We start from the raw sequence: 144,179 nt of genomic DNA, 5'->3' as shown, positions 1-144,179 counted from the left end.
ATATAGGTGTTGTTAGTGAGCTACAAGACCATAGATTCAACAATTCAAACTAGAATCAGAGCTTGAACCTGGTGTGCTACTCTAAATGTGTGCTTCTCCCAAGCATTGAAGGTGTGCCGCATGATTAAGAGAAAATTTGATGGAGATTGACCAGAATTAGTTTTTGATTAAGAGAAATTTTGATGGAGATTGACCAAAATTAGTTTTTAGTTGGAAGACTAGCATGCTCAATGCATACATAGTACCTCCAGGCTCCATATCATGCTTGAATAATTCAAACCACACATATGTGTTGTTACTGAGCTAGAAGACCACAGATTCAACAATTTAAATCAGAGCTCCTGTCCAATGAGAGGACAAACTTGACACACCTAGGATTAAGAGCAAGTTACCTGGACAATGCTTGCAATGACTGATAGCAGTGCAGCCTTGGCCATAGCTCTTTGGGATGAGCAACGTACCATGGTTACAATCTCAAAATTTGAAGGCTCCAAATATCACATACCTAGAGATTCAGCAATTCAGACCGAAATTAGAGCTTGACCAAAATTAGTTTTTAATTGGAAGACTAGCATGCTCAATGCATACATAGTACCTCTAGGCTATATCATGCTTGAACAATTCAGACCATAAATTCAACAGAATTAGAGCTTGAACTTGGTGTGCTGCTCTGAAGGTGTGCTTCTCCCAAGCATTAAAGATGTGCCGCATGGCCAAGAGAAATTTTGATGGAGATTAACCACATGAGCTACAAGACCACAGATTCAACAATTCACACCAGAATCAGAGCTTGAACCTAGTGTGTTGCTCTGAAGGTGTGCTTCTCCCAAGCATTGAAGGTGTGCCGCATGATCAAGAGAAATTCTGATGGAGATTAACCACGTGAGCTACAAGACCACATATTCAACAATTTAGTTAGAGCTTGAAAGATATGCAGGCAAGCAGACAAGCAAATTTGCCCCATGGTCTTTGCCTCTGCACCCCTCTGTGGTGCTCGGTGGCCTTGGGTGGACTTCTAGAACCACCTACTCCTCCTAATCGTGATCCCAACTGATTTGATGACCTTGGGGTACAGCGGGGGATGATGCAATCCATGTGAGTTGCATCATCAAACTTCATTGACATCATGCTAGTCATGAAAAGAAATTTGGAACTACATGTTTAATGTATCCACACATCATGCTAGCTATGAAAACAAATTTGGAAGAGAATATTTCATGTATGCACACCCCTAGACATCATGCTTTCTTATCTTGAGGAAGGCATGGCCACTTGTGTAGTGGACTTCAAGCTTGTAATTATCCATGATGTCATGTTGGAGATGGCCCTTCTGCATCTTGATCTCCACCAAAGACTAAGACCACCCAATCGAGATTTTGTGGTTACATATTTTCTACAATCTAGTAAGTACTATCGTAGCCTATTCCTAGATATGTGTTGTTACTAACCTACAAGACCATAGATTCAACAATTTAGACCAAAATAAGAGCTTGAACCTGGTGTGCTGCTATGAAGGTGTGCTTCTCCCAAGCATTGAAGGTGTGCCGCATGATTAAGAGAAAATTTGATGGAGATTAACCACATGAGCTATAAGACCAAAGATTCAACAATTCAGTTAGAGCTTGAAAGAGATTCGAGCAAGCAGACGAGCAAATTTGCCCCATGGTCTTTGCCTCTGCACCCCTTTGTGGTGCTAGGTGGCCTTGGGTGGACTTCTAAAACCACCTGCTCCTTTTGATCGTGATCCCAACTGATTTGATGACCTTGGGGTACAATGGAGTGATGCAGATTAATACAACTTGTGGTAGAGGTAGTACAATTTGTGGCAGAGGTAGTCCTTGCTCCATCTGCATGTGCAGGCAACATAGTACATGAAGAATGGAGCCAATATAGAGTGCACCCCTCAGGGATTAATGGAGTCCAAAGACAATAAATGTAGAGCAGGGAGATGAGCAAGTTGGAGAGGAGCCCCTTGCTGCATCCTGGCGCTCCTTCATGGTACAAAATTTGTGCAAAAGTTCTCTGGATTGATCATCATGATCTGCATCATGCAGAGGTTGATCTATTCGTATCATAAGATATTGCAATATTGCAGCTGGGTAGAGCTGTCAAGCTCTTTTTGCAACCTGCCTTCCAATCAAAGATGGTGGATCTGAAGATGCCCCTTACCAAATATGTGCAGATCAATAGCATATTCTCAAAGGACTTGCAAATCCTCACCCCTCGAGGATTAGGGGCTAGGACTTGAGCTTGGATCCATGCTCTGCAGGTAATTTCAATAACTGTGTATTGAGAGGCTAGTGGGCACACATCTTGACCAGATCAGGTATTATTCAGAGATCGTGTATGCTCAGCATGATCGATTGACATAGGTATTTGGATCAATAGTTCCTGAATCTCCCGTAGGCAACTCCAATGCCCTCTCCCTAGTAGACCTGAATCATGAGAGAAGTGAGAGCTACAATGACTACCCTTGTGGAGAGGGATGGCATCACGCCCTGGAAGAAGCGCATTAATGTCTTTGTATCCCCCTTTTCAAGTTCTATGTCATTGACACAACGCATGAGGAACATGCAGTGAAGGGAGATGACCGAGTTGGGGAGCACCCCCTTTCTTACAGCATCTATAGAAGAGAGCGTCAGAGGTGATTTTCTCTCATTTGGGTGTGATCAGCCACCCACTGGCCGTTTAATGATCCTTTCATGGTGCCAATCATCTCTGTGATCTGGATTGGATCTGTTGATGGCCCCGTAGTTTTTGTTGTTCCGTTTTGCAGCATTTGGTCATCTCTTCAGTCACATTTCATATCTATCTGAGATCAAAAGGAAACCCCTCGTCATCCCATCCAGGGTGTTTAAGGTTGCCCTCCCCATGCACGTGCATTCAACAAATTACCTTGGTTCCACAATCAGAATGCGCAGACTGCCCCTCGTGTGGTTTTTAGGTCTTCTTCCTTGTCCATTCATTACCAAGATATGATCAAATCAACTTTGATTTCGTATATTTGTTTTCTCTTCTGCCTCTTTGTATTCTTTTCAAATGATCATTTACAGACATTCTTTGAGCACTGCTCTCAGTCAGTTAGATGAAAACATCTACACTGTCTCGCTGCATTCTATGTCTCATTTAATAATGATAAAGACCACTGGCCCTTCCTTGGAATCAAGAAGATGTTGCAACTACCTATTCCCTGGTTTTAGTCATTTAATACTGATAAAGACCATAGGCCCTTCCTTGGAATCAATAGTGGGTGCAAGTTCCCGTTGTCTACTCCATGCTATTTATAGGGCAATGCTGTTCTTCGATGAAAGCAAAAGCCTGCAACTCTAATTCTGGAAGTGATAGATGATCCCTCATATTTTTGTCAATGAACAATCCGATACTAACAAGTACATTACTTTCATCATTTTCGATCTGCTCATTCAAAAGTGTGGCCTGTCTTGTGGCTGTATTGGAGTCATATGTTCTTGATGAGCCTGAAATTGGTTGTTGTCACTCGGTGTGGGAGAATTACGTACAGGGCTACAAAAAAGTATTTATGGAGGCAAAATTACTCAAAAGTGATTACTCAGATGAGTCTCTCTGCACCTATGATCTGACCTGTGGCTTCACATCCAAAGATGCTAAAGTTTGAGGTAAGATTGTGCTTGTCTGAACTGTATTGTTCCTTTGACCATCGTGCATTCCTAATGAAAACATGCCTGTAACTTATAGAGACATCCAGGAACTCCATCCTCAAACTCATTTGTCGAGTGCAAAAAATCCTCCTCTTCTCAACATCAATCAGCACCTCATAAGCCTTTTGGACAGCATCAAAATTATTGATCTATTTTTTCCTCTTTTTCCCCTTGTTGAAACAAAAAGAGTCTGAGGAAGCAGAGATGATTTCCTCCTTGATTGAGAAGAAGGTCTTCTCTCCCTCTGAGATGCTCACCTCCTTGATTGAGGATAAGGCACACATATGTAGTTAGTCTGAGAGCCACGAAAGATCTTCTCCCCCAGAGTCTTCAACCTTACTACTGACTCTAATATTGGCATTTCCTTGCTGGAGGAGTGTTATGATCGGTTCCTCAATCTGAAGATGCCTCTTCCCAAATACGTGCGCAGATCAACAACATATCCTCAGATGACCTGCAGATCAGAGAAACACTATGAAGCTAACGAAAATAGAGGCATATCCTCAAGCTAATGAAAATAGATCCATAGCATGCATGAAAACTGAGATTGCAAATGTCTCGCAGAGAAGAGGAGGAGGATAGTTTGTCAAAGCTGCATGCAATGGACTCTACATGTAGCTGAAATCGCACCCATGGGCTCACCTTTAATCATGCTTTTTCAAATTTTGTTTATGTATGTTTTACATAACCATTGCTAAAGTACTTATGTAGCTCTATTGCTAAAGTAATTCAAGCTATGGTTTTAAATGTAGCAATATTGCTAAACTAGTACAAACTATGATATGTCTACGCAACTAAAATATGTTATGGGCTGGATTTTCTTTGCAATCTTGGAGTTTTAATTGTGGAGCTCATAATTTCATCAACCTTAGATTGAAGATTGAAGATACTCAAGTAAGGGATGTCTTCTTCTACACGCACATTAAGAAAATGTATATGTAACTATAATTGTGCACATAGTACTGAAGGTTGGCAATTAGTGAATCATAGTACTTATTTTAGACAAGTTAAAAATGATATGCTTGGGATTACGCATTCTTCTCTAGAAAGATCCCATCCTAGTGAACCAAGCGACTCAAATGTGCAAGGAGATCATCTTGAGAACCGAAGGCACAAAGAATCATTTCTAGTGCATGGTGAGACTAGCATAGATGATTCAAATAGACGGCGTACATGGTGTGATTGCCTTGCATATTGTAATGGTGGGAGGAGTTTTGTTCCACAAACTTTTCTTAGGCACCAAGAGTTGAAGGCCAAATATAATGCGCTGGTCAGCAAATTGGTCTTACTACTTCTTATGAAATGCAACATGAACAAGGCAATGATTAAACTATCAATACTTCTGTACCCCTTCGATCATGAAAACAACTCAATAAACCATGCTAAGTCTCCTCACATAGATCCTTCTATAGACAATCACATATCTATTATTGGGCCATCATTATATCAACAAACTATACAAAAAATAATTGAGCGTCAAGCTCTTTGGGATGAGAACCAAAAATCAATTAGTTCACAAGAGAAGATGCTCCAATTATTATTCAGAGACATGGGCAATCCAAGGGCTAGGACTCAAAGAGTTGAAGAGTGCAAGCCAAGTTTAAGTAAGCTATTAGTGCAACTTCTTGATACATGGGATGGAAACCTTGATGGAGTGAGTCCTGACATCTTGGGAGCAACTTGACTCTATATATCATGGTCTTGGCATGGTCCAACCTGAATGCTATAGGTTTTGCATGGGAAGTAAAAACGATGATCATGAAATTGAACTTCTTACACCTAGTAAAGAAGATTCTTATGCCAAAGATGTAGTCTTGTGTTCTTGCAAACAAAATATGTGAAAAATAGTACTGAATCGTGATTGTATTGAATGTTGTGAAAAGTGTAAAAAATGCAATAAACCAAGGAGAGAAATGTTAGCTATTGATTATCTACCTCTTAAGAAACAATTAGAGCTTTTAGTGCGATCCAAGTCAAATTTTCATGATTTCCTAAGCATGTGGCATTATAAAACAAGATGGTTAGGGAAAGATATCCATATGCAACCAGAATTCATAAACGAGTTTTGGGATGGAACGAAGTGTCATGAGTATCAAGATTTTTGGAATCCTGATGCTGAGTATGAGATGGTTGTTGTATGCAACAACCCTACATGTGGGAAAGTATATACAACTTTTCCAAGATCTTGTTTTTCAATAGTTCAAGAACAAGGTTTTGACCAAGAAATGCAAGAGTATAATTTTCTTTGTAAAAAATGTAGACATCTCAACAAATGTAAAAAGAAAATGGTTGGAGGTGATCCTTGGAACTTGGCACTTCTTTTACATTGAGATGGCTTCCAAGCCTCTCGTACTACTCAAAAAGATTGTGGTGTGGTCCAAATTAAGGTCCTTAATGGTGGGAAGGGTTCCATGTTATGCATTATTCCTGTTTTATTCATACATTTTAGTTGCTCTAAACCTATTTGTAATACTCTTGATGTATTTCAAACTTTTTTAAGACCGCTTATTAGTGAGCTACAAGACCTTTATATAAACGGTATGCAATTGTCATAAAACTACCTTGTAGAAAAGATTTTTGAAAATCGAATGGGATAATCAAACTTTTGTATTGTTAGATCGATGCTAATGATGGTTACAGGGGATCATCCTGCACAATGCAAAATTCTTTTGTCATAGAGACAAAGCCCAAGCAACTCTTGATACTAGTAATCCCTCATTCCAAGTGTTACCTTTACGATGGTAGTTGATATAAAGAAAGATATCCTCCAGCCCAACGGTCCATAGGTGAAATGATTAATGCCTTATCAAGTTCAAAGAGGGCATCCACACAAGCCAAAAAGGATAGAAAACTAAAGGTTGCAGGATTAGCTGGAGAGTCTATTCTATGGAAACTATATGATTTGTATGGTTTTAATTTGTCAATAGACTTGGTATATGATGCGATGCGTGTGTTATCTCTAAATATATTTCCAAAATACATACGAGTGCTCATGAGAGCCATGTCCAATGAGAAGAAAAAGATGTTAGATTTTTGTTGTGAAAAGGCTTATAAGCTCTCTCCACCCTCTATTCATCATGGATGGTAGCCTCGTAACCCAAGTACTATGAAAGCTTTAAGGCTAAAGAGAACCAAAATTTCATCCAATGGTGCCTACCATATATTTTATGTATAGTTGTGAGATATCGAAGTCAATTTGTGACCTAGGTTTGTTGCTCATAGATATGGCACATGCCTTCTATAATTATAGTCAATGTATTGGTTGGTTAAAATAATGTTTAGGTGTTGTATGCACTTTGTTTTCTGCTTGAAGAGTTCGGAAGGAAGAAGCCTTTGGTGCTACTTCTTCTTCCTTAGAACATGTTGCATGATATGGAGAACTACTAGATGACATATTGAGACATGGCTCACATGATGTCTATTGGTGTTGTGACTTTGAAGGATGGTAGCATTATATATAGCGGTGAAGACTAGTAATCACTTTAACAAAATATCTTATGTAAATTATTATAAGATGTTATTATTCACTTCAATATTTAAGTTATTAAAAATGGAAGTAGATGGGCTTTTGCCACATGAAAGAATGCTTATCCAAGTACATGTATGTCTTGTTTTACTTGATGGTTATGCTTTCACTAGTTACCAAACACCGTGGTGTTATTCATTTCATGAGAATGGCATTGTGGAGGTTTCTTCAATTGAGAAGGCAAAGGATATATGGAAAATTTTTAAACAGATGATTCCCAATATCCTTGTAACATATTGATGCGTGAAAAATGCATTTTAATCACAAAAAAAGAGAAGAGACTGTATGCCGCTTTCATCAGAAGAACAAAAATATGTTGCACAATTTCTTTGTCTCCAAGAGAATGCACTAGTAGGACATCTAGTTACCACATATAAAAGAATTCTTTATAATGGAGAAATATACAAGATTGCAGATGACATCGTGGTAAAAACAGACACTTCTTGTAGAACGTTAGAAAGTATAGGTCATTGGAAAGAAGACTCACTAATTTTTTTGCCATTCAATGGGATGGAGAATATTACACATTTTTTAGTGGAGAATATTACAAGCAATGTATAACTATAAAAGAAAATGAAGAATGTTTACTTATAGATCAAATCATGGGAATGAGTGTACTACAAACTCAACGACTTCCATTTACATGGGATTGCATAAGACCATTGAGTTCTTTATTGCATAAGTTTGTTCATTTACCTTTACATAATAGACTTGTTGCATATGAGGTAAATGATCTAATTCAAAGAACAAGATTATTACAAATAGGGGCAGTTGGTTGTATACCTCCTTGGTTAGAAAAATATGATATTGTGTTGGCAAGAAAACATGATGATGACATGGATGGGGATTAAATTCATGCAATGATAAGAGAGGTAAGTTATGAAGAAAAAAGGTGCAAATTTTCATGGTTGAAGTGCGATCATAATAGAGGTACATGGAGAATTGATGTTGATGAAGATATATGGAGGGATTGGAACTTGTGTAGCATGGTAATGTCAAACTTTGAAGTTATAAAGAGAAGGAGAGTAACATTATCAATTGGAGATTCTATAGATGTTCAGACAGTGTGGAGATATATGGAGGGATTGGAACTTGTGTAGCATGGTAATGTCAAACTTTGAAGTTATAAAGAGAAGGAGAGTAACATTATCAATTGGAGATTCTATAGATGTTCAGACAGTGTGGAGATCACGTGATGTAGCTTGACTGATTTAGAGAGAGTGTGTGTGTTGCATTCTTGGAGATCCAAATGTGTGCTAGTAGCATTGGTCATAATGGACATCATTATCCGATCACCACTCTATTGTGTAGTTGGACCTTTGTGTGTGTGTATGTGTGTGTGTGTGTGTGTGTGTGTGTATGCATGTGTGATTATTGTTATATCTTTTTATTAAAAAATAGATAATTTCTTGCTTGAAGAAGATTAATGTATGGATATAATCTCTTGTTTTAGGAATACTAGCATATAAAGTTTTAAATTTTATTTTAGCTTGTCTCTTGTTTGATTTTATCTTGTCTCATGGTTTATACAGTTGTATATTGTATTGCTATATGGTGCTTTTCTTTAAAACTCAAAAGCCCATTGAATTTGAAAAAATCATTTAGAGAGAGAGAGAAAAAGAGTGTGATCATTTTTGTATCCTTTTTATATGATTGAATGATTTTCTATTGGTTGAATATTAACATAATTTTTTAATTTAATTTTAGCTTGTCTCATGGCCTCCCCAAGTCAACAAACTCTAGATTCAATGATGCAAAACAATTGAGGATCTAAAATCAAAGAATGATAGTTCTGAACAAACAGTGAGCATGAGTAAACTGGTTTCAATACAAAGTAAAAGAGTCCAATTACCACCTCAAAAGAAAATCAAGAGTATACAAATAGGGGATGTGTCTTTGATGAAAACTCCTACATATGACCAAATTTTCAAACCGCCTAAAAGGATTAGTCATCAAGAAGACCAAGATGAGTTTCAAAAACCATTTTTACTGAAATACTATCAAGATACACAAAATGTTAGGCATTGTGCTAATCATAGAAAAGTGTACAATTGGGTCAAGAGCCATGAGATTGGCAAGGATTTGAGGTTTCATAATAATAAAGACGACAAACAAATAATTTTAGAGATCATAGATCAAAACTATGATCAAATTTTACCCCTTGAGTTTCCTAGTGCTACTTACCTTTGGAAAAAGGAAGACGTATATTTGTACTATCTTTTTGTTGCTCAAAATCTCAGAAAGAAACTCAAGAGGAAAAGATCATCTTTGGTGGATATATCTTTGGTAAGCATATTTATTTATCAAAATTTTCTCAGCATAGATTATATACATATGAAATTGGTATTGATTGGCACAAACATGCTTTTTAAATAGGAGAATCCTATCTTTGAGCAAGTAGATATGCAACAAAAACTAGTAAGATTTGCACTTTTTCATCTCACGTGTTACTTTTTTTATTGTATAATTTTTATTATCTTTGTTTGTATTATAATCATTTATCTTTAAGTTTCTTAGTTATATCATTATATTTTTTGTAAAATTTTAGGATACAAGTGATAAGGTGTATTATCCACAGCTTATGGTTGAAGATCAATGTATATTTTCCGAGAATAGTACAACACATGTATGCACACCATTTATTCATTTAAATATTTTGGTAATTAAAATTTTTAGTTTTTGATATTGAGTTTAATTTTCTTGCTTGTACTAGTTGAAATCACACAATGGTGGTCTGCCTCTTGTTTCAATTTCTGCTTCTAACAAATATAAAAAAGATAATGAAATGGTCAGTATAACTTGGTTTGTAGTCTTTTTTCATTTGATTGTCTCTAACACTTGACCTATGTTTCAGGACTATTTAAACTCAGATCATGGTTTTATGGAGCTACTATAAGGAATTCCATCTATATGAGGAATATATACATATGTTATTAATTTTTTTATACTTTTAAATTAAAATATATTCTATTTTTTGAGTTTTACTTTTATTGTATGATAGGGTTCATGTAGTAGTGAACACTCTCTTACTCAAGATACGATCCAAGTTCTTGAGGAGGTTGAAGTTGCACAGAAAAGTCTACATGTACGAAAGGTATGCTTAGCCATCTCTTGATCTTTTATTTTAATACATGCAATTAATAACTTGAATCTAATTACAAACTTCTTGTGATAAGATGAGCAAGAAAATGTAGCAAAGTAAGCAACAACAAAAGGATAGTAAGGGCAAAAATAAGAAACTATCTAAGGTACTTCTCTGCATTTCTTTTCACTAAATGTGGCATAATTTGATTTTGTTAACTTTATTTTATTGTCTATACTATAGGCTCTCGACCATGTTGAGCCATCAAAAAGTGTGGATCCTTCTAATATATAATTGCCATCAAGAACTTCATCAGTAACTCATTGTTATTAAATATTAAGACTATAGAGTAGCTAATTAACTTATGATGTAGTAGCAAACTAATCTATGTTTTATTTCTAAAATGCAAGTTGTTAATGCCTTTGTAGAGGAAGACCAAGAAACCATCGTCCTCAAATATTTAGACATCCAATCCATTGATGAGCTAAATGCATCATTAAAATCTACATATGCTGTTATTCACATAAATCCTACTTTTTTAGGAGGATGCAATGAGCAAACATTACCAACCATGAGAAAGTCTCTTGTGGAATGGTTACTCTATAGAGAGAAAATTCATGTCACAAAAAATCACAATAAACCTTTGAGTATTGAAGATATATGTATCTTGAATTGGCCTCTTTATTAATAAAGATAGCATCTTTTAAGTCTTTCTATTATTTAGATTTGTATTTTTTACCATAATAGGAATTCTTAAAACTATCTACATGGTTGCAACTAGCTTTCTTATATATATAAAATACTATATTGTTAGTTCTAACTAGCTTGTTTTAATAGTAAAATTTTACTACACTGATAACTAGAGAAATTTGAAATTCCTATATAGGAATATTTTACTATATCACCAACTTGTAAAGTGCTCCACTTTTACTAGTTGAGACTTTTTCTAGATACTTTGATAAGTATCTAGAAAATTTCTCTTTTTTTGTTATACGAATAGGTGTTTAAAGTTCCTTGTGCTTAAAGCTTACGATAAAAAGAAAATGTTTTAAGAAAAGTAAAAAATAATTGGAAGCTTTAGGCTTTTGAAACAAGCCTAAACTCAAACATGTCTAATTGGAGAATCCTATATAAGGATTGAAGAGCAATGGAGGAGGCCTTGCCCTGCTTTTGAGAATTCAAGTTTGTAACTTGTGTAAGGAGAGTGGAGGGTCGCACATGCAAGTTTGGAGTCTTGACGAGTTGTCCAAAGTGATCAAGAACTCGATTGCTGAAGAGGCAAAGTGTTGTACAAGGTTTTATGAGGTACAAGAATTGAGTACAATTGGGTTTTTTTTTTTAAGTTTGTGTTTTTGAACATTGCGCAAGCTGTGTGATGCTCTGCTTGAATTGTGTTTTTTATTTTTGAGCTATATGAGGCATTGTGTGTCATTTGGTTCTGTGTATGGGTTGTGTGGTGTTTGCGAAACTTTAAAATTTGTGTGTTTGTGTTGCTAATCAATAAAGTCAATTTTCCTAACCAGCACTCCTTAACGTCTTGTTATTGGGTAGAGAGTGAGGCTTGTTCTCGATCACCGTTCGCTTTAACCATGTTAGCTTGAATAGTTCCACTAAGAATTTGACCTAAGCCATGGAGCTCACCGAGGCTTTGAAGAAGAAGACACATGATAATGCAATGGATGTGTATGCACATCAACATAAGGAGATGCTAGACATCAAGTTGAAAAGGCTTGGTGCGTGAATGATGTTTGCCAATAGTATTTAAGGCATGGTAGTAGCATTGAGGATCATTGCTAAGAAAATCTAACTACTTTGCAATGAAAGTGAGCCTTATTTTGCATTTGCCTAGCAATTTTTTTATCCTCCCAAAGGTGTTGATTAAGAGTTATCATTCACATTAAATGCTCCATATTATTAGACGGGCTTTAAAGAAAGTAATTATGGCTTTGATCATAGTATAATGAGATATCTCAATGATTATCCAAGTCGATTTATGTTGAGCTAACAACTCATAGTGCATGCCAAATACTAGTCCATCAATTGTACCCAAAAGTATCACTTTAATAACATGCATCATATTGCTTTATGACATGATTTTGATATTGATCCTAATTTTGGTAGCTCAACACCCTCAAAGCTCTATAAGACCACTATGTACATTATGTCTTTTGAGAGTGAGAGTGAAGAGTTCAAAATATGTTGTTATTGTGGATAAAGATGGGAAGCTTTAAACTAGGCATCGTGAACAAAATTGGGCATCATCATCAAGCAAGTAGGATAAGCTTTCATGATGCAGTTGTAGCAATAGTCAAATCATGAAGGGAAGGTGTGATAAAATCGATAGGAGTTCCTTGATTGCATTGTTTTTATTTAGGAATGCAACATGAAGCCAAAATGTCAATCTCTCAACCAACATAATGATGGTGAAGCCAATTGATGCTTTCTTAACAATCTATAATCCTTTTTTTGTGAAAAAAAATCTAATGTTGCCAATCTTAGTATGAATAAGGATGCTTAAGCTCTAAGATTGTAAACTACATTTATTTATTCCTCCCAAACTAATGTATATGCATGAGTAGATTAGGATAGGCTGGGACTAGATGAACTCACAAGAAGGTAAAAACCTGATTGGTTTTCTTACTTCTTATTAGCATTCCCATCCCTACCCACACCACACCCTATTAACCCTTTTTATCACTCATTTTAACAACGAGCATCCTATATGCTTGGTTCACTTTAACAATGAACATAGTTGGGAACCTTTTGGGTAAGTTGCATGTTTCTCCTAAGGAGATTCCTTAAGATCTCCTTTAAAGACTAAAAATTTTAGCAAAATGTTTGGAACTAACAAAAAAGAAAACTTTTCTTGTTTAGAAAAATATCAAATTTCAGAGAGTTTTTGAGATGTACTATTATTTGACATTATGTTTTTTCAAAACACCTTAATTTTGGTAAAACTTTTAATATACATGAGTATACATAAAATTTCTAAAATCATGCATCCTAAATAGATCCTTATACATAGTTTACTAATAGAAACTATTTTTTGTGTGAATCAGAAAGGCTTTCGAGATTGCCATATTGTATGCTTATCACATAAATCATTCTCCTAGATAGACCAAAAAGACATGCACAAAATGGTATATCCTAAAAAGCCCTTTGTCATATATTCATAGTTATCTATAGATTATCATGTTAAAAAAAATTTCTTGATACAAATAAGTATGTTCTAAACATAAGCAACCCTAGTCATGATCCTTAACAATATAGGCCAAATACTATAATAATAATGATTCTTTTCAATTGGCACTAGGTAACACTTTCCATAACAAAGATAACACTTTCCATAACAAAGATATACACTATAAGCCAATACTAACCAAGGGGTATTCACATGAGTTTTTATAAGGCATGTACCATGAAATGTTATGTTTATTACTTGCAATGTATCTCAACTTAAAAATGTAGATGTTGGATTAGGTGAACACAATTCTTTAGACCAAAATAGATCATGCACATTCTATCCATTAGCAATATTTGTAATTTAGCTCAATAAAAGTGAGTTACAATTGATAATTAGAAACCATAAAATATATGTACAAGTCATTGTCCCAAGTAGATATACATTAGGATTTTAGATTTTGGACAAAATGCATCAAATTTGAATTTTTTAAATTAAAACCTTTAGTCCAATATTAAAAAAAGTATATTTATGTTGACCTTGACATAATGCATTATTGGAACTAAGATGAAAAGCTCCAGTTTTTGCATATATTTTCTTACATTTGATGCATTACATCAAGAACATAAGAAAAAAGCTTTATTTTTATGTAAATTTTATGGCCCATTAACCATTACATTAATGCCTTAATCCTATAGCTAAAGAATCAAGATGGAAACTTTTCAGGACCTTAAACCATTGCATCAATGCTGAAAGGGGAACAATCATAGTTTCAATGAGACTTGTGAAAGCTAGGAGTAAAACCAAGTTATTTGGTATATTTTTATAGATATGTTATACACTACATCAAAATAGGCTGAATAGAGTACCAAACTTCAAACAATCTCATGTATTGCATTAGAATTTAGACATATATGACTCCTAAGATAGTTATTCCTTTTACTTATTTCAACTTCTTACTTTGTTAATGGCACATCTACCTTCTAAGTGAGGTCTTTTAAACATTTTAGGAAACCAAAGTGATTGAAATTCACAAAGCATATACTTCTTCTTGAGCACTATCATTTCTACACTATTTGGGAGATGCTTTTTCAACATCCACTTAGCATGCCTTGGTGTATGTTGCCATACAAGAACAATCATGTATAGTTGGTGCTTGCCCACCATGCCCTCTATGATGCTCATAGATGCCCCTAGCATGATGAGTGTCCTCATGTCCTTGCAAATGCTTCTGTTGTGCTAGCCACTTCAACGGATCCATCATTAGTATTTATAAATTTTGTTTTCATTAATAATATAAATTATCATGTAAATGGTGTTATATGTATTTCAATCTCTATGTGGACTATGGGCACAAGTAGCCCCTTCATACTTTATTTTGGCCTAGAAAAGGTTGGCGATTCATCGTGTGTGTGTGTGTAGAGAGAGAGAGAGAGAGAGAGAGAGAGAGAGAGAGAGAGAGAGAGAGAGAGAGAGAGAGAGAGAGAGAGAGAGAGAGAGAGAGAGAGAGAGAGCTCTAATTGCATTAACATGCACTTCAATTAAGAGCAAGCTCTTGGAAGTTTTTTGAGAGTCATAAATTTATTTGATATATTTACATGATTTGAGCATCATAAAGCTATATTTATACCATTTGAGAATTTAAATTATTAATATGTATTAATTTTCATTGTCTGATGAGATGCACAATGCAAAAAAGGAATAAAAAGCATTAAGCAAGTTAAAATGCAACTAGAAGTTTATGAGAACACTTAAAAAGTGTTAAGATGGGCTCAATAATGCATTCAAGGAGAGGAATCACACACATGCATTCACAAGTATAACATATATGACAATCATAGCTCTATAATCCAACAATGTTTTGGAGTACTAAATCTAAAAGGTACTTATGATTAACTTCCTATTATAAGCTTTAAAAATGTTCATAGAAAAGAAAAATTTCTAGGTTCTGTTTATTAAAAAAACCAAAAAATATATGAACTTTACGACTCTTATGTTGAGATATCGAGCTCCACTCGTGATATGCCAGGGTGACCGTTGTGCATTTATGTCACCGACTTGTTAGCTACAGATGCGGTTGGTACACTGCCCATGAATAATAGCTAGATGACAGATATCCTTATCTACTCTAGTTCGTGGCTCTGTTAATATGCCACCTTAGTTAGTTGAGTTTGGTTTGAGACCCATATATAAAGTTCTTCTATTTCTTTGTACTGGAGTTCTTTTGGCTTACACAACTAAGAAGAGGAAAATTGTTTTCAGCCTCCACCTTTGTGTGTATTCCCCCATTGTGCAAGTGATAAAGCTACAAGTGAGGCTCCTTCCTTCTCTCCCACAATCTTGACATGGTATCAGAGCCTGGTTCGTGGTAAGGAGCTCAAGAAAGTAAACCAAGTTCGCAGTGTTCTGGTAAGAGGACCAGTGTTGCTTTCATTTTTTGAGTTTGGGAGCAAGTCTCTACAGGTAGCACAACTGGAAAGTGCAAGAGTACATTGTCTCAGATTGAGATGCCCTTCGTGGTGTAGCAATGGTGCGCAGATCGGATGCTGTACGCTTGCGTAATAAATGCCGGAAGGTCCCCAAGAACAATAGAACTCTACTTTTTGCACAAAATTCAATGTAAAAAGCATGAACGACATGAACAAGAGACCAATTGGGTGCAATCTCCCCCCACGCCTTGTGTGAGTGCTCCACAAAGCATGTATTTTATGTATTAATCATCTTCAAGCTCAAATAATAGCCCAAGTTACAAAAATAGCAAGCTTTTAGCTTTTGAGTTTGCTTTAACACAAAATAGGAATAAAGCTAATGGATGGTGCCCAAAGAGTCTGGCACGCCCAATACAATATCCAAGTAGAAATAACATAATCGTGTGCCCATGCGCATACAAAATAATAATAAATATCCAACGCCTCAATAAATAGACGTGACAAAATATAGGCGTGGCGCCCATCAAAATATAAATGATAAATCGAATACTCGCTATCCTCCAATGCTTTCCTCCGCCACTGTTGCTATCTCTACACATCAACTGAAGCATTCACAATCGTTAGTAAAATAATACAATTAAACCGACAAAAGTGAATACCTAGCAGTCTTCAGCTACATAAATAAATCAACTGGTTAGAAATCAATCCTAACCTTAATTTATTACGAGTGCGCACTCTAAACTCATAAACGTTTATTAATTTAATATGCATTTTGCGGAATCACCCGCTATGGAATCACCCATGTACACACTAAATTAATGAACCGCCCAAAAAGGACAGGCGTCCCCATCAACTTCTCACACAAAGAATCCACTTTATGTATGAGCCCCGGTCATCAAAGTTTACGGAATCCACCGTAAAACCTCACGGAATCCACCGTGAAATATGCCTCCTGGCATCATACCCCCGGGGTGGGATAGCAATTGACCTCAATTGCTATTAGCTCAATGTGGAGCTAACAGAGTGGGGAAAGCATTTAAGTCTCTAGCGTGCATCCATTGTGCTTCCTCTACAGGATGGTTCTTAAATTTAACTAGATATCTAGAATATCTTCGGCTAGTTCTAGTGGTCATGAAGTCAATGTCTATGATAACTTCAGGTTCAAGTATTTCAGTCTCTTCCTCTAACAAATGTGGGTTTTCATAAACAGGGTGTACAAGTAATTGGCCTCTAAATGGTCGTAATAAACTAATGTGAAATGTGTTGTGAATTTTTCAGTGAGGTGGTAATTCTAACTTGAATGCATTTTCATTTATTTTATGAATGATCCTAAATGGTCCATAAAATCTAGGGGCTAATTTCACAACTGGGTGTCTATCTACACTTTGTAATCTACATTTTTCTATTCTCAACCAAACATAGTCATCAACTTTGAAATTCATTGCTTGTCTTTTCTTATTGGCTTGTTTGGTATATGATTGCTGGGCTTTGGCAATCATGACTTTAACCTTATCAAAAATAGTATTATGCATACTAGCAATATCATCAGCACTCTGAATTCTGTTTGACAAAGATGCAACAGGTGTAGACAATCTATAACCATAAATCACTTCAAACGGTGCTTTCTTTGTAGATGTGTGTGGTGTATTGTTATATGCAAACTGTAATAAATGTAAATGTGTATCCCATGTCTAAGGTTTAGAAATAGTATAAGCACGTAAAAGATCTAGAATAGTGCTATTAGTGGCTTCTGTTTGTCCATTAGTTTCAGGATGAAATGCAGATGAGAAATCAATTTTTGTGCCTAGGTTAGCAAACAGAGTAATCCAAAAGTTGTTACAAAATCTAGAATCTCGATCTGAAATAATAACTTTTGGTAATCCATGGTTAGTGAAAACAGTTTTCAAAAACAATTGTGTTGCTTGTGATGCTGTTAAAGTTTTCTTACATGGAATGAAATATGCTTGTTTACTAAACCTATCTACTACTGTCCAAATTATATCATGGTTAGATTTAGTATTTTATAAACCAGTAATAAAATCCATAGAAATTTGTTCCCATGGTCTTGATGGAATAGATAAAGGCATAAGTAATTCATACCGTTTACCATGATGTCTCTTAACTCTTTGACAAATCAAACATTCAGAAACAAAGTTAGATACATCAGTGTCCATATGCGGCCAATAAAAATCTTCAGTTAATGTACGTAAAGTAGATATGATACCTCTATGACCTTGATATGGAGGATAATGAATCTCATTCAAAACAAAAGATCGGAATGGAACTGTAACACATAATCTCTTTTCATAAAACATAAATCCATCGTTATAAGATAGTGAATCAATAGAAATCAAGTTATTTTGAACTAATTTATTCCAATCAGCATGAAAAGTAATATCCTGATGATAAGTATCTTTCATAGCAATCAAAGAATTAAAAGATATAACAGAAATATTATGAATGGCAGGTCTTCTACTTAATGCTCAGCCACTACATTTTCTTTATCGGGTTGATATTGAATGATAGGATGAAAACTCTGAATAAAGGCAGCCCATTTGATATGTCGGTCAGATATTTAGGGTTGGCTAATACTTTGCTGATCGGTCTTAATCATAAATTCTGAACCCATTAAATAGTGTTTCCACTGTCTTAAGGCTTGTACAACAGCTAATAATTCTTTATCATATGTGGAATATTTCAGTTCAGAGGGTTTCAGCTTACAACTAGAATAGGCTATAGGATAATTGTCTTGTATAAGTACGGCTCCTATTCCTAATCCACTAGCATCAGTCCACTACTAGAAAGAACGGTCTATTAAAATCAGGCAACTGTAGGATAGGGGCATGGGTTAATGCATGTTTCAATAAGTCAAAGAATTTCTGTTGATTATCGGACCAATGATAGACAATACCTTTCTTCAGAAGTTTGGTTAATGGTAAAGCAAGTAATGAAAAATTACGTACAAACTTCCTATAGAAACTAGCAAGACCAAGGAATGATCGTAACTCATGCACATTTTTAGGTATAGGCCAATTCAATATTGCATCTACTTTCTTAGGGTCAACTTTAATTCCATTAGATGATACAATATGACCTAAATACTCAATTTCTGTTTTAAAGAATTCACTCTTTTCAGGATTTACATACAGTTGATTATCTTTTAATAATTGGAAAACCAATGACAAATGCTCATAATGTTCTTTCTCATTTTGACTAAACACCAAAATATCATCAAAGAAGACAATAACACAATACTAATATTTCAAAAATATACGGTTCATCATTCTACTAAATATAGCAGGTGCATTAGTCAATCCGAAAGGCATCACTAAAAATTCATAATGACCAAACTGTGTCCTAAATGCAATCTTGAATATGTCAGAGTTATCTAGTCTCACCTGATGATAACCAAACTTAAGGTTTATTTTACTAAATATAGCAGATCCTTGCAGTTTATCCATAAGGTCATCGACTCTAGGAATTGGATACCTATTCTTTACAGTGATCTTATTTAAAGCTCAATAGTCAATGCACATACGATAGGTATTATTCTTTTTCTTGACTAACAGAACAGGTGCACCAAATGGAGAACTACTAGGTCTTATCAATCCTCTATTTAGTAATTCCTCAACTTGACTTTGAATTTCTTTTTGCTCTATCTGGTTATGCCTATATGGTGTTTTACAAGGTGGTTGTGTGCCAGGAATCAAATCTATTTTATGGTCTTCTGGACGTGAAGGAGGTAAACCAGGTGGTAGATCTTCGGCAAAACAGTCTTTAAAATGTGCAAGAAATTCTTTATGCCTAGGGTGCATATGATTTTATTTAACTTGCAGTTCATTCACCCAAATGAGATAGGATTTACTACTCTTGCGTAATGCACGTTTAGCTTGAGTATGCGAAAGCAATGGAAAAGCATTAGATGCATGCATACCATACAATGTAATATGTTTTCCTTGAAATTTAATATTAATTGAATGTGTGGAATAATCTATATCTGGGTTATGCTGATGATGCCAAGGCATACCTAAAATAATGTCACTCGACTGTAATGGAACAACTAGAAAATTTCTTCTTTCAGTGTATTGACCAATTTGAATTTCTAAGTCATGCACTTCCTATGTACCATTATACCTAGTGCCTAAGAATGCTGCTTTAATGCGATAATGCGTAGGTACAGTATGTAATTTCAGTTCTTTTACTAGCTTTATTGAAATAAAATCATGAGTACTATCGTCATCATGCAAAATAATCTTTTCCTTTCCATGCACTAAACATTTCATAGTCAATAAAGAATGTGGTGTTGGCATACCTGGTAAAGTATCTGAAGGAGTAGTAGTGTCATCCTCATCTTCCGTGAAATCAAGCATATCTTCATGTTCTTCATCTTCCATTGCTCCAAGGTAGTTGATATGGGCAGGTGGCTTCTTCGAATGGCAATTTGCCACTAGATGTCTAGGCTAGTGGCATTTATAACATACTATAGGCTTGGCTTTGGTTACATTGTTTGCAATGGCACGAAGTCTAGGTACATTAGGATTTGGCTGTGGAATAGGCTTAGGGTTTTGATTGACATTGGATGGTAAAGATGATGAAGTGAAACGACCTTGATTAAATCTTCTAAAATTTGAGTTGAATTGCTTAGATCCATAGTTACCATTGGCTTGGAATTGCTGTGGACGTCTGTCTCTACCTCCTAGCTTGTCTTCAGTGTCGTGAGCTAGTGAAATTGCGTCTTCAAGAGTAGCAGGCTTGAACATATTAACTTCAGTGTAGTAATGCCCAAGGAGTCCATACATATACTTGCGCTTGTGTGTCGTTTCAGGTACGTCTTCAAGCATGCGTAACTAGAGTAATGCATTCCAAAAACGCTCTGTGTACTGAGGAATAGGCTCACGATCCCGTTGCTGAAGAAGATCCCATTGCTTTATAGCTTTTTCATGAAATTGTGGAGGAAGAAAATTCTGCATAAACTTCTTCTTGAAATTATCCCAGGTAGCAAGACAATTTATACTCTTGCAAATCACAGTCCACCAAAGTGATGCTCTATCCACTAAATGATTAGTGACATACTTGATTTTATCTTTTTCTGCATAGGTTTCCTCATGAAAGTAGTCATCAAACTGACTAATGAATGCAAGAACAGTTTTTCCCTCTCGAGTGCCATTGAAAGTACGGATTTTGAAATTTCTTTTACTTATCTTTGATTCCTTGCGGATGGTTTGAGCTTCGAGAGTTGCATCGATGGTACGTCGGATAAGATCTTCAGATTGAGGTTCTTCTTTGTCGGTAGTCGATCTTTGTAAATTTGCCAATTGAACTTTCAATGCTTGCCTAGCTCGTCGTTCTTCATCCAATTACATCATAATTAAATCCAGCTTTTGCTCCATCGTAGGTTTAGGTAGGTTCAGCCATTAAATCATCCATATGTGGTTCCGTCATCCTGCAAAACTCAAAAGACCTCTCACTCTAAAATCAAGTTAGCGGGATGAGCGTAGCTCAAGTTCGTGAATACAGGGCTTATGTATTTTTGGGCATGGCTTTCACAATCTTTGAAAAATCTATGTTTTATCCTTCTTCGTATGCTGAAAATGCTTCAGCAAACCTGCGTATGCGTAGAGTACCTTCCAATGAACAACTTTACAGTTCGGAGTTTCTGCGCAGGGACAGCCCTTCTATGAATTTTGAACAGAAGTCAGTTTTGACTCCAGTTGACTTGTCTGACTTGCAGAGTACCAGACTTATGTGACTTGCAGAGTTTGTAGACTTGCAGAACTTGGTTGCTTTATGTAACTTGCAGAACTTCGACTTTGCAGACTTGTTGAGTTGAGAAGCTTAAGTCACTTGGAACTTAAGTGATTAAGCTTAGGAGCTTAATCTATCAGAAACGGCGAAATCGTGGGGGGGGGGGGGCGTTTTTTAAAGGCGGCGAAAATTTCATGGGCATACTCTTGTCCCAGACGTTGACGATTTGGTTAAGTTAAGCTTTTTAAGCTTAAACCAAGCTCATTAAGCTTATGAAGCTTGATTGGGCTTTAAAACTTTTGAGATTAAGAGAGAGCTTATCTCTGTTCTTGACGACTTTAAGAAAAGAATATAGGAGTGGTCCTCCGTCTCTACAGGCTAGTCCTTCGCAGTCTGATGATGGAAACAGGGGTTCTTGATCGCCAGGACTCCACCTGTATCGACCGTTCGCGACGAGATTGACCGTAGAGCTCGATCCTTCTAGGAGCTCTGCCTTAGCACAAGATGGGTAGCGATTGGAAGCTCTTGATCTCTGCTTCGCTCTGATACCACTAGTGCGCAGATCGGATGTTGTACGCTTGCGTAGTGAATGCCGGAAGGTCCCCAAGAACAATAGAACTCTACTTTTTGCACAAAATTCAATGTAAAAAGCATGAACGACATGAACAAGAGACCAATTGGGTGCAATCTCCCCCCATGCCTTGTGTGAGCACTCGACAAAGCATGTATTTTATGTATTAATCATCTTCAAGCTCAAATAATAGCCCAAGTTACAAAAATAGCAAGCTTTTAGCGTTTGAGTTTGCTTTAACACAAAATAGGAATAAAGCTAATGGACGGTGCCCAAAGAGTCTGGCACGCCCAATACAATGTCCAAGTAGAAATAACATAATTGTGTGCCCATGTGCATACAAAATAATAATAAATATCCAATGCCTCAATAAATAGACGTGACAAAATATAGGCATGGCGCCCATCAAAATATAAATGATAAATCTAATACTTGTTATCCTCCAATACTTTCCTCCGCCACTGCTGCTATCTCTACACATCAACTGAAGCATTCACAATCGTTAGTAAAATAATACAATTAAACCGACAAAAGTGAATAACTAGCAGTCTTCAGCTACATAAATAAATCAACTAGTTAGAAATCAATCCGAATCTTAATTTATTACGAGTGCGCACTCTAAACTCATAAACGTTTATTAATTTAATATGCATTTTGTGGAATCACCCGCTATGGAATCACCCATGTACACACTAAATTAATGAAACGCCCGAAAAGGACAGGCGTCCCCATCAACTGAAGCATTCACAATCATTAGTAAAATAATACAATTAAACCGACAAAAGTGAATAACTAGCAGTCTTCAGCTACATAAATAAATCAACTTGTTAGAAATCAATCCTAGCTTAATTTATTACGAGTGCACACTCTAAACTCATAAATGTTTATTAATTTAATATGCATTTTGCGGAATCACCCGCTATGGAATCACCCATGTACACACTAAATTAATGAAACGCCCGAAAAGGACAGGCGTCCCCATCAACTTCTCGCACAAAGAATCCACTTTGTGTATGAGCCCCGGTCATCAAAGTTTACGGAATCCACCGTAAAACCTCACGGAATCCACCGTGGCATGCAATCCACCGTGAAATATGTCTCCTGGCATCAAGCAAGAGGGCAGCATATGCTGCAGGGGTAAGGGCTTTAGCCCTTGGTTGTCCTATTTTTTTTATTTGAGGCCATTTCGGGGCCTGTTTTGGAGGTAAAAATTTTTCGCATGCACTCAGGAAAAAGCCCTGTTTTTTGCTGTGCGACCACTGTTCTACAAGTTGGTGAAAAGTTACCGTAGAAATTGCATCGTATGCCTGTGCACAGAGACATTGGGAGTTACAGAATCATCCTTGTTGCGTGTTGATGCAAAATCGCCACTAGGAAGTGACTGTGTGGTCAAATACCACTTTCGTCAGTTTTGCAGATTTGCCCTTGTGAGGCTGAAATTGTGTTTTTTGTAGTGACAGAATTCTTTGTAGTATTCTGTAATGGCGTCTGATTCTCTTTCACAGATTGTCACTGAAAAGCTTGACAAGAACAACTTCCAAGCATGGAAGTTTAGAATGACGAATTTCCTTATGGGAAAAGGATATTGGAAATTTGTTGGAGGAAATGAAGAAGAACCACTTCTTCCTTATGTTCCCAATCAACAGCAAATGCAGACATTTAAAGGATGGCATGAGAGAGCCAGAAAAGTTATGTACTGGATATCTAGCAATATTTTAGACTCTATGATTGTGCATATTCAGGATACAAGTACGCCAAAGGAGGCATGGGATACTTTGTCAAAAATGTATAGCACAAATACGCAAGCCAAGAAAATGCAGCTCAAGCAAGAGTTGCACAATGTGCAAAGAGAAAGTATGAGCATCAATGACTACCACATGAAGGTGAAGAAGATTGCTGATGCACTTGCTTCCATTGGGTCGCCAGTGGAAGATGATGATTTAGTTTCTGTGACCTTAAATGGTCTAGGAAAGGATGATGCACAGTTTCGAACATCCATTTTCGTCCGTGAAAGATTTCCTGATTTTGAGGAGTTGATTGCTCTTCTAACTTCTGAGGAGCAGAGAAATGGTGGTGCATCTTCTTCAGGAGGAGCTTCAAAAGAAATTGTCTTCTACTCAAATTCTGGAAGAGGTAGAGGCAAAGGTAGAGGAGGCCGATCTGGAGGCCATGATAGAAATCAGAATATGTAGCAAACTCAAGAAAACCAGTCCTATGGAGGAGGACGTGGTAACTCTAGAGGCAGGGGGAGCCAAAGAGGTCGTGGTGGATGGCAAAGAGGCCAAAATGCAAACAACAATGTTGAATGCTACTACTGTGGTAAAATGGATCATATGGCTAAAGACTACTATAAAAAGCAGAATGACATCATGAATGGAAAATTGCAACAAGGGAATTATGCATCTTCTAGTAGACAAGGTGAAGACAGAAATGAGCATTTGTTTATGGTGCAACACGTGAACAATTCTGTGACAAGTGCAGAAGAAAGCAACGAAGTGTGGTATGTTGACTCGAGTGCATCAAACCACATGACAGGTCATGCAGAATTGATGCAGGATGCAAGGAAAATGAAAAAACTAGGATTTGTGGAGACTGGTGATGATACTGCACATCCTATTGTGCAGATTGGAAAAATTCATTTGTCTATGCAGGATGGAAAAAAGAAATACATGTCAGATGTATTTCATGTTCTGAATATCACCAAGAATCTGGTTTATGTTGGTTGAGCAGGGCTTGCAGGTCAAATTTAATCCTCATGGATGCTTTGTTGAGGATATGAAAAATAAAGGTCGCTTGATAGCAAAAGGAAAGAAGAAGGGCAGAATGTTTACGTTGGATGCAGACATGCCTGAATTGAGTGTAGCAATGTTTGCACATGGGACCGATGTAGTTGCAGATATTGATATCTGGCATAAACGTATTGGTCATGTTAATGTACAGCTACTTAAATCAATGCAAGCCCAAAATATTATTGCAGGATTTTGCCTAAATACAAGGTTGCAGAAATACATAAGGTATGTGAAGCCTGTCAATTTGGAAAACAGGCAAGGAAACCATTTCCTAGACATGTTCAAGAGAGTAAGAAGCCATTGGAATTAATCCACTCTGATGTGTGAACTACTAAAGCTGCATCTATTGGAGGCTGTCATTATTTTGTCACTTTTACTAATGACTATAGCAGAAAAGTTTGGGTGTATTTTATGAAAAAGAAAAGTGAAGTGTTTGGGCATTTCAAAACTCTTAAAGCTATGGTTGAAAGAGAAACAAGCCTACAAATAAAATGCCTAAGGTCAGATGGAGGGGGAGAGTATCTCTGAAATGAGTTTGCAAGGTTCTTGTAGGAGCATGGCATAAAGCAACAATATTCATGCAGTCATACCCCACAACAAAATGGAATTGTAGAAAGGAAAAACAGGCATATTGGAGAGGTATCTCGTGCCATGCTCAACGAAAAAGACTTGCCAAATTTTTATTGGGCTGAAGCAGTTGCTACAGCAGTCTACGTAACAAACAGGACTCCCACTGCAGCAATACATGGGATGACTCCAGAGGAGAGGTATACTAGTAGGAAACCATATATTTCTCATTTGAAATTTTTTGGTTGCATTGCCTATGTTCATGTGCCAGATGAGTTGAGATCCAAGTTGGATCCAAAAGCTCAGAAGTGCATCTTTATTGGTTACTCTCTGCAGACAACAGAAAGAGTATAGATGCTATAACCCTTCTACTCGTAAGTTTACAGTGAGCAGAGATGTTGTTTTTTATGAGATGAGTAACTGGTATAAACCAGTAAATGTGATTGATAATGTAGATACACAAAATGGTAATGCTGCATAGAATTCACAGCAGCAGTCACAAGATATTAGTGGACCTAGAGTGTCCTCTAGCAGTGGTTCACATTCTTTGCCATGGACAGGCAGATTGAGATCAAGAGAATATCCTCAAAACAATGCAGATAGTGGTATGCAGGTTTCACGAAAAGGAAAAGAGAAGGTAGATCAGCCCATGTTTGATGTGAATGCAAGTCACTCTTATCTGGATGGTGAATCTAGTGGCTCAGAACAGAGCATTGATGATGAGTTGGGTATTCCTTCTATTGTTACACCTGGAGTAAGGAAGACCAGGGATGTTTTGATAGCAGCTGGGAGTGAACCTACTTTGCGCAGGTCTATCAGAGCTAGGTATCCTGTGGGTAGGCTGAAATATGATGGATTTATAGCCATTCACTATGCCTATATGGTCAAAGTGATACAGGAACCAGAACCCACTTCTTTTGAGCAAGCCATGGGAAAAGAAAAATGGGAGAAAGCCATGGATGAAGAAATGTATGCCTTGGAAGAAAATGCTACATGGGAATTGGTACCTTTGCCTAAAGATAAGAATGCAATTGGTTGTAAGTGGGTTTATAAGGTGAAGCACAATGCAGATGGTTCTGTGAATAGATACAAGGCAAGATTAGTAGTTAAGGGGTATGCGCAAACATATGGCATTGTTTATGAAGAAACATTCAGTCTGGTTGCAAGGATGGCAACCGTAAGAGCAGTCATTGCTATGGCTACATCAAAGGGATGGTCTTTACATTAGATGGATGTAAAGAATGCCTTCTTGCATGGTGATTTGCAAGAAGAGGTCTATATGGAGCAGCCACCAAGTTATGTGCATGCTATTCATCTTGAGTTTGTTTGCAAGTTGAAGAAAGCCTTGTATGGCTTGAAGCAAGCACCTAGAGCATGGTCTGATAAGATAGGACAGTATCTTGTCACTATTGGCTTTCAGATTTCCAAGGCATATTTCTCACTTTATGTGAGAAAAATAGAGAAAGGTATTATGCTACTTGTCATTTATGTTGATGATTTGATTATGACAGGTGATAGTGATGAAGATATCCTTCATGTGAAAATGCTATTGAAGCAGAAGTTTGAGATGAAGGATTTGGGAGAGCTACGTTATTTCTTGGGCATTGAGGTGATTAGATCACCAAGTGGGATACGGCTCTTACAGAGGCAGTATGGATTGGACATACTATCCAAATATGGGATGACAGGCTGTAAGCCTATTTCAATTCCTTTGGAGCAGAATGTGAAGCTGAGCGCAAATGCAAGTGAGCTTCTGGAAGACCCTACTATGTACAGACGCATAGTAGGAAGTTTGATTTATATGACTATTACTAGGCCAGATTTGAGCTATGTTGTTGGATTGGTAAGTCAGTTTATGCAAGCTCCAAGGAAACTGCATTTGGATGTGGCTAGACGCATACTCAGGTATGTGAAGTCCACATTGTAGTATGGACTATTTTATGAGACTGGGGTTCAGATACAATTGCATGGATACACTGATGCTAATTGGGCTGGTAGTATTTTTGATAGATGATCTACCACTGGATATGTGTTCTCTTTTGGGAGTGCTGCAGTCACTTGGAGCAGCAAGAAACAGCCTATAATTGCCTTGTCGAGCACAGAGGCTGAGTACAGGGGTGCAGCAATGGCTGCATGTGAGGTAGCTTGGTTGCATAAGCTACTTTATGATATGTATTAACCTAGAGATGGGCCAGTTGTCATTTATTGTGACAACATGAGTAGTACACACTTGGCAAATAACCTAGTCTATCATGCTAGAACAAAGCACATTGAGGTGCATTATCACTATGTGCGGGAGAGGGTTTTACTAGGTCTTATTGATCTAGTTTATGTCAGCACAGAGGATCAGGTAGTTGACATATTCACAAAGGCATTGGGCACAGAGAAGCTGTGCAAGTTCAGAGACCTACTTGGTGTGCAGGAATTAGGATTGAGCTCGAGGGGGAGTGTTGAGATATCAAGCTCCATCGTGATATGCCAGGGTGACCATTGTGCATTTATGTCACCGACTTGTTAGGTGCAGATGCGGTTGGTACATCGCCCATGAATAATAGCTAGATGACAGATATCCTTATCTACTCTAGTTCGTGGCTTAGTTAGTATGCCACCTTAGTTATTTGAGTTTGGTTTGAGACCCATATATAGGGTTCTTCTATTTCTTTGTACTAGAGTTCTTTTGGCTTACACAACTAAGAAGAGGAAAATTGTTTTCAGCCTCCACCTTTGTGTGTATTCCCCTATTGTGCAAGTGAGAAGGTGAGACTCCTTCTTTCCCTCCCACAACCTTGATATCTTAAGATACAATATTACACAAATGATTAGAAACTATGTTTAAACTTGATACCATAATACGAATTTTCAAAGCAACATTGGAAAAGACTTTGAGTTTTTCTATTAAGAAAAAATATTATTGGAATAATCTTCAACTTCTCAAAAGAAATTGAAAAGACCCAAAAGTTGGGAGAAGAAATAAACTTCAAGGTATGTAAATGTGAGGATTTGGAGTACACATGTTTTTACATTGCTTCACATTTCATGTTCAACAAAAGGGTATAAAAGTAAAATGTCTTTTAGCAAAAGGTGTTTCCATGATCATCACATTTTTGTGCTTTTATTTGTAATATTTTTAGGTTATCATTCCTCCCATACTTAAATGTGAAGCATCCTTGTAAACAAATTGGAGAAGAACATCGATCAACTCTTGAAAAGTTTCTTCATTTTTATCTCATTCTTTGGTCATTGTCTTCTTTGCTACTTCTACTTACTTTGAGGGAAAGGAAGTTGAACTCATATGTAAAAGAAATTTCACAACTAGGTCATCTAGCCTAGGTTGAAAAACACACAAGATAAAACCCTATAGTACATACAAGATAGGGTTTTCTAACAACTTGCACACAAGAACAAAATCATGCAAGATAGGCAAAACAACAACACACCATAAAGCGTAGTTTAAAACACCCAAAAAGAATATAACATGCAAGCATACCCTCATAGAGGATAATTGAGTTACATACTCCATGGAGTTAATTCAAAAAGAAAAGGGAATGAATGGTAGGTTTTATGAAGAAGAAAATAATGAAAATGGACAAAAAGAAAAGATGCACAAATTCCTTGTGTGTGTTTAATGATGGTCTTGATATATAATAAGGGATAAATTAAGAATAAGAGGAAGATATGTATATGAACGACCAACAACCTATTTGTTCAAAAGGTTGATGATTAAGGTCTATTTTTGTGATTTTAAAGGTTTTCTTAGATTTGTCTAACAACCACCATGTCAAGATAAGGAAGAAGAGGATGTTGCTTTTTTTAATGATGATAAATGACTAGAGGTGTAGAGGAATGGAGAAGATCCCAAGATCATCTCAAATTGGCCACGGGCTACACATCATTCATAGAGAATTGGGTCCTTGATTACATCTGGCATGTGGGAGGATAACAGGATGATGCCATTGTGCTTTAATTGGAAGAATTTTATAACTACATAGATCTCCCACCAATTCACTAGCTGATTGGTGCTAGATACATGGGGCAAGGAGCATCAAGAATGTTAGGACAAGGTCAAGTAAAGATGGGGATGGTGTGCTGCAGAGGTGCCATGTGTCGGATGGAGGAGTGTCACCATGATGCAAATTTGATCGTGGAATTAAGAGGAGTTAGATCGATGGTGGATGAGGTGGAGTAGGGGCATTGATGTGGTGTATAAGAGAGAGAAACTAGAGATGGTGGATAAGACAAGGCCAATGCTACAGCTCTACAAAGGTGCTTGTTTTAGAGAAAGGAGACAATGAGGCTCTGTATATAAGGGATGAGGAGGCGTAGATGAAGTGGTCAAAAAAGGAGGCATGGAGTGGAAGTGCTACGAAGATGAGGGGACTATGCAATTGATCAAGTAGTGAAAAAGGAAAGATAGGACCTCTTGACTAGGGGGAAAATGCTAAGTACATAGTGATGGGAGGACTTTCAACTCAAATGGTGAAGCACAAGCAACAAGAACACATGCTCAACAACCTATCATCTTCACCATATTCTTGTTGACAAAACCCTTCTCTTCTCTATTCTAGCAAACCCATCTCTTCTTCTTGAGGATGTGGCCAAGAATGAAGCTTTCCATTATCCAAATCCAACAACAAACCTTTGAATCTCTTCAAAGTCCCATAGCCATGTCTTTTTTAGCTAGTGCATGGAATGAACAGTAGCTTGCCATGGCACACTATGAGCCACAAACTAGTCAAGTAGAGTCTACAAGTATTCTTTCTAGACAAAAAAGCTACAACAAAACTCTTTTTTACTAAGAAACCATGCTCGTGAGACACACATAAAAGAAGGCACAGAAAACACTGAGCAATGCTTGCATACTCACTCTCCATGATATCTTGCAAATAATAGACAAAGAAACAAGAACAAGAAATGAGAGTTGTGCCAAAATGGGAGTGGGAGAAATGAAGCATGAAAGAAGAAGATAAAGAGGAAAGGGGGTTACAACCACGCACCTCCTCAAACCCCATGTCTTCTTTGCTAGTTCTATTTTCTTTGGGGGAAAGTAAGTTTAACTCACATCAAACAAGAAAAAAAACAACTAGGGCATCTAACCTAGGTTTGAAAGCATAGTGAATAAACCATATAGTATACGAAATTTTAGGTTTTTCAACAACTTGCACACAAGAATAAGATCACATTCAAGATAGGTAGAAAAACAACCACACCATAGAGTACAAATTAGAGAACCCAAAAAGGGAATAACATACAGCACAACCTCACAAAAGATGTTAAAGTTACATACTCCACCCAATTTATTCAGAAAGGAAAGGGAAAGAAAGGTAGGTTTTATAAAGAAAAGGTATAGGAACTCATTGTGTGTATTGGATGATGGTGTTGGTATAATGTGGGTTAAATTAAGAATAGGAGGAAGATATGTATATGAATGACCGACAAATTATTTGTTCAAAATATTAATGATGAATGTTTCTTTTTATGATTTTAAAGGATTTCTTGGATCTATCTACAACAATCACATGAAGATAAGGTAGAAGAGGATGCTACTTATTTTAGATGAAGGTGATATATGCCTAGTGGTATAGAGGAAAAAAGAAGATGCCAAGATCATCTTCAATTGGCCATGGGCTACACATCATCTATAGAGGATTGGGCAAGTCACTACATTTTCCATGTGGGAGGATAACAACTTGATGATACTATGCTATAGGTAACATCAAAAGAATTGGAAGAATTGATGATTTCTTGGATCCGCCACCAATTTTCTAGTTAATTGCTGCTATACACATGGGGCAAGGGGGCGTGAAGAATGAGAGGAGAAAGGTTGATCGAAGATGGGGATGATCTACTACACATTCCATGTGCCCGATGGAGGAGTGCCATCGTGATGTAGATATGAAATTGACATTTAGAGAAGGAGTTGGAACTAGGATGTTGAGTAGGGGTGCTCATGTGGTGTAGAGGAGAGAGGAAGTGGAGATGGTGGACAAGATGTGGTCAATGATGTGGCTGTACAAGGGGTTTGTTTTTGGAGGAGTGGCCAACAAGGCTCTATACATAAGGAATGAGGATGTGTAAATGAAGGGGATGACTAAAGAAGAATTGGGTAGAGGTGCTTAAAAGACAAGGAGATTACAAGACTGATGGAGTAGTGAAAAAAAAGAGAGAGGACAAGTTGATTAGGGGGAAAAGGCTAAGTGGGTGCATGGTGGCAAGATATCTTTTCGCTCCAATAGTGAAGCATAAGAAACAAGTACACATGCTCAACAGCCTACCTTCTTCTCCATCTTCTTGTTGACAAAACCCTTCTCGTCTTAGTTCTAGAAACCTGATCTCTTCTTCTTGAGGATGTAGCCAAGAATGAAGCTTTCCATGAACCAAATCCAACAACAAACATTTGAATCTTTTGTAGGTTCCATAGCCACCTCTTTCTTGACCAATGCACCAATGAATAGCACCATACCATGGCACACAATGAACCATAAATCAACCAAGTAGAGACTATAAATATACTTGCTAGCCACAAATTTGTTGAGATGGCAAGCTCAACACCTGCAGATATTGATTATGGACTGCTTGGCTAGATGGGGGGCCCATCTACACATAGCTGGATGTTGGAGTTCCCTCTTTTGAGTCTCTCTCTCTCTCTTGGCTCTTGCTCTCCATCCGCCATAGCTCTCACCACCAAGCTTCTTCCTCTAGGTTCCCCTTCCCTTTCAACTGGTATTAGAGCAAAGGCATTGGAGCTTGCCCGGCATTCTCTTGAGCTTGGATTTGAAGAGCTTCAACCCGAGCTTCCATGGCAGCCATGGCACCTTCATTTGCAAGTATGTTTTGACCTCCCGCCTCCTCCCCAAGCTTTCGGACCTTCATCGCTTCTTCTCGGGCTGCATTGGAGCCCCCTCAACATTGCCAAGTGCCCACGAGGCCTATTGAAGACCCCCCAGTCCCTAGGAACAGCCAGCATAATTTTCGACGCATTTTTAGGAGGCTAGGTTGATTTGCTCCTCCCTAGCATTTCCCTACTCCTCCTCGGATTCCCGGCTCCTGGCAACCTTCCCAAGCATTGCTTGACTCCCCAGCATTAGTGCTTCACTCCCCAACATTAGTGCTTGACTCCCGGTGATCGATTCAAGTGCTTTCCCCTTTAGCCCTTTGTTGTATACACAGTCCCAAGACTGTCAAAATAGGGCAGTACTTGACATTTACTGTTTAATGCTTCTTGGCATTGCCCGTTTGATGCCTAATGATGCTCGATGATGCCTAAATGTTATGGGATGCTATGTCTATGCTTTGGGACCGATTTGGATTAGATTTGAGCACCGTTTGAGCTTCATTTAATAGTAAATTTCTTGTTGTAATACAATGGGTTGAAGCTCATTTACTTGGTGTATGCATTGGTTCATGGATACAGGGTGCTTACTAGAGGTTTAAATGATCATACCAATGTATTTGGAGGTTGTCAAATGCTTCTTCTTGGTTCCAAAATGCTTTTGAGCTTCGTTCTTCACTAGCATTTGGCTTCAGTTGGCATGTTTTGGACCGGTCTATGCCTATTGTCATTGCTTGACATTTAGGCTTCTTGCATTTATGCTTTGGTCTGATATGGATGCCACTTGGTTTGCCCATGCTTGACAGTTACTTGGAGATTTTTCTTCAGATGTATTTGAGCATTTTGGATCTACTGGGCATTACATTTGGTTGTCAGTTACATTCTCTTTGAATGCTTTCAGGCTTATGCTTTACGGGTCTGAGATAGCTTGGGATTTATGCTTCGGATGTACCCTACTGGGATTTGGCATATTTGATGCTATTTATTTGATGTATTAGAGCATTTCTTGCTCTCTTTGCATTTCACTTCCCTTCCAGTGGGAGAACTTGATATATTCTGATGTACACTTAGTCTTATTTATAGATGAGCTTGAGCTTGTGGGACATTTACATGCATTTGCTCTCTTAAGAGCTTTGTGTTTGTAGTTTGTCTGTAATGGGATGATTTGATAAGCCTATTGGGATAGACACCTATCTCTGTCTCACAAGTTTGTTAGTTTTATATGCATCTTGGATGGTTATGTATTGAGCTCTATTAGTTGTGCTTGTGCTTGGACTCTTCTCTTACCCCAAGACCCATTACATGCATGACTTCTAGACCTATGAGATGTCTCTTGCCTGACAGGTGATTGATTTGACAATTCTTGGTACCTTCTTGCCCCTGGAAACTCACTGTTGGATGTATCGTGCTACTTGGCAATTGTAGCGACATATGTATCAGTGATTGATTCATTTTGGGACAGTTTTACATACTGTTGTCATTTATTACAGCAAGCCGAAATCTGCAAATTTTGTGCACTTCTATGAGGATAATGCTTACTATTTGATGTTATCTTGGTTATATTTGGTGGATACGTGCTTCTCTTGGTGAAATCCACCGTTTCAACCAATTTTAGCAGTGGTTTTAGTGCATTTTTTGCTAATTATAGAAACCTGTAATTTTACTTTTTTGCTTTGATTTGGGACAATATGGCTGGTCATTTGAAAGACACATCTTTTTTAACATTGCCAAGTTGGATGGTACCAACTATGGGTATTGGAAGTTCCAAATATGGCAGGTTTTGGTGCAAAAATTGCAGATTAAACCCTTGCGTTTCAAGGGTGTTAAACCTAAGGATATGGATGATGATGTTTGGATGAAAGTTGATGAGCTATACAAGTCTACCATTATTTTTTCACTCTCAAAAGAGGTCCATCATAATATTGTTGAAGATAAAAATTAGAGTGCATGGGATTTATGGGAGAAGATTCAGGAGCTCTATGCGCAACAGAGTCCCATATCATAGATGTATTGGCTGAAGCAGTTAATGGACCTTTGCATGAAGGAGGGGACCTCCCTTTCACCTCATTTTAGTTAGTTTCATGCTATCATGAAGAGTCTATTGTCATAGGGTATTGAGTTCAAATACAACTTGCACCCGTTGTTTCTATTTGGCACCTTGCCTGAATCATGGGATGTATTCCATACTGTCATATGAACGAACAAGCTTGATAGGCTGAAAATCAAAGAGGTTGAGTGTTCTTTATTGACTGAGGAAATCAACAAGAGAAATAATGATGCTTCCCACTCTTCACATGCATTGAACATTAGAGGTGGCAAACATGGCAGGCATGATAATGATCATAAGGGCAAGGAATCTCAGAAGTCCAGGTCCAAATCACATGGTCGTAGTAAGTCCTGTGGATGGAAGTTTGATCTTACCTATCATTATTGTGGGAAAGCAGGACATATTAGGCCGCAGTGCCATAAAATGCGCAATGATAAGTGCAAGGAAAAGGGAAAAGAAAAAGTGTAGGAAAAGTCTTCTCAGTGCAGTATTGTACCTGCAAAGTCCAGTGTGAAGATAGAAGAGGTTAATGTCATGCAGGCTACAGATTCAGATTATGATTACATACTTGCAGCTTCTTCATATGAGGCCTTACAAACTTCTGAGATACATTCTATGTATGCACAGTGTTGGCTCTTGGATTTGGGTGCGTCCTTTCATGTAACACCCTGTAGAGATTGGTTTCATACCGATCGTACCATGTCTGGTTCTGTGCTTCTTGGTGATTACAAGTGTCTTAACGTTGTGGGCATTAAGAATGTTAGGCTGCAGTTTCCTTCTGGTAGTTCTATTGTTTTGCATGATGTATGCCATCATGTACTTGTGTTGACTCGCAACCTTATGTCAATTGGATAGCTTGATGATGCAGGGTATTTTGTGTCATTTGGAGACTCTACATGGAAGATTATTTGTGTGGCAGGCTTGTACTTGCAAGAGGTGCCAAGTCTAGCAGCCTCTATCCCTTACTTGTATGTGGAGCTACATTGGATCATGTTTTGTCTATGGGTTCTATTCCCCATGTATCCCTTTGGCATGCTCATTTGGGGCATATGTCTCTTAAAGGAATGAAAATGCTCCGTGCTTTGCAGTATCTTACGCCTTTTGACTCTTCGCATTTTGATTCTTGTGATCATTGTTTGTATGGCATGCAGACTAGAAATACACATAAAAATTCTGGTAAGAAGTGCATGGGTGAGCCCTTGGCTCTTGTGCACTCAGATATATATGGGCCCATGCCCTTCAGTCACTTGGTGGGGCAAAGTACTTTGTTACTTTCATAGATGATTACTCACGTAAGGTTTGGGCTTATCCCATAAAGAGAAATTGGATGTCTTTAGACACATTTCAGCATTGGCTTGCATTGGCAGAGAAACACTCTAGGAAAAGGCTCAAATGCCTAAGGTCAGATAATGGGGGTGAGTATGTATCACGTGATTTTGATCAGTTTTGTGATGAACGGGGTATTAAGCGTCAGTTGACCGCCCCTTACACCCCACCCCAGAATGGTATGGTTGAACGCATGAATAGGACCATTCAAAAAAGGGTCCGTAGCATGCTTAGCTAGGCTAGCTTACCACAGCACTTTTGGGATGAGGCATTACTACTGCAATGCATCTCATTAATAAGTCACCTAGCAGTGGCATTGACTTTCAGGTTGCACAAGAGGTATGGGCAGGCAAGTCCCCCGTCTTATGATCATTTGCACGTCTTTGGATGTGAGGCATTCTGCCATGTGCCCAAGGACAAATGCAATAAGCTGGATCCTGAAAGTGTCAAATGCATTTTCATTGGCTATGGAGATGCAAGAGAGATGGGCTACCGTTTATGGGATCCACAAGTGTGAAAAGTGATCGGCAGCCATGATGTCATCTTTCATGAGGACAAAATGCATATGCATCCTGAGAAAGTGGTTGAGGTATGTAGAGTTATCTTTCAGGAGGAGCCACCTGCTCTCATTCAGCCCACTCCACAGCCATCTAGACAACGTGCAGCATCACCTGATGCTCATGGCCTAGATGCTAGACATGCTAATGTTAGACAGAATGTCGGTCAGGCAGCAAAGCCTGGGTTGAGGCATTCTATTAGAGATAGACGACCTCCTGACCGTTTGGCACCCTCTATGGATTATGTACTGGTTACAGATGTAGGACAACCTCTCACTTATGATGAAGCTATGCGCAGGGGTGATTGTCACTCTTGGGAGAGGGCTATGCAGTCTGAGCTTGACTCATTGCATAAGAATTAGACTTGTGATTTGGTTTCTTGCCTCAAGGTAAGAAGGCTTTGCCATGCAAGTGGGTGTACAAGCTGAAAGTACCCCTGTGATGGGACCTAAAATGGGCCGGCACTGGCTCATGCACTAGCCGTACCTCTATCATGCGCTCAACAACCCCACGGCCTCGCGGCCAGGAGCGTGGATGACACATACATCATACACTGCCTTCCTAAACATCTTGTGTTTGTATCACGTATCGTAGTCCAACTCTAACCCAATTAACACTCCTCAGAGGGAGTCCCAACACATTGCCAGATGGCACTAAGCACAAACATAGAAGGTTCTCCCACGGCTGACTACCGCTACCTCACTGCGACTCTCCTACACCTTGGGGATTGGCCCCTCGATGCGTCGCTCAACATAAAACACAATATCGCGCATATTTCCACTCAAGTTACCAATTGATCGTATCCAGGAATATACCATTTTCCTCACTTTCTTCCCCCTAGACCCAACACCTTTCAACTTACGGAATACTTCCTTCAACTTCTTAGCATATGCTTTCAAGTTCTCATGAGGATCTTGACATGTTACATTCAAGACCTGCAACCAATATTGACCACCTCTTTCAGGGGCATATTCCGCTCGGAAAACTGCATAGAATTGATCAATGGTGGTTATGGTTCAAGACTCTATGCTGTGATACCATACTGCAGCCCTTCCTTTTAACGTCATATTGAAGAACATCATGAGATGTCCCTCGTCTTGGATGCAATAATTGAACATCAATCTCTGAAATTCACAGATGTGAAATTCTGCATCCTCTTTCGCTAACCTATTAAAAATGGGCAAGGGAACCCCTAAGGCTGCTAAATCCGGTGTCCCTGCAGGAATCGCAATAGGCTGTGCCATGATCACAATCGGATTAGCAATAGGAGCTTGAAGTGACAGATTCACACCCCCACTTCAAGTGGGTAGACTTGGTGGAGGAGAAGAAGATCTTACACTTCCTCCTGCACCTAATGGAATGGGTGAAGTAGTTAAATGGCTAAAACCACTACTTCGTATACTTACTGGAGTACTCCCCTCTGGATCCTGATCATTTCACATGTCTTCGCTCCTCGAATGGTGGTCTCTATGAAGATCTCTGAAATCAGTCTTTCTCTCTCCTCCCTCTCTTTCCTCTAAGGGCAGATTCGTGTGGTGAAGAAGAAGAAGAAGAATGGATGATAGATGCTTGTCCAATGTAGACCAGATTGCTCCGTGGTTCAAGAGGAATGAAGATTTCTGATTGTGGACTGTCATGAGCATTAATGGCTGCTGGAAATCAGTCCCAAGACATGGTAAATAAAAACCCGCAACCCGTAAAGAACGGTAATTTCATTTTTACAAAGGAATTTGATGTTTTATGCAATTTGCTTCATGAATGTTTGTTCCCATGGGATGATTATGCATTATGTTGTTGTTTGCTATGAGTTTGATTAGTTTATGCTTAGAAAATCAGAAAATCATAAGTGTTGTGATTGAAATTAATGGTGTAAAACCCGTAAAACACGCGAAATATGGAGAAATTGGGTATTTTTGATATATAAATGGAAAATATAATAAGACACACCAACTAAATTTGTGTTTTTGCTGCAAATAAACCTAAGAGCCACAGCCCACAACTCATTTTGTATTTTCAGTCATTTAATATTGCAAAAAATACAAGAAAAATAGGGAAAATGAGAAAAAATAAGGAAAAAATAGATTTTGAGTGCCAAAAATTAAGGAAAAATAAGATTCATATTTGTGGAAGTATGGGGGGTCTGAAGTATGAGGTTTGGCCTCATTTCAGCCCTACCTTTATGTTTTAGTGAGTTTTTATTGCTTTTCATACAATAAAAAACATGAAAATATTACCCTAAACCGATCAATGATGCACAACCTAAACGGCTAAGGGGATAGAGTGTATAAAAGGTGTTTAAATGCTGAATGAAATGATGAAAAGCTTACTAGTTTTTATGCATACCATTTAGGTTGGTCGATAATTAAAAATTAAGAACCTAGTAGCACGAGGGTTTCTCTGTGCTAGGTTCATGCAACGCCGCATACGAGCGATAGTCAAAATCATTGAAAGAATGCTTTTGCACTAAGCACAATGCTGATTTTCCTTTTTTTGAGCATGTGGACATTCACAACTTGCATAAATCATAAAGAAACTTAAAAGTATCAAGAACTCCTGGATGCATGGCAATTGCTTTCTAGAGGAACATGACCAACGTTGAGTGAGTAAGGTTGTCCAAGTTGTGGGCTAGGCGTTGGGTCTAGGGGAAAGAAAGTGAGGAAAATGGTACATTCCTGGATACGATCAATTGGTACCTTGAGTGGAAATATATGCGATATTATGTTTTATGTTGAGCGACGCATCGAGGAGCCAATCTCCAAGGTGTAGGAGAGTCGCAGTGAGGTAGTGGCAGTCAGCCGTGGGAGAACCTCCTATGTTTGTGCTTCGTGCCATTTAGCAATGTGTTGGGACTCCCTCTGAGGAGTGTTAATTGGGTTAGAGTTGGACTACGAGACGTGATACAAACGCAATATGTTTAGGAAGGCAGTGTATGATGCATATGTCATCCACGCTCCTGGCCGCGAGGCCGTGGGGTTGTTGAGCGCATGATAGAGGTCCGGCTAGTGCATGAGCCAGTGCCAGCCCATTTTAGGTCCCATCACCTTGGACACACCAAGCCGGCATACAAGGCTCGATTGGTTGCTAAGGGTTTTAAGCAGGAGCATGGGGTTGACTTTGATGAAGTCTTTTCTCCTATGGTCAAGATGACCCCCCTATACTTAGTCTTGGCCCTGTTTGCACAACTTGACCTGGACTTGTACCAGATGGATGTCAAGACGGCTTTTTTACATGGGGACTTGCATGATGAGATTTACATGGAGTAGCCTAAGGGCTTTGCAGACCCTAGCAGGGAACACCTAGTGTGCAAGCTAAAGAAGAGTTTATATGTCTTGAAGCAAGCACCTAGGGAATGGTACCATAAGTTTGATGCATTCATGCAGTCACAGGGCTATAGCCGCAGTGCTATGGATCTGTGCTTGTACACGAAGAGATCCCATGATGGTTCTTTACTCATTTTGGTACTCTATGTGGATGATATGCTTTTAGCAGGGACAATTCATGAGGAGCTAGATGCTCTTAAGGCTTAGTTCAAGATTGTTGAGATATCGAGCTCCACTCGTGATACGCCAGGGTGACCGTTGTATATTTATGTCACCGACTTGTCAGTTGCAGACGCGGTTGGTACACCGCCCATGAATAATAGCTACATGATAGCTATCCTTATCTACTCTAGTTCGTGGCTCAGTTAGTATGCCACCTTAGTTAGTTGAGTTTGGTTTGAGAACCATATATAGGGTTCTTCTATTTCTTTGTACTTGAGTTCTTTTGGCTTACACAACTAAGAAGAGGAAAACTGTTTTCAGCCTCCACCCTTGTGTGTCTTCCCCCATTGTGCAAGCAAGAAAGCTTCAAGCGAGACTCCTTCCTTCTCTCCCACAATCTTGACATGGTATCAGAGCCTTGTTCGTGGTAAGGAGCTCAAGAAAGCAAGCCAAGCTCGCGGTGGTCTGGTAAGAGGAGCAGTGTTGCTTTCATTTCCTGTTTTGGGAGCAGATCTCTGCAGGTAGCACAGCCGAAAATTGCAGGAGTGCATTGTCTCAGGTTGAGACGCCCTTCGCGGTGAAGCAAGAGGGTAGTATATGCTGCGGGTGAGGGCTTTAGCCCTCGGCGACCTTGTTTTTTTGATTTGAGGCCATTTCGGGGCCTGTTTTGCAGACGGAAGTTTTCTGCACGCACTCAGGAAAAGGCTCGGTTTTATACTGTGCAGCCACTGTTCTACAGGTCGGTGAATAGTTACAGTAAAAATTGCATTGTATGCTTGTGCGCAGAGACATTGGGAGTTACAGAATCATCCCTGTTGCCTGTTGATGCAAAATCGTCACTAGGAAGTGACTGTGTGGTCAAATACCACTTTCGCCAGTTTTGCAGATTCTCCCTTGTGAGGGTGAAGCTGTGGGTTTTGCAGTGACAGAATTTTTTGCAGTCTTTTGTAATGGCATCTGATTCTCTTTCACAGATTGTCACTGAAAAGCTTGACAAGAACAACTTCCAGGCATGGAAGTTTAGAATGACGAATTTCCTTATGGGAAAAGGATATTGGGAATTTGTTGCAGGAAATGAAGAAGAACCAGTTCTTCCTGATGTTCCCAATCAACAGCAAATGCAGGCATTCAAAGCATGGCATGAGAGAGCCAGGAAAGTTATGTATTGGTTGTCTATCAGCATTTCAGACTCCATGATTGTGCATATTCAGGATGCAAGTACGCCAAAGGAGGCATGGGATACTCTGTCAAAGATGTATAGCACAAATACGCAAGCCAGGAAAATGCAGCTCAAGCAAGAGTTGCACAATGTGCAAAGAGAAAATATGAGCATCAACGACTACCACATGAAGGTAAAGAAGATTGCAGATGCACTTGCTTCCATTGGGTCACCAGTGGAAGATGATGATTTAGTTTCTATGACCTTGAATGGTCTAGGAAAGGATTATGCACAGTTTCGGACATCCATTTCAGTTCGTGAAAGATTTCCTGATTTTGAGGAGTTGATTGCTCTTCTAATTTCTGAGGAACAGAGAAATGGTGGTGCATCTTCTTCAGGAGGAACTTCAAAAGAAGCTGTCTTCTACTCAAATGCTGGAAGAGATAGAGGCAGAGGTAGAGGAGGCCGATTTGGAGGCCGTGGTAGAAATCAGAATATGCAGCAAACACAAGAAAACCAGTCCTATGGAGGAGGACGTGGTAACTCTAGAGGCAGGGGGAGCCAAAGAGGTCGTGGTGGATGGCAAAGAGGCCAAAATGCAAACAGTAATGTTGAATGCTACTATTGTGGTAAAATGGGTCATATGGCTAAAGACTGCTATAAAAAGCAGAATGACATCATGAATGGAAAACTGCAACAAGGAAATTATGCATCTTCTAACAGACAGGGTGATGACAGAAATGAACATTTGTTCATGGTGCAGCACATGAACAATTCTGTGACAAGTGCAGAAGAAAGCAATGATGTATGGTATGTTGACTCAGGTGCATCAAACCACATGACAGGTCATGCAGAATGGATGGAGGATGCAAGGAAAATGGAAAAACCAGGATTTGTGGAGACTGGTGATGATACTGCACATCCTATTGTGCAGATTGGAAAAATTCCCTTGTCTATGCAGGGTGGGAAAAAGAAATACCTGTCCGATGTATTTCATGTCCCGAATATCACCAAGAATCTGGTTTCAGTTGGTCAAATGGTTGAACAGGGCTTGTAGGTCAGATTTAATCCTCATGGATGCTTTGTTGAGGATATGAAAAATAAAGGTCGCTTGATAGCAAAAGGAAAGAAGAAGGGCAGAATGTTTACATTGGATGCAGACATGTCTGAATTGAGTGCAGCAATGTTTGCACATGGGACCGGTGTAGTTGCAGATATTGATATCTGGCATAAACGCATTGGTCATGTTAATGTACAGCGACTTAAATCAATGCAGGCCCAAAATATTGTTGCAGGATTGCCCAAATTCAAGGTTGCAGAAATGCATAAGGTATGTGAAGCCTGTCAGTTTGGAAAACAGGCAAGGAAACCATTTCCTAGACATGTTCAAGAGAGTGAGAAGCCATTGGAATTAATTCACTCTGATGTGTGGACAACTAAAGCTGCATCTCTTGGAGGCTGTCATTATTTTGTCAGTTTTATTGATGACTATAGCAGAAAAGTTTGGGTGTATTTTATGAAAAAGAAAAGTGAAGTTTTTGGGCATTTCAAAACTCTTAAAGCTATGGTTGAAAAAGAAACAGGCTTGCAGATAAAATGCCTAAGGTCAGATGGAGGGGGAGAGTACCTCTCAAATGAGTTTGCAAAGTTCTTGCAGGAGCATGGCATAAAGCAGCAATATTCATGCAGTTATACCCCACAACAAAATGGAATTGCAGAAAGGAAAAACAGGCATGTTGGAGAGGTATCTCGTGCCATGCTCAATGAAAAAGACTTGCCAGATTTTTATTGGGCTGAAGCAGTTGCTACAGCAGTCTACATAATGAACAGGACTCCCACTGCAGCAATACATGGAATGACTCCAGAGGAGAGGTATACTGGTAGGAAACCAGATATTTCTCATTTGAAAATTTTTGGTTGCATTGCCTATGTACATGTGCCAGATGAGCTGAGATCCAAGTTGGATCCAAAAGCTGAGAAGTGCATCTTTATTGGTTACTCTCTGCAGCAAAAAGGGTATAGATGCTATAACCCTTCTACTCGTAAGTTTACAGTGAGCAGAGATGTTGTTTTTGATGAGATGAGTAGCTGGTATAAACCAGTAAATGTGATTGATGATGAAGATGCACAAAATGGTAATGCTACACAGAATTCACAGCAGCAGTCACAAAATATTAGTGGACCTGGAGCGTCCTCTAGCAGTGGTTCACATTCTTCGCCATGGACAGGCAGATTGAGATCAGGAGAATCTTCTCAAAGCAATGCAGATAGTGGTATGCAGGTATCACGAAAAGGAAAAGAGAAGGTTGATCAGCCCATGTTTGATGTGAATGCAGGTCACTCTTATGTGGATGGTGAATCCAGTGGCTCAGAACAGAGCATTGATGATGAGTTGGGTATTCCTTCTATTGTTACACCTGGAGTAAGGAAGACCAGGGATGTTTTGAGAGCACCTGGGAGTGAACCTACTTTGCGCAGGTCTACAAGAGCTAGGTATCCTGTGGATAGGCTGAAATATGATGGATTTACAGCCATTCACTATGCATATATGGTCAAAGTGATACAGGAACCAGAACCCACATCTTTTGAGCAAGCCATGGAAAAAGAAAAATGGGAGAAAGCCATGGATGAAGAAATGGATGCCTTGGAAGCAAATGCTACATGGGAGTTAGTACCTTTGCCTAAAGGTAAGAATGCAATTGGCTGTAAGTGGGTTTATAAGGTGAAGCACAATGCTGATGGTTCTGTGAACAGATACAAGGCAAGATTAGTAGTCAAGGGGTATGCACAAACATATGGCATTGACTATGAAGAAACATTTAGTCCGGTTGCAAGGATGGCAACCGTAAGAGCAGTCATTGCTATGGCTGCATCAAAGGGATGGTCTTTACATCAGATGGATGTAAAGAATGCCTTCTTGCATGGTGATTTGCAAGAAGAGGTCTATATGGAGCAGCCACCAGGTTATGTGCATGCTGTTCATCCTGAGTTTGTTTGCAGGTTGAAGAAAGCCTTGTATGGCTTGAAGCAAGCACCTAGAGCATGGTCTGACAAGATAGGACAGTATCTTGTCACTATTGGCTTTCAGATTTCCAAGGCAGATTTCTCACTTTATGTGAGAAAAACAGAGAAAGGTATTATGCTGCTTGTCATTTATGTTGATGATTTGATTATGACAGGTGACAGTGATGAAGATATCCTTCATGTGAAAATGCTATTGAAGCAGAAGTTTGAGATGAAGGATTTGGGAGAGCTGCGTTATTTCTTGGGCATTGAGGTGATTAGATCACCAAGTGGGATACAGCTCTTGCAGAGGCAGTATGGATTGGACATGCTGTCCAAATATGGGATGACAGGCTGTAAGCCTATTTCAGTTCCTTTGGAGCAAAATGTGAAGCTGAGCACAGATGCAGGTGAGCTTCTAGAAGACCCTACTATGTACAGACGCATAGTAGGAAGTTTGATTTATATGACTATTACCAGGCCAGATTTGAGCTATGCTGTTGGATTGGTAAGTCAGTTTATGCAGGCTCCAAGGAAACCACATTTGGATGCGGCTAGACGCATACTTAGGTATGTGAAGTCCACATTGCAGTATGGACTATTTTATGAGACTGGGGTTCAGATACAGTTGCATGGATACACTGATGCTGATTGGGCTGGTAGTATTTCTGATAGACGATCTACCAGTGGATATGTATTCTCTTTTGGGAGTGCTGCAGTCACTTGGAGCAGCAAGAAACAGCCTACAGTTGCCTTGTCGAGCACAGAGGCTGAGTACAGGGGTGCAGCAATGGCTGCATGTGAGGTAGCTTGGTTGCATAAGCTACTTTATGATATGCATCAGTCTACAGATGGGCCAGTTGTCATTTATTGTGACAACATGAGTAGTATACACTTGGCAAATAACCCAGTCTATCATGCTAGAACAAAGCACATTGAGGTGCATTATCACTATGTGCGAGAGAGGGTTTTACTAGGTCTTATTGATCTAGTTTATGTCAGCACAGAGGATCAGGTAGCTGACATATTCACGAAGGCATTGGGAGCAGAGAAGCTGCGCAAGTTCAGAGACCTGCTTGGTGTGCAGGAATTGGGATTGAGCTCGAGGGGGAGTGTTGAGATATCGAGCTCCACTCGTGATACGCCAGGGTGACCGTTGTATATTTATGTCACCGACTTGTCAGTTGCAGACGCGGTTGGTACACCGCCCATGAATAATAGCTACATGATAGCTATCCTTATCTACTCTAGTTCGTGGCTCAGTTAGTATGCCACCTTAGTTAGTTGAGTTTGGTTTGAGAACCATATATAGGGTTCTTCTATTTCTTTGTACTTGAGTTCTTTTGGCTTACACAACTAAGAAGAGGAAAACTGTTTTCAGCCTCCACCCTTGTGTGTCTTCCCCCATTGTGCAAGCAAGAAAGCTTCAAGCGAGACTCCTTCCTTCTCTCCCACAATCTTGACAAAGAAGAGCTTTGAGATGAAATATCTGGGATAGGCCTCTCATATACTTGGAATGTGCATTACATGCGATATATCTCAAGGACTACTCTATCTGTCACAGAGAGAGTACATTCATAAAGTCCTCGAGCACTTTTGCATGCAGGATGTTAAGCCTATTGGCTATCCATTACCTTCTCATGTGAAGGTTTCATATGCTGATTGTCGGCAGACAGATGAGTAGAGGGCCGAGATGGCCAAGATTCCCTATGCATCATCCGTGGACAGTCTTATGTATGCCATGATAGCCACCCGTCCAGATATTGCTTTTGCAGTTGGGGTTGTGGCATGTTATATGGCTACACATGGCAAGAAACATTGGGATGCTATGAAGGGTATCATGAGGTACCTGAAGGGCACAACATATATGTGTCTTTGTTATGGAATCCAAGATACAAGAGTCGTGGGGTACACTGACTCTGATTATGCAGGACATGCAGATAGTAGGAAGTCCACTTCTAGCTATGTGTTCACTTATTTGGAGGGGCTATCTCTTGGATGTCCAAGGTGCAGAAGTGTACGGCCCTTTCTACTACAAAGGCCGAATATATTGCAGCCAAAGAGGCTTGCAAGGAGACTATCTAGTTAGGCTGTTTGATTGCTGACCTTGGTATGAGAGATGCTATCCCTACACTGCATTCAGATTCCATGAGTGCCATTTAGTTGGCCAAGAATCCAACCAATCTTCTAGGCGAAGACGAAACATATTGAGGTGAGGTATCACTTCATTTGTGAGGTTGTTGAGGACAGGTCTCTTAACCTTGTCAAGATTCCGACTGAGCAGAATCCTACATATATGCTCACGAAGAGCCTCACTACCGAGCGCTTTGCTTTCCTCAGGAGATTAATGAACATTGGATGAGATGACGTCTTTTTCCTCATCCTATTGTACATGTGTATATGTTGTATTGTCCTTTCTTTTATCTCTCTCACTGGGGCAGATTCGCCTTTAAGTGGGAGGTTGTTGGGGGTAAAGACGCCTCCGCCTAGCCGCCCATGTATTACTACATTGACAATACCCCCGCCACCGCACACTGTAGGTGGCGGACACCTGTCACAATCACTTATTCTTTATTCTTTTAGTGACAGTTTGAATAAAAGAAGGCCCTGCCACACATTGTGGTTGTTGGAGTTCCCATTTTTTAGCCTCTCTCTCTCTTGGCTCTTGCTCTCCATCTGCCATAGCTCTTATTGCCAAGCTTCTTCCTCCTGGGTTCCCCTTCCCTTTCAAGCCATTGACTTGTCACTTATTATATTTAGTTTGTTGCATCTATATAGGTAGTGTTTGTGAAGGCACTAAAAGTAAGGTAGAACAAAAATCTCAAATTGCTATGAAATTTAGTGTATTAGCTTTTTGGGGCATCTAAGGCCGTTTCGAGTGCCCTATTTGTTAAAATATTGAGAATGCATGCTATGGAGGCTCACTAATGAGGGAGAAGCATTGATAAAGAAAAACAATTAATATTATCCAAGTATAATGCAAGTACAATTGGTTGATAATGACTGATGGAATGAGTGTAGGGATGAGTGCCTTTTATAGGCTTATAGTAGGTGGTATTGGTAGGTGGAGATAGGTGGAAAGTGACCATGATATTCACCAACTGTGGTTTTAATAAACCATGCATACATGGCCTAGTCTAAGACTTTATTTGCACTATTTTTATTTGCCTTGTTTGTTCCAAACAAATAGGCTTTGGTGGATGTGATTGCACATTTTAGCAACACCCCTCCTCAATCACAACCGGAGAATACACTGGGTATACAGAGGCTGTCATGAGTAGAACCTTGCTAAGTGTAGACATGGAAGAAACTAAGACAATCATACAAAGCTATAGGCTATTACAAGGCCTCACTAAGTGTGTAGAGGCTGTAGTGTGCAGAGGTTACGTGAGGAGTATAAGAGCTTCTGGTGGGAACATTAGCCAAGTCCACATGTTAAACTTTAAAAAAGTTTATCAGAAAATGAGCTATAAAGGAGGGACTGGTGAGTCCTATCCTTTTGTTCTTGGGGTTCTTCTTCTCCTTTTTCTTCAAATTGTCATCATCTTCTTTGACTATAGCAAGATATGATCATTTGAGACCTTTTCTTAGCATATCAAAATTTCTCAATATGCCGAGTTTTCTTACAAAAATCACAGACTATGCTCTTCTTCCCTTTCACATAGAGGAGTTGTTGGTCTCCTCTTGGGATGCTTGTTTCTCCCTTATTCTTGATCTCCTTTTCCTCTTCCAGGAGAGAGGCTTTGATGTCCACAAGTTTCAGCTTTGGCATGTTGATTAATGTGGTAGACACATTATCAAACTTAGGTGGAAAACTTTTGAGAAGCACTCCAATGCAAATGTCTTCATCCATCTTCAAGTTGATTCCTGCAAGTGTGTTGCAATTGAGATATTACTTTGCGGATTCAATCCGTAAACCATATTTTGAGGATTTGGAATGAGCTCCAAATAGGGTTTCTAATTGATCCCATGTCGTGTAAGAGGTTTCACAATCATCAACATGATGAATGTAGCTATCATCAAGTTCGAGCTTGATAATAGCTTGAGCCTTATCATAATTTTTGTCCCATATGACTGAAAGTGCAGCTTCCCTTGGTTTCTTCTCTTGACCACTTGTGTTTGACCACAAGCATTTCTTCATTAGGATCTATTTGATCCTAGTTTGCCATGTATGGAATCCAACACCATTGAATCAGGATGTCAATGAGTCTTTGCCCATTTTGAGATTGCAAGATCAGTAGCAAATCAGCTCCAAAAAATTCAAATTTCAGTTGAGCACAAGTGCGAAGAAGCACTAGGTGATTAGTATAAGAAGATACTAAGTGATTTGGTGACTATGATGCCCTTGAACTTGGAATCTTCAAGATCTTGCAAGTCCGAGTCTTTCCCTCCTTGATTTGATGCTAGAGTTGTAAAAAAAATTAGATTTGATCAGAGGAAAGCTGATTGTGTTAAATGTCATAACTGCTAAAAGCACTAGATGAGTGTCAATGGACACCATTCTTGTATTTTCTTGGATTGAACTTGAATCTTCAAAAAATGTCTCCTTCTTGTTGGTTTGATGCTTCAAATGTTATTGGAAACTGAGTAATAAGTCTAACCCAAGTGGAAAACAACTCCAATTGACTGAAAAACTGAGAAAATGAAGGGAAATAGAAGCTTGATGTTGAAGGAGCTATGGCTTCTCAGTTAGGGTTTCAACAACCATCTGATTCTTTCTGATTGCAACACATTGACTCAATCATTTTGCAAACCCTCTGAGCTAGAGATAGATTGGTTGTGTGGCTTTTCCCTATGGTCTTGGGCAGCATCATCGCATGTGCAGGCGGACTGAGTAGTACGAACTGAGAGGGCATAGAAACTAGTAGCAACTCAGTAAAGGCGCAATGTTGGATAGTAGAACCACCAATGTCAAGGTTTGAGATGATGAGTAGGAGCGCCCTGAGTCAGGGAGTATTTATCTAGAAGAAACCATGAGCTAAAACGGCCTGGAGAGGAAGATTCAAGTCCTCCACTGAAGGTGGGTAGCTATGGAGGTAGTTGAGAGATTCATGGAAAAGTGGAGAGAGCCAGAAATTCAAACTGGAATGACTCAATTAGTGGCCTGATGACTCACTAACTTAAAACCCACTCTGCTACCATGTTAAAATATTGAGAATGCATGCTATGGAGGATCACTTATGAGCAAATAAACAATCATAATGAGGTAGAAGCATTGACAAAGAAGAACAACTAATATTATCCAAGCATAATGCAAGTACAACTGATTGATAATGACTGATGGAATGAATGTGGGGATGAGTGCCTTTTATAGGCTTACAGTAGGTGGTATTGGTAGGTGGAGATACGTGGAAAGTAACAATGGTATTCACAAACTGTGGTTTTAATAAACCATGCATACATGACCTGGTCTAAGGATTAATTTGCAGTATGTTTCTTTGACTTTTTTGTTCCAAACAAAGAGGCTTTGGTGGATGTGATTGCACATTTCTCAACATTATTTTAGACACGCAAGGTTGCGAATAGCAATTTCAGGACATACTACAAACTTGGTTTTGTGGACCGAAAGTGGCCCGCACATGTTACAAATTTTAAATCTATAAGTTTTGAGGTGTTTTCTAGGAAGTAAACATGAGTTTTATCTGTAAACAAGTTTTAGATTGCATGTACTATTAAGCACTTAGTGAAAAGGCTAGTTGGTATATTGTTGTGTACTTGTTGTAAAAGGTTGCAAAAGACCCATTGTTGTTTTGTATCATTTTTGTAATAATAGTAGAGAATAGTAAAACCCTTTCATTGAGAAGTTAGAAAAGAACAACTACCATCACGAAAGTTTCGTGTGACAAACTTCCTTATTAGAAAATGCATTTACAAGTTTAGTTCAAGTAAAGAAAAGGAGCCAAAGCTAAGTAATCCTACGATTGTAGATGAATTAAAGGCATGGAAAGAATGGAATGCAAAGGATAAAAAGATGATGTATTGGTTATCTGCAGTAATTGATAATACTATGGAGGGACATATACAAAATATAGAAACTTTATACACAGCTTGGATAATTTTTGAGAACATGTTTTCAATAAATACATAGACACAAAAGATGATGTATGGGTTATCTACAATCATTGATAATACTATGCAAGGGGCATATAAAAAATATAGAAACTTCACATACAGCTTGGGTAATTTTTGAGAACATGTTTTAAACAAATACATAGACACAAAAGATTCAACTCAAGCAAGAGTTGAATACTTTGAAGAAAGAAAAAATATCAATCAATGAGTATGTTTTGAAGGTGAGGAGCACTACAGATGCTTTGGTAGTGATTAATGCAATGCTTGATGATGATGATTTGATTTCATCTATTTTGGGTGGTATTAATAATGAGAAGGCTTGGAAATTATTTGTCACTTGTGCATATGTACCTATGCCATTTCTAAATTTTGATGAGTTGGTCTCTCTTATGATTACCCAAAAGATCAATATTCAGGGTGACTCATCTCAAAAAGAAAGGTGAATAGACCCAAGCATTTTACTCAAATTTAGGAAGAAAACGTGGTAGATCCTCTTCTAGAGACCATGGTATGGGATGTGATAGTGATTGCTAGATATGATCAATGGCCCACCCTCATAAGGTGCCACCAATTATCCATGGTGCTCAAAGTTTTAAGGCCCCCATTATGAGGAGAAGCCATAAACACCATATTGGGAAATATGGCAATTTCCCATAAGTTTGGAACACGTGGTCAAATCTTTGGATTTGTCATAACTTGAACACTATAACTCCAAATCAAGTGCTCTATAGCTCAATAGATTCCATTTTTCAAGTGCTTTCCAATGATAGGTCACATCATATGGTTTTGAAAAACTTATGGGCATGTTATCCGGGTGCCACCTTTTTAGTATTCAAAAAATTCCAAACTCACTAATATTGTGTTCATACATGAGCTCAAATATTGGTTGAGTCCTGACTTGTATGTCAGATGGGTCGATGTGATTGGATGGCAAAAATGTGACCGTTGTGGGTTTAATCTTTGAGTTAGATGGAGTAGTTACGCTGGTAGCAACTCAAGGCACATTGCATCGAGTTGCAGGGTGAGGGAGTTATCAGGGGCTCCTATTTCGAGGTCCACGGGCAGCACCGTGAGCCCGATGGTAAAGAAAATATTTCATGGAATATTCCCTGACTGAATAGTGGAGGCTCATATGGTAGGTCAGTCAAGCAGACCTAACCGCCTTCATGAGCAATAAAAGCTAAATCCCTTTACAGCCATCTATCGTCTATCTTTCACCCAATCAGAGTTCTTCCAGGTAGCCTTAAGCTCTTCACCTATCTTTTGTCTAGATTGCCATCTAAGCTTCACAATGGAAGAGCATGGGTGGATAGAGTCATCTTTGTATCATTTATTTGGAGCTAAATAAATTTTTCTATTCTTCTCTTATCTATTGTGTACTCTCTATCTCTTTCTTAGATTCTATTTGCTGCATCGTGTAATTTTTACATGGTATTAGAGCCCAAGGAGGCTCTAGGGATCACAGAGTGCACACGAGGCAAAGGCTTCAACAACAAAGAGGAACGATTTTGTCTTCCAAAAGCGGTTATGCCATATTAAGAAGTGCTATAGGAGATGGTCTGGTTGTACCGGCTATTCAAACACTGAGGATTTGTCCACCAACCTTCAACGAAGGAAAGTTAGATGGTACAAACTACACCTTGTGGAAGTTCAAAATTACAACTATCATTGATTCTTATGAGCTTTTGGACACGGAGCTGGGGACTAATACAAAACCACAATCTACCCAGTCGCGACCCATCAAATTCTAGTGTGATGATTCCTCAAAATGCAAATCTTCTATGAGCTTGGAAAAGAAGTAATGCAGATGCATTGTGTGGCTTAGTTACAAATTGTTCTAATAGTTTTTTGATTTTGATTAAGCATACAACCAAAGCATCAGGGGCTTGGAATGTACTAAGGAGTGAGTATAAAATGTGAAACCAAACAAGGATTCAAAACTTTGAGAATCAACTAGCAGTGGATAAGTTTGCTAAAGGAGAGATGGCTAAAGCGTTCATCACTTGGATTAAGAATTTGTACAACCAAATGGCTAGCACTGGGATACAAAAGACTACCAAGGAGCTAGCTTGGAGGTGTCTTCATATTTTTCCACAAAAGTTTGATGGACAAGTAGCTGCCCTTAATACTAAGGTGAAACCTCAAGCTTTGACTTTTGAGGAGTTTTATGCATTATTGATGAAGGAGGAGTTGAGGCTAAAAGCTTGAGAAGGAAGCAACAATGGAGATGTTGTATTCTCTGCCAATGCAAAAGGCAAACGTGGTTCCTCCACCAAAAATAATGGTGATAAAAAGAAGAGTTATAAGAAGAAGTTTCAAGGAGAGTGCTTCTACTACAAGAAGAAAGGACGTGCAATCACAGATTGTCATGTTAAGAAGACAAATGAAAAGAATGGTACCCTTAAAAGTTAAGGGAAAGAGACAGCCAATACGACTAAAGTAGAGGTGGAGTTATTCATGGCGACCATTGAAAACTGTTCTCCTCGGTGCAAGAAAAATCTAGAGCTGACTCGTGGGTGTTGGATAGTGGGACCTCCCGCAACAAGAAAGGTCTATATAGTTCTATGCAACCTCTACAAAAATCCATCACTATGACTGTTCGAAATGATGCAAAATGCCCTACTGGGCATATGTACTATTCCTTTTGTTGCTACAAATGGTGAAGTCAAAAAGCTTTCAAATGTGTTGTATGTTTTCAAAATTAGGATAAATCTATTATCAGTTGATTGATCTTGGTCATGAAGTGAGGTTCAAGAAGACAGGTGCAAAAATTCTTGATAGTATTGGCAAAGTTGTTGGCAAAGGAGAAAGAAGGAACAACCTGCATGAGCTAAGTGCTCTTACAACCACTGCTAGAGTGAGCACAAGTGAGCTTTGGCATGAAAGTTTTGGACACATTGGATTTTTAGTGTTGAAGGAGATGCATAAGCAAGGTATGGTTGCTTACCTACCTGTAGTGATTGAATTGAAGGAACCATGTGAAGCTTGTATGATGGGCAAGCAACAGAGAAAGGCATTTCCACAAGAAAGCAAGAATAGAGCACAAGCTCCTTTATAGTTGGTGCATGGTGACTTGCACAGTAAGATGCCTACACAGACATTGGGGGGATCATCTTATTTTATGTTGATTGTTGATGACTACAGTAGGAAGATGTGGGGGTACTTCCTTTGTGATAAGACTCAAGCTTTTGGTAAGTTTAAAGAATGGCTAAAACTTATTAAGAATGAAACACAGAAAAGTGTGAAGAAATTTAGAACAGATGGTGGTGTGGTGAGTTCAACTCAAAGGAGTTTGAAGACTTTTGCAAGAGCAAAGGGATCAAGCATCAATTGACGATGCCTCACACAACTCAGGAGAATGATGTTGTGAAACGCAGGAATCACACCATTATGGAGATGGCAAGATGCATGCTAATGGGCAATGGATTGCCTAACCATTTTTGGGATGAAGCTATCAATATTGCGCTCTATATTCTAAATTGGAGCTACACAAAGGATCTCAAGGGAACAACACCGCATGAGTTTTACACTGGTAAGAAACCATCTATCTCACATTTTAGAATTTTCGGATGTGAATGTTATGCACATGTTCCAGATGAGAAGAGAAGCAAGTTTAAACCAAAAAGCAGAAAATGTATCTTCTTGGGTTATAGTGATGAGTAGAAGGCTTACAAATTATATGACCAAGAGGCAAAAAAAGATTATTGCCTCGCAAGCCATGATGTGGTGTTCAAGGAGCAGCCACATACAATGGAGGAGGAGAAGGCAAGTTCTTCCCCTTTATCATCAAGAGAGGTAGTCCACTATGAACATGTCACAAGAGTTGTCCCTATCGTTATGGAGGAGAAAGCATCATCTTTTGACGATGAGGAAAAAGTTCACCAACCTGACATCACCCCACCAGAAAAGCCATTGCCGTGTTGGGTGAAGTAGCTCTATGACCACAATAATCATATGCCTACATTTGTTGAGGAGAAGGCAGATGGCTTAGAGAATAGAGGAGAAAAGGAGGGCTTCTTCTCACATAGTAAATATGGCCTTGTTAGAGGCATAACCTTAGGGATTATTTATCACTTTAGTTTGAGCCTTAGGGAGTAAGGGATATGTAGGGGTGGTAGTTATACATTTTTGAATGGAAGAGTCATGAACCTTTTGGGATGTAACTATTCATGGAAGGAAGAGAGAAGGGGAATGCGCTGCTGTAGAAGACAGTTCTGTTTTGACAATGAAAAGGATGTTACCTGATTTTGCCTGTGTATATTTAATTCTCTATACTGTATTCCGAATTATCTGATTCCATTGATAAGGTTAATGATGATGAATAGTGAATATTGAATAGTGTATCGTGATCAAAATGTGTATCTGAGAAGTTAGATTATCAACGTTCAGAACCAGATTTTGATTACCTGTTATGGATTATCCGTTTTCGTTGGATATAATAAGGGAGAAAATTAGCCCTTAACACTTGGCGATCATGCGAATCTTCATTGGGCAATAGGCGGAGATACAGAGAATGAACCGCGCCAGTGCAGGAATTCAGTTTCAACAAACAGGTGGCAATGGGAACCTGGCTTGAGGAATTCAAGCACTAGACCACTGAGGAAGAGGAGTTTGAAGAATTTCCCCAAGCCGTGCTGCAAGAATTCGAGTAGTACTGGAACACAGAGCAAGAGGCGATTCAATTGTATAATCTGGTATTTTTGAAGTTGCTTTTCCTGAATTGCCTGGAGACCTTGGCAGAAAAGTTAAAGGGCTAGTGTGGAAGGCACAATTCAAACATTTTAAGTTATTCCCTACGGAGTCTCTGAAAATAGCCTGGGAACGGTTTTGGGGAGAACAGTGCTTATGCAGATTTCAGCATTCATATGACTTGAGGGATGCACCTAGAAAGTGCAAGGGGCCTTGGTCTAAAGTCTATGGGTGTGTCTGCCACTGTTGTGAGTATTGTTTACCTTGGAACTGAAGATAGATAAGCCTGAAGATGTGTAGTGCATGTCTGTTGAAAAGTACAAAGGTGAGGGGTTTGGACCTTATTATACCAGGTTACAGGCCAAATTAGAACAGGAAGAGAAGCAAAAACATAAGGAGCATCAAAGGTCAAATAGTGGAAGTCAGGTTGATACCCTGGATTTGGGTTATCTGAGTGATCAGGAAGCCCAGACAGAGGAGGCAGGACCAAGTCAGAGATCAGGATATGTAGAGGATTCTCAGCAACATGTTGTTCAGGCAGTACCAATCACACCAGGAGCAAAAGAAAGAGACAGAAACAGATTCCTGGGTGCATTGGCACTAACTCAGATTCATAAACAGACAAGGAGGAAGCTGAAATTTAACCCATTGTCTAAACCAGTGATCAGGAAACAGACTGCAGCAACAGTAATACCAGGACCAATGGCACAACCTATTAACCCAAAAAATCTCAGAGTTAAATTTGCCACAATCAAGGGTGAATCAAAGAAGGAAGACCCTGATGCCCATGTAGCTCAATTTAGCACAAAATGGGAGGAAAGTGGACTAGGAGTATTGTATGGGGATGATGTGAAGAAGCAGCAGTTTGCTGCCACACTGGAGGGTAAGGCCATGAACTGTTCATACAGTATGGTGCAGCACATTTTCCTGACACACAAGCTTTGCAAACAGCTTTTTTGTCAAGATTCAGGAGGTGGAAGACTCCAACTGATATCCTGAAAAAACTGAAAACAATGAAACAAAAGATGCTCCCGGTGGAGGATTATGCACAGCAATTCCTGGACTTGAATGGGAGGCTGGCACCAGCAGAGAGACCTACTAATGAAATGTTAGGGAAATATTTCTGTAATGGTTTGAGAGACACTCTCCGAACTGCAGTAGCAAGTACAGACATCCCTGGGCGAGCAAGAGGCTTCAATGAATTGGTAACAGCTGCCAGAAGAGTAGAGAAAAGATTGGGAAGTGTTAAATACAGAAAGAAGAAGAAACAGGACAGTGATTCAGACTCAGATACAGAGTCAGATTTAGATTCAAAGACTGACTCAGACACAAATTCGGAAGATGAGGATTCTGACTCAGATTCAGAGGGTTCTGATACTGAGGACAGGAAGACTAAAAGCAGGAATAAGAAGAGGAAGCACAAACATAAAGGCAGGAGCAAAACAAGAAAGGATAAGAATGGTAATGGTAAGTCCAAAGCCAAAGTGCAAAATTTGAGCAAGCAGATTGCTGCAACATTGAAGAGTATGGGAATCTCTACTTCTACTAAAAAGGAGAGACCCTATTGCCACACTTGTCAGAAACAGGGACATACGGATACAAATTGTTGGTATAATCCTAATAACAGGTCAAATCCTGGATCATCATCACAGAGAGCTAATGGACCAGCTGTCAATGCTGTGGAACCAGACAGGAACAGAGGAGGGGAAGGCCCCAGAAGATTTCAAGGAAGGAACAATTGGGTGCCACCCAACCAGCAAGGACCTGAAGATCCATGTACCTACTGTGATCAGACAGGACATAGGCAAGGTCCAAATTGCCCTCTGTGGTGCAAGCATAGGGAAGAAAGGGGGATACCTATTATCCGATACAATAATCAGAGACAGTCTGCACAAGTGCAGCAGACTAGACCTCCACAAGCCAATGTTGTGATTATGGAAGAGTCAAAGCAAAGTTCTGAAGATAGGTGGCAAGAGAATCAGAAAATTGGGCATGGTTTATTTCAATATCATTGTGATTGTTCTAACTATATGCAGATGGAAGGTGTTCCTGAAAAGGCAGCACCAGTTTTGGTAGTCACCAGATCAGGGGCACAGTATGTTGCCGACCTTGTTGTCTCTCATAAGGAGATGAAAAACCCTCATTTTTGGGATACACAGAAACAAGTCAGATAGGAATGTCTGAATCTGATTCAGAAAAAGCAGAAAAAGGAGAGTATTGATTTGAAAGGTCAGAAGACAGGCAAGCAGATGGATATTCAGGAGGAGATTCTGCAACAGGAAGCCAAGGAGGCTCAGCTAACAGCAGAAGTCCTGAAGAATACTACAGTCACTATGGATCAGATATTGAGTCTCGTGCCTGAATTTAAAAGACAGGTGCTTAAAAGCCTTGCTGAGGAGGATGACCAGGCAGGTGAGCCTGATGTATGTCAAGTTGAAGCGAGGATGTGGACTATAAAGTTCCTAAAATCATGGTGACTTATCAGAATCAGGAAATACAGGGAGCACTTTTGGATGGAGGGTCATGTGTGAATATTTTACCTGAGTTCCTGTATACAAAACTTAATCTCCTTGAATTGGAAGGGACTCCATTTCAATTGAAGATGGTTGATTGTGATAAGGATCCAACCTCTTGGAATACTCAGGAATCAGCAAATCACAATTTCAGGTTTGACCTTTCCTGTAAATTTTGTAGTGCTCAAGATGGATGAAGGGGATAGTCCCTATCCAATTCTGTTGGGAAGGCCTTGGTTCAAGCAGGCTAAAGTGAAACAGGATTGGGGTGCTGCAAGGGTAACAATCAAGAAGGGAAAGAAGAAAATTCATCTAAATATGGTACCTAGTGTTGTTTTGCCAAAAGACACTCGAGCTTTGTATGCACAGGGTATAAACATGGTTGGAGAAGTAGAGGATGATGAAGAGGATGCTTTTCTCAAAGTGAATGAATCAATTGTACCTGTGTTTGACATTGATGTTGTCAGAATTTTGGAAAACCTGAAGGAACAGAGGAAATCTACAATTTCTGAAAAACAGGTTCAAATTAAACAGGAAGCCCCTGAAGTGGAGGAAGTTTTGAATAAACAACTGTCTGAGGAGGAAGAGAAGATGCATATTCAGCAGATCTTATAGGTAGAGAAAGCTTTTGAGGAACAAATGGCCAAAACAGCTAGGGTACAAGAAGATGACCTACAGGATATGAATCTGGGTTCTGAACAGGAGCCTAAGATGGTAAAAGTCAATGTCCATGCACAAGGACAGTTTAAAACAGATTTAGGCAAATTACTCAAGGAGTTCAATGATATTTTCTAAGATTATGAGAGAAATAAAGGAGCCAACTGACTTAGAAGAAGCACTTGCAGATCTAGCATGGCAGGCAGATATGCAAGTTGAGTATGATAACATAATGAAAAATGACACTTGGAAGCTAGTGGATCGGCAAGCAAAGTGGAAGATTATTGGCACCAAGTGGATCTGGAAGGTAAAGTACAAGGTTGATGGAACCTTAGTAAAAAGAGACTAGTTGCCTAGGGATTTTCACAGGTTGAAGGGTCTGATTTTCAAGAGTCATTTGCCCGAACTGCCAGAATGATCACTATTCGCATAGTACTTGAAGTGGCCACCCACAAACATTGGCCAATTTACCAAATGGATGCTAAGTTAGCATTCTTAAATGGTGACGTCAAGGAGGAGGTGTATGGGGCTCAGTCTCACCGGGGTTTGAGGCCCCCCATTTTGAGAACAAAGTGTGTAAGCTAAAGAAGGCATTGTATGGGCTGAAACGAGTGCCCCAGAGCATGGTACCAATGGATAGATAAGTTCTTTTTAATCTTAAACTTCAAAAGATGTGCCTCATATGCTAACTTGTATGTTTATAGGGATAGTAAAAATTCTGTAGTGATTGTCCTATTTGTGGACGACCTTCTTATTACAGGTGACTATGAGGATATGATCAACCAAACTCAAAAGGCTTTGAGTTTTGAGTTTGAAATGATAGACTTGGGCTTTCTGCACCATTATTTGGGAATTGAAGTTTGGCAAGAGCCAGGAAAGATCTTCATCTCTCAGAAGACATATGCATGGGAGATCTTAAAAGCATTTGGCATGACCGAGTGCAACGAGATAGCTATACCTATGGATGTGAATAGAAATTTATCCATTGAGGATACATCAGCACTAATAACAGACATTGGGAGGTATAGGAGGTTGTGATCTAGTTGTGTAATACCAAACCAGATATCAATTTTTCTATTGGTGTTTTGAGCATGTTCTCAAACAAACCTCATGAGAGACATTGGAAAGCTGGAATATAGGTGCTCAGATACTTAAAGGAAACTCTGGACTATGGTATCACATACATTTTTTAAACTTCCCTTGTATGGAACTGTGACTCAGATTGGATAAGAGATAGTAATTCCAAGAAGTCAATTTTTGGTTATTGTTTCTCTTTGGGTTCAAGAATTTTCTGTTGAATTAGTAAGAAGCAACCAAACAATGGCATTGTCTTCTATTGAAGTAGAGGACAAGGCAGCGTGTTTTGCTGCATGTGAAGCAGTATGGTTGAGAAGAATCCTATGGCATATGGAAATATAGGATGAAGAACCAACTGTGGTGAGATGTGGCAATCAAAGTTGCATCATCATTACCAAAAATCTAGTTTTTCATGCACGCATGAAACATATAGAGATCCAATATCACTATGTGTGTGATTTGATCGAGGATGTGATAGTGGAACTAGTCTATTGTCCAAGAGAGGAGAATGCAATGGATATCTTCACCAAAGCACTTACAAAGGATTTGCTTCAAGTTCATCTTTAGAGACTTAGCATTGGGCTAGATATTGAACCTCCGGGGGGTGTTAGATATGCTAAATGCCCCACCCTCATAAGGTGCCACCAATGATCCATGGTACTCAAAGTTGTAAGGACCCCATTATGAGGAGAAGCTATATGTTATCCCGGATATTGGTTGAGTCTTGACTTGTATGTCAGATGAGGTCTATGTGACCAGATTGAAAAAAGGTGACCATTGTGGGTCTAATATTTGGTTTAAACTAAGTAGTTAAGCTAGTAGCAACTCGAGGCACATTGCATTGAGTTGCCAAGTAAGGGAGTTATGAGGGGCCCCTATTTTGGGATTCGAGGGCACTGCCCCTGGCCCGATGGTGAAGGGAATATCATCTAGAGAAGGCTTATATGGTAGGTCAGTTAGGCCAACCTAACCATCTTCAAGGGCTATAAAAGCTAAATCCCTTTACATCCATCTATCATCTATCTTTCACCAGTCAGAGTTGTTCTAGCTAGCCTTAAGCTCTTCACCTATCTTCTATCTGGATCACCATCTAAGCTTCGCAGTGGAAGCACACGGGTGGACAAAGCCATCTTTGTATCAGTTGTTTGGAGCTAATTTTTTTTAAAAAAATTCTTCTCTTATCTGTTGTGCACTCTCTATCTCTTTCTCAGATTTTGTTCAGTGCGCCATGTAATTTTTACAGTGATAACCAGCAAAACAGGTTAAATTAGAAATTTAGTAAAATGCAAATTTTAGGAAGCCGTGGAGACTATAGAGGTAGGGGGACTTCTAGAGAAAGAGGTGGAGCAAAATAGGGATTCTAGAAAGTATATTATTATTTGTCATTATTGTGACAAAATAGGTTATATTGCAATCTATTGTTATGTTAAAAAGGATGATATTCATAGTAGTAGATTGCAACTAGGAAACAACATATCATTTCATGACACAGTGAAGACAAAAATGAGCGTCTCTTTGTTATACAACATATAATAAATGTGGTAAATTACAACTAGAAAGCTACACATCATCTTCGTTACACAATGAAGCTAAAAATGAGCATCTCTTTGTTATATAACATATCATAAATGTTGTTACAAGAAAGCAAACACATGATGATATATGATATATGGATGCAAGTACATCTAATCATATGACCAGTCATGTTGAATGGTTTAAGAGATGCAAAATTTACAAAATCTAGGCTATGTGTAGACGAGTGATGATTCATACTATCCAATTTCAAACATTGAAAGCATTCCCTTGTCCTTGCAAGGTGGCTAAACAAAGAGTCTATCGGATTTATTACATGTGCCATCAATCACAAAGCACTTAGTGTTCTTTGGCTAAGAGGTAGAGTAAGGATTGCAAGTTTGATTTAATGCAAAAGGTTGTTTTATAGAAGACTTTAATGATAAGTGTAAGTTGGACATAAAAGAAAGTAGAGTTGGCTGCATGTTTACCTTAGATGCTACAAAATCCTACTATGAATGCTGCTATGTATGCTAAAGAAAAAGAAGTGAATACAGACCTTGAAATATGGCATAAAAATATTAATCATGCAAATGTGTAAATGCTAAAATTAATGCAATCTAAAGGATTGGTTACACTGTTGCCTACTTTTAGAGTTATAGAATTTTATAAAGTGTGTGAAGCATGCCAATTTGGTAAGCAAGCAAGATAATCATTTTCACATGATAGAGATGTGAGCATAAACATACTTACATATTCCCTACACAAAATATATCTCTTGGTGGCATCAAATATTTTGTTATGTTTATTGATGATTGTTCAAGAAAGTTGTGGATATATTTTATAAATAAAAAGAGTGATGTATTTGAGCATTTCAATGCTTTTAATGCTACTATTGAAATAGAAATAAGCTTGAAAGTTAAATGCTTGAGATCAAATGGAGGGGAAGAGTATCTCTCTAATGAGTTTAATGAGTTTTGGAGGTTTCACAAGATAAAGAGATAGTTTACTTGGCATGTATAACCCACAACAAAATGGTGTTGTAGAAAGGAAAAATAGACATATTGCAAAAGTTACACGGACATTGATGGATAAAAAGAATATGCCAAAATACTTTTGGTCTAAAGCTATTCATATACTAATGTCTATATTATGAACACAACCCCCACCATTTGCGGTTCATGGGATAATCCCTAAAGAACACTTTACAAGCAAGAAGCTCGATGTATCACACTTGAAAGTGTTTAGTTGTATTTCATATGTTCATGTGCCATATGAGTTGTGAAGGAAGCTTGATCCAAAGGCGGAAAAATGTATTTTTATTGGATATTCTTTAGAGTAGAAAGGGCGTCCTTGATATAAGCCTATCACAGGTGACTTCAGAGTGAGCAAGGATTTTAATTTTGATCATATGAGCATTTGGTATGCATCTAGTGGTAATGCATTGGATGATGATGATGATGATAGTTATGTGTAGAAAAAAAAGTAAGAATCACAAAGCCTTAGTGGACTAGAAATATCATATAATACTAAATCTACAGTTAGCCCTTGGTTTGGAAGATGTAGGAGTAGCCCCACATCTCTAGGTGGTTCTATAAGTATTGCAGGTAAAGACAAAGGTAAGAAAAAGTGTCAGATGGTAATGATGCATCTACTAGTCGTTTGGGATTTGATGGAGATTCCAATGGCTTAGAGAGTTTGAATGATGAGCTTGGTATTCCTTTAGTGAAGACACTAGGTGTATAGAGAGTACATGGTAATGTAAGGACTCCATTAACTGATCCAGTGGTATGCAAGTCTAATAGGGTTAGATACCCTATTAAAAGATTTCATATTAAATTTTATGCAACTCACCAATATGCTGGTATGGTAAAGGTAGTTGATGATGTTGAACCCACTTGGTTTGAGGATATTATTGGCCGTGCTCATTAGGATGCACAGGGGATTCGCTAGTAGTAATAAGGAGACGTCACCTGCGTGTAAGAAATATATGAAAATACCCCTTATGTATCCCCTAATTACGGGACCTTACCTTATAAAATGTACCTTCCTTCCCTTAAATAACCACCCTCCCTTACACTCATGTGATACCATACGATAAACTCTAGTGGACCCCCGGGTTAGGATGCAACAATGATTGAGGAGATGGCTACATTAGAAGGCAAGAAGACTTAACATCTGTACCATTGCCTAAGTACAAGAAAGCTATTGGTTGTAAGTGGGTTTACAAAATGAAGCATAATGCAGATGGTTTTTTAGCAGGTATAAGGCTATGCTCAAATATATGGCATAGATTTTGAAGAGACATCAATCCAATTGCTAACGATTAGATGCGTGATTGCTTTGGTAGTAGCCAAAGGTTAAAATTTTTAGCAAATGAATGTTAATAACTCATTTTTGTATAGTGAACTATAATGAGACTATAATAAGAGGTATATATGGAGCAGGCAATAGGTTATGAGAATTCAAAGTATCCCACATATGTGTGCTGGTTTTAAAAAGTGCTCTATGGGGGGGCTGAAGCAAGCACCTAGAGCATGGTCTGACAAGATGCCAACATTGGCTTTTATATTTCTAATTTTTTTCACTCACTTTACATAAGAAAAGCAGATGTAGGCTTCGTCATTGTAGTCATCTATGTGGATGACTTAATTATTACATGTGAGAGTGATAGTGGAATTGTTGAAGTTACTCTAAAGTTAACAACTTTTTGAAGAAGAAGTTTGAGATGAAGGATTTGGGTGAGCTATGATACCTTCTTGGTATTGAGGTGATCAAATGTGATGATAGTATATGGTTGTCCCAAAGATAGTATAGCTTGGATATATTGTCTAAGTATGGTATGATAGCATGTAAGCCTCTTTCAGTGCCATTCTTGAGTAAGTTACTCAAGAATATATGTGTGTATCATGTGGATTTAAAATAAGGTATTTTTAAAATACCAATTTATATATTTTTTATATACAGAAGGGTGTAATATAAAGGGGTTATTTACAACTTGAATAGAAAAGGGTTATGCTCTATTCATGGAAAATTCACAGATAAGGATATTTATAAATAGACCTTGAACGCACGTGATGTAGAGGATATACATATAGTAACTTCCTTGAGGTGCCATTGGAGCAAAATGTGATGTTGAGTGTTGATGTTGGGGATGAGATAGAAGACCCTACTATTTTCAAGAAGATAGTAACAATTTTACTTTATATGACTATCACAAGGGCAAACTTGAGCTATGCTATTAGCCTTGTGAGTTAGTTTATGCAGATGCCTAGAAAGCCTCAATTGGATGCAGTTCAACACATTGGTATGTAAAGTCCACTTTGCATTATGGACTTTTTTATGAGGCAAGTAACGATATACATGTGTTTAGATACATAGATGTAGATTGGGTTGGTAAGATGTCTTATAGAAGATCTACGAGGGGATTCTTTTTCTTCCTTGAATGCACTATTAATGAATTTGAAAAATTTTCACAATTTCTCTTTACCATAACTTTCACACCGTTGCTCCAAATTTATTATTCAATAGCACAATAGATTCCATATTTCATAAGGTTTCAAATGATGTATCACATGACAGCTTTGGAAACTTAAATATATCTTTTTGGAGTCCCTATATTATAAATAGTGAAGAACGGGACTTGAAAGATTTTTAAATTCACTAAAAATTGTGTTCACTTATATGGAGCAATAAAAAGAAACCTATAATTGCTTTATCAATTACAAAGGCTGAGTATAGAGCTGTTGCTATGGCAACATGTGAGGTGGTATAGCTTTAAAAGTTAATTGGTGATTTGGATATGCAGGGAGATGGTCCAATTGTCATTCACTGTGACAACATGAGCAACATATAGCTACTAGCTAGAAACCCAATGTTCCATGCTAGAACAAAACACATTGAGGTGCATTATCACTTTGTAAGAGAGAAAGTACTTGCAATAGATATTGAGTTGGTATATGCCAACACATAGGATTAGATAGCTAATATTTTCACAAAGGTATTGGGTGTGAAGAAGCTTAAGAAGTTTCAAAGCTTACTTAGAGTTACAGAGATATAGTTGACCTTAAGGGGGGGTGTTAAAATAGCAAGCTCAACATGTGTGGACATTGATGATGGATTGCCTGGCTAGGTGGATCCACACATCTACACTTAGCACATCAATGGTCATTATGATCCTCACATGGCTATTGACTTATCACTTATTGAATTTAGTTTGTTACACCTACCTATAGCTGGCATACTTATAGTACGAGTTGATTAGTATAGTCAGTTATGCATTGTTTGACTTAGTAGACTATTTTCCTTTATGTTGTATCTTATCTTTACTTTATGTACATTCACTACAAGGATATAGGGGAATCACGATGGGCAGTTGCGATGCATATTAGCAGCATCCCTATTTTCATTGCTATTTGCATCGCAATATAGCGACGCAAATAGTGACAGTACTTTGTAGCATTTTGCCGAGTGCAACATTTTGCCGCAAAGAGCGAAAGAGAGAGAAAGAGATCGTGTTTTTGGGAGGAATAGGGAGTGAAAGAGAGAATGAGAGAGAATGAGAGCTTCTCATAGCTATCGATGCCGTCAATGTTCACGAAGAAGAGAAGAAAATGCACGAATGGCGAAGAGGAACATTTGCGAAAAGGAGACGAAGAATCCATCCTCGGGCCTTTGCGATGAGCACATTGCTTCCTCTTAGTTTTTTCTTGTTCTTTATTCTTTTCTTTTGTTTGTTTTTGTTGAGAATGAGGTGCATTGAGGGAGAAAGAGAGAAAATGAGAGAGGAAGAAGAAGAAATAAAAAGGAAGAAAGAACGAGAGAGAGAGAGAGAGAGAGAGAGAGAGAGAGAGAGAGAGGGAATAAACATGAAACATAATAAAGAAAGAGAGAAAGAGAGAGAGAGAGAGAAGGAGATGGAGGGAGGGAGGGAGGGAGAGAGGAGAATGAATGAGAAAATATGAGGAGGTAGATAGAAACAAAGAGAGGGTTTGTTCTTGTTTTTTTTTTTTTTGAGAATGATGTGCATTGAGGGAGAAAGAGAGGAATGAGATAGAAAATGAGAGAGGGAGAAGAATAAAGGAAAAGGAAGAGAGAATGAGAGAGAGAGAATAAACATGAAAGATAACAAAGAAAGAGAGAAAGAGAGAGAGAGAGGGAGGGAGAGAGGAGAATGAGTGAGAAAACACGAGGGGGTGGAGGGAAACAAAGAGAGGGTTTTTCTTATGAATGGGGTGCATTGAGGGAGAAAGATAGGAAATGAGAGAGGGAGAAGAAGAAAGGAAAAGGAAGAGAGAACGAGAGAGGGAGAGAATAAACATGAAAGATAACAAAGAAATGGAAGAAGAGAGCAAGAGAGAGAAAAGCACTATAAGATATAGGCCTTATACCGACGTTTAAAGCAACGAAAATGCAAACAACAAAATTTGCCTCCGTCGTCGCAAAAAGCGTCCTTATTGGTGACACCATAGAACAGTCGGTATTGGCGTCGCTATCCGCATCGGTATTGTCGACGTTGATAGCGATGGTTTGAGACATGAATAACGACGCTAATAGCAATGCGAGCAGTAAAATTTACGACGCTAATAGCAATGGTAATAGGGATTTTTAAAAAAATTGTGGCAGGGCAGTATAGCACTCTATGCTTTATGAGAGTCATACAAAATAGTTTCTACACTACTGTGTACAATGCGCTTGCAAACAAAAACAATGTATACTGAAATCATAAAACTGATACATGAAATAAATACATGATCACATAAAAAGCGATTGGTACAATCATGACAGGATATCACTAATACATCGAAAATGTCTACATAGATCAGGCGACTCAAAAATAAATGTATGTGAGCTCCAGGGATCCAAGGGCGAGCTACGCATCCTCGTCCCCCGAAAGCTCGTCCCACTGCAAAGGAGCATCGAATGGACTCTGCAGAAAAAGAAACAACACATCAGTCCATCATACAATAATGCATTCAAATATCTCATGGTAACTATGGACAAGAAAGATGAGTGACTTACAAGGCCGCCGCGTCTATACAATCGGTTGATCAATTTAGTGAGATCGTGCCTCTCTGCATATCGAGTCTCAAGGCTAGTCGGATCGCGATTTGTAATGGAGTGCTGCAAAGAAAACAAAATGCTAACTATTAGAAACATGATTGTCAGTACGAAGAATATTTTTAAAAAATAAACAAGCAAAACAAAAGAAAAACTTACAAAGTCCTCCAAATATGTCTTGTGGCCGCCACTCCCAAGATGATGGACCACTCCGGCCTCGAGGCATGCCCTCGCCGCCTCGTGCTGCTGACTCCAACGTCCTGGAGAATCTATAGCCTCCTCTCTCAGTCAGCGCCAGTCGTCTGCATCTAACCACTCGGGCTTTGCAGCCCCACTCTTGATTGCCTTACATGCGTCAGATCGTCTATGTGACATGTATGCACGCATGCAATCCATTATCCAGCCCATAGAGAATCTATCTACTGTGGGCTGGCACCGGAAACTCCTCATGCAAGGATGCTACTATGTAGTCCTTGCTCCCCTCCAGTATGTTCTTCCAATGATCCGACGTTGTGCCGAAAAACTTGTTAGCACAACTCTCTCATGCGAGCCATCACCCTCCTCCCCTCATCATTCATGATGATGGCTCCTGACCTACTATTGACTAGATATCCATAACCCCTAGGAGTCTACCTAAGATGGGTCCTCTCTCATCTGCGACCATGCTCCTGAGCATATCCAGAAGACCCGTGTGCATTCGGTATACCTACGGGGGTAATATCTCTCGGAGTGGCACCCACAGGAGTGCCACCTACTGACGGCTATGCAAAAGCCGGAGTAACTGGAGTAGACGTCCCCATAGATGTGACAAATCCTGGAGATGATGCAGCTCCAGCTGAACGACTAGACGGAGACACCACGTCCGTGTCTCCACATCATCCACCTGAGCCACAAGAGTGAGGAGTCGCACATGTATCCCGTGTCGACCGCGGGCTCACTGCCTTTGTATCTTTGCAGCATCCCCCTGATCCCGATACACTCCCTCCCTCTGGCCTAAGTCGTGAGCGTCGAGATCGTCTGCTCGAAGCCGAAGCATCTGATCGCGCTAAAGCAGATCTAGCAGAGCGCCCTAACAAAGACCAAGACAGCTCCTGGTCTGCCATCTCTCTGAATTTGGCGATCTAGTCTGGAGACATGCATGCGAAGATGTCGTGTAACTCCTCATCACTCATCCCTCGACTCATCTTGAAAATGTCACTTGCATAGACAAAAAATGATGTTAGAATAATCAATTTAAATCATAAAAAGCACAGTAATATAAATCATTTTAAAAAAATCTCACTTAAAATGCATATCTTATGTACCCTTATAAGTGATTGGTCAATGAATTGAGTAAGTGGATGCTCCAACAATGAAGTATCCTATGGTCCCATGTTAATCTCCTGACACAACTCCGCATACACTGGAAGGTCGATAGACATGTCACCACAAAAGAATGAGTCCACCTCATTCTCAAAGAATTCTTGGACTCCTATATTTCCATCATTGTTAGCCGATGCTGGCTCCAAGCTTTTGACAGCCTCCACCCCTTGCAATATCGACTCCTCTATTTGCATATTATCTTTATCTATGCTCGGAACATCGCTTTGATCATATACTCTCGCACTTTGGGGAGTTGAAGGTATAACATACCACCATCGAGGTTATCGGGGGTTTGGATAGAAGATTACATGTTCACAAACACGTACAAGAGAGTTCAAACCATTGTGACATAAACCATGTTGTAATACAATTAGCAAGCAAATGAGTCCATGCACCTGTTCACAATGGGCCGGCAACACAAAGGTGTTGCGCAAATCCGTCCTTTTTTTTCGGAATCTATTTCGAGAAGTCCAAATAGATCTCGTCGAACTGTTACTCCAACTCCTCCAAGTACCACTTTGAACCACTGCACATCGAATAGTATCATGGAGAAGCTACGCTAATCCACCATAACAATACTTTGCAAGTTCCCAAAATACTCCATCTCATCCACAACCGTATTTGGATCCGTTGCTCGTTGTCGGCTCTCTTGCTCGAACCTTGCCATGATACCACAGTCCATTGTGGAGCGCATTTTATCAATACGCTCCACGCGAAAATGCCGTCCGCGCGACCACGCTGCACTATATATTTTGTATTGTACATTGAAACACTCAAATTAGATGTCGCATATAAAATTTAGGTATGACAGATTCTAAACCCCTCATCACCTTTGGACTACATCCCCTCGAGAATTTCCACTCCTCCATTGAGACCTCTGTCCCTTCGCAAGATGCTGCGGTCAAAGCTCTATGCAACCATCGCATTGACACAAACCGTGACATCTCCTCCATGCCTTCCGGATATCGAATCGGTCGATGACGCATACTATGTCGGAATTTAGCTCGCGCTTCCTCTCGATCTTACCTAGCGATCTAGTACTTGGTGAGCCACGTCTTCATACAGGCATGGTGCAACATACAAAAGCGATTCACCTTCTCTTCCATTGAGGCATCCATTCTTTTTTCTACCCCATTTCCAACCACCACATCTCCAGTCAGTCTATCATCGTCCTTCAATGACCATAGCATTTCATTGTCTGGTTCCACTGTTGGTAGCCATTGTGAAATATGCACTAGCGTCTCAAACACCAACCAACCTTTGGCCATGCTACCTTCTGGCCAAGCTCGTTGTCGCACAAAGCCTTTTAGGGTTTTCATGAAGCACTCCAAGAAGAACATCCATCGTGTATGGACAGGTCCAACAATCTCCATTTCATCCACAAGATGCACAAGAAGGTGGATTTGTATCGTGAGTATGCTGGTGGGCAGGTATTTCTCAAAGAGACAGACCGTCTCCACTGCTCCCCACCTCGCGGATTCAATAGATGATGTCTTAATCTCCTTCTATGAGATCCATTGCACCAAAGTCGACAACTTGTAAATGGCCCCACATATTTCTGGAGTAAGACATCCTGCGATCGCGATCGGTAGTACAAACTGCCACAAATGAGAAAGCATTATGAATAATGGCTACATTCCAAATAGCAAAATGCCCACGCTAATTACAATCCATTCGTAGTACAAACCTGACATATCTTATGCCAGTCATGGGATTTTAGCCCTGATAATTGGTCATCTTTAAAGTGTGGAGAGACTTGATTACTTGCTTCACAATGTGCTCTTCTTTAGTGAACAAAACCCAAGAAGCACGAGAAAGCTGCACGCAACCATCAGCACTCGACTGCGGCCAAAGCGCCTACATCTTACCTACCTCCTTCAAATCCATTCGTGCCCCTATAGTGTCTCTCTTTCCTCTGATGTGGTCCCATAATAAGCTGCCCACATTCTTGAAAATATGCATGGGATCCAACAAGTGGTTGACCTGTAAGTGGGTCCAATATGGCAACTCGTAGAAAACTGAGAACCGTTGTATTCCATTTGGATGTGATTCCGCGTGGACCATTTTCAGCTTGTACCAGCTTGTGGCATTCATACGTGTTGGAGGTCATCCAAGGAAACCTTCCCTGAATTCATGATCCTTCGGCAAGAAAGCAGCGTGTCCTTGATATACCATCTTTTTCATGGTTCGTGATCTTCGAGAGTCTAACTGTGGCCTGCACAATGGACATACATGATAACCTGAGGTAACCAAACCTGTTCCAACACCATGACCTAGTGAATACTTGATTGAACAAGATAAAATATAGATATTACCAACGAGAACGAAGGCCTACTCACCTGAGCACTCTTCCAATCCCGGAAAGTTATGCATCGTCCACATGAGAATGGCTCGAATATTGGCTGACTGCCGACCATCGCGCCTGCTCATATCTTGCACAGTGACCCCCTCCTCCCACAAAATCTTAAGCTCATCGACTAATGGATGAAGATACACATCCATATTTTTTACTTTATAGCGGCTTGGGACGAGCAAGCTAAGGATGAGATGTCATTTCTTCGTAGAAAGCCATGGAGGGATATTGTAGTTGACAAGGACTATAGGCCACACACTGTAAGAAGTTGAGCGCAGACCGAATGGGTTCATGCCATCCATTGCAAGACTGAGCCGAAGATTCCTTGGCTCTCGGGCAAAGCCGGGGAAGGTAGAGTCAATGTGGCTCCATGCGTACAAATCCGCTGATATTCATTGAACTCCATCCGTGGACCTATTCTGCGCATGCCACATTGTCAAGCTCGCCATGCCAGACGTATGAAACATGTGGTTTATGCGGGGGATAAGCGAAAAGTGTCTGAGAACTTTTTGAGGGATGGTTTGCCCTTGCAAGTCCTGTCAATACCTGTGAGCATCACACTTTGGATATGTCTCCATAGTCTCGTATTCTCCTTGAAAGAGACAGCAATCGTTGATACATGCATGGATGTTATTGTAGTTCATGCCAAGCTTCCGTAAAACATGTCGTGCATCATCACGAGACTCAGGCATGGTATTTGTAGGTGGTAATATATGATATTTCAATAACTTGAAAAAAATCATAAAACACCTTGAAAAAGCACAAATGTTTGTAATAATAGTGCCGAAAAAAATAATCAATGAAGCATATGTACAAGATACCTGAACAACTCGATCACACTCGTATAGCTCACCCGTATTTTGCTTGCACACTTAAGAGTGCAAGCAGTGTCTTCAGCCAAGATACTCGGCACCCATCATATAATGGTATGGATGCTTCCTCTCTAAGCGGATTAGAAATCTCGACATCCATAGGAATCAATGCATCGATCATTGCCTCCATCTCAGGCTCCAAGATTGTAGGTAGGTCTAGAAGGTTGCCTGTCTCCTCTGGCATTGACGGTATAGATTGGCCTTGCGAGTGGTGAATTGACTCCTGCACTCCATCCATCGCACGCCCACGTACTCTTCTAATTGGCCGCAAAGGGTGCACTCCCCCTTGCGACGAGACATCATCTCCCTGGATAAAAAATTTGCCAGCAAGACCCAATCTTATTGTATATGGTATTCAATTAGCTTGCGAGTACAATGCATGATTGATATTAACTTCAAATTACTGTTTGCTGAAAATCCACAATCGCCTAATCAATGATCTCAGATTAAAACTCGCCAAATTGTCATAAGTGTTCTATAGATAATCGGCGTTTTCGTCTAATTGCCAACTTGCATTGAAAGCAAGGACATGGGACACGCTGATTAAGATACACCTCGCGATCTTGAACAACAGGACCTTATTCATTTTTCATCTTGTCTACGTTACAACAAACAATTTGTTTTTGTTATCATTCTTTGCTTTTTCCCTCTCTCTCTCTCATTCCTTTTTCTCTCTCCTCTCTCTCTCATTCCTTTTTCTCTCTCCTCTCCCTCTCTCATTTTCTTTTCTCTCTCCTCTCTCTCTCTCATTCATCTCCTTCCCTCTCTCTTTTTCTCTCTCATCTCTCTCTCATTCCTCTCCCTCCCTTGCCCTCTCTCATTCCTTTTTCTCTCTCCTCTCCCTCCCTTGCCCTCTCTCATTCCTTTTTCTCTCTCCTCTCCCTCTCTCATTTCCTCTCCCTCCCTCGCCCTCACCCTCTCTTTATCTATTTCCCTATTAGGTATAATGATATTTCTCTTTTTCTCTCCTCTCTCTCTCTCATTTCCTTTTCTCTCTCTACTCTCCCTCTCATTCCTCTCCCTCCCTCTCTCTTTTTCTCTCTCCTCTCTCTCTCATTCCTCTCCTCTCCCTTGCCCTCTCTCATTCAATTTTCTCTCTCCTCTCTCTCATTCATTTTTCTCTCTCCTCTCCCTCTCTCATTTTCTTTTCTCTCTCCTCTCCCTCTCATTCCTCTCCCTCCCTCTCTCTTTTTCTCTCTCCTCTCTCTCTCATTCCTCTCCTCTCCCTTGCCCTCTCTCATTCAATTTTCTCTCTCCTCTCTCTCTCATTCATTTTTCTCTCTCCTCTCTCTCTCTCATTTTCTTTTCTCTCTCCTCTCCCTCTCATTCCTCTCCCTCCCTCTCTCTTTTTCTCTCTCCTCTCTCTCTCATTCCTCTCCCTCCCTTGCCCTCTCTCATTCCTTTTTCTCTCTCCTCTCCCACTCTCATTTCCTTTTTCTCTCTCCTCTCCCTCTCTCATTTCCTCTCTCTCCCTCGCCCTCACCCTCTCTTTCTCTCTTTCCCTATTAGGTTTAATGGTTTTTCTCTCTCCTCTCTCTCTCTCATTTTTTCTCTCTCCTCTCCCTCTCTCATTTCATTTTCTCTCTTCCTCTTCCTCTCTCACCCTCACCCTCTCTTTTTATCTCTCTTTCCCTATTAGGTTTAATGCTACATTCTCTCTTTTTCTCTCTCCTCTCTCTCTCTCATTTTTTCTTCTCTCTCCTCTCCCTCTCTCATTTACCTTTCTCTCTTTCTCTCCCTCTCTCATTTCCTGTCCCTTCTTCACCCTGACCCTCTCTTTTTCTCTTTCTCTATTATTTTTAATATTTTTTCTCTTTTTCTCTCTCCTCTCCCTCTCTCATTTTTTCTCTCTTTCTCTCCCTCCCTTGCCCTCACCCTCACCCTCACCCATACCCTCTCTTGCTCTATTTGCCTATTATGTTTAACATCTTATCTCTTTTTCTCTCTCCTCTCATTCTCTCCTTTTTTTCTCTCTCCTCTCCCTCTCTCATTTCCTTTGGCTCTCTTCCTCTCCTTCTCTCATTTCCTCTCCCCCTCCCTCTCCCTCTCTCATTTCCCTATTATGTTTTCGTCTCTTCCCCCTCTCCCTCTCCCTCTCCCTCTCTCATTTTCTCTCTCTTCCTCCCCCTCCCTCTCTCATTTCCTCTCCCCCTCTCTCTCCCTCTCTTTAATTCCCCTCTCTTTCTCCCTCTCCCTCTCCCTCATTTCTTCTCCCTCTCTCATTACATACAAATTATACAAAAATAAATAAATAAGAGAGAGAATACACTCTCCCTCTCTCTCTTTCTCTCTCATTTCCTCCCCCTCCCTCTTCCATTTCCTCCCTCTCCCTCTCTTTAATTTCACTCTCTTTCTCCCTCTTCCTCTCCCTCTCCCTCATTTCTTCTCCCTCTCACATTATATACAAATTATACAAAAATTAAATAAATAAGAGAGAGAATACACTCTCTCGTTCTCTCATTTCATCCCCATCCCTCTTCCATTTCCTCCCTCTCACTCTCCCTTCCTCCCCCTCTCTCTCCCTCCCCCATTTCCTCCCTCTCCCTCTCTTTCTCTCTCATTTCCTCTCCCTCCCTCAATATATATACACAAATTATAAAAGCAAAAGGGAGAGGGAGAGAGAGAATGCACTCTCCCTCTCTCATTTCCTCCACATCCCTCTCCCTCTCCCTCTCTTTCTCTTTCTCTCCCTCTCTCGTTTCCTCCCCCCTCCCTCTCCCTCTCCCTCTCTTTCTCTTTCTCTCCCTGTCCCATTTCCTCCCCCTCCCTCTCCCTCTCTTTCTCTTTCTCTTTCTCTTTCTCTTTCTTTCTCTTTCTCTTTCTCTCCCTCCCTCTCCCTCTCCCTCTCTTTCTCTTTCATTTCCTCTCCTAAACAAGCAAAAGAGAAAGAGAATTAAACCCTAAACAAGCAAAAGAAGGAGAGAATAGACTCACCGATGAGATATGGCGAGGGTTTGGTAGCTCCTCTTCACGATGAAGGCTCCTCCTCTCCTTTGCAAACAACGGTGGCGGCGGCAAGCCTTCTTCCTCTCCCTCTCTCACGATGGTCGCTCTCTCTCTCTCGCTCTCGCTCTCAAAACAGTAGATGAAAATACGCAAAATAAACCCACGCTCGATTTGGGCCTATTTTTTTCACTGTGGGGCGTTGCTATTTGCGTCCCTATTTTGCGACGCAAATAGCGACGCCGCTACCTGCATCGCTACCCGCCATCACTATAGATTTAAATCCTTGTAGTGAAGGAAAGACCAGAATGAGTGAGAAAACATAAGGGGGTGGAGAGAAACAAAGAGAGGGGCAACAAAGAAAGAGAGAGAGAGAGAGAGAGAGAGAGAGAGAGAGAGAGAGAGAGAGAGAGAGAGAGAAGATAGGAAATGAAAGAGGGAGAAGAAGAAAGGCAAAGGAAGAGAGAACGAGAGAGAGAGAGAGAGAGAGAGAGAGAGAGAGAGAGAGAGAGAGAGAGAGAATAAACATGAAAGACAACAAAGAAATGGAGAAAGAGAGAGGGAGGGAGGGAGGGAGGAGAATGAGTGAGTAAACATGAGGGGGTGGAGAGAAACAAAGAGAGGGGCAACAAAGAAAGAGAGAGAGAGAGAAAGAAAGAGAAACGGGAGAGAACATAAAACGAAGAGCACAAAGAAAGGGGGAGAAACTAAGGGGGAGAAAACCAAGATTTTAGTTGACGTTAATTTTGTTGAGTTACAAGAGAAGAAATCCCTTCTCAAACAAATTAAAAAAGAAAATGAGAACAATAACAAAAATAAATTGTTTGTCGTAACGTAGGCAAAATGGAAAACGATGAAGGTCGTGATGTTCAAGATCCCGAGGTGTATCTTAATCAGTGTGTCCCATGTCCTTGCTCTCAATGCAGCTAGCAATCAGATGAAAGTGTTTCTTGTTTATAGAACACCCACGACTCTTCGATGAGTTTCAATCGGAGATCATTGATCAGGTGATCTCATAGTTTGAGCAAATCGTAGACTTAGTGTGTATCAATCATGCATTATATTCACAAACTAATTGAATATCATATACAAAAACATTGGATGTGACCGTAAAATTTATAAAGGGAGGTGACGTCTCATTCCAAGGAGTGCACCTATTCCAGTTAGAAAAGTTCATGGGCGGATGGAGTGCCTAAGCCAATCCACCACTTAGAAAGCACTACCCAGTCTATACGTCAATACCAAAGGAGACATGTAGCCTTTTAGACTTTCCTACAGTCTTGGAGCTTATGGAAAACAATTGTGCTTTTTCAAGGTTTTTTATGATTTCTTTTTTAGGTTGCTAAAGTATCATATATTACCACTTGAAAATACCATGCATGAGTCTCATGATGATGCGCGACATGTTTTACGAGAGCTTGGCATGGACTACAACAGCATCCATGCATGTGTCAATGATTGAGTGTTGTTTCAAGGAGAGTACGAGACTATGGAGACATGTCCAAAGTGTGGTTCTCACACGTATTAATAGGACTTACAAGGGAAAATCATCCCTCAGAAAGCCCTTAGACACTTTCCACTTATCCCCCGTATACATCATATGTTTCATATGTCGGGCTTGGTGAGCTTGACAACGTGGCATATGCAGAATACATCCACAGATGGAGTCCTCCAACGAATGTCAGTGGATTCATGTGCATGGAGCCACATTGACTCTACCTTTTCAGGCTTTGCACGAGAGCCAATGAATATTCGGCTCGATCTTGCTATGGATGGCATGAATCCATTTGGTCTCCGCTCAACTTCTTATCGTGTGTGGCATGTAGTCCTTGTTAACTACAATATCCCACCATGGCTTTCTACGAAGAAAGGACACTTGATCCTTAGCTTGCTCATTCTTAGCCGCTACAAAGTCAAGAATATGGGCGTCTATCTCCATCCATTACTCGATGAGCTTAAGATTTTGTGGGAGGAGGGGGTTTCCGTGGAAGATACGACGAAGAGCAATGGTCGACGGTCTGCCAATATACGCACCACTCTCATGTGGACTATACATGACTTTCCGAGATTTGGGGAGTGCTCAAGTAAGTAGGCTTCCATTCTCATTGGTCATATCTATCATCGCTCCTTCAAGTGTATATTCACAGGATAGAGGTGTTGGTCTGGTTACCTCAGGTTGTCATGCATGTCCATTGTGTGGGCCACATTTAGACTCTCGAAGGTCACAAACCATAAAGAAGATGGTATATCAAGGACACGCCACTTTCTTACCGAAGGGTCATGAACTGAGGAAAGGTTTTCTTAGACGACCTCTAGCACGAATGAACACCCAATGCTGGTGTGACAGTTCTCAGTTTTCTACGAGTTGTCATATTGGACCCACTTACAGATCAACCACTTGTTGGATCCCATGTATATTTTCAAGAATGTGGGCAGCTTACTATGGGACCACATCATAGAAAAGAGAGACACTACAAGGGCACGAATGGTTTTGAAGGAGGTAGGCAAGATGGAACCACTTTGGCCACAGTCGAGTGTTGATATTCGCTTTTGCAACTACCTCACATTCCTTGGGTTTTGTCCACTAAAGAAAAGCGCATTGTGAAGAAAATTATCAGGTCTATTTGCACTTTGACAAGTATGATGCATTCTCTCAAATCCGTGTTTTCTAAAGATGACCAACTATCAGGATTAAAATCCCATTATTGGCATAAGATATATCAAGTTTATACTACGAATGGATTGTAAGTGGCCTGCATATTTTGCTTTTTGGAGTGTAGTCATTATTCATAATGCTTTTTCATTTGTGGTAGTTTGTACTACCAATCGCAATCGTAAGATGCCTTACTCTAGAAATACACAGTGCGATTTAAAGGTTATCAAATTTAGTGTGATGGATCTCACAGAAGAAGATCAAGACATCCTCTATTGAATCCATAAGGCGGGGAGTAGTGGAGATGGTTTGTCTCTTTGAGAAGTACCTGTCCACTAGCATGCTCATGATACAAAGCAATCCTGGCATATCTTGTACATGAAGTGGAGATTACTGGACTTGTCCATACATGATGGATATTCTTCTTTGAGCACTTCATGAAAACTGTGGAAGGCTTTGTGTGACAACAAGCTCGGCCAGAAGGTATCATGTCTAAAGCTTGGTTGGTGTCTAAGGCATTAGTGCATATTTCACAGTGGTGGCTACCAACGGTGGATTCAGACAACAATATGCTATGGTCACTGATGATAGACTAATCAGAGATATGGTGGTTGAAAATGGGGTCGAAAAAAGGATAGATGTTGCAATGGAGGAGAAAGTGAATCGTTTTTTTATGTTGCACCATGCCTCCATGGAGACGTGGCTCGCTAGGTATGAGCAAGTTAGGAAAGATCGAGAAGAAGAACAATCCGAATTTTGACATAGTACACATCATCGACCAATTCAATATCCCAAGAACATGGATGAGAAGCCATGGTTTATGTCTATGCGATGGTTACATGGAGATTTGATTGCAGCCTCTCACGAAGGGATGGAGATCTCTACTGAGGAGTTGGAATTCTCGAGGGGATGTAGTCCAAAGGTGACCACATGTTTTATAAGTTGTCGTATCTAGATTTTATATGTGACAACTAATTAACTATTTCAATGTAAAGTACAAAATATACAGTGCAAGCGTGGTCGTGCGGACGACATTTTTGTGTGGAGCATATTGACAAAATGCACTCCACAACGGATTATAGTATCATGGCAAAGTTCGAGCAAAAGAGCCCACGATGAGCCACAGATCCAAACATTGTTATACATGAGATGGAGTATTTTGGGAACTTGCAAAGTATTATCACGATGGATTACTGTAGCTTCTCCGTGAGCATATTTGATATGCAGTGGTTCAAGGTGGTACTAGAAGGAGCCGAGGCAATGGTTTGTTGGCGAGATCCATCTGGATTTCTCGAAATAGATTCCAAAAACAGATGGATGGATTTGCATGACACGTTTGTCTTGTCGACCCATTATGAACAGGTGCATAAAATTTATTTATTTTTTTAATTATGACATGGTATATGTCACAAATGTTAAATCTCTCTTGTATGTGATTTTGAATAGGTTATTTTCTATCCAAAACCCTAACAACCTCGATAGTGGTATGTTGTGCCTTCAGCTCTCCGAACTGCGAGAGTATATGATGAAAGCAATGTTCCCAGCGTAGATGAGGACAGTATGCAGATAGAGGGGTCAATATTGCAAGGGGTGGAGGTCGCCCAAAGCTTGGAGCATGTAGAGGAGGAAAAATCAGGCAACGATGATGGCAAGATAGGAGACCAAGAATTCTTTGAGAACGAGGTGGACTCATACTTTTGTGGTGACCTTTCTATTGACCTTCCAGTGTATGCAGAGTCATGCCAGGAGATTGACATGGGACCATAGGCTACGTCATACTTATAGCATCCGCCTACTCAATTCATTGATGAATCACTTATAAGGGTACTCTAGAATATACATTTTAAGTAATATCATTTTTTTCAAAGTTATATTACCGTGCTTTGCTTGAATCTTTATATTGATTATGCTAACATCAATTTTTATCTGTGTAGGTGACCTTTGGCGATATTTGGAGAGCATGATGAATCGAGGGATAAGCAACAAGGAGCTGTAGGAGATCTTCACACGTATGTCTCTAGATTAGATGGCTCAATTCAGAGATATGGCAGACCAAGAGTTTCGGACACCATCAGGTCCTTCCATTAGATCTACTTCGGTACGCTCTGATGCTTCGGTTTCTAGTAGATGAGATCGACACTCCAAACTTGGGCCGAATGGAGGGAGTGTTTTTAGGGGATGCTACAGAGACCTACATGTGGTGAGCCTACGGTCGGCTCAAGATATAGGTGCTACTCCTCACTATCGTGCAAGTTCAAGAGAGGGTGGCTCAGGTGGTTATTGTCGAGGTACCGACGCAATGTCTCCGTCTCGTCATTCTAGTGAAGTTGCCTCACCTGTAGGATTTGTCACACCTATGGAGATGTCTACTTTGGTGACTCCAACTTTTGCTCAGTTGTCTACAAGTGGCACCCCTATGGGTACTACTCTGAGAGATACCACCCCCTTGAGTAGACCAAATGTACAAGGGTCTCCGAGATATGCTCAAGAGCGCAGTCACAAGTGGGAGAGGACACATCTTAGACATACCCCGGAGGGTTATGGATACCTCATAGATGATAGGACAAGAGCCGTTATCATGAATGATGAGGGAGGAGGGTATGAGAAAGTTGTTCCAACAAGTTTTTCAGCACAACTTCTTGGATCATTGGAAGAACAAACCCAAGGGGAGCAATGATTACATAGTAGCATCCTTACATGAGGAATTTTTGATACCCACCGCGGCAGATAGGTTTTCCACTGGCTAGATGATAGAGTGCATGCATGCGTACATGTCACACAGACGATCAAACGCATGCAAGACACTTAAGAGTGGGACCTCAAAGCCTGAGTGGCTAAACATAAATGACTGGTGCCAAATCAAGGAGGAGGCCACAGATTCTCTAGGACGTTGGAGACAGCAGCGCAAGGCAGCGAGGGCATGGCTAGAGGCAAAAGTGGTCCATCATCTTGGGAATGGCGACCACAGGACTTATCTAAAGGACTTTGTAAGTTTTTCTTGTGATTTTCTCGATTTTTTTTTGTAATATTACTTGTACTGATAATCGTGTTTCTAACAGTTGTATTTTATTTTCTTTGCATCACTCCATTACAAACCGCGATCCCACCGGCCTAGAGACTCGATATGCAGAGAGACATGGTCTCACTGCATTGATCAATAGACTGTATGCACGTGGCGACCCAGTAAATCACTCATCTTTCTTGTCCATAGTTACTTTTTTTAATTAAAGTGCATTATTGTATAGTGAACTGATGTGTAGTTGTTTTTTTTCTTACAGAGTCCGTTCAATGCTCATTTGCATCACGACGAGCTTTTGCATAGCAAGGATCTATAGCTCGTTCTTGGATTCATAGAGTGCACGTCCTCTTCTTTTTTGGTCTTGTGATTTATGTAGTCATTTTCTATGCACTATGTTATTATCATCCTTTGTATCTTGCCATGATTCTAGGAGCGCTTTCATGAAGCGATCTTGTATTTATTTTATGTATCAGTCTTGTGGGTTCAAGTACATTTTTCCTTCATTTTGACGACCATTGTACACTTAATATGTAATCCATTTATACAATGTAAATACAGCACATAGTACTACATGTGGCAGGGCAGCAAACTGCCCTGCCACCAAAAAAAAATTCTTTGTAACCGTCACTACTATTAGCATCACAAATTTATTGCACGCGTTGCTATTGGCATTGCAATTTGCATCGCAAATTGTCGCTATTGGCGTCACATTTGCGATGCAAATAACGACACAAATAGCGATGCCAATAGTGACGATTTTATGGAGATGCTAATATCGACGTGTTTAGCGACGACGGAGGCAATTTTTTTTGTGAACATTTTTGTCGCTTTGAACATTGATATGAGGCCTGTATGGTGTAGTGATTGTATTAAGTGTGGAAGAAGAAGAAGAAACCAACAAGAAAACATTTCGAACTCCAGCTCTCTTCTTGTGTTCTTGAGTGAGTTTCCACTTGTGTATATAGTGTGTGTTTGGCATAGTAGCCTAAGGAAGTCTCCCCACCACACAAATCTTGACAAACACTATAAAAAGACTCTCCTTCACCAAGAAACCATGCTCTAGAAATGCAAAAGAAAGGAGGCATACAAAGTATTGGGCAATGCTTCTATTCCTATTATCCACCATGAGAGCTTGCAAAAGAGCACAAGAGGGAAGCAACAAGAACAAGAAACCTCAACCATCCACCTCCTCAAATCCCATGACTCAAAACCACATTTCCTTTTCTTGTATTATGATATTCAAATTTGCATACATTTGGCTAAGCTTTAAAGAACTCACAATTTTTAGGATGAGACAAAAGATGTTGAGCTTCCCTTTTCCTTCTAACATTTTTAAATGTGAGCATGTGGACTATATGTTTTTAGATTGGTTTATATGCTGGGGTAAGTTACTCATGAATATATGTATGAATCATGTGGATTCAACATAAGGTATTTTTAAAATATCATTTTTATACTTTTTTTACATACAAAAGGGTGTAATATAACGAGATTATTTATATATTGAATAGAAAAGATTGTATTTTATTTAAAAATTTCATATATAAGGATATTTATAATCAAGCCTTGAATGCACGTGATGTAGAGGATATACATATAGTAACTTCCCTAAGTTTATCAAGGAGTTTATATGCCATTTTCAACAAAAGGGTACAAAAGTACAATGTCATTTTACAAAAGATGTTTCCATGATGAATAATTTTTTTGCCTTTATTTGCACATATTTTTGGGTTATTAGGAAGAAGTATGAAGCCACCATCCTTGATAGTATACTTGGGGACTATAGAACCATGGTAATCAAAGAGAGCATTCGTTACAATTTGTCAGCCCTAGCAAAGCTTATGTAAATTAGAGTTTTTCGAAAACCTTCTGTTGTTAGTGGAACATAGCCATGGAACATTCACATCGAGAAATTTTATCTTGATGTTACATATGCCTTGAATTATCACATTATAGTTAGAGTAGTGATTGAACCATGCTATGGAAGGTTCAGTCACAAGCAAATCACAATAATGTGAGTGTAATCTATAGCTCCATAGCAATTGAGAAGGCCTCATTGAAACCTAAATCCATCCTTCACCTCATCTAGCTTTGATTCGGTTGAAGGCCATTGAATGAAATGAGCCCCATGCTTTACAATGGCATTCATCACCTTGTGAAAGACCTCAATCATAGTTGAGTGATTAGAGCCACGTGTGTTGGCTATGTGAGCATGGTTATTACCAGAAGCAAGTGGCATCTCAAAAAATTGCAACTTTCTTCTTGAGTCACAATATGTGTCCATGCATGCATCGAAAGTCGATCGGTATCTCTGCTTGTTGCAAGTTTCGATGTAGGAGGTCACACAAATATGTGAAAAATAGATATAGTGATTTGAATAGCTCCCTCCCACACTTGTCATGCTCCTTTGCATGGAAAACAAAGTTGTTCCACCAATGAATGGAGGATCATAGCTTGATGTACTTTCGCGGAATGTCTTCATTATGCATAGTGGCAAAGGGAGACCACCTTCAAACAAAAGTCACTATGTCCCATAACAAAGGAAGGAAAGGCCATATGAAAGGATCCATCAAATTATCTTCTCCTTCATGCATCCAAGGAGTTGTAAGCAAATGATGATGAACTTTGAAGAGTCTCCCAAGTAGCATCAATTGGCAAATAGTTGCTTAAATAAGGGGGAGAAGCCTTCACACATGGATTCTCATTCACATGCACCATGGATCAACATCATGTAGCAATGATACTTGATTTCAATGGAGTCATTGATTGTTCATTTCATGTATGATTTGTATGTTAGAACAATGGAGAGACAGAGGCAAATATATTTCAATAGCTGTATTAATGCAGATATATAATGAATATGATAATGTGAGCAAAGGAAATATTGAAGGCATGGTTGCAGTAAAGAACAATGCATGAAATTAAAGCTAAGCACCTAGGAACATGGCACAGGATCCAACAATGGTACAAATAGTCAACTGTATAGTCTCATCTTAAGCATGCAATGGGATTAAAAGAAAGCACACATATAATTGGTCTCATTACAAACCTTTGGGACAACCTTTGCAACTACAAGTTGCACTTTTTCATTTCACATATCTTGAGATTCCTTGAATAAGTACATTGAGGCAATTTGTAGAGTTCTAGTTCTCAAAGGTACTTCGTGTGCCAAATAAACCATTATTACTGTTTGTGAAAATATACATCATATCCATGATATTTGAAGGTAGCAACATTTATTGCATGAATAGAACCATACCATTCTCCATGATGATCATTAATGATTTGATATTTGGGCCTTTTTGTTATTGTCCACCACAGAGTGAGCATAGGCAATGCAACACCACAAATAGGTTAGGTCTACTATAGTGAGCACTCTAGACCTTACTATGGGAGTTAGGCTTTTCATCACCATTTCTATCCTTGTTTTACATTTGCAAGTGAGGCAAACTTCATCTGTTTGAGAACAATAATCATATCTTCAAGATTACAAGTTTTTTTACCAACGCCTCTTCTAGGGCAACTATTCGGATAGCATGTTTTCTAGGGACTTTTTTCTCTTGACAACAAGTGCAATTGGTATAGTGGTGCTCATAGCAACACACTGGACAGGGAGTAGGTCTTCTAATTGCAATAAGTGTTGGGCTACATATATATATATATATATATATATATATATATATATATATAGAGAGAGAGAGAGAGAAGGGGGGAGCACAACTCCATGAGGGCTTGCTACAATAGAAAAAAAGTGCACTACAAAGACAACACCCTTAGAGGGCATTGGAGAAAAAGGTGTGTGGGAGAGGGCAAGGAGTGATTTTTTTGGAACTAGGAGAAGCAAGTAAGCCTTACAAAAGTAGTTTTTAAAAAGTGGGCCCTTCCCCCTCCACACCCTAGTGCCACTTTAAATTTAGTAGGGGTGGGCTGATATTTCCTTATCATGTGCCTTCCCTTGCACACCTTGGTGTGACTAGGCTCTGATGACAAACTCAAGCTGGCTTTTAGTTCGGGTGATAGAAATGGTGTATTTGGGCAACATGCAACAAGCAATGATTACGATGCCTCCAGTGAGCAAAGTTAGAACAAAATTAACAATGACCTTATTGCATTGGGATGTGATGCGTGTGTTGCTAAACAAGCAATTCAAAAATTGTAGGGTATTGATTCACAAGAGTTAGAGAGAGTTACATAATACATTAGTGGAGTATGGATTTGTGTCCTAATTAGAAAAATAAGGGGAGTCGATCTAGAAGATTTTAAGACGGCTAAAAAAATCTAGGAAAAATCAATCCAAGAACCGAGTTTGCCTACGTTGGGTCTACATCCACACGCGTATTGAGATTAGGACTCTAGCGGATCAAAAGTGGATCGAGGATGTGAAATAGTGCTTCACTTAGCATTTTTTGAGAAAAGAAAACGTTGATTCCTAAGTCTACGGTCGATCCAAACAACCTTTTTCGCGCAAACAATTCGCTCCGATGTTACATGGGCCAATCATGCACGAATCCTACGGACGTCAACCCATCGGAACGCACCGACCCAAGCGTACGTGGGGGTGGCAGCGGCGGCCACGTGGTGGTAGCAGTCACGACTACGACTGCGCATCGGCCAATCACAAACTTGAGTACTTCGCCTACCTCATTTAAAAATCCTCCGTGGATGAATCGAGACCTGCTGATATCGCACACTCTGTCACTCACACACACACACACACTCTCTCTCTCTCTCTCTCTCTCTCTCTCTCTCTCTCTCTCTCGGATTACCTTCGTGATATTGTTCTATTTAGTCTTGACTTTTCATACCACCCAGCCAATAATTGAGATCCTCAGCATTCAATGGCTCAATAATCATACTCACGCACATCAGCTTACGCGTGTCCTTATTACATCCAGCGATCGACCTTGTATTATATCATCCTCATTCACTGCCAATCGCCCATTGAATTTCGAACTTTGAACCAACTGATTCAATATACTGTGAATCGGGACTACTATGCACTTACCGATTAGTCTAGGGCTGATCAGATTTTATAGATTATGCTAATGATCCAGTTGCTTTGCTTAATCACAGTTGTATAGGAGCTTGATGTTTGATAGAATTACCATTATAGCGACGATCAAATTTGGCTCTCAATACAATGGCAGTCTCTTCCTCACACGACGTCCCTGCTAGAATTGATCAATTTGATCACTTTGATGATGACGACGATCAGCTGATCTTGTGTTGTAATAGATCAGACGAATCGCTAATCGATGTTGATCTCCCTCTAATCGATTTCAAATGTCAGGATGATTTTGAATACGCAGCAGTCGGCCTTATGGATCCTGCTAGTTATGATTCTGCTGCCGCCTCAGCTAAATCATGCTCCACCTCCACTGAATCTGGCTGTCGAACTGTGAACTGTCCTTCCACAACGAGATTGTCAGACGTGATTAATATCGCGAGCATGCCAGTAAGCATGGTTAATGGTCACCACGATTCATTGCCTGCTCAGAAGATGCCAGTAATTTGTTCTCAGCATGAGCTAACAATTGCTGATAAATCAAAACTAGACATGATTATAGGCGGTCCTAGTGAGGCGGCCTACAGAAGAGGATTAGTAAGTTCTGGGATGAAGAGAAAGATTAGTCATCTAGAAACGGGCAGCTTTAGTACTGGTGCTACTATTGATATCGATGATTTAGATCAAAACAGAGAGAGATTGATAGTGCAGGATCGTGATCAGAGCAGCTCCGGCCAGTACAAAATTAGTAAAAATTTGGAATCCGAGAGGAGACGAAGGCAGAAGTTAAACGAGAGATTGTTATCACTGAGATCACTTGTGCCCAATATAACGAAGGTAAGGCATGATTAGCCATACACTGAAGCAATTTATTCTGCCTTCACTATGATAAGCAAGTAGCTCTGGCAGAAAATACTCACCATACTTATTGTGGTATACTAGTTATGATATCTGAATCAATTACAAGGATTCAAGCCTTACATCATTATAATGGATCCATCAAAAGTTTCCTCATCCTAGACCAGCAGCCCCTTGGCCCCAACCGCACCTAGCTAGGAATGCGATCCCTCCCTCGCAACATTCATGATGTTGTCGCAATTCTCAGTGTGAGAATTATAGTGGGAATTTGTCTAAAGATTTCCTGTGTTAGACTCAACATATTAGTTAGTTGAACCTGCCCAAGTCATATCAATCACCGATTTGATCGCTAAGCCATTGTGTTGCGCTCATTTATTTTGGCAGATGGATAAGGCCTCGATTGTGGACGATGCAATCCAATACGTCCTTAACCTTCAAAATCAAATTCAGGAAGCGCAAGTCGACGTAGCTAATCTGCAGGAGGCTTTACTGACTACACCCCAATTATTGCTACCATCGACTGCCAATAATGTGGATTGTAGCCCCAACCTCAATCTGGAGTTTAATCGCATTGTAGAGGTATTCATCATCAACACTAGTGTGTGGATCAACTTTTCTTTTGATTAAGGCTGGTGTTGCATTTAGGGTCTTATTTGCATATTATAGGTTTGATGTTGAACTGAAATTCAATCCAATGACGCATACTCGGGAGATTCTTGCACTCATACAATGAGAATTATTCTTCATATTTCAATTTAATTTGTGGGCCGTATCATTTTCATTAATGTCTATGCTTTTTTCATCGAGCATAACTTAAGTGGAACCTTAATTCATTGTAAAGGAGAGTAATTGGAATATCATTTGACTCTCTTAGGTGTAGAGATCGGAGGACTCAAGTTATGCATGTTGTTCATCCTCTAACTTCACTAGATTTCACAAACGAAACGTTAGTTTTGTATTCACATCTTACACAAGTTATACTTGTGAGATGAGCTATCTTTGTCTCATTTGAGAATCAAGCCATGCTTATCAAAGCAATTATTACTTTTCTCTCCTCATTAATATTGTTACACCACAATGTATTCTACATAGACTGTAGGGACACCACTAGATGTGGGTATAACCTCACTTTATGAAGGGTAAAGAGGCCAATACAATGGCATTTTCAATGTCACTCTATTGGCACCTTTAGTATAGCCTTGTTTTACATTGTACCCACTCTAATTCACTTCATGTGGATAGAATATAAATATATACATGCCTTGTTCAACATTATAGTATATGATCTTCACTTCCATGTACGTATCCAAAAGCAAATTCTCTCATATACTAGATCCTACGTCTCTAGCTCCAACCATCCCAATATTTTTGTTGAGAAGTCCTAGGAATCATCCATCTCCCACTACTCAACCATCCAAGACTGACAACCATCATTAGATTCAAACTACTACTTCATATGCTTACATATTCATATTAGACCATTAACCAAATCCTAATCAAATTCAAACCACTACATAACACTCTTATGATCTATCGACTAGGTGGGTCTAGTTGTGTGCAGTCTATGGACTTTCAAATCTCATGAGTCTATGCCACAGTTGCTTTATGTCTTTGTGAGAAAAGGGAAGTTGTCTACAACAAAATGTTGTGCTCCATCCACAAGTTCTATTGTGTAAAACTCCTTCACTCTCAAGATGCAATAAGTACACTTTTATAATGGTCACTTGATGCTCACTCTCAAGATGCAAAAAGTAAACCTTTATAATGGTCACTTGATCCTTTAAGTCAATTATTTTTCAATATTACACATTGATGGATTGAATACTCTATATCATTGCCATAGAGCTTATGTTCTCAATACTTTTGTCCTAGTCAATATCTATCTCCCATCTAATCAATCATCCACTCCAAACTTGCATGGATATTAATATTTAAATTGATAATACTATCTTGGATCAAATTTTGCATACTTAATGACTCACTTCATGGAGAGGCTTATGTGAACGAATTCAATGAGGTTAGTTTAAAACAACATGTCTATGTACTCTCCATATTGAATGGATCATTCACACTTTACCTTACGAGAATGACTATTTGTAGGCCGAGCTCATGTAAATGAATTCACCTACTTTCGTTTAAAACAAGATGTCTATATACTCTCTATATTCATTGGATTTACAATTCATCTTAGGAGAATAAGATTACCCTTTTTTTTATGTAGACTTTTGCATATTGATTCTAGATACCGTCATATATGCATAATCTTTTAACATTGCATGTTGGAAATTAAAAAGCCTGGGTGGGGGGGTGGTGGTGGTTTGTGAATGTAAAATATTACACGGCGCAGCGAATAGAATCTGAGAAAGAGATAGAGAGTACACAACAGATAAGAGGAGAATCAGTAAATTCTTTAACTTCAAACAACTGATACAAAGATGGCTCTGTCCACCCGTGCACTTCCACTCTGTGAAGCTTAGATGGCGATCTAGACAAAAGATAGGTGAAGAGTTTAAGGTAGCTGGAACAACAACTCTGACTGGGTGAAAGATGAGTGAGTGATGGCTGCGAAGGGGTTTAGCTTTTATAGCCTGCGAAGGTCGTTACCGACCTACCATATGAGCCTCCACTAGTCGGCCAGGGAATATTCCAAGGAATATTCCCTTTACCATCAGGCCGGGGGCGCTACCCCTAGACCCCCGCCAGGGGGGCCGCTGGCCCCCCTGGGACCCCCCAGCCAAGGGCCGCTTCCGCGGCCCTCAGACCCCATAATAAGGGCCCCTTTTAACTCCCTTACCACGCAACTCAATGCAATGTGCCTCGAGTTGCTACCAACTTAACCTCTCCCTCTAACCCAAAGATTAGACCCACAATGGTCACCTTTTTGCCATTCGGTCACATAGACCTCATCTGATATACAAGTCAGGACTCCACCAATGTCCGGGCTCACACTTGGCTTCTCCTCATAATGGGGGCGTTACAACTTTGAGCACCATGGATCATTGGTAGCACCTAATGAGGGTGGGGCATTGATCATATCTAACACCCCCCCTAAATGTCCACCCATAGGTGAACTATCTCCTCGGCCCAATGCCAAGTCTCTGAAGATGAACTTGAAGCAGATCCTTCGTAAGTGCTTTGGTGAAGATATCTGCTCCATTCTCCTCTGTTGGACAGTAGATCAATTCCACTATCCCATCCTCCATCAAATCACGCACATAGTGATACTGGATCTCTATATGTTTGGTGCGTGCATGAAACACTGGATTTTTGGCAATGGCGATCCAACTCTGATTGTCACATCTCAGCACAGTTGGTTCTTCATCCTGCACTCCCATATGCCATAGAATCCTTCTCAGCCATACGGCCTCACATGCAGCAAAACAAGCTGCCTTGTACTCTGCTTCGGTAGAAGACAATGCCACTGTTGGTTACTTCTTACTAATCCAAGAGAAAATTCCTGAACCCAAAGAGAAACAATAACCAGAAACTGACTTCCTGGAATCAATGTCTCCTGGCCAATCTAAGTCACAATTCCCCACAAGAGAAGTTCTGAAACTATATGTGATACCATAGTCAAGAGTTTTCTTCAAGTATCTGAGCACCCGCATCCCAGCCTTCCAATGACTCTCATGAGGTTTGTTTGAGAACCTGCTCAAAACACCAACAGCAAAACTGATATCTGGTCTGGTGTTGCACGAGTAGATCAGACAATGTCTGCTAGTGCTGATGTATCCTCAACGGATAACTTTACATTCACCTCCATAGGTGTAGCTATCTCCTTGCACTCGGTCATGCCAAATGCCTTCAAGATCTCCCATGCATACTTCTTCTGAGAGATGAATATCTTTCCTGGCTCTTGCGAGACTTCAATCCCCAAACAATAGTGCAGCAAGCCCAAGTCTGTCATTTCAAACCCAGAACTCAAAGCCTTTCGAGTTTGGTTGATCATATCTTCATAGTCACCTGTAATAAGAAGGTCGTCCACATATAGGACAATCACTACAGACTTTTTACCATCCCTGTAAACATACAAGTTAGCATCTGAGGCACATCTTTTGAAGTTTAGCTTTAAAAAGAACCTATCTATCCGCTGGTACCATGCTCTGGGGGCTTGTTTCAGCCCATACAATGCCTTCTTCAGTTTACACACTTTGTTCTCAGAATGGGGGGCCTCAAACCCTGGTGGCTGAGCCACGTACACCTCCTCCTTGAGGTCACCATTTAAGAACGCTGACTTAACATCCATTTGGTACACTAGCCACTTCTTGTGGGTAGCCACTGCAAGTACCGTGCGAATAGTGGTCATTCTGGCAGTTGGGGCAAATGACTCTTGAAAATCAAACCCTTCAACTTGTGAAAATCCTTGGGCAACCAGTCTAGCTTTGTACTTTTCTAAGGTACCATCAGCCTTGTACTTTACCTTCCAGATCCACTTGGTGCCAATAACCTTCCGCTTTGCTGGTCGATCCACTAGCTCCCAAGTGTCATTCTTCATTATGCTGTCATACTCCGCCTGCATAGCAGCCTTCCATGATGAATCTGCAAGTGCTTCTTCTAAGTCAGTTGGCTCCTTTACTTCTCTCATAATCTCAACCATCAAGGCCATATTGACTATGTGAGCAGAAGCCCTCCTTTGCTCCTCTATTCTCTGAGACCTCCTTGGTCCGTCTGCCTTCTCCTCAATAGATGCAGGCATAGGATTATTGTGGTCATAGAGCTGCTTCACCCAGCACGGCAATGGCTTTTTCGGTGGGGTGATGTCAGGTTGGTGAACTTTTTCCTCATCATCTGAAGATGATGCTTCCTCCTCCTTAAGGATAGGGATAGCTCTCGGGACAGGTTCATAGTGGACTACTTCTTCACTTGATGATAAAGTGGAAGAACTTGCCTTCTCCTCCTCCACTGTATGCGGCTCCTCCTTGAACACCACATCACGGCTCGCGATGATCTTCTTTGCCTCTTGATCATATAATTTGTAAGCCTTCTGCTCATCACTATAACCCAAGAAGATACATTTTCTGATTTTTGGTTGTAACTTGTTTCTCTTCTCATCTGGAACATGTGCATAACATTCACATCCAAAAATTCTGAAATGTGAGACAGATGGTTTCTTACCAGTGTAAGCCTCATGAGGTGTTTTTCCCTTGAGAACCTTTGTATAGCTCCGATTTAGAATGTAGACTGCAGTATTAACAGCTTCAGCCCAAAAATGGTTAGGCAATCCCTTGCCCTTTAGCATGCATCTTGCCATCTCCACAATGGTGCGATTCCTGCGTTCCACAACACCGTTCTGTTGAGGTGTGTGAGGCGTCATCAATTGACGCTTGATCCCTTTGCTCTTGCAAAAGCCTTCAAACTCCTTTGAGTTGAACTCACCACCACCATCTGTTCTAAATTTCTTCACACTTTTCCCTGTTTCATTCTCAACAAGTATTAGCCATTCTTTAAACTTACCAAAAGCTTGAGCCTTATCACGAAGGAAGTACACCCACATCTTCCTACTGTAGTCATTGACAATCAACATAAAATAAGAAGATCCCCCCAAGGTCTGTGTAGGCATCTTACCACACAAGTCAGCATGCACCAACTCTAGAGGAGCCTGTGCCCTATTCTTGCTTTCTTGTGGAAATGCCTTTCTTTGTTGCTTGCCCATCATACAAGCTTCACATGGTTCCTTCAATTCAGTTATTGTAGGTAGGTGAGCAACCATACCTTGCTTTTGCATCTCCTTCAATACTACAAATCCAATGTGTCCAAACCTTTCATGCCAAAGCTTACTTGTGCCCACTCCAGCGATGGCTGTAAGAGCACTTAGCTCATACAGGTTGTTCCTTCTTTCTCCTTTGCCAACAATTGTGCCAGCACTATCAATAATTTCTGCACCTGTCTTCTTGAACCTCACTTCATGACCAAGATCAGTTATGGTAGCAACTGATAAGAGATTTCTCCTGATTTCGGGAACATACAACACATTTGAAAGCTTTTTTACTTCACCATTTGCAGCAACAAAAGAAATAGTACCTGTGCCTGCAGCAGGGCATTTAGCATCATTTCCAACCATCACAATGATGGATTCTTGTAGAGGCTGCATAGAACTGTATAGACCTTTCTTGTTGGTCATGTGACGGGAGGCCCCACTATCCAACACCCAAGAGTCAATGGTAGATTCTTCTTGCGCCGAGGAGCACACTTCCTCAATGGTCACCATGAATAATTCCAACTCTGCTTCAGCCGTATTGGCTATCTCTTTCCCTTTACTTTTAAGGGTACCATTCTTTTCATCTGCCTTCTTGACACGACAATCTGCAATTGCATGTCCTTTCTTCTTACAGTAGAAGCACTCTCCTTGAAACTTCTTCTTGCCGCCCTTCTTCTTTTTGTCACCATCATTTTTGGTGGAGGAAACACCTTTGCCTTTTGTATTGGCAGAGAATGCAGCATCTCCATTGTTGCTTCCTTCTCGGGCTTTCAGCCTCAACTCCTCCTCCATTAATAATGCACAAAACTCCTCAAAAGTCAAAGCTTGAGGTCTCACCTGAGTATTAAGGGCAGTTACTAGTCCATCAAACTTTTGTGGACAAATCCGAAGACACCTCCGAGCTAGCTCTTCGCTAGTCTTTTGTATCCCAGCACCAGCCATCTGGTCGTGCAGATTCTTAATCCGAGTGATGAATGCTTCAACCGTCTCTCCTTCAGCAAACTTCTCCGCTGCTAGTTGATTCTCCAAGTGTTGAATCCTTGTTTGGTTTCGTGTTTCATACTGACTCCTTAGTACATTCCAAGCCTCTGACGCTTTGGTTGTATGGTGAATCAAAGTCAAAACACTATCAGACCAGCTTGTAACTAAGGCACACAATGCATCTGCATTCCTTCGTTTCCAAGCTTGTAGAAGATCTGCATTCGGAGGAATCATCACACTAGGATTTGATGGGTCGGGGGTAGGCTGTGGTTCTGCGTCAATCCCCAGCACAGTCTCCAGAAGCTCATAAGAATCAAGGATAGTTGTAATTTTGAACTTCCACAAGGTGTAGTTTGTACCATCTAACTTGCCTTCGCTGAAGGTTGGTGGACGAATCCTCAGTGTTTGAATAGCCGGTACAGCAGCACCACCTCCTGCACCGCTTCCTGATGCGCCAAAACCGCTTCCCGGAGTCAACATAGTTTCTCTTTGCTATTGAAGCCTTTGCCTCTTGCACGCTCTCCGATCTCTAGAGCCCCCTGGGCTCTGATACCACGTAAAATATTACACGGCGCAGCGAACAGAATCTGAGAAAGAGATAGAGAGTACACAATAGATAAGAGGAGAATCAGTAAATTCTTTAACTTCAAACAACTGATACAAAGATGGCTCTGTCCACCCGTGCGCTTCCACTCTGTGAAGCTTAGATGGCGATCTAGACAGAAGATAGGTGAAGAGTTTAAGGTACGTGGAACACCGACCTACCATATGAGCCTCCACTAGTCGGCCAGGGAATATTCCAAGGAATATTCGAATATTCCCTTTACCATCATGCCGGGGGCGCTGCCCCTGGACCCCCGCCAGGGGGGCCGCTGGCCCCCCTTGGGATCCCCCAGCCAGGGGCCGCTTCCGAAGAAAAAAAATGGGCAACACGCAAATAAGAGATTAAGTACTTATAAATAGTAATGCCATATATAATCAATGCATCAACAAGAAGGGGTGCATTTGTTATTACACTTTTGTAGAATATAAGAAGATTTTTCAAATCCCTATGCTACACATGAGCCTTACATGCATAAGAGTAACATGTTGAAGGATTCATAGGTCATTGAATGAAACCTTATCTATTGCTCATTAGTTAGTTAGACAATGGGGTTAATGTAGTCAATTGGCACTAAATGAGTAAGAATTTTATGTTGGATTTCAGCTTGAAGTGACACAAATGAAGGAGAAAATGTATCACATCCAAATTCATTGCAAGAAGAGCCCAGGGATTCTCATTCAATTGAGTAGAGCCATGGAAGCTCTCAATAATGATTTGTTGCAGGTTGTGAATGCTAGCATCATTGCAATTAACAAGCAAATCGTTAACACTCTTGTGGTAGAGCCGGTACGAGAGATTTGAAGCTTAATCATGACACAACTTAATTCTTTAATCACATGCACACTACAAGTTCTAGACTAATTTCCACTATAACTCCCACATTGTGAATCATGATAACATTGTGAGCTTCTACTTGGAAGGGAGCACACACATAACTAAGTGCAATTGGGGGTAGCAGGTTGTAAGCCTAGGGTGAGGGCAGTCAATAGCCCATGCTCCCAATCACACCTAGCTATATATGCAATGCATCCTGAGAATAGAAGCTCAAGAGGTTGAACACTATAGGGAAAGACAAGGGAAAAGAGCCCATTTTTCCACATGAAAAAAGATCAAAAACTTTTTGTGACATTTTATGACGCATAATCATAGAAGTATGAGCTAGATAATTTATTTGATTACTTCCCCTTGATCTTTATTATGTATCATGTGAATATATCTAAAAGGTGCTAAAATGTTGAATTTACCATCTTTGATAGCCTATTAATCTTGAGTATATCTCCTACATGACTACAGGTAGAGTGTTGTAATGAGACCAGTATTGAGGAAGTGCGAAAGCTCACCTGCCAAATCATATCTAAGTTTGGTATTTTCTCATTATGAAATATAATATTCCACATTCCCAAGAGAATATGATGTTTCCACTAGGAAATTGTATACATGTCGTTCATTTATGATTCATTTGCCAAACTCTCAGCATTACTCATTCTTTAGTGCATAAAATGCACCCAAAGAAAAAAATTATTACTATCTTTTTGTAAACAAGGATATTCAACTAAGGAAACTAGGTCTCTACTTCAGTCGTGCAAAGAAAATGTTATGAAAAGGGAGAATGCTTCATACCTTAAGCCACACATGGCAAGTGTTGTTGCCTAGATATACTCTATCACATATTGTTGTTGTAGTAGCCCACACACATAAAGAAAATTTATATCTCGTAAATAATACTTGGTGGAGAACTTCATTTTACTATATGGGTACTTAATATTATGTTCTCTCTCTCTCTCTCTCTCTCTCTCTCTCTCTCTCTCTCTCTCTCTCTCTCTCTCTCTCTCTCTCTCTCTCTCTCTCTCTCTCTCTCTCTCTCTCTCTCTCTCTCTCTCTCTCTCTCTCTCTCTCTCTCTCTCTCTCTCTCTCTCTCTTTCTCTCTCTCTATGCATAATCAATATGCACCATTGATATTATGTGTAAGATTAATCAACACACATATCATTAAACATTACACTTAAATATGGCATTAATATCATATATAACATAAAAAATAATTGTAATGCTAATAATAGATGCTATAAAGATTAATATTATATCTAGCATTAGTAATCATATTGTGTGTGTGTGCGTGCGTGTGTGCGTGCGTGCGTGCGTGTGTGCGTGCGTGCATGCGTGCATGCGTGCGTGCATACATGTGTGTGTGTGTGTGTGTGTGTGTGTGGTCTCATGGTCTTCTTCATCGTAAGTGTTTCTCTTGACTAGTTTGATCCCTTTTCCTACAACAGGTATCTTCACCTTTGTTCCTAAATGTCTATGCAAAAAATAGGGAGTTCTTTGGGATCCCTTCACAAAGGATAAGCCATAGTATTCTGTGTGACTTGCAATTCATGAGCTCACACCACACTCAAACAAAATTTATGCAAAAGATTCTGTATGGGGTGAATTTAAGAAAGCTTTGAAGGAAGAGTATTTCATAGAAGATGTAGGATCGGTTACTCAAATGACTTTCATGGAGTGGGTTACTCACAAGACTTTCACTGAGTGGCTTACAAAATCCAATAAAGGTATTGATGCTACAAAGCTTTTGCACGAGTTTGAGTGGAGATTTGACTAGTTGGATACTACACAAAAGTAGGCTCTAGAATTTGAGAAAATAGAATTGTTTCTATAGGTCCCATATCCTCATTTGCAATTGAGCTTGGAAGAGATACTTGAGGAAGAAACCATGGAGCAAGGAAGATTGGAAAGTTAATAAGAATGTTGTGTCTATGCTTGGCAAGAGACAATGGAGATCGACCCAAATGCATGTTGAGCTTATTCCTTAAGCCTCTAGCAAGTTCATAAAGCATGCAAGGAAGTGGCCTACTTCTATAGCTGCTCTAGTAAAAGAGGATGTCATGGGATGAGCTCGTAATAAAGAGTATGCACGACCTATAATTGAGGTTTGCAAAGCTAGAAGAAAAGGGTTAATCTGCAACTCCAAGAGCTTTGATTCAAGAAGGTTGTATATGGTGATGTATCTAGTGTGGTTGTACTAAATATGAGCACATGGATTGTGAGATCTACCGAGATGCATTGAAAAATAAATTCCTTTTCTTTAATGAAGAGAATATCCATCTTCATGATTCACTTTTGCCACTAAATCCAAATTTTGGAAAGGAAATAATGAATAAGTTGGTTGATGACATGGCTATACAGAATGCTTATGATGCATAGAAGGCTAGTACCTTTGGTCTATGGAAAGAATTAATAAGTTAGTTGATGACATGGCTATACAGAATGCTTATGATGCATAGAAAGATCATGGTTGTTTTGCTATGTTTGGTATAGATTATGTGAGAGTTTCATGAAAGCTTATGAGTTGGTCATGAGGGAGTATGGGCTATCTTTGAGAAGATGTGTTAACCCCAAGTCAAGGAGGCGGAAAAATGAATGAAAAAGCGAAAAAATGATGGAAAAAGAGCAAAGACACGCAGTTGGCCTCTAAAGCTAAGCTGGGGCCAAAAGCGTAATTTTAAATAAAAGGCGCCTCAAAAAACTTCAAAAACTCATGTAAAAGAGCGCCAGGCTCCCTCCTGTGCCAAGTGTAAAATATTAGACAGGTGTAGAGTAGAGGCATAAGGCTAGAAGAGGAAATAGGGAAAGGACCTTGCCACAACAACGGCTAGTCATGTAAAAAAAAGGGATGGGTGACCATGGGATTTTAGGGCTTATATATAAAGTTCAAAAAGTGCATGGAAGCTCATTCTTTGGTGTGTAGCTAACAAGAGCTCTCTTTTTCTTCTCTTCTTCTCTTCTCCTTGCTTGTGTGTGCTCTTGAGAGAGGGAGTGTGAGAGTGTGAGAGAGTGAGTGTGTGGGAGTGAGGGATCAAGAGGGTGAAGCTCTTCACCATCTCCTCTTCTCTTCTTCTCTTCTCTTCTCTTCTCTTTTCTCTCACGTGCAGCTATGGTGGATGGAGCTTGGAGATGGAGGAGACTTGAGGATGCTTGAGCTAGCATCTAGGATCATGGAGCTACCGGTGTGTGCGAGAGAGAAGGCAACTCATATCGGCATCAAGGTAAGCTCACTACACTCGTAGGATCGATGGTGCCTCGGCTAGGTGAGAGATAGCCATTACAGCTCGCTTAAAATGCTTGAAAAAATAAGCGGTCCATGGGTCTTGGCAGTTGAGAGCATGAGCTCCCACATTTTGGTTCTGTTTTTCCGGGACAAACGGATTCAAGCTTGAGTGCTTGCGCACCTCATATCGAGCATCGAAGTAAGGGATTCATCCCTGAAACGGAGCTTGAGATAGGTAGGAAGTTTGGGTGTTTTGATCTTCGAAACCAGTAAGTATTTTGGGTTAGTTTGTTTGTTTAATGATTGGAAAACATGGAGAAATTATTTCAATTTGTTGCTTTCGGTTCTTGTTGCATTTAGTGTAGGATAGGATTAGGAATCGAATCGGGAAAGGGTAGGGTTTACCGTTGCAAAACAGGGCAAAACATGGCATAAATCATGCAAAAAAATGGCAAAAATCTTGCTTGGGATGCTTAATGTCGGCAAGTGAGTGATTGGGAGCATCAAAACCTTACCCGGGAGGGGATTTAAGAGCCAAGAGGCCAAGGGAGAGCTCATTTGCAACCATTGCAGTGAGAGAGAGAGAGCCCCCGCAAAGATTTGATTCGATCTCTTCATTAGAGAGCCTACCACTCACCTCAGGTATACCAATCACTTCCCTTGGCACCTTAGTTAGAATCTGGAAGTCTGTGCTTGAAGTGATTGTCTAAATCATGAGATTTGATCGAAATCATCATCGAGCGGCATTCATTACGCCGCGTTCGGCCTGTCCGAGCGGCCATTTTTGGGCTGAGTCCCAGACTCTGCCCTCGGCCCTTGCCATTCGGTCGAATCGGCCCAAAAACCCTAATCGGCCCTCGGCCCAAGACTTGACTTGGCCCTCAGCCCATGATGCGACCTAACTCAGCCTGTCCAAGTGACGGCACTCAGCCATCAGCCCACGAAAAGTTCGATCCTCGGACCGTGTGATTCGGCCCGTCTGAGTCACCCACTCGGCCCCTGCAATTCGGACCAGGTTGGACCGAGTGTGAATTTGTCTCAACTTTTCAGGAATTTGACCTAACCCAGCTAGAGCTCAACAACGCAAAGTGTCTCAAGTCCTCCTGACGCTCAGAACTTGATTCTGGTGCGCAGAATAGACAAAATCGTAAGGCACAGCCACTTAGCAACTTGAGTAGACGGTCACGAGACCTAGAGACCTAGGGGTAACCTGTTGAGCCATAAAACCCTGATCGGACCCAAAAACAAGCAAGCCGATGTAACAGAAACACCCTAAACCATGTCAAGACGGCCAAAGAATTGATCAACAAAGCCTATCAGGCCCAAAACAAAGTGAGGGTGCGTAAGACGCTTAGAGATTGGTTGCTACACTCACCTCCAATTTCCACACTTGAAGTACACTTAAGGAAAACTGAAAGCTTGATTAAGCACAAGTACACTGAAAAGAAAACACACACTGAGTGGAGATAAATTGAGGGTTGTATTTAACAAGTCAAGGAACTCACTCAAATAGACCACTCAAGGAACCCACCAATAGGAGAGGACCCAAAGACGTAGACAAACCATCAACACGCGAAGTAGGACCAAGCAAGTGGCGCCAACAAAGTGGATTTGACAAACCTACTCAACCTGATCAATAGCTTGGTGGAGCACGAGAACTCAACTATGGTAGAAGAAAGCTCAGACCGTAGGTCTAACAAGGAACTCAACTTAGGCATCTTTCTAGAGGCCATTTAGCCAGCTGATCAGTAGCTACGATACACACGCCCGGTATGAGCACTGTGGTAGGACAGTAGATGCTATCATCAGAGACTTAGAAGAAGAGAGAAAGCTAAACCACAAGGCATTGCAAAGCATAGTCAAATACAATAGAGACCATCAGGCTAGCAGACAAAGGCAAAGCATGGAGTTATGTGAGATGCAACGGGTGTTGAACTTAGCTGGTAGAAACCAAACGGATCACGAGAGGGCCCTATAAGGGGACTTAACGCTGAGCGAGCTTCTCATGAAGCGACTGCTAGACAATACCGCAGCAGAGCAAAGTGTCACAGCATTGGCGACAACACTGCTGGCAGGATTAGGAGCAACCCAACACTCTAAGAGCCAGTCTAAAATCCCAATAGTTGCAAAGCAGCTCGACAAGTACCAACCCCATGACGATCCATACAGCTTTGTAGAGCAATTCGAGCAAGTCTGCGAAGCCAACAGCCTCAGCGACCTAACTCAGTCCTCTCAAGCGTTTGGGCTCTACTTAGGTGACAAGGGTAAGACTTGGTATACAAGCTTAGATGCCGCAAAGCGAGCCACTTTCAATGGTCTCAAGAATCTCTTCATCAAGAGATTTTCCGTGCGTGGATACTCCAACAATCTACTAGTACGACTGATGAATATCAAGCAGAAAGAGAAGGAGGACATTCTCGATTATGTAACCCACGTGAGGAGTCTCTCCAAGAGAATCCCTACGAGTGAACGACCAACTGAAAGAGCAGTTTCAACTATATTCATCAACGGAATTAGAAACGATGAACTATATAAGGCTTTGGCAGGCAACTCGAGCTTGCAGCGAGATGCGCTAGCTAGGGTTTTTGAGGAAGCCATTAGAGTTGACTATCAGCTAAAAAGCAGAGCTCCAGGAGCTCCAACTCAGAAGAAACCAACTCCCGAAGTTCAGAGAGAGTGTCAATCTCTTGTGAACAACCAACTCCATCATCCCAAGATAAGGGAAAAGCCACCGAGACGATGGAGATAGCCAAGCTGCAAGGCATGTTGAGACGACCAATGCACCCACACGTCCAATGCGTAAACTGTGGTGGAAACCACTTGCCAACCGCGTCAAGACTCTAGGTCGAGACCTTGCGCTAACTGCAGTAGGTTCAGTCACGACGTCGCACATTGCAGATTGTTGAGAAGACTTCCGTACTCGCAACCATACGGCCAGCCTTACCTACCGAACAGGCCGCAGCCACTCTTTGGAAGGGGAGTCCCATTGGCCCTTCCTATGCCTAACGACATTAATCTAACTGTTCCTAGGATGGACATAAACCCTACAGGCATACCTAGACTGCCTGGTCCCTATGTGACCCATCCACCGAGTGATGCTCTAGTCCACTACGTGGAAGAGCCAAATGAGGAAGAGACTTACTTATACCTTTATGTCTCTCACAACGATGAGGGCAACACAGTCCTTATGGACTATTGACCAGTATCGGTGATGGCATTAGGGAGAGGACAAGGTAGAAGCCTAGGAGGGTAGACGCAAGATCCAATCATCTGTTGGACTTGTGGTCACCCAGGTCATGTCTCATCACATTGCCCCTAAGAGGAAGTAGCAGAACAGAGACAAAGCTGACCTAAGGTGCGTTGAGTGCAGGATCATCCATCTCTTTGTCGATTTTCCAAAGTGAAAACCTTCTTCAACTTCAGCCAATGTACCATCTGTCCCATTGGGGCTGTTTGGTGTCGAGAACCTTGATGGGGAGGCCACAGCTATCCCATTATGGGTCATGACCCGGGCCCAGACGAAGCAGGCCGGCATATCACTACCAGGACCTAACAACCTCGATGCAGCCTCGATAGGGAATAAGAGTTGCAAGCGCAGAATGAAGAGGTCGGAAGCTAAGGTTGCACTGAAAACTGAGAGTACTACAACTCTGCATGTTGGAAAGAGGGTCACGGATGTAGAGGCAAAAAATTCAGCCCCCAAGACGGCCGAAAAGGAAAGTGCCAAGGTAAGGGAATACCCGCATCCGAAGCGCCAACTCGAGGCCATAGAGAAAGTGAAGGACTGGGTGAAAGAGGCCCAAGAGCACTTAAGGGATGCTGAGCCCATCCTAGAGGATGAGATCGATGATCTCCCCAGCATAAGCACACCAGTCTCACCCCCTCGACCAAAGTCAGAAGATGCGACCGCACCACTTAGACCAAGCCTTGATGCTGCATGCCCGCAAATCAATCACGGCCACTGGCCAGGACAATCCGGTTTAGGAGAGAGATGAGTAGCCAATGACCTCCTTACCACGCTAGTGACCACCCCTGTGACATTAAGCCTGGGAGACCTGCTTAAGCAGCATCCCACCCTATGGCAAGACCTCAAGCAGTGGGTTGAGGGATCACGAGAATAAGCTGCCGATTTGCATGACCATGATATAGAAACACAAAAACCGAGTCTAATATTGCACTCTGTGCCAAAATCCTTGCACATTAATGCTTTCTGGGAAGGCACCGAGATGCATGCAGTATTACCTGTCCTAACCTTAGGCGACACAACGAGAAAGGAGATCATAGACAATGGAGCCGGGATTAGTGTGCTGAGCCATGCAGTACTTCAAACTTGGGGAAATTCACCTGTCGAGACCGCTCAGTTTAATGTCACATAAGCAAACGGTATGAGAGTGAAGCCATTCGGAGTACTTAAAAACTGGCTGGTGAAAATCGCACATGTCCAGTTCTCTGTCGACTTTATAGTCATGAAGGGGGTGGACTACGATATCCTATTAGACCGACCTTGGATGCGCAATGCCAGAGTAATTGAAGTTTAGGGTAAAGGCTTGATCTTCCTAAGCAATAGAACGGAAGCTATGAGGGTAGATATGCACACTTGGAAGACCTCAACAATCGACTTGCATGCCATCTCCGCGATGCTCAAAGGTAATGCTCAAGTCAAGAAGTCTTATGGGCCCTTGACCAAGTATATCCCATGCCCAGAAGATGAGCAAGATTGGATGCATGTCCTTGCTATTGTCGACCTGTCGTTCTCGGATCGTGAGGCATATGAGCAAGCCATCAAGTGTTGAGATGGCAAGCTCAACACTGCGGACATTGATGATGGATCGCTTGGCTAGATGGGTCCGCACGTCTACACTTAGCACATTGGTGGTCATTATGATACTCACATGGCCACTAACTTATCACTTATTATATTTAGTTTGTTACACCTACCTACAACTGGCAAAGACATAGTGCCAGTCGATTAGTGTAGTCGGTTATACACTGTTTGACTTAGTAGGCAACTTTTCTTTATGTTGTATCTTATTTATACTTTGTGTACATTGTATAGTGGGTGGAAGAGGAAGAAGAAACCAGCAAGAAAACGTTTTGGCCTCCATCTCTCTTCTTGTGTTCTTGAGTGAGCTTCCTCTTGTGTATACAGTGTGTGTTTGGCGTAGTAGCTCAAGCAAGTCCCCCCACCACGCGATTCTTTACATGGTATCAAAGCCACGCCACTGAGAGAGGCTGATTTTGAAGGCTAAAGTGAAGGAGAAGAAGCAAGGTTCAAGCAAGCAAGCAATGGGTAAGAAGCTCTCCCATTCTTCCACTCTCTCTCTTGGATAGTGCCTGTGGAGGCACCGGAAGCAGGGTCAAGCAAAAATCTTAGATTGCTGTGAGATATGGTGTGTGAGCAGATCATTGTATATTCTGCAAACATGCCCTTTGGGGCTCATCCGCTGTTATTTTGGGCGTCTGAGACCATTCCAAGTCTCGTTTTCGAGCCGCAAGATTGCAAACAACAGTTTCAGGGTACACTGTGATTTCGGTTGTATTGACCAAAAGTGGGTGCACAGTTTACAGATTGCGAATCTGTAATTTTTGAGGTGTTTGCAAGAAGCAAACATAAGGTTTATCTACAAACAGGTTGCAGATTACATGTACTATTGAGCAATCAGTGAAAAAGGTTGCTTGGTGTACTACTGTGCATGTGTTATGGAAGATTGCAGAAGACTAGCTTGTTGTGTTGTATCCTTGTTTGTGATAATGGCAAAGAATAGTGGAAATCCCATTATTGAGAAGCTTGACAAGAACAACTACCCTTCATGGAAGTTTTGTGTGACGAACTTCCTCATTGGAAAGGACCTTTATGAGTTTGTCTCAGGTGAAGAAAAGGAGCCAGAGCTGGGTATCCCTCAGACTGCATACGAGTTAAAAGCATGGAAAGAGTGGAATGCAAAAGACAAAAAGATGATGTACTGGCTATCTGAAGTAATTGATAATACTATGTTGGGACATATTAGGAATGCAGAAACTTCACATGCAGCTTGGATAATTTTTTAGAGCATGTTTTCAGTAATACAAAGGCACGAAAGATTCAACTCAAGCAAGAGTTGAATGCCTTGAAGAAAGGGAAAATGTCTGTCAATGAGTATTCGTTGAGGGTAAGGAGCATTGCAGATGCTTTAGCAGTGATTGATGCAATGCCGGATGATGATGATTTGGTTTCATCCACTCTGAGTGGACTTAACAATGAGAAGGCATAGAAATCATTTGTTACTTCAGTATATGTACGGAAGCCATTTCCAGATTTTGATGAGCTGATCTCTCTCATGATTACTAAAGAGATCAATATGCAGGGTGATTCGTCTAAAAGAAATGGTGAACAGGTCCAAGCATTTTACTCGAGTTCAGGAAGGGGACGTGGAAGATCCTCTTCGAGAGGCTGTGGTATGGGATGTGCTGACGATAACCAGCAAAACAGGTTCAATCAACAGTTTAGTGAAATGCAAGTTTCTGGAGGTAGAGGAAACTTTAGAGGCAGGGGGAGCTCTAGAGGAAGAGGTGGATAATAGAATAGAGGTTCTGGAAATTATGCTATTATTTGCCATTATTGTGGCAAAACAAGCCATATTGCAGTCCATTGCTATGCAAAGGATGATATTCACAGTGGTAAATTGCAGCAAGGAAACTATGCATCGTCTTCACGACAGAATGAAGACAAAAATGAGCGTCTGTTTGTTATGCAGCATATGATGAATGAAATTACAAGAAAGGGGACACATGACGACGTATGGTATGTCGATTCAGGTGAATCTAATCATATGACCAGTCATGTTAAATGGTTTGGAGAGATGCAGGACTTACAAAACCCAGGTTAGGTGCAGACGGGTGATGATTCATGCCACCCAATTTCACACATTGGAAAGGTTCCCTTGTCCTTGTATGATGGCCAGACAAAGAGTCTGACAGATGTATTACATGTGCCATCAATTACAAAGAATCTAGTATCTATTGGTCAAATGGTGGAGCAGGGGTTGCAGGTTTGATTCAATGCAAAAGGTTGTTTTGTAGAAGAATTTAATGATAAGTGCAGGTTGGTCACAAAAGGAATTAGAGTTGGCCTAATGTTCACTTTAGATGCTGGAATTCCTGCAATGGATGATGCTATGTATGCCAAAGGAAAAGGAGTAGTTGCAGATATTGAAATATGGCATAAATGTATTGGACATGCAAATGTGCAAAGGCTGAAATTAATGCAGTCCAGAGGATTGGTTACAGGATTGCCTTCTTTTAGAGTTGTAGAATTGCATAAAGTCTGTGAAGCATGCTAGTTTGGTAAGCAGGTGAGACAACCCTTCTTGCATGATAGAGAAGTGAGCAGAAACATACTTGATGTAGTATATACAAATGTCTGGGGGCCTACACAAAATGTATCTCTTGGTGGCAGCAAATACTTTGCCACATTTATTGATAACTGTTTAAGGAAGCTATGGGTATACTTCATGAAGGACAAGAGTGATGTGTTTGAATACTTCAAATCTTTTAAGGCAGCTGTTGAAATAGAAACATGCTTAAAAGTGAAGTCCTTGAGATCAGATGGAGGGGGAGAGTACCTCTCTAATGAGTTCAGTGGCTTCTTGAGGACTCATGGGATAAAGAGGCAATTTACTTGCAGGTATACCCCACAGCAAAATGGTGTTGCAGAAAGAAAAAATAGGCATATTGCAGAAGTTGGATGGGCACTAATGGCTAAAAAGAATATGCCCAAAAAAATTTGGTCTGAGGCTGTCCATATTGATGTTTACATTATGAACAAAACTGCCACAGAAGCAGTTCATGGGATGACTCCTGAAGAATACTTTACTGGCAAGAAGCCCGATGTATCGCACTTGAAGGTATTTGGCTGTGTTGCATACATTCATGTACCAGATGAGCTACGGAAGAAGCTTGAACCAAAGGCAAAAAAATGTGTTTTTATTGGATACTCTTTAGATCAAAAAGGGTATCACTGTTATAACCCTGTCACAAGTGAGTTCAGAGTGAGCAGGGATGTTATCTTTGATGAGATGGGAAGTTGGTATACACCTGTTGGTGATGTTTTGGATGATGATAATGATCAGGACAGCTATGTGTAGAAAGATAAACAAGAATCACAGTCTTAGTGGACTAGAAACATCATCTGGTACTACACCTACAGTGAGCCCTTGGTCTGGGAGACTAAGGAGTAGCCCCACATCTTCAGGTGGATCTATAAGTTTTGCAGGAAAGGAAAAAGAAAAGAAGAAAGTGCTGGATGGTAATGATGCATCTATCATTGGATCCATTAGTCCTGTGGCCCAGTATTTGCAGGCTCGATATATCATCGTAACGACTGACTATTTGATGAAATGGGTGGAAGCGCGAGCCATAAGAAAGAATGATGCAAGGACAACAGCGAAGTTCTTATGGGAGCAAGTCATATCGAGATTTGGGTGCCCTATTGAGATAGTGAGCGACCAGGGTACCCATTTCATCAATGAGATGATTGCCCACCTGCTATCAACCTTCTTGATCAATGAGGTGACTACCCACTTCATCAATGAGGTGATTGCCCACCTGCTGTCAACCTTCTTGATCATCCATAGGAAATCCTCACCATACTACCCCCAAGCCAATGGCCAAGAAAAATCAACGAATAAGATTTTGGTCAACATGCTCACACAGGTGGTGTCCACTTCTTGGACCGACTGGGATAACAAGCTTATGGCAGCTTTATGGGCCTATCGGACATCCTATAAAACGACTGTAGGACAGGCTAACATACAGAACCGAGGCTATCCTGCCTTTATAATTTTTTATTCCTAGCTTGAGGATAGTGGTGCAGGAGTATTGGGAAGGGAAAGAGGCTTGGACTAACCGTCTTATCAGTTGGAACGCCTCATTGAAACTAGACTCAGCCACCCATGCTCTAATTTGTGAAAAGGCGCGAAGAAAGATGTGGTTTGACAAGCATGTCAAACAACGTGATTTTGACCAGGGCGACCTTGTGTTGTTGTACTCTATAAAGGGCCATAAGCAAAAAATGAAGTTCCGAGGGTTAGGACCTTTTAGAGTGCGTGCCATCAGCAGGACGGGCAACGTTGAACTTGAAACACTAGAAGGCAAGGGCATGGGATTTTTCAATGGCAGTCGCATGAAAAAGTACTACCCTCCCAGATATCCTTTACATGAGCCCCCTATGATAGAGGCCTTGTCCATGTTTGGATCACAACCATCACTGAGATAGAGGATGATGAGGAATTTGTTGCTCCAGCTTATTTACAAATCATGGCCACATCCCAAAAAAACATTCTTTTGATGCTTTGATCGATGAGGGAGATGACATTAATATCTTGACCCATGCTCATTGGACACTCATTGGTCAACCCTAGTTGCAGCCAATTAATGCTAATCTTAGCCCATTCGGGGATGCATCCTATGCACTCCTTGGAAAGTGCAAAGTTGTTGTCTCTATTGAGTCTAAAAGTTTGAAAATCATCTTCTATGTGTTGCCCAACACGAAGGAGGCAGACAAGGCGTCATTGTTAGGGCGCACTTTCAAAAAACAAACCCATTGTTACATCGATTACGACCAACAACGTATCCACCTTGCCATAGGAAATGAGCGCGTGGTGACAACTTTCAACAAGGGCAATGTGGGTCCCTCCAAGACCGGTGCTCCACCAATAGAGAAGACCATGCCTAAGGCTAAAGAGGGGGGTAGTGATGCGTCACACCCCACTCAACTCCCAAAACACAACCGCACAAAGCCCACTCCTAAGGTTAAGCAACCTACATTTCAATGGGTACCAAAACGTCAAGGCAAGCCTTCCCACAATAAGCAAATGAAACCCCGTAGACCTAAGAACTCATGCAAAGCCTAGAAAGTAGCCTAGACGCCACTGCCATAAACGCATCCTTAAGCTACGATGGGTCCCCATAACCCTATTACGTGCTCAAGGATACTATGAGGAAAAAAACTGGATCCTTGGTGCCCAAGACAACCGTCCTTAAGAACAGATCCCTTACACAGCTTGCAACCACACTTGCTTCAAGCAACATGTTCACTAATCAACTAGCTATACCTAAGACCCAAGCTATCAAATCTATGATAGCCACAAAGGCCAAAACCCCAAATCCTAAGCCCATCCATCGGCCAAAGCTGCAACCCATTGGCTTTAAACCAACCACTACTAATGCTAGAGCAAAGTCTCTAGAGACTCTACCAATCAATCCCGTGTAGCCTAAACACACTATGTCTCTCGATATCTTACATCAACTTATGCAGCAACTAGATTTCCCACAATCATCTAACGCAACTGAATCTTGCATGCCCAAAGTAGCTCACGATGAAGGTTGCATGTCTTCCGAGCCGCAGGACACACAGCCAACATTCCAGGCTAATGCTCCTCACAAGGCGCAATCTAGCGGAACATCATCGCTAATGCATTCATCTAGTTATGTTCCACCACAGCCACCAGCATGTCTTAGGCCTTCATACGAGCGACGCTCATTCCTTGCCATGACCAAGGACCTCACTACCAATTCAGGTGATGACATGGTCACTTGCATTAAAATGTTGGACAGCACATTTACGACCTTTGCCAGAAGTTATGAGCGGATATGATAATGATTCCAAATCTAGAGCATGGTGAGCATATACGGAAGCTGAAAAGATGTTGGGGGAAAGGGAGCTAGAACTCTTGCAGATACACACACACACAAGATAAGAGGCAAAACATGTTCTTCTTCTTCTTCACAAAAGAGGCCAACTAAAGACAACTACGTAAGCATACTAGTAGTGAGTATATACATGTGGTCCATAATGTGAACACACATAATGGAGATGATAGGTATGGACTAGTCAGTGTAGTCCAACTGTAGAATCACTGGCATGGATACTCGTGTCAACAACCAGACGTGCAAGTGATGAAATGCTCCACCATCACTCAGGCCATAGTGGATGCCAGCTGAGCTTGACATCTCAACAAGATAGACCTTAGCCTTCTTGATGAGCCCCTTGCTTCTGAAGTCCGTACCTTACCATGTACCTAGGAAGAGTACGAGCTCATGACCATAAAATTCCCTCAGGTTGCAGCTGAGCTTATCACTAGCGGTGAAGTCTCAAAAAAACAAGCAATCATCGATAGGATGCTGACCTCCTATCAAAAGCCTACCGGCTCTGCACCAATCTAAGATATGGAAGAGCTCCTGAGTCTAGAAAGCTCTACCTCTTCATTCTTATAGCAATGGTATGCCTTACGCCTCCAATGAGAGCAAAAAGGTTGCCAAATTATGATGAATGCCAAGTAGAGACATGCAATCAAGGCTACGGAATATGACCCCACATATGAAGCTCCTACTTCTTTTAGGGTTATGGCCATCCTGTGTAACAAACTGCTTGACGATCATTTATTGGCCCATCCTTACATCGACCAAGTCCTTACAGATGAGGAGCTACATGTGGCTAGCCGCTTTGAATCTGGCGATGTGCTCCATGATGTCCTAACATACATCACGCAAGCATCCATTAGACCATATGGAACTTGACTGTCATGCCTAATTGGAATACAACCCAAATTTCTACCAGTGGGGCTATTGTCAAATTAAGCACATCACGTTGTGCTTTAATGCCCTTGCCTCATCCTATTCAATTCTAGGAAGGATCTTCATCTTCCCATGAGGGGGAGGGGGTAAGGTGATCAGGGAAACATAACACAAAGGAAAAACATAATGAAGAGTGAACTACGCATAAATTCATGTCTTCTCTTCGAGTGTGTTATTCCTCAAATTTCACATTCTTGTGCATCTTTTCTAATTGTTTGAATCTTTCATAATGTCATCATTCAGTCTTGCCTACCCCATCAACACTAATTATGAGTACTGTCGCATGGCAGGTACCCACAATGGCAGGATAGGAGAAAGGCGGTAAGCTTCTGTTCATAGAAGAAGAACAAGCCAAGTACGGGATAGGTGTAGAGACATGAGGATTTAATCAGCTCACCTTCAAGCACACTCTAAACTTGGACGAAGCCATCCTAGAGGGGCCAGTAGTACGTAGCTGGTGGACAAGTGTGCTCTCCGGAAGTATGTGGAGAAAGTTGGACAAGTAGTGGATTACAATGCTTGTGCAGAGTTCCTAAGGAGTTTTGATGCTCATAGGAACTGTGGCATAGTGACAGTAAGAAGAGAGGATGTTGTCCACCAGGTGGAGGTACCGCTTAATGCAGAAGTGGTGGAGAAGGCCCTTGGCTTGGCCCCCAAGGCGGTAAAGCATCAGAGGAGAGACGTATATGCCCTGCTGGGGATGAACAAGAGTGAGGTGCGCACAGTGGATGGAGTAAGCTTGGCAGACATCCCAAACTCGAAAGTGAAGATGCAAGCAAAGATGGTCTACGCCCTCTTCTCAGGATAGAGGTACAATGATTTGATGAACAGGATCAGTGTCCCGGTGCTGGAAAGCATAGTGGCAAGGTCCCCTGAAGAAGTGGATTGGGATGGGTTCATCATAAAGACCATCGAGACAACAGCAAAGGCCCTTACTATGGGCGTAGCAACGGCTGGAGGAGAGTCTCCTGCCTCTACAGCGAGATCAGCCCGCAAGAAGTCCTCTGCCAAGGCTTCTACCATCAGATATGATGGTGTACTAACGGCCATTATTCACAAGGCCACCAAGGAAGCAGGGGAAATTGAAGAGATAGCTGCACTCCCCAGCCACTAGCCCATGAGGAAGACAGATTGAGCGAATGCACCATGAGTGACAAAGAAGTGTCTAAAGCACCATCCACACAAGTCGAAGTGATGGGACCTAAAATGGGCCAACATTGGCTATAGCACTAGCCGGACCTCATGCTCATGACAGACAAACACACCAACACAGCCTCGCGGGCCAGGAGCGTCTATCTGCTGCTAAAGGACAAACTGTCCTAAAGCCTAGTCTATGCGTTTATAGTTTTGTAGTCTAATGTTTCCCTTTCTATAAACTCCACAGAGGGAGAACCCATACACATTGGCAATAAATGCCATGATAATCACATACATGGGAGGCAACCTCTCGGTGGAATCATCACTGCCCCACTGCAACTCTCCTACATCGCAGGGATTGGCCCCTTGATGTGCTACTCAACATATAGAACAAACGAACAAACTCCACTCTTTCATTTTGAAAGTATTCCAGGAGATACCATGTGTCCTTTCCAAATAAGTCCCTAAGAAACGAACATCTATCCTATGGCTTAGGTTGCCTTTCCACACTCAAGCGTGGGTCATTGTCATCGAAAACGGGTGCTATGCATCCAGTTCTTTGTATTCTAATACCATGGTTGACATGCGCATGCAAAATGGATAATCTTAAAGTTCTCAAACATAATTTTCAATCAAAAACGTGTTGTGCACAACTAGGCTTTTCAATGCTCATTCACTAACTCGTTGCAGCGATGTAAGGATAGCACCGAGACAACGCCCATGCTACTATCCTCTTAATTAAAATATAACAAACTCTATATCATGATATGCATCAGAAAATCAGCAACAACTAGTACGCAAATCGCGCCATTCAAACATCCCACCCCCCTACGTTTAGGTATTGCTTTCGTTGCATAGGTGTAGAGGTTCATTTTGTCATGTTTTTATGTATGAAAAGCGATAAATCACAAACTTTTACAAAGAGATAGGGCAAACTGGGGCTAAACCTCATGCTTTGCCACTACCCTACATCCACAAACCTCTTTTTTTTTTTTTGTGAAGCGTATTTCTATTTTTCTCCTTATTTTTTCCATTTTCTTGATTTATTGGTCAATAAAATATGATATCTCTGATTTTTCTTGTTTCAATCACTTCAGCATACTAATATTCAATTTACTTTTCATTTTTCCCCCATAGGAACATATTTCACCCACCCAAAACGACAAAACTATCATTTTACCGCTTAAAAACCGCATTTCGGGTTTTGCAGGAATTAAATAGCGCATGTAAATCATTATGAAATCGGAATTTTTCATAGACAGCAATTAAACATGATGCAACCAGCACTCAAAGAAATTTTCAACACATAAGAACATCATTTCCATCATAAAATATCAAAAAACTTCATTTTCTTCATTTAAAAATAGTCATACCGTGTTTTTATGAAACCCGAGACACATTAAATGACTGCGTGACCAGCGGACGAAGCCTGCATTGCTCTCAATCCAATGTTGCACATCAATCTTCAGCATCTCCATCATCGGTTCCTTTAATCTCCTTCCCGATTCCTCCTTCAAGATAGTGCGCATAAACAACCCATAGAGAGGAGAGAGAGGGAGGAGAGAGAAAGCCTAGATTCTGATCTCTCCATTCAGTGAGCCATATCTCGCGTGAAGGGTGGTGATAGATCAGGAAAAATTGTTGATTTTCCTGCTATGATCTGTTATATGGCTTCTATTGAAGCCATCTCATCGATTTGTGGGTTGGGGGGGGGAGGGGGGGAAAGGGGGACATTTTTTCGCACAGCTGATCAGGGCAATGGCATGCTGCTGACACGCCTCAAAAAAAATGGGGGGGTTAAGGCCCCAAAGGGCACCCCCCTTTGATCTCTCAATGTCCACCTTTTCAAATTTGGCCAATTTCTGGCAACTTTCGCGTCCGGACTCCAATTTGACCTTTGAAAAATTCTACGCGTCTGTCTTGAGGTCCTGCACTGACTAGCAACTCCCGGCATCCTGCACGCCAGTTGGAAAAATTATCAAAAATCCACAAGTGTCGCTCGGGCGCCTTTTGAAAGCCGTCTTTCACTTGGTGCTTAAAATCGTCCTAGCTGCAGCCGCCGCCTTCGATGTCGAAGTTTTTTTCCCTAAATTTCAAATTTTTTGGCAAATTTTAGGCACATTCCGGGCTCAAATCTCTGCTCCCATTGGCAACCACAGGATAGGGCGACTCAGCCCATCGAATCCCACAACAGATTTACACAAAACAACCAAAGGAAGCATGAAGCTGATACAAAATAGATACATAGTAAAACATAGCACAATGCTCACCCTACCCCCTGACAAAACCAAGGCATGAAATCCACAAGGAGTAGGCCTAGTATAATCTGATAGAACGCCTGAAGCTAGTCACTGACCGATTGCTCCAACACGGCCAGACTAAAAAGAACTATCAAAGAGGTTGCCCTAAGTGGTGGTCTGAACTACCTACCTAACTAAGGATAACACAACCAGGAGGTCCTACTAGGTGAGGACTCCTATAGCCTGATCAAGAAGTATTTTCTTTTAGCACATTTCTTCTTTTAGGTTTTTATTTTTCCATACTTGGGCGTGTAAAAAGGAGGGAGCTAAGTGTAGTGACCCAAGGAGAACAAGGCATCGGCCTCGGGTCCTATCTCGGTACCCAAGAACCTACCAAGCCCTCGCGAGGCGACACTTAATCCTTTTCTGACGCTCACTCCCTAACGAGCCTATGCCAACGCACGAGGATCCCCATCCCATTAACTGGTCTCAAGAGTTGGCTATATGGCAACAAAAGGAGTTCCAGACACGACCCTTTGAGACAACACCGATGGCTTGCCCAAGGTTTGACCCAACTACCAGTTCCACCACCACGTGCACTGCACACACCACGGAGAGGCAGACACATCCCTTCAAAAGTGCACAACTCTGCCTTGCAGGTTAAGTTTGGGCCATATCAAAGAGAAAGCACATCAACCAATGGCTCCGTCCCAACACCATTCCCAATTTCAAAGGCAAATCAATGTCCTGACAAAACACGACCTTTATCAAGACCCTCCAATACCATTCTCGACAATGGCATCTACACAAACTCAAGAGGCCACCTAGCTACCAACACTACCATCTTTCCAGCCACCACCCAGCAATGCCATGGGATTGGCCCTCGGCTAGGAGGGGGGTAACCAGCAACAATAAAAAGCAGGAAAATAGAAAAATCTGAGAAGCAGAACAATAAAAAGCAGGAAAATAGAAAAATCTGAGAAGCAGGAAAAGGCATAGGGCAGACATGGAGAAGGCGCCCATAAGAATAATAAGTGCAAAAAAATCCAAAATCAAGGGAACAACCGCCAAAAATCCAAGGCGTAGCCGCCGAAGCCTGTAGGAGTTAAAAGCAAGAAAGCGCACTCTTAAATGCGCAGGCACCCTCAAATCCTTGCATAAGAGCGTCCGGCTCCCTCTTGTGCAAATTGTGAACTTAGAAGGGTAGTAGGACTAGCTAGGAAGTGAAGGAGTGTAGAAAAAGGGCCTAGGCCATGGCCCGCCATGTAAAAATCAAGGTTGACTACCCGTGGGAAGTGGGGCATGTATATAAAGTTGAAACGTGAATGAGAAGCTCATTCTTGTGTGTGCCAAAAAGCTTCTTCTTTTTCTTCTCTTCTTCTTGCCTTCTTGCTTGTGCTTGAGAGAGGGAGTGAGTGAGGGTGGGGGAGTGAGGGAGTGAGCATGTGAGAGTGAGGGATCAAGGAGAAGAAGCTCTCCATCTCCTCTCTTCATCTTCTTCTCTTCTCTATTCTTCTCTTATCTCGCGCAGCTATGGAGGATGGAGCTTGTTGGAGAGGGATTGAGGTTGCTTGAGCTTGCCTCAAGGATCGTGGAGCTACTAGCGTGCACGGGAGAGGAGGGTACTTGATCGGGCATCAAGGTAAGCTCACTACAACCCATAGGTAGGGAGGGCACGTCGGCTATGTGAGAAGTAGCCATGGCCGCTCGGCTGAAACACTTGACCAATAAGCGGTCAGTAGGTCTTGCGAGCTGAGCTCAAAGCTCCCTTCAAACTTACATATCTTACACTAGTGACATAACAAAGGATAGGTCACACTAGGTCTAACTGACCATTGTATTAACTAGAGTTAAGTCTAGTCTACTTATTTAACACACACACATGTAGGTGATAGCTAAGGTCTCCAGCTGTCATGTCAGGTATGACAGACGAGTTTAATTCTTCACAATAGAATGGTTGCATCCAAGTGCCAGAAGACCTCATGTAGCTTTTGAGCATACACTTTGACACTCTCATTGAACTTCTAATAAGTCTTTTCTATGAAAAAGGGTGTCGAACTCTTGCATATTGGAATTGAATTAGCTACAAGGTGATATACCATTGGGCTGAATCCTCATTTAAGTTCATTGAAGAGCATCATATGATTTGCTTGTTTATTCACTTGATAGTTAAAAATTATCTTTTGAAAATCCTTAATGTGCAATTTTGTATCCTCATTTGGATCTCCATTAAATATGGGAAATAGGTAACCCTAGAGTGGGTAAGGCCTTTGTACCTATTGAAATTTAAACTAATTGAGTGACTATCAAGGATGGCTATTGTGCCATTACTATAGATGCACGAATAGACTTTGGAGTGACTATAGCACTAGGTAGAGTTCATCCACCACTATGACTAGTCCTTAGAGGAGTGAAGTACCCAACTACTTGTGTTAGGGATAAACTTCCACTTTAACATGCATGGGGGCTCTTCCTACTATAAGGGGCTATAAGACCCCTGAATTTGGGAGGTACAATAATCTTAAGTATGGGAATAGTACAATCAAGGGAGTACATGCGAAAGATCTTTGCACATCTCCTTAACTGTTCTTCATGTTGTCCTCATTGGATATAAGAGATTTCTAGCCTTTGCTCTTGTTCCTGCCTAAGTAAGTCCCTCTTTGCTTATGTATGAAGGGGCATACACTCTAGAATTGAGTTTTAGGACCTACTCAAAATCTTAGATGACTCTTGGCAAAGGCACCACTTGTCAGGATCTAAAATGGGCATGACAATGGCTCTCTCACTCTAGTGTCACTACTAGGCCTCAAATGCCAACCCCCATGGACCTATAGCCATGAGCAACTAGAAATGTGCTAGAAAGTACTCTTCCTAATTTTAGATCATTGCTTTGTAGCCCACTTCTAATTGTGTAGCCATGAACTCCAAGTAGGAGGTATTCCCACATGATGATGTCTAATACACCACACAAACATTACTTAGACACCTATGACTAAATGTCATGGCCTCTTATTACAGGAAATCCTTATTTGATTAGGGATTTGATTTTTCATCCCTTGTCTTTATCACTATATCACTTTCACTCCACTCAACCTCACTTATATCCCATTGGACTCATAAGTCCTAGAATAGTTGGACTTCCTCACTCACACTCAATTAAAGTGAAAACAATTGTTGTACTTCATTATATGCAAGGAACACAAGTCCTAGAATAGTTGGACTTCCTCACTCACACTCAATTAAAGTGAAAACAATTGTTATACTTCATTGTATGCAAAGGAATGTTTGAATTTATGATGTGTATGATAAGTGCAAAACCATCGTTAATGAGAAATCACCCTACAAGTGTAGCAATCAAACTTTTTCTTTCCACGTGGGAAATCTACATGATGCAATGATGTAACACATTCCCAAGGCACTGAGTTCTCTAGTCATGTGCTGCCTTAGGGCTTACGAAGAACATAGAATCATCTTAGCCATAAACACACGCTAGAAAATCAATCCTTGGGGCATGTATGATTAGATTTATAGTGTTTCTCCTTATGTAGAATGCAATACATGGCACTTGGGGCTACCTAGTGGTGCTACCAAACCATTATTTTTGCATGATAAAATTATGGTTTTCATAAAATATGATAACTTTGTTGTATGAACTAACATTTTTTAGCTTCAAGGGCATATTTCCAACTTTTCTCAATTATTGCCATTTTTTCTATTAATTTTTATGCTTTTTTAAAAAATTTGACTAATACATACAAAAAAATCCAAAAAATTAGAGTAGACTAGCAACCACAAAGAAATCACAGAATTCTATCCATTTCATTCTATAGGAACACATTAGTTCATTATTTTTAAAAACTATGCACAAAGTTTATGACTTTCTCCTAAAAAACAAAATACTTGAAACCCATATGTTATGCCATGGACACTTTAAGGCCATTGATGCTTGATTGAGCTTCTATTACACTTGAATGCACTAAAAGATACTCTTGTAATGCATTCCAATTCTCATTCTTCATAGATGATCTATCTCTTGCACTCAAATTCCCACCCCTCTTGTCTCATATGATTGTAGTCTTACAGCTATGGAAGAGAGGAGAGATAAATATTGTTTTAATGAGAGAGAAATATGAAGTTCTAGCACAAGAAATCTTCCATTTCAGGGAATGATATTGGTGGCAACGTGAACAACTTGATGAACACATTCCATTTTTCATGTCACACACAAAAGAAGCAAAGAAGACTAGAAGAAATAATGGAAAAATGACTAGCATGATGGTGCTTTTTTTTAGCCCTCTTCTTCCCTATTACTCATTTGAATGTATATGACAACTTTCGTTCACTTCCCTTTGGCCCCTTGCCCCTTAAAATTGGTCTATACCTCTTCAAATCTTGGTCAAATTTGGATATTTTTGGCATTCCATACCACATTTCTACTTGAATTAAGGTGTTTTAATGTGAAACTTTACCTCAAATGTACAAAAGCAATAATAAAATGTTGGTCATTATTTGAATTTCAGAATTTGTGCTTTTCTACACCTTTAGCTATAAAATGTCCCATGTATTGTGCCTTGGTCGCATCACAAAACAAACTAAAATTTACACCTAATCTCTTCATTCTTTGCTTAAATAGCTTATGAACCCCCTCAAAACACTTGAAAGATCTTGCAAAATGCACATTTAAATGCTCCTCTCACTAGTACATGCTCCATAGAAAAGAAGTGTCCTTTAGGTGATCCACCTCTAAAGACATAACATGCACCTCCATAACCACCTGGATAGTTCCATATTTAGTCTTATCTCTTCCTCTAACTATAAAATTTTGCTTTTGGTAGCAATACTTCTCATAGTGACCAAACTCTCCACAATAGTGATATGCATCATCTCTATATAGACTAGACATTCTCTACCTCTAGTGAAAGCACTTTTCCTAATTTTAGGCATAAAATCTCCACATTCATAAGAGCCATAGCCATGAGCAAAACCATCTTCTTAGCCATAAGAAGATGTTCTACCTCTTGAAGTACTACCACATCCTTTCTTATTATAAAACATACTAGTTCAAGACAAGCTCAATGTGAAAGTAGTTTTAGAATATGCAATTTTGCAAATTCTAGTGTAAATACATTCTTCAATTCAATTTCTCATTGATTGTGTAAAAGAGGATTTCTGTATGAGGCTTAATAGCCTCAATAAGGGATAAACTTTAAAAAAATGATAATCACAAGGAGGGTTGTAGCTATTGCTACCATCAATTCAACAATAGAGACCCACACCATGTCCCCAATGGACTCGAACTTATCGAAGACATCCTCTTAACTTGGAAATGGAGTTTCTGAGCTTGAGATCCCTCTTATCCACCATAGGCACACTCATTAAAAAATATATTTTTCTCATTTTCAGTGTCTTCAAGCCCCATGCTTCTGTTAATAACCAAGTCATACATGCTTTGCAAGCTTGCCTCCCCTACAATTATCCCTCACAAGCCTTCAAGCAAAATAGACTTGGATCCAACATGTTCCTTAACATCAAATGTAGGAAATAGAAACCCCAAATATAGACTTAACATATTAAATATAGACTTGGATCCAACATGTTCCTTAATCAGATTTTTCACTCTGACTCTAATATAAACTAAAAGTCATCAAGATAGATGCACAATGAAGAAAGGGAGATAAGAAATAGAGTTGGGGCTCAATAGAACTTCTTCTTCATCATCCTTCATTTTTATCTTTATTTCATTTTCCACACATACAATGAATAACTCAAATGTGGATAGGTACTCCTTTGATCATTAAGCCCTTTTACACATAGTCTTACTTTCTTTCATGCATGCATATGATATGATTGTCACATATGAGATATTTCTCAATAGGCACATTAGTATGCATGCGAAGGACCTGAGGCCCTAGAAATTCAATTCCCATGTTGTGGTGTTGTTATACCTATATAAAGGTAGCATCGATAGTAGTTGATTGCTATTTATATTAGAGAGAATGACACCTTAGTCCTTTCATATCTTCACAAGGAGGTTAATGATCACATAATGAATACTGTTTTAAGATATGGTAACAAAAAGCTTACAAAACTTTGTAGATCTCTCTCTCTCTCTCTCTCTCTCTCTCTCTCTCTCTCTCTCTCTCTCTCTCTCTCTCTCTCTCTCTCTCTCTCTCTCTCTCTCTCTCTCTCTCTCTCTCTCTCTTGTTTTTGTATTTGTTTGTGTTTATCTTTAATCTTATTTTTGTAGCAATATAAAGTCAAAATGGCACAACTATAGTTTTAAAGAGCTAGCACATGTAAAAATGCACACATATACATGAAAACACATGTACTTTTTAAGTGTTTATTTGCAAGTTCATAGGAATATTAGAATATTTCATGGGTTGGCATAACTGTAGGTTGTTGTACATGCATAATTAAACATACCTCTAATACTGCATTTGGCAATTGCATATGTGGTTCAAGTCTATTATTATGGTAGTCTCATATAGGTAGTAAAGACTAGCCTCTCAAGACAAAGTGATGCATAAATGATGTGGTATTCTTTTGACATAGGTTATGATAAGTTCCCAGATGTATCCTTCATGAATCCACAAATCTTTTCTCTGTGAAATCTATCCATGCCTTTCTTTCCACCTTACTTTCCTTGTGTTTGAACATCCCCCAAAGCTTGGTTTTCCTAGCTAATTATTCCCCACAGTAAGGCACCCTATTTAGGTTGAAGATCATGGCAAAAATCATGGGGGCTACTTGTGATTAATTCACACATCCATCTCAACTATAAATTATGTCTTGACCAACCCACCTAGCTGACTACTAAGCTACCCATACAAGGTCTTGACACTTGGAACTCAAGTGTGGTATGAGGGTGATGTTGAAATATCAGAGTGGAAGCATGAGAGTGTGCACAAGAGGGAGAGAGAGAGCTCAAGTACAAGACGAAGATCCTGCTTAGTGAGTTGTTCACAAGTACAACTACTACACTCTCCTCAATAATGAGAGTGGCCTTTAGGTTGCTTATATAGCCTCTAGATGGCTAGGATTAGGGTTCCCCCCTGCCCTCTAGTTCATTCACACCCAGCTACCCTTATCCACCCTTTCATACATAGGGTTCACATGCCTATCTCTCAACACCCCCCCGCAATGCTAGAGTGGCATTGGACTACAAGGCATGTTAATGCCCCCCCTCAAACAAAATGGGATGCCTTTATAAATCAAGCTACAAGAGTGCTTATAAGTAGAGGATTTATTATGTTTAGAAAAGTTGATCTTCAAATGTTTTGGAGACAAAGTTAGCCTCCAATTATTTTGGTACTTTAGGGGTAGTAGGACATTTATTGGTAATATGCCATGTCTTCTTACATTTATTGCACTTCATTTTGTTGAAATATTTTTTCCAACAATTACTGACAAGATGTCCCTTCTTATTGTAAAAGAAGCGTTTGGTGGAGATAGTATGAGAAGCCAAGAGTTGCTCATGGGCTGTTGAAGTAGATCCTTGACATCTTTTCTCTCATCTAAACAAGACTAGATGGTGCTTTCCAAAGTTGGATTAGGAATATTGGTAGGAGTAGTTACAAGGGTTGGAAAGAACTTATTTACAACCTTCAAGAGGATTGAAATGGCAACTTCATCATGATTTGGAGGTTGAACCAAGGCTAGCTGTGCCATGAGCCTCTTCATGTGAGAAATGAACTTATCTAGGTCTTCTTCTTGTTTATACACCAAGCTTAAAAAATTTATCTTTAGGAAAATTTTAGAGTTCTTCCATATAGCACATAAAGCTTTTCAAGCTCATCCTATTTCTCCTTCTTCGCAGTGGAGAGTTGGTCATTATGATGAATTAGGGACTCATTTAGATGAAGCATGATGATGGCTTGGGCTCTTTCCTCATCTTCTCCATCAAGTGGGTTTGATGGATCAATAACCTTGGTCCCTTTGATGAAGGGCCAGTAGCCCCGCTCCATCATTTTATACTTCACCAAGACCTACCATGGATGAAAGTATTTTCCATCAAACTTACGGATTTGAGGCCTAACATCGGCGTAAGCCATTGCCCTGATAGGAAGGTCTTACCAATTTCCCTAGACAATGATAGTGTCTAGTCCTTTACACAGTGGCCAATAAGTATGAACCAACTGAAGGAAATGATCTATGTGTTTATATACGCCACATAGCCTTACAACTATGTAGAATTAAAACTGCAAGGATGAAAGGGGTTGAAAATTATACATGTGGAGTACTTCAAAATAAGATTATGGTGGTCCTTTCCTTTGAAAAAACCTTGGTTTAGGTTTGATGGTCTTCCTGGGCTTTAATGAAGTGAACTTTGATTGAACCTCTGGCTCCTCCCAACCTTGTGGTCTAATGGATGAATATTTGGTGAGCAAGGTCAATCAAGAACTTTAACACTAAGAGAAGAGTCTGAGGAGATTTCAATTACATCCATGTTATTATTTCATTATAAGGCAGCAACAACTAATGACACTAAATGCCTTTCAATGCCAAGAAGCACTCATCTCAAGGTTAAGACCACTTGAGATGTTAACTTTGATTGAACCTTTGGCTCCTCCCAACCTTGTGGTTAGTGGATGAATATTTGGTTGAGCAAGGTCAATCAAGAACTTCGACACTAGGAGAAGATTCTGAGGAGATTTCAATTACATCCATGTTATTGTTCCATTATAAGGCAGCAGCAACTGATGACACTAAATGCCTTTTAGTGCTAAGAAGTACTCATCTCAAGGTTAAGACCACTTGAGAAGTTAAGTATTTATCTTGGCAAGCTTAGTGATGCCCACCAAATAAAGAATCAACGTTGACATGAAGGATACATGTCATTAACTGACTATGCATTCAATGATTCAATGATTAAAATAACTTTTAATGTTAGAAAAAAATGAAAAAGGAAGAAAGTCAAGCTTTCAAGCTTAAGGCTATGGCTGCCACCAATGTGACCCATGGTAGCTGCCCACATTGCACCCTTGTCAGCATGCACAACAATCCAAAATGTGTCGCGTGAAGATCTACACCTATTTCAAGGAAAAACCCAATGTTGCCCTCCCCATTGCCCAAAGTCTACATTTGATGCTTCGTGCTTGAGTGCCCTGAGTTTGGAAGCAACTCTCCAAAATAAATCAGGGAAAAATATGCTCACTTTTGTTCACCCTAGGTCCTCCACTAAACAGGTGGTCAAGGTTGGCTATGGTGGAGAAGAAGGTAAAGTGGGAAAGATGATATCTTCTTGTGCACTTAGGTCATGATGTAGTTGGAGAAAGCTTGTTGGATCAAAGATAACTCTGATACCATGTTGAAATATCATAGTGGAATCATGAGAGTGTGCACAAGAGGAAGAGAGAGAGCTTAAGTACAAGAAGAAGATCTTGCTTATAGTGACTTGTTCACAAGTATAACTAGTACACTCTCCTCAACAATGAGAATGACCTTTAGGCTATTTATAAAGCCTCTAGATGGCTAGGGTTAGGGTTTCCCCTTTCCCTATAGTTCATTCACACCCAACTACCCTTATCCCCTCTTGCATATATAGGGTTTACATGCCTATCTCTCAACAATTAATCATAGATAAGGTAAATTTTAGCATAAACAATGACAGATTGATCCCATAGGCTCACACATAAAATATTAATATTAATAAAGATTAGATAAGGTTTCAACTTATGGGCATGGAAACATGCGACATCCATTCTCTCTAAAAATGTGCATCCTTCAGCATGTGCCACATTGTTGTACTGCTACGTGGACACAGTGTGAAAAACTCTAGAGTGCATTACCATTCCGCTTTCTTATTGATCTAAAGAGGCAATGTCACATTAGTCATTGGTGTCAGTGTCCGTAGTGTGGATGGTTCAAAAATACTAGATTTTTGGACAAGTTGAGTCTATTTTTGATATTTTTGATACTATCTCTTGTAAATATCCAAAAGTTGTAGACAACTTCTAGAATAGGATACATGTAAAGAGCAAGTGGCTTTCAACCTTTTTTAGGGGATTTTATGCAAAAAGAAGGATTGGCAAAATTGCACAACGCGCATTCGCAGTTTACAGGCAACAAATAACACTCCAAATGGAAAAAGAAGAAGGAGCAGTCTGGGAGAATTCTGACCAATTGTCCTGATATTTTACCCCCCTTTTAGAGCCAATGGAAGCATCAAACTGGCGGTCTGAGCAGCAAAGAGGAAGCTATTAATTTGTGTACGTTTTTTGTCTACAAGAGATTTATCTTCTCAGGATGCAAAAATAAGTTGATAGGCTCCATCTCTATGAGTATTCTTCTACATCTTCTATTTCTTTAAACCCCTTCTCTTCCATCTACTCCTCTCCCTGAATCTCTCTTCATCCTATTGTCTATTATCCCCGTTGTCATGCTGCTACGTGCAAACCATGTAAGAAAATCTAGAGTGTGGCTTCCTTATAGATTTAGAGAGCCAATGCCACTTTAGGCATTAGTGTTAGTGTCCATGGTTCAAAAATATTGGATTTTTGGACAAGTTTTAGTCCATTTTTTATATTTTAGATATTATCTATTGTAAAAATCCATAAAACTATAAACAACTTTTAGATTAGGATGACATGTAAAAGAAAGCATGTAGCTTCCAACTGATTTGAGAGGATTTTATGTAAAAAGAGAGATTATGAAATCACATGACGCGTGATTGCTATTTTCAGGTAGTGAACAGCACTCCGAAGTGGGAGATGAAGAAGGAATGGTCTAGCAGAATTCTTACCCGGCATTGATGGGACCTAAAATGGGCCGGCACTGGCTATAGCACTAGCCGAACCTCATGCATACGACAGACAACCCCACCACATGGCCTCGTAGGCCAGGAGCGTCTAAAACTCACTTTGCACTAAACGCTTATGACGATTTTGCATTTGTATCCAATATGTAGTCCAACGTTCACCTTCTCTTCTCCTCAAAGGGAGATCCCATAACATATAGGCATAATGCCTCGTAATACACACATAGGGAAGCACCTCTCGGCCGATTGCCATGGCTCCACTGCGACTCTTCTACACCTCAGGGATTGGCCCCAAGATGCGTCGCTAACACATATAACATTCGCACAAACTCCACTCTTTCATAATTCAGCATTCCAAGAGATTTTGATTTACCTCAGAAAACTTTCCCCAACGGAAGCACCCGTCTAAACCTACAGCTTAGGTTTCCTTTCCTCTCAGCATTGGTCAAAGTTTATCAATCAATTGCAATGCATTCCAGGAGATACCACATGGCATGCTTGATGCAAGGTGTATGGCACTTGTGCACAACCATTTTATGATTAAAAAACCCACCATGTGAGGTGCGAAAAATAGCCCTTTCATGAATTTTAACTAAGCATTGCGTGCAACGCTGCTTTAGGGACTAGCACCGAAACTTCCATGCTACTAGTTGCCTATATTTAATTATGGAATGATCCCTAAATGCTATACACAAAGAGAGAAATCAGAATTTGTATCTTTTTAGCAATAAGATCGTCGCACAAACTTCATCCCCCCTTACCATTTAAGTGTTGCTGCAGTGCATAGATGTAAATGGTTGTTTTGTATCATTTTTGTATGTAAAATAATAATAAACACGTACTATAACACAAAGAACAAGGCCAAACTGAGGCTTAACCTCATGCTTTAACCTTACCAAACATTCATGCACATAAATCTTATTTTTTCATATTTTTTTAGCATGAAAAATCCAATTTCCTCTATTTTTCACTATTTTTTTCTATTTATTATTCATGAAAAATATATATTTTATGATTTATTTGTATCGGCTTATTATTTTGACTGAAACTTAACATTTTCTCTTATTTATCCCATTTTCACTCCTTTTTTCCAACTCAAAATCGAAAAAAGCCACTAATTTCCATTAAAAATGACCTTTTGTGGGTTTTAAAAAATTAATAACAACTCTAAATCATTACAAGTTCTGAATTTCTGTAGTTACAGCCCTCAAACATGATGCAAACAAGGTTCAATCAAAAATTCATTGCATATGAACAACATTTGGACCATGAAATAACAAAAACAAGTAAATTTCTTCATAAAATTGGAGCATACCACGTGTCTTGAGTGTTGTGGGTTTTTTAATAATTACTATGGGCAGCCCACAGATTGAACAGCAACCATTCTTCAGTGCTGAACCTCTTTCCTCAGCCTCCTCTTCATCTTGAAGCAATCCGATCACAGTCGGACAAGCATTCTTCAGCCCCTCTTCTTCTTGATTTCTTGCACAGGAATTGCCTCTGTAGGAGAGAGAGAGGGAGGAGAGAGAAATATTGGTTTTTTATCTCTTTGCTCAGTGCATCATTTCTTGATCCGTTTGCAGCGATGGAGGGTGAAGGATAGAAGCATCTCAAGGCCAGGAGCATTCCTCCTGCCTCAACTGGTCAAAAAATCATGATTAATGGGGGAAAAATGGGGCGCAAAAAACTAATGCCCCCCCTCCTATCGTTTCATTTTGTGACTATTTGATGCCTAAGCTCTTTGTTAAGAGCTTTTAATCTTCTAATCAAGTTATCTAGTTCATGCCTCTTGCTTTCACACTTCCGATAAGTGGTTTTTTCACTTTTGGAGGGACAAACGACATCGTATTCGAGATCCGTCTGAACGGGTGGTTCGTGGCGTCGAAATCTACAAAGTTGGACCCTGTTATGCTCTTCCCGGCTTCCTAATCCAGTAGTTGTTTCACAACCCCGAACCTTGTGGGGATCAAATAACCTCGGAATTGAGATCTGAGACTTGCATTGGATTCCTGACATCGCTTTGCATCTAGGAAAACTCCAACTCAACCATCCACCATCATTTGATTCTCCATAAAAATTAGCACTAGCGCTTTAGGAACTTGCCGCTTAAAATCGTACTGATTGCCACCACCGCCTTTGACAAAGTCTATTTTTCCCCTGATATTCGTAATTTTTGGCTGTTTGTAAGCACTTCTCGGCATCAAAAATCATCTATCATTGGCGACCACGGGATAGGGTGACTCAGCCCGTCAAATCCCACAAATAGATCTGCACATAAACAACAAAAAGGAGCATCAAGATGATACAAAAATACACAACACAACACATCACAGCTCATACCCTACCCCCTGACAAAACCAAGGCATGAAATCCACGAGGAGTAGGCCCAACATAATCTTATAGAAGGCCTGAAGCTAGTCACTAATCAATCGCTGCAACACAGCCAAGCTAAAGAGAACTATCAAAGAGGTCACCCTAAGTGATGGTCTGAACTACCTACCTAACTAAGGACAACTCAACTAGGAGCTCCTCCTAGGCGAGAACTCCTATAGCCTGATCAAGAAATATTTTCTTTTAGCACAGTTTTTCCCTTTTAACCTCTCATTTTCCATACTCGGGCGTGTAAAAAGGAGGGAGCTGAGCATAGTGACCCAAGGAGAACAGGGCCTCGGCCTCAGGTCCTGTCTCGGTACCCAAGAACCTACCAAGCCCTTGCAAGGCAACACTGAATCCTTTTCTAACGCTCACTTTTATTTTTGCTCCAACCTTCTTATAGTCTTTTTTTAATGGCAAGATGTCACCCCAAGGAAGACAAGGCATCGGCCCCGGGTCTTCTCTCATCCCCAAGAACTTACCAGGCCTTTGTAAGGCGATAAACAATAGCTCAAGGATTTTTCTTTCTTTCCTTTTCTATTTTTATAGGGGTAAAATCCCTTTTTACACACCTCCGTATATTCATATATTGTCTTACAGATCTTTAGGATTTTGTCTCTTTCCATCATTATTTTAGTAGACTTCTCTAACTACCTCACAACTAGCAGGAACTCCCAGAACGGCCGCCTAGCAGGTCATCAGAAGAGGGTCACTAGAACTCCCATCTAAAATAGGTCTTTCAATGCCTGACAATGCCTTGCAAGAGGCAAGGACTACTCAGACCTCCCTCAAACATACCTAACCTAAACCTGGGACTGCATGCCTTGATTGCCAGTCCCCAACAAACAAAAGAAAGTAACCTTTACACGCACATATATCATGAATTGCTTAAGGGAAAAGACTCGGAAAGGGGACGAAACCACCTGGAATGGCCACAAGAAGCTCCTTCGCAGCAAAGGCTCCCTCCAGCGACTTCATCAACCTGTATGGTGCAATCACTAAAACAACAAAGCATTAAACGTACCTGCACCAAATAGAGATAGGGCCCTCTTGGCCTAAAGAAATAACACATATCACTGCAAACTAACTGGCCCTCTTGGCCTAAAATGGATAGTTCATTCTAATCCATGCAATATATAATGTCCTTGGCATATACAGTACATCCTATCAAACTAATCAAAATAGCATAAAATAGAAGAACTAGCCTCATGCTACTCATGCGAGTCAACTAAAAGCTTAATCTACGCTCTTTGTAGATTCACTTGCCCAAGCCTTTCTACTGATATCTCAGTAATAATGGCCATCTCTTCTTGGGTACTATGAGCTGAATGAATGACATCATTAGGTTGATATATCTCATCCCCTTGGTCATCATTCAAACGAATCACTTGTCCCAACTTTCTAGTAACTCCTCCTATCGAGAGAATCATGGATTTATGATCGTTCGACTCTTCTCTAATTGGATCATTACATATGTCAATGATACGATCCAAACTAGACAGAGCTTCAAGCCTAGACCCATCACATAGATGCATCTTAGGGCGGCAGTCCCTATTGTCAAATGTCGCATTATGGCCTTTAGTTGCATCCTCTTGGGAATCCATCAAAGCATGTCCACATGCAATTCCTGGCCCTTCATCTGACACACCAATAATATTTTTAGGGGTTTTGGGCCTCCAAAACCATCTCATATTCCTTTTCATATTCTTAGACTGCCTCATCTGCCCACATTGCTCCAATGGACTCACTGTGGATTTATCACCATTACCAGATGGCCTCATAGCCTTATGGCTTCTATTTAGTACAGGTGGACCTTGGGCATGCTGCATCTTCTCTACGCGAGATGTCTTTACTTACCTTTGTCCACTCTGTAACAACTGCTTAGCCATAGGAACCATGCTTTTACTAAAAGGAATAAAATCTACTCGAAAGCATGATTCATCTATAAATTGGAAAGGTCTCTCAAGAGCCTTACTAGGAGCATAACTAGAACCACTCATAGAATGCTCATCTAAGCTTGTAGTTCTAATGGTTCTATCAATTCCACCGTCACAACTACCTCTCATGGAAGTGTTGCAAGCCTTGATGGGACTTACTGGGCTTGGAATCTTTTCATCCACAAGGACTATATTATCCCTACTATTGCCATTTTCTGCTTGGAGATTTTGGCTACCAAGGTTCCACTCATAGGCTGCCTTGGTATCAACAAGTGAGCTGTCTCCTTGTAAAAATGGTTGGAAGCTAGGATGCACTTGTATTGAGCAAGGAAAATTCCAAAAGTTTTCCCAACTTCTCTGAATATGTCCCTCTTAATCAATGGCATGCATCTTTGCTTCCCTTAATGACTTAGGATTCCGCATTCCCACTTGGATTTGCATGTTAATCTCCAAGCCACTCAAAAAGAGCTCACATAGCACATCACCTGGCAATGCAATAGCTCTTCTTGGCCAAAGCCTCAGAATATCATCAAAGGCTCTAGCATTTTCTTTAACAGAAGGATAGGACTCTTGCCTAATCTGCATCAGCTGCCCTAAAACTTGGGTCATAGGCACCTTCTTCTCATATTCATCTAAAAATCAATCACTCAACTCCTTAAAGGATTTAATAGACTCCCTTGGGAGGCTCCAGAACCATTTTCTAGCCTCTCCCTTTAGGGTACTTGAGACTATGAGCATCTGATGAACACCATTGAACCCACTTGCAAGGCAAGTTAGGCCGTATTCTCGTAAATGCACCATCGGATCCTGATTAACTAGCCCATGAGACGCTGGGAGATCCCTATAAGGAGGAGGGCATTTAGTCCTTTCCTTCGGGATCAACCCTGGGCCATTAAAATCCTCATATTCATGACCTAACTCTAATGTTTTGGGATCTCCAACCTCTTCCATTTCCACCTTTACTAGTGTAGGAAGGTTAATATCATCCTTGCTATCCCTTTCTGCCAACTCACAGAGCTTGCTAAAAGCTATTGAATCTGGCTTGGAAATAATTAGAACTACCTCTCGAGTTATCATATCTAAGTAGGTTGATGATATGATTTATGAGGTCCTACGCAAGTAAGTTTTCTAGGTTAATAGTGTGACTAGGGGCGTCGATCCTTACTAGTGGATAGACTACAAAGCTCATTACCACTTCTTAAACGAATGCAACTCTTGCATAGGTCATAGTCCTCGGGTTTGTGGGTTAAAAACTATAGTGATTCACAATTCAATCGTGAGTGTGTGTTGAAATGTGTGAGTTCTCTTTTTGTGTGTTGGTTGGTTTTGTTGTTCTTTTTGTTTTTCTTGGTTAATGTTGTTGTTATTTCATTTTTATTTTTCAATTTTTTGAAACAAATTTAAGACAAAACCACTTGTGGGATACACTCCTAATTGTGATGTCCAATGTATAAGTGTGTGTGTCATGTAATAAGTGGTTGTGGGTTAGTGCTATGGTGCACAGTAAGTGAGTGCACAGTGTTTGTGGGTACTTGACAAATATGCAAGGGCACTTATGTGCATACCATGATGTCTATATGTGCAGAGTAAGTAACTATAAGTGCTGTGAGTCCTAGAGTGGGTGTTGACTATATACTGTAAGTGATGTGAGTCCTAGAGTGGGTGTTGACTATATGCAATAGTATTCACAAGGACACATAAGTACCCACAAGTATGCAAGGATGCACACTATTGCACACATGTGATTACTAGTGTTCTTTTATGCTATAAGCTTTGATGTTTCAAAACATGACTCCCAAAGCATTGCAACAAAAGGTAATAGAGGAACGCTTGCTCTTAGCCACTTGGATGATCTTTGTTGAGATCAACCTTGCCACTATGCAAGGTGGAGTGGATAGCATATGTAGGATGTCATTCAATGCAAAAGCAACTAGCTCATCACAAGACTCCCTCTTTGATCTTGTGCAAAGAAGACTATTTGACTAATGGACATGCTCCAAGTCGGAAAGCACATCACACAAACCATTTTGATTGGGATGAGAAACACATCGTCAACTCAAATACAAAGCAAAGATCCCTTTAGTGGCTAAACAACTAGTAAATACTGAGCATGTGACAACCCTTACAGTTTCATAGAACAAATTGAACAAGTCAGCAAGGCAAATAATCTTGTAGGTGAAGCCCGACATGCACAAGCTTTCAAGCTTTGCCTACATAAAAAAGGACACACTTAGTTCACATGTCTAGATGCCACGGCGTAGGCCTCTTTTATACTACTAAAGAACTTGTTCATCAAGAGTTATATTGAAGATGGCTATGTACCCAATCTTGACATGTCATGTAAGATTTTTGGATTTTTCTTCCCTCTTGCAATTTGTTCTTGTTCCATTTTCTTTCAATTTTTGCTTATTGGATTATGAAGGCTACCAACAATGTGGCCTAGCACCCATCAAATGAAGATAATTACCTCATTTGCAATATTTTTTATTATTAAGAGAAAACTCCAAAAACTTTATTATAAATAACTATGTTTGCATAACCTTGATGCAGTAGAGACATGGAATCATTTGTAAGAAGCTTCTGCTATACTGAAATGACTAGATTTTTTGGTTGATTTTTATTGTTTTTGAGGCCTAAATGGTTGATTTTGATGGATTTTGAGTAATGAGTGGTTGTTTTTGAAATGTTTGAAAGTTTTTTTGGGTGATATTGATCATGTTTTGGAATCTCATGATGATTCTCGATAGAAATATGAAGCTTTGTGATGTTTTGGTAAGTTCTGTTGAGGTTCTGATTGGTTCTCATACCTTCTGTTTAGCTTCTGTTTTGTTCTGATTTTCTTCTCTATGAAGTATGGATTGATGATTGATGAAGTTTGAGGTCTTTTAAAAGCTTATTGAATATTTTTTGATAGTTTGGAATGGTTTTAGTATGAGTTATGAGGATCTGTTATTCTCTGTTGACTTTCTGTAAACCTTCTATTTCTGTTTTGTTCTGTTTTGTAGATCTTCTGTAAGTGTTCTGTGGAATGACAGTGTGACTTTGGAAAAGTTTTCTAACTTTTGGAAATGATAAATCTAAGTTCAAAAGAGATCAAACAAATGGAAGAAGTAGCTGTTGAAGACTGAAGAGCAGACTGAAGTGATAGAGACAGAAGTGAGCTATGAAGAGACATTGTAGTGGCTTTGGTGCCCTTTCATACCTCCCATGCCTCTTGGGAGGTGCATCCACGACCTAAGAAGGATTATTATGAGTGATTATTTAGTATTGTAGTAAGGAGATGATGTACTATTGATTGATTGAGAGAGAGAGAGTCGGGGATAGCCAATTCTATCAAAACAATGTATCTATCTATGAGAGATTGAGAGAGAAAACTATGACAACAATGAAGATGAATACTATGTGATTATTTCCATTCAAAAGTGGTGTATTCTTTTGTATTTCTCATTCTATTGATGGATTCTGTGAAGATGTTGAAGATTATGGTTGATTCTATCAAATCCGCGGGAGATATCTACTATGAGGCTGCGTGAAGATTTGTTCTTTTCCTTGTTGTGGTTCTCTAAAGAATGAAACAAAAGCTTGTTGATGTTACAAGATGGATTTTCTTGCAGTAGAAACCCCTTTTCCTTGGTGTTCCGCTTGGGGCTCCATGTTTTTTGTGCGCAACCAGGGAAACTTGCCATCAACATGCATCAAAAGAGGCTGAAAATGAAGGAAATGGCATTACCAAGAAGAGGAAAATTTAATGGATGCTTGCAAAATTCCTTCTTCCATTGAAGAGTTGGAGATTCTCATTATCAAAGCCACTTTCTACAAGAAGTTCATCCCACAATGGCAGAAACATATTACCATCAGGATGCAAGCTCTATGTGGTGGACTATTTCCTCTTCTTGTTGAAGCAACAGAAACTTGCATCTTGGTGGCAAATTGTTTGGGAACAAACTAAAGGGTAGAAACAAAGAGAATGACCATCCATGGAAAATTTGGCATTCATTGAGAAGTTTCCAAACATCATCAAGTGGGATATCGTGAAGAAGCTTCAGGAGTCGTGGTCAGTGGAGGTTCATGAAAACAAGAAAGAAAAGAGTTGGAATTTATTTGTGAATGCTCAACAACAAGATACGTGGGATGCTTGGTGTTTTGACAATCTTTTGTTTGTCCAATTAGCAACCCACTGGAAGTTGGTAGACAAAGTGTTCTTTACAACATACACTATTGAAACCATTAGAAGCTAGCATTATTATAATGATGGCACAACAACGATCCTAAGAAGGATGAGTTTTGATACTTTCAGAACGGAATGTCTTCCCCTCTATAGTGGTTTGAAAGCTGAATTTAGAGATGTTGAAAAGAAGGAAGTAGAAGAGATGCTGGCCAGAGAATCCTCCAGAGACTGAAGCCCCTCTTTGATTCTATTCTATTGAGTACAGATCAACTATTTGGAGCCAACCCCTTGATGAATGACGCAATCAAGAGGCAAGCATTAGAACGAGTCCAGAGGTATGTGAGAAGAGAGAAGGAAAGAATCAAGGCTTGAGAATGAGCTTGCAAGCAGAAGCCTCCTTTGACATCCTAAAAGCACTCTTTATAGAAATCCCCATGGCGACTCAAGGTCCCCTTCCTAGTTAGATTCGTCCTGGAAATATTGATGACAAGCCAGCAAATGTAGTCCCATTGCCAATTTTTAAGGGAGAGTATAATGAAGACCCTGATCTTCATGTAGCAGAGTTTATGGTACCATGTGTGGCTAACAATGCCAAAAGCCCTGAGCACTGGTTAGCGATATTCCCCGCCACTTTTAAGGGCGTGGTATTTCAATGGTATGACAAACAAGCAGCAGGAACTTTTGACACATAGGACGACCTGAAGTTGGCCTTCCTCATTAAATTCAGGCATGAAGGTTTTGAAGAGCGGATGCGAGAGGAGTTCATGAACCTAAGTCATTCCTCTGGAGAAAGAGTAGAAGCTTATGTCTCATGAATGGAATCTATCCTAAAGAGATGGACTAACCATCATTTGGATGAAGGTATCCAGAAAGGAGTGTTCCTCAGAGGCCTACAACCAGAAGTTCGCAAGTTTGTAGAATTAAGAAGACCAATCAATCTACAAGCTGCAATGAAAGGTGCAAGATTGTATGACGAAGTTGAAGCAAGGTTGTCAATGACTCGAGGAAGAGGAGTCTTGCCTCCTCCCATGCCAGGAATGGTATACCCACCAAATGCAGTCCCAAGGATAGCTCCCTACCCCTATTCCCATATGCAAATAGTGCCGCAGTACAATGCACCTAATCCACAGTGGCCATAGACAACAATACCTCAAATGATGGTTCAACCACAACAACAGTGGCCTCAAACAATTCCTCCAATGGTGATTCAAAAATAGTGGAATCCTATCAACTGGAATCAACAACCCCAAGTATCAACAAGAGCTCTGAATCAAAATCAGAATAGAGGACCTCTTGGATCAACCCAACCCGTGTATGCAATAATTAAAGAAGATTCCCAAAACCCTACTACAAGCACTCCAAGAGGTGAAAATCTAAAGGACTACTTATCCAACTCAGTCACAAGTATCAAAAAAGAGCTTATGGATGTGATTATAGAGAAGCTATAGACATTGAAGATGAATACCGCCAATATATCCACTCCTGCGGGAGGTGGGAGAGATATGATGCATTCTAATACATGGTGCGGAAAGTGCCATCAAGTGGGACATTTAGCCACTGAATGTACCCAAAAACCAACCATTCCTAGAGCCTTTTTTTCATACTATTTGAGGAAGAACCATATAGAGGATATCGCAAGATTCAACTTACTAGAATCCAAAATGACAACGCATGACATTGGACCAAAGCCTAGGGAGTTTGGTCCTAATTTTGGTGAGGTTTCCCTCTCAAAGTTACAGAGGACGACAATCTGGCGGTGGCCAGAGATCATAAGTGGAGTGTTGTAGATGTGGAGAAAAGGGTTATATCTCACCGAATTGTCCAAACCCTAGAAGATCTATGGATTACAAGCCCTTATGCAGTCGATGCAAAGGAGAAGGCCACACTACAAAGATTGTCCAAGTCCAACCCCTGTGAAATCTACTTCTTATGATACCCAATAGAAGATCCAAGAACCTAGTTCCAATTTGATGGAATGGAAAGTGGCCGCAATAATGCAAGCAAAGAAAGGAGAACCCGTAGTTCCAAAAGAGAATGTTCCTTCTACAAAGACGGTGAAATTCAACCTCCCTCTGGAAAAACAGAACAACGCAATCCAGAATAAGGAAGTACAAAGCACCACAAAGCCACAGAGAGCTACAGAGACAGTTTAAGAGATAGGACTCCAGGTCCAGGAAAGAGAGGATACAGAAGTACCTCCTCATGAAGAAGAAGCACAGATGTTGCTGCTCCTAGAAGAAAAATGAAAAATAAAAGTGGGTGTGGCCCAATTTCCTAGTCGATTGGAAAAGCTTGTGGATCCTATCAAAGAGTATGATTTGATCAAAGACCTAGACACCTTTAAACCAAACCTAACATTCTGACAGTTGTTGATGTTGTCTCCCAGTTCCCGAAAGAGATTTAAAAGCATCTTGACAAGAAGACACGGCCTAAGGATTGCTCCCCCAACAACAACAAAGTCCAATAGAGCCTAAGAACCTGCGAAGGAAGTGGATGTGGCTAATGCCTTCCTACATCCTAGAACCCTAGAGACTAGTGTATGGATAGAAGGATGCTTTATTTCAGATGCATTGATTGATGGAGGCTTATCAGTAAACATAATGACGGATGTGACAATGAAGGATCTAAGTTTGCAAGGAAATCAACCTACACAATGGCTTATCAGATTGGCAGACCAAAGCAAAATTAAATCGTTGGGCATCCTCCCATGCGTAAAAACAACCCTGGTAGGAAGAGACTATTGATTGACATATTTGGTGGTCAAACCAAATTCTTATGGAACCTCATAGCCTCTGTTGTTGGGAAGACCTTGGCTTTTTGAAACAAGAGCCAAGATGGACTGGTTCAAAGGCACTCTAACCCTAGGTAGAGGATCCAATAAAGAGGTGTTGAAATTGTATGGATCGCAAAAAGGCAATGGATCCGCATCCATCGAAGTCATAATAGACTCCTCCAACGAAGTAACAGATGGCACATCAGGAGATGAAGAAGCTGTTAAATAGATCTTTCCCAAGAAAACAGAGGCACATTCCCTAACAATGGGCATTGTAAGCCAACTAGTGAAGAAAGCAAAGTCTTTGTCCATGGGAGAATACCTCCTCCCTCAACTCGAATTGACTTCTAAAATCACCTCTGACAACGGAATAGAAGCATGGATGTATTGTTCTCCCTGTTACATGGTAGTCGCAGAGTCAGAAGCAGAGACAAAAGTAGAGATAGAGCCAGAGACAGAGGCAGAAGTAGAAGCAGACACAGAGATGGAGGACCTGTTCTTCTCCTACAAAGTCTCTATAGAAGCAGAGACAGACCCCCCAACGGAAGAGGATGAAAATGATGAGGAAGAAAATGAAGCATGTTATGAAAGTGCAGATGAAGAAGTTTCTCTGATAGCGAATGATCTAGTTGATGTCCTTATAGAGACCTCAGAGGCCGAGGATCTCAGGGTGTTGGATGGAATGGCCATGGTTCCATTTGGGTTGACCAATGGACCACAAAGTATGCAAAATCTGCATAAGCAATGGATAAAATGTATAAAATTTAAGTTCACCAATGGCTCCTATCGCCTTAACCATTCATTGTGGAGAAAAGATGATAATGATGCCCCTTTTTAACATAAGCCAGAGCCATCAGAGCCACAACTTATAGAAGGTCCCTGATATGTGAAATTCTTAGACGCGTCCTCTGAAGATGAATCCCTAAGTCCAAAAGAAATCACCACTCACACAGAAACAAACAAAGCTCTAATACCCTTCCAGCAATCTCAATAGACAAATGAGTCATCTGTTCAGAAGGAGGACACTAGTTCTAGTTGAATATCAAATGATGACACTGCTCCCTTGAAGGAGTCAGACCTCTATCTAGAAGCAATCCGTGGGACATTTATTCGCGAAGTGGAAGGTGAAAGGCAAGTGACATTTTTAGATACTGATAATATTGAACGTCACTTGAAAGTGGGTGTCAATCTTCCAGAAGAAGAACTAGTGGTCCTGCGAGACCTACTAGGAGAACTTAGACGTGTTTACTTAGTCGTACAAAGACCTAAAGGAGATTGACCCTACAATTTGTCAACATCACATTGAACTAGAGCCTGATGCCAAACCTGTAAGGTAAAGGCAACGACGTATGAATCCTAATTATTCTGCTCTAGTGAAGGTTGAATTATTGAAGCTCCTTGAAGTTGAGTTCATTTATCCTGTGGCTAATAGTAAATGGGTTTCGCCCATTGTGGTCGTACCCAAGAAGAACGGGAAACTTCGAATATGTGGACTTTCGAAAGCTGAACTCGAAGACGAAGAAGGATCACTTTCCCATCCCTTTCACATACCAACTTTTGGACACAGTGACAAGCTATGAGCTCTATTCCCTCTTGGATGGATTCAACAGATATAACAAAGTCCAAATCACAAAAGAGAACCAATCCAAAACAACCTTCACAACAAAAAGGGGAACCTATGCTTATAAAGTGATGTTGTTTGGGCTCTGTAATGCTCCTACCACCTTTCAACGAGTAATGATGGCTGCCTTCTAGAATCATCTGCATGATTTCATTGAGGTGTATCTCAATGACTTCTGTTTCTATAGCCTAATCCGTGAGCATTGGGAACACCTAGAGCAATGTTTTGGCCGATGCCGAGAGTATGGAATCTCTCTCAATCCCAACAAATGTGACTTGGGCGTCTCATCAGGAGTTCTTCTGGGCCATATTGTCTCTACACAAGGGATTGTAACAAACCTGGCGAAGATTGAGAAGATTGCCGCCTTGACAGCACCAACAAACCTCAAGCATTTTAGAGGATTTCTTGGCCATATGGGCTAGTACAGAAGATTTATTGCACATTTTGCAACAAAGGCATCCCCTCTACACAAGCTCCTAAGGAAAGATACGGATTTCCCTTGGACTGATGATTGCGAAGAAACCTTTAATACCCTAAAACAATGCCTCATCAGAGCAGCAGTCTCCTAATTGGACAAAGGAGTTCCATGTGCATACAGATGCATCAGTTGAAGGGCTAGGTGTTGTCTTATGTCAAAAGGGCCCCTCTAAATAAGATCAACCAATCTATTATGCAAGTCAAAAAGTAACCGACCGCGAGCAAAACTACACACTGACAGAGCTTGAGTACTTAGCAATGATGTTTGCACTAGAGAAGTTTCGACACTATCTACTGTCAATGCATTTCAAGTTCTACATAGATCATGAAGCCATGTCCCTCCTGATTAACAAAGCAAATGTTAAAGGATGAATGATAAGATGGTTGCTCCTGTTTCAAGAGTTCGATTTTGAAGTGGTCACTAAGCCCGGCAGCTCCCATGTCCTAGCCAATCATCTGTCACGGATGCCTCACACTGCAAAAGAGGAACAGGATGATCCAAACCTTCCTGATGCTTCTTTGTTTCTAGTCAAAATAGTTACTCCCTGGTATGCAGACATAGCCAACTTCCTGGCAACTCAACAGTATCCTCCTAGTATCTCAAGCCGTGAGAAGAAGAAGCTTTTGTTGGAATCAGCCCCCTACACCTTGCTAGGCAGTGCACTATACAAGAAAGGTAAAGATGAAGTGTTGCGAAGATGTGTTGTAGGAGACGAGATCGGGATTATTTTTAAGGCTTGTCATGACGAGCCATGTGGTGGACACTTCGCAGGAGAAGCAATAGCCAGAAAGACTCTACTTGTAGGATACTGGTGGCCGACCCTCCACAAGAATGCCTATGACTACTGCAAGAGATGCAATGCTTAACAGCGGCGGATGGCGAAACCCACCAAAACAAGTGCCATGCCACTGCAATCTATTCTTTCCCTAAAGTCATTCAAGAAGTGGGGAATTGATTTCATGGGTCCCATTGATCCACCCACCAGACAGAAGTAGAACAGATACATCCTAGTATGTACAGATTATGTCACAAAGTGGTGTGAAGCTAAAGCTTTGAAGTTTGATGATGGTAACAATGTAACCCTATTCATGTACGAGAATATTATCACCTGTTTTGGTAGTCTCCTCGAGCTAGTAAGTGACAAAGGTACTCATTTCCTTAACAAGATCATGGAAGAATTGATGGAATTGTATAAGATCTGCCATAGCAAGTCAACCCCTATTACCCTAGAGCCAACGGCCAAGTCAAAGTCACCAATCGCATCCTCTGCTCAATCCTCACAAGGATGATTGCCGCACATCATCGCGATTGGGATGATCGACTTACAAAGGTCCTCTGGGCATACAAAACCTCTTATAAGGCAGCTACATGACAAAACTCCTTTCCAATTGGTGTATGGTATAGAAGTTGTCTTCCTTGTTGAGCTGGAGTTGCCCTCTTTGCGAGTGGCAGTCAAAGAATGCCTCGGAGATGATGAGTCCCTCTAGCACTGCCTGCTGCATTTGAAATGTTTGGATGAGATTCGCCAGATGGCCCTGCAATGCATGGAAACCACTCAAGCATGATGCAAGGCCTATCATGACAACTTCATCAAGCACAAGGAGTTCAAAGAAGATGATCTTATCTTGGCCTATGATTCGCGATTTGGGAAGTTTCATGGCAAGCTTCAACAACGTTGGATGAGTCCCTATAAGGTACTTGCTGTCAATTCTAATGGCTCTGTCCAAGTGTAGGTCATTGATGCCTCTAATGATCCCTTTCTGATCAATGGCTATCTCTTAAAGAAGTATTTCCCTCCCTCGAATCCTAACAATCATAGTTGATGCACCCTTTCCCTTGTGGCCGTCGCACTGTCCTTCTCCTTGTGCTTCTGATAGCCCTTATGATCTTCCTCATGAGGCAGTATCATTCTACTAGTCCCTCCCAAACATCTCCCATCCTTACTATGTTCTCCTCTCGTCTGATCTAGCAGTGGTAATATGAATGGTCATGTCACATGGTATTTCTGCCATACTCTTTATTTTTATTTTATTTTAAAAAAATAAGAAAATAAAACAAACAAACAAACTGTTATGCGAGAAAAGGAAGCAATTCCCTGTCATAACAGGCCTCGTTCCAAGGAAAGGTGGCCAACACCCTTGGGCAGGAAGCTGGCTGTGGAAAATGTGGTAGCACCCAGTAGTCTAGAAAGTTGATCCATCAATTAACATCTCCAAAACTGAGTTCCAAAGCCGCCTCCCTTGGTACATTATGTCATGTGCCTCTCTGCCGAGGTCTTCTAGCAAACAACATGTTCTATATCTAATATACAGTTTCGATATGTTGGCTACCTCCTTGGGTATGCCTCTTCATCAACAGACGAAGCAATCTTCATCGACAATCCCCTGAATGATGTGATTTTTCATCCTAACTAGATGGAAATTTGAGTATGGTCTGCCCTCTGTATCTATCAATGAGCATGAGACGGAGGGTGGGGTGAGTGACCAGTCATTTTTCTTCAATTCAATTGAGAGGTACGATGTGTGAATGGAGTATTGCATGCACAGGTTGGGCCTCTCAGTGTAGAAAGCACGATCTATTCATGTGCACTACACTATAAGGCTCCCTGGCCTTCCTTCTCGCACCATATACCGACACAGGGTGGGATGCATAGTTGCACCATCAATTGCGCATAACGCATATAACCTTTGCACATCTGAATGTGAGGATTACATCAATGGGTTTTAGGAATGGGCTGCCCTCTGTATCTTTCAACAGTTTGAGACAAAGGGTGGGATAAGTGTGACTGGTGTTTCTCCTCAATCAATTCCAAGAAGTGAGATTGAGGGACATTACGACAATTGAAGTCAGGTATGTTTCCGTTTCCCTCTGCACACACTGGACATGTCTCTGCCACCATCACAAGCCATGTCACCCTATTCTGTACATTGCATGATAAGGTTCCTTGGCCTTCCTGCTTGCACCTATGCCAGATGGGTGAAATGCACGAATGCACCATCAATTGTGCACAGTGGCATACTCCCTCCCAATCACTTTCCCCTTGTTTAGTTCTACACCGGTCATGAGTTATGGGATTTCATGTTTATTCATGGAGCGATGTGCGTCATGGGGTGAGCGACTGTTCTATCATCCTCTTGAGTACCCGTGAGCTGAGAGTTCTATTCTTCATTATTGACAGTTGAATCAACAAAGTTTATCGACAAAGCTACCTCCCTGGGTGTTGTTGTATGGTTTTTGCCATGCTAGACATATTCTATGGTGCGCCCTGGTCCCTCCTACCGCCCAACGACGATTTCAATCTTCCTACATCAACAACGACAGTTCCCTTCAATCCTCTACGCAATGGGCCAAGTGTCCCTAACCCTACCTTTCTGTTTGCAAGTGTGTGTTATGTCTTAAGTGTGGGGACACCAACGTCCAGTTGGTTGACAAGTCTGTGGCCATGTCGATCAATCTACCCTAACCGGTAAGGTCTTAAGTGTGGAGATGCATCCCTACGCCTGATGTGCATACCCCCTACATATGTCATTACCCAATCATGCGTGTCTACCACATACTAGTTCTGCCCTGATGGGGTCCCTTCCTCACCTACCCACCCTTCTACCCCTTATCATCGAGGTCGTTTCCCTTGTGGTTGCTTTTATTTGCGTACTTTTTTTCATTTTCTATGTGAACATACCCTACGTTCCCGCTCCAACCTTATAGTCCTATTTGTCCCTTCGAATGACACACTTTTTCTTTTTACATCCCCTTGTTTCAGCTTACCATCTCTGTGTTATTAAATTTTGAGGCTTTTCCCATCCAATTGGATGTATTTCCATGCAAACACGCCCTTATCGCTTCTGAACAATGATCTAACATACCAGTCCTATCCTATGCTTTCCCTTTGATATTTTTTCTTTTCATCATCTATCAGTCTAACGTACGGTTTGTCCGTAATAATTTTTTGTGTGGTTTCGTGCCTTTTTCACGTACGTTTTTTACATTTTTCCATGTGAACCCACCCTATTCTCCTCAAAAATCAATTCTGACTAGATAGCCTTGTTCGGACATCCTTCCTACACAATTCTTCTTTTCCTTTTGCCCTATTTTTCCCTCTGGATTTTTTGTTATTAATTTTTATTGGTGTTTTTTATCTCAATTTTTTTGTATTTTCCATGTGAACATCTCCAAAACCCATCTGAACTACGATTTGATGTGATCACCCTAAAGCCTATATATATCCTAACATTTTTTTTTAATTGCCCTTCATTCCGGTGCACAGATCCTTCGCTATTAATTTTCGAATCCCGTTTCGAATATGATTTTTGGGTTTTTTCCATGCGAACGGGGATTCTTTTGCTCGACATTGTTTCTGATGTGATAAGATTGTCGGGCACAATTTTCTGCATAATTTTCCTTCTTCCCTTCCGGCTAATGGATTTTTCAATATCAATTCCTGTATGCGTTTTCGGAGTCGATTTTTGCATTTTTTGCATGTGAACCCTTCCTTATCCCTTGGGTATGTGTTTTATTGTACTCGCCTTGTGAATCCCCTTCTCGCTGATATTTTTCCTTTTTACTGCCCTTCGTTTCGGTGCCCGGATCTTTTTATATTAATTTCCACGTCTCTTTTCGGGGGTCCTTTTTTGGTTTTCTCTAGGTGATCGGGTCTTATCTCCGTCAGAATAGTGTTCTGACATGATAGGCTTGTCTAGCATGTCTTTTCTCACAACTTTTCTTTTTCTCGCATTTCAATTTGGCAAATGGATTTTTTGATCTTATTTGTCGTATGCGTTTTTGGGCCTGATTTTTGAATTTTTCCCACGTGACCAGGGCCTGACTTGATCTCGAACACCCAGTTGTACTTTTCCGCAATCTCCCCCTCGCCTTCCGGCCCAGTTTTTCTTTTTACCGCATTGCGTTTCAGCTCACGATTTGCCTGTTATTAAATTTTCTTTGTTTTGTCGTGTCCTCGTGCACCTCGCCTCGCGCGTAAACACACGTGTTTTTGCTTTTACGTGCCTAACGATGCCCCTGGAGCGTCCACACCTTCCCCATCGTCGTCCCAGCCCCCGTTGCTTCCCACCACTGCAAATTTTTTTACCTCGCCCCGCGCCTAAGCACGGAACGAGGGGGTAGTTATTTTTCTCTTCATTTATTTTTTTTCGTTATTCTTTTTTTTCATTTTAAAAAAAACCAAAATTCAAACTACCCCCCTTTCCTTCTCCTCTCTCTCTCCTTTTCTTTCTCTCTCTCTTCTCTCTCCCTGACCCCTCCCTCTCTCTCCCCTCTCTCCCTACTTCTTCTTCTCTTACCATCTTCTCTCTCCCTTCTCTCTCTTCTTGAGAGCAGAGTTTTGAGCTTGGGATGTACCTAAAATTTGCAAAAAAATCGGAATTTAGAGGAAAAATATTTGACATCGAAGGCGGCAACTGCAGTTAGGACGATTTTAAGCACCAAGTGAAAGACGACTTTTAAAAGGCGCTCAAGCGACACTTGTGGATTTTTGATAATTTTTCTGACTGCTGTGCGGGATGCCAGGAGCTGCCAATCAGTGTGGGATGTCGAGACGGACACACAGGATTTTTCAGAGCTCGAAATGGAGTCCGAACGAGGAAGAGGCCAAAAATTGGCCAAGATTCAAAGAGGTGGACAAAATTTTAGACCAAAGGGGGGTGCCCTTTGGGACCTTAGACCCCCCCCCCCCCCCCCCCCCTCAAATTTTATGCAACAACTCATGAAGAAATCGTGGATGAAGAAGCGTGAAGCATAGCGGTAACAGGCGCATTTTTCGCCATCATCCCCCCCCCCCCCCCTCTAATCATGATGTGGGGCTGTAAGTACCCCATGCAACCGACATTGGGCCTCAACTTCTCCCTCTTGGCTGATGATATCGCCAGTTTTTGCGCGAGATATGGCTGTCTGGATGAAGAGATCTGATTTTAGTCTTTCTCTCTCCTCCCTCTCTCTCTTCTCTATGGGCTGTTCATGTGTACCATCTTGAAGGAGGAACCGGGAGGGAGAATGAAGGAAATGGTGATGGAGATTGATAGAGATGCTGAAGATTGAAGTACAGCATTGGATTAAGAGCAATGGAGGCTCCGTCTGCTGGTTATGCAGTCATTCAAGGCGTCTCGGGTTACGTAAAAACACGGTATGACCATTTTTATGAGGAAAATGAAGGATTTTTTATAGTTTATGATGATAATTATGTTCTTATTGGACGAAAATATCATGACATAGAGTTCAGTGTATTTTTATTAAGAGGATAGTAGCATGAGTGTTGTCTCGGTGCTATCCTTACATCGCCGCAACAAGTTAGGGAATAAGCATTTGAAAGCCTGGTTGTGCACACCACATGTCTGATTGAAAATTATGCTTAAACACTTTAGGATCATTCACTTTGCATGTGCATGTAAACCATGGTATCGAATAAAAAGACTGGATGCATAGCACCTATTTTCAATGACAATGACCCACGCTTGAGTGTGGAAAGGCATCCTAAGCCGTAGGATAGTTGGTTGTTTCTTGGGGAATCATTTGGTAGGGACACATCGTATCTCTTGGACGACTATAAAAAAAATGAAAGAGTGGAGTTTGTTCGTTTGTTTTATATGTTGAGCAGCGCATCAAGGGGCCAATCCCTGCGATGTAGGAGAACTGCAGTGGGGCCGTGGTGTTTCCACCGAGAGGTTACCTCCCATGTATGTGATTATCGTGGCATTTATTGCCAATGTGTATGGGTTCTCCCTCTGTGGAGTTTATAGAAAGGGAAACCTTGGACTACAAAACTATAAAACTATAAACGCATAGATTAGGCTTTAGGGCAGTTCGTCCTTTAGCAGCAAATTGACGCTCCTGGTCTGCGAGGCCGTGAGGGTGTGTTTGTCTATTATGAGCGTGAGGTCCGGCTAGTGCCATAGCCAGTGCCGGTCCATTTGAGGTCCCATCACTTCTTCCTCCTCCTCCTTCTTCTTCTTCTTCTTCTTCTTCTCTTTCTTCCTCTTGTTTCTCCTCCTCCCTTCCTCTTCCTTCTTCTCCCCATCTTCTTCTTCCCCTCCTCCTCCTCCCCCTCGCCTCTTCTTCTCCTCCTGCTTCCCTCCTTCCCCCTCTCTTTCTTCGCTTCGCCTCCCTCCTTCCTCGCCCTCCTCTTCTTCTTCTTTCTTCTTCCCCCTTTTTTCTCCTTCTTCTCCCTCCACCCCGCCTACTACCTCCCTCCATCCCACCACCTCCTACCTCCCTCCACCCCGCCGCCTACTCCCTCCGTCCACCCCCATCACCAATTGCTCCCACCCACCGTCATCCCCCGCCATCTCTACTAGCCTCCCCGCCCGCCGCCGTGTAAACCCCCCCCCCCCCCCATTTCCCTTCCTGCCCGCCCATGGCCCCCCTCAATTTGGGCCTCCCCCATTTCCCTCCTCGCCCGCCCATGGCCCCCCCTCTATTTTGGGCCCCCCCTCTATTTGGGCCCCCCTATTTTTAACCCTCCCCCCCCTCCCCCCCACATTAACCTCCCCGCCCGCTTGTGCCCCCCCCCCCCCCCCCCCCTTTTTCTAACCCACCTGCCCACATCCCCCCCCCCCCCCCTTGTCCATCCACCCACCCACCACCAAAAGCGAACGAAAACAAAAAAAACAAAACCACTCCCTTAGCCCCTATTCCTCCATTGCGGCCTTCAAGCCCCCTTTGCCCCTGTTCTTCCGCGGCTCTATGTCACCCCATTGACACCCCTATCTCGTCCTCCCACCTTGTTTGCGGGTGGATGTTCACGCGTGAGGACATGCGTTCTCGACTCGTTCATGCGATGATGCGTGCCATCCGAGCACACGCTACTGTTCACACATAGCCCGAGTACCTTCTTTTATTTTTTATTTTTTATTTTTTAAAATACCCATTAACACTCAAAAAAAACACCTAAAATGCTTTTAAAATCAAAATTCATAAAAAAATTTGGTTTATCTTGCTAGTTATAATATCAAGAATTAATTGCAAAAAAATCAAATCCTTCAAAATTCATTGAAAATTAAGAAAAAATCAATAAAAATCAAAAAAAGCATTAAAATTTAGTTTGACTACTTTTTGATTATTTTATAAGCTGAAAAAGCCTTGACACATGATCACCCTATTATTTTCATGCCAAATATTAAATTTT

General features: G+C 40.6%; 1 protein-coding gene across 4 annotated transcripts; it reads left to right on the top strand.

The window, feature by feature from the left end:
• The first annotated feature begins 84,471 nt into the window (after positions 1-84,471).
• Positions 84,472-130,052, top strand: LOC148038935 (transcription factor SCREAM2-like). 4 transcript variants are annotated; one of them, XM_087674809.1, is made up of 4 exons: positions 84,472-85,594; positions 86,000-86,194; positions 93,502-93,621; positions 94,192-94,626. In XM_087674809.1, the coding sequence occupies exons 1-4, from the start codon at positions 84,893-84,895 to the stop codon at positions 94,276-94,278; spliced, it is 1,104 nt and encodes a 367-aa protein (XP_087530935.1). In that variant the 5' UTR covers positions 84,472-84,892; the 3' UTR covers positions 94,279-94,626. The 4 variants fall into 4 exon arrangements, with proteins under 4 accessions (XP_087530935.1, XP_087530938.1, XP_087530937.1 ...); XM_087674808.1 differs by having other exon boundaries at positions 84,474-85,594; positions 93,502-93,684; XM_087674812.1 differs by lacking the exons at positions 93,502-93,621; positions 94,192-94,626 and adding an exon at positions 130,011-130,052 and having other exon boundaries at positions 84,473-85,594.
• Positions 130,053-144,179: the final 14,127 nt, after the last annotated feature.

The sequence above is a fragment of the Lygodium microphyllum genome, chromosome 3, assembly GCF_053477565.2.
Source record: "Lygodium microphyllum isolate KBCC chromosome 3, Lygodium_microphyllum_v1.1.10, whole genome shotgun sequence".
NCBI lineage: Eukaryota > Viridiplantae > Streptophyta > Polypodiopsida > Schizaeales > Lygodiaceae > Lygodium > Lygodium microphyllum.
The sequence above is the reverse complement of the archived record's forward strand: the minus strand, read 5'-3'. Positions and strand labels throughout refer to the sequence as shown.

What these genes read in the sequence shown, in the direction of transcription:
- LOC148038935 (XM_087674808.1), top strand. Translation starts at nt 84,893, where the DNA reads ATGGCAGTCTCTTCCTCACACGACGTCCCTGCTAGAATTGATCAATTT. An exon ending in TTGTGCCCAATATAACGAAG is followed by an intron (nt 85,595 to 85,999) that starts GTAAGGCATGAT and finishes TTATTTTGGCAG; the next exon opens with ATGGATAAGGCCTCGATTGT. An exon ending in AGTTTAATCGCATTGTAGAG is followed by an intron (nt 86,195 to 93,501) that starts GTATTCATCATC and finishes GTTGGATTTCAG; the next exon opens with CTTGAAGTGACACAAATGAA.